This window comes from Cetorhinus maximus, chromosome 35, assembly GCF_964194155.1.
Source record: "Cetorhinus maximus chromosome 35, sCetMax3.hap1.1, whole genome shotgun sequence".
In the NCBI taxonomy this organism is placed as follows: domain Eukaryota; kingdom Metazoa; phylum Chordata; class Chondrichthyes; order Lamniformes; family Cetorhinidae; genus Cetorhinus; species Cetorhinus maximus.
Genome location: NC_135913.1, coordinates 699,883 through 844,061, shown reverse-complemented (window position 1 = coordinate 844,061; position 144,179 = coordinate 699,883). Strand labels below are relative to the sequence as shown.

Genomic DNA, 144,179 nt, shown 5'->3' with positions numbered 1-144,179 from the left:
ATAATGGCTTTGCTTTACACTGTAATTAAGTGTAGTTTTCGTTGACAAATTTTTAATTCAGTGGCAGTTGTGGTGTACTATCTAAAAGATGCATTGCAGCAACTCCGAAGTTTCGTACTACCTTCCAGCCTCGCAAACGCCACCAAAGACAAGGACAGTGGATGCATTGGAGCATCAGCACCCGTAACTTCTCCTCCAAACCCCAGGCCGCGCTGGTTTGGAACTCGATCGCCGTTTCTTCTCTGTTATTGGATTCAAGTCCCTGTTCAGTGTAAATCCTTGGAACTCCCTTCCGAACAGCGCTGTGGATGTAACTAAACCAAATGTGCTGCAACGTTTCAAGGGGATGGCTCAACACCACCTTCTCAAGGGCATTGGGAATGAGCAATGGCCCAATCAGCGATGTCAACGTCACCATTTTGATTTACGAGCTTACTCTCCACCCACGGGCAATGCTTAAAGATGTAGACTTGCTTTTCTTTGGTGCAAGATGTGAAAAATATCCCACAGCATCATTGTGAGGAGGAGCATGGGAGTAATGCCTATGGTTCTATGCGCACCCTTTGAGTAACACAGCAAAAACAGATGTCCAGGCCATCATCACGTTGTTTTTTTTTCGTGAGCTTGCTGTATAAAAATTGGTTGAAGAGACTCTAAAACTCTCCCAACGCTCATTAATTCTGAACCCTTGAGCACCCTGATTTTAACCATTCCAACACTGATGGCTGTGCCATCACCCGCCTTGGACCAAAGCTCTGAATTCTCTCACACAAACTCTTCCCATCTCTTCACTTATGCTATCACTTTGGCAAGATTTTCACCATCCTCCCTAATATTGTGCTAAAGAAAAAGGAAAGGTTTGAATGTTTACAGTACCATTCACGACAGTATGATATCCCAAAGCTCACTGCACGTAATTAAATTATTTTGAAGCCTTCTTACTGCAGTAAGAAGGTCAATTTTCAGGTCACTTTGCAAACCGCAGGCTCAAACAAGCAGCAATGTGATCATGATCTGGTAATCTACCGTTGTTATGTTGCTTAACCGATAACCCAGGGTGCCATGCATTCCTCCCCTGCACCTCTTCAACACGGTGCCTTGGGATCTTTCGCAGAATTTGCAGAAAAGGTATCACTAAGTTTACATCATTAGGTGGTGTCATTGGGTGGAAAATCAGCTTGTCGATGAACATGTGTTTTTTTTTAAATATGGTTTCACAGGATGTTGGCATCAGCTATCTGGTCCTGCAATTATTGCCCATCACTAATTGCCCTGCAGGAGATGGTGGTGAGTTGTCTTCCTGAGCAGCTGCAGCACCTGTGGTGTTGGTGCACCGACAGTGCTGTTTGGGAAGAGGTTCCAGGATGTTGACTCAACACCATGGGAGGAAGGGTGATATATAAGCAAGTTGGAGTGTGAGGGTTGGAGAGGAAATTACAGGTGTTGGTGGAGTTATCTCTTGCCACTGGCAATGCAAAATTTCTCAACGAAAATACCACTCTATTTACACTTCAAATTAAAGCCATTAGCTACCATTTCACAACATTAGATTGCCTGCAAATTCTCAAATGACATTCAGAAAATATCATACAATAAATTATATTTGAAATCTAACTGTCATGGAATGAATTGGAACAGATTATGAGATTTATTTGGACGGCAAGGAACCTTTAACACGTCATCTCAGTTGGGCTGGGTGAAAATAGAATTTGATCGTTTCGAAAAAAAAATTCAGTACAACTGAAAACAACCGCATCAGAAATTACCTTGGTGTTCAGCATATCGCAAACCCTTGAACTATCTTGAAGAGATATTCATATTCTCTGGGATTCACATAAGAATCAATAATTCACAGTTAAATGCAACGCCCGAGCAGGGACTTGAACCCTGTACGTTAAAACTCAGATGCTTTGCCGACTGAGCTGGCCGCAGCCCGGAAGGAAACTGGGCACAGCGACCTGTACTGGCTGACAACGAACATTGCATCTTTCAGCTTTTGTACTTTTTCTGCCGTCATCCAGTGTGTTCAGCGGATTACTCTCACACACCCATTCCCCATACTTTTGCTGAATATAATCAAAATTGCTATGCACAAATTTTACAAACCTCATCACAAACCCTTCCACTTCAACGCAAAGTCTGGCCCGCGCCCACAATGCGCTCTTCAACTATTTTTGGTAAATTTTGGGGACTGCCTGTTTGAAAGAAAAAAAATGATAATATTCATCTAACAGCCAAATTTAGGTTAATGCAAACATGTGCACATTATGCACGGAGCCGGCTGGATCTAAAAACCTCTAAACGCATGTCCAGCAAAATGACAGAGCAGCACGAAACATAATCACGAAGTCAGCGTGGCTTGTTGAAGTGTCACTGAATTGGATGATTCACACGAGAAATAAGAATTTAACAAAAAGAGTGGACGAAAAGGGAATAAAACGTTGGACCCTCAGCTTAAACGGTTGATGCTCTGCCGAGTGCACTCTCCGGGGTAGCAACTGGAATTTCATATTTTCATTTTCGCTGGTTGCCATCCAACCAGAACTTCCGAGGAACTACAATCACAGTCGGGACTGCACAATTCTCGCCCGACCTTCCGACGGGGGCAGGGTGAGAAATCCGCACCGCAGCGGGTTGCCCGGGTCTTCAGCAGTGGGCAAGTGAATCCACGTCTGCACCCCCGCCTCCACCTCCACCCCCTCCTCTTTTTTACGACATCAGTTGCCCTAAAGCTGTAAAGCAAAGAGGAATTTGAGATGAAATAACACTGACGCTCTGAAGAAGGGTCATGCGGACTCGAAACGTAAACACTGTTTCTCTCTCCACAGATGCAGTTAGACCTGCTGAGTTTTTCCTGAATTTACTGTTTTTGATTCAGATCTCCAGCATCAGAAGTATTTTGCTTTTATTTTGAGATTCAATAATCTAGGAACACAAAAGAATACATTGAAATATTTTACAGGTGAGCACTTACAATGGAGACAGCTTTGGGGCGCAAATGGGATAGAAAGGGTAATACTCCTAGTAACGAGAGGCAGGCGGCAGGGATATTGAATGATTCGTTTGCTCTGGTATTTACCAGCGAGAGAAAGTAAGGCTATGATCCGCGGGAATCGGAATGAGGTTACACCCAGCCCGAGAGAGAGAACAGAGTAATTTAAGGGTGATCTATACAAGCACACGAGCAGAAAGGATCAAGGTTAGGGTGAGTATACTGCACCCTTATTAAATGTTGTATTTTGGGAAAGAGATTTTCATTTAGCATGCTGGCTGTGAGGAACACATTAAGAGGGCTTAGTGAGGACCAGCTGCTCTTCACCATCATCCTTGTTGAATTCCAGTTGCCATTCGATTGGCCGAAAGGCAACATTAGCTCCCTTGATCGATCCCAGGACTTTCGACACGTAAAGCAGACTTGATAACCACTACACTGTGTAACCCTGGCCGACTGCACATTTGCATTTGTGAATGGATTTACGATTGTGTTCAGTCTGCGAAATATCCCAAAGCTCTCTGCAGGTAATTAAATTATTTTGAAGCCTTCTTACTGTAGTAATGGAGGAATCACAGCAGTCAATTTGCAAACCACAAGCTCACACAAACAGCGATGGGATCATCACCTGGTAATCTACATGATTGATGCTGATTAATCGATAACCCAGGACACCAGGCATTCCTCCCCTGCTCCTCTTCAACATGGTCCATTGGGACTTTTGCAGCATTTCGAGAAAAGTCATCGCTCAGTTTATACCTTTAAGTGATGTCATTGGGTGGAAAATCAGCTGGTGATCAAAATATGTTTTCTTTTAAAAGAATATGGTTTCACAGCATGTTGGCATCAGCTAGCTCGCCCTGGATTTATTTCCCATCGCTAATGACCCTTGAGCAGGTGGCGGCGAGTGTCTTCCTGAGCCGCTGCAGCACCTTTGGTGTTGGCGCACCAACAGTGCTGTTAGGGAGGAGGGTCAAGGATGTTGACTCATCACCATGCAAGGAAGGGTGACATATGAGAAAGTTGGAATGAGTAGATTGGAGAGGAAATTACCCGTGTTGATGGAGTTATCTCTTGCCACTCAGTGCAAAATTTGTCAATGCAAATAACACTCTATTTACACATCAAAGCAAATCCATTAGCTGCCGTTTCACAACATCACATCGCCTGTAAATTCTCAAATGACATTCAGAAAATATAAAATAAATTATATTTGAGCCCTAATTGTCATGGAACAAATTGAAACAGATTATGAGCTTTATTTGGACGGCAATGAACAACACATTTAACGCGTCAACTCAGTCGGGGCTGAGTGAAAATATAAATTGATAATTTCTAAAATTCCATTCAATACAACTGCAAACACCGACATCAGAAAATTCCTGTTCAAATAGGATCAGCGCATTGCAAATGCTTGAATGATCTTAAAGATATGCGCAGCAGCTACTCGCAATTTCTGAGATTCATATAAGAATCATTAACCCTCGTTTAAACCCAGCGCCCTAACAGGGTTTGAGCCATGGACCCTCAGACTAAACGTCTGATGCTCCACCGACTAAGTTATCCGGGCTTAAAAGGAAAATTGGGCACAGCGACCTTTACTGGCTGACAGCGAACATTGCATCCTTAAGATTCTGCACTTTTTCTGCAGTCATCCACTGTGTTCAGCCGATTCCACTCATACACCCATTCCCAATAGTTTTGCTAAATTCAATCAAAATTGCTCTTCACAAATTTTAAAACCTCTTCGTAAACCCGTCCACTTCACCCCAAAGTCCGGCCCGCGCCCAGAAAACGCTCTTCAACTATTTTTGGTAAATTTTGGGGGCTGCTTGATTGAAAGAAAAAAATTATAATATTCATCTAACAGCTATATTTGGGTAAATGAAACATGTGCACAATATGCACGGAGCCGGCCAGATAGAAGCACAAACGCATTTACAGGAAAATGGCTGAAACACTGGACCCTCGGCTTGAAAGGTTGATGCTCTGCCGAGTGCGCTGCCCGCGGTTGCAACCGGAATTTCATATTTGCATGTTGGCTGGTTGCCATCCAATCAGAACTCCGGAGGAACTGCAATCACAGTCGGAAAGAACATTTCTCGCCCCACATTCCGACGGGGGCAGGGTGAGGAATCCGCACCGCAGCGGGTAAACCGGGCCTTCAGCAGCGGGCAAATGAAGCCACGCCCCCGATGCCGGAAACCCCGCCCCGGCCGCCGCCGTTTTTAGCGGCACGAGCTGCCCTAAACCCGTAAAGCAAAGAGGAATTTGAGATTAAATAACACTGAAACTCTGAAGAAGGGTCATGCGGGCTCGAAAGGTCAACTCTGTTTCTCTCTCTCCACAGATGCTGTTAGACCTGCTGAGTTTTTCCAGAATTTACTGTTCGCCCCCACGCCAAACCAATCCCACAACCCGCCCCAACCCAACAACGTCCACAGCCTACCGCCACCTCCCTGCCACTTGCAGGCTCTTTGATCATTTCTGTTGCACTGGGTTGCGCTGAAAGGAATTATTTTAAAAATGTCACTTCGGCCTAAATGTCAATTTAAGGCAAAATACGAACATACATGCGAACCAGGAGCAAGAGTCGGCCATTCGGCCCTTCCATTCTGCTCTGCCATTCAATAGGGTGATGACCTATCTGATTGGAACCTGCCGTCTACCCCGGTACACTTTCACCCACCCCTTGTTAATCAAGAATCTATCAGAAATAAAAATATTCAAAGTCTCTGCTTCCACTGCCTTCTGAGGAAGAGGGCTCCAAAGATAATTTCGAAAATACCATTCAACTCAAGTGAAAGCACCGCCATCAGAAAACACATTCCAGTTCAATTAGAACCAGCAGATGGCAATTCTTGGAAATATCTTAAACGCATTTGCGGGAATTGCTCATGATTTCTGCGAATTACATGAGAATCGATAAGTAGCAGTTAAAATTCTTCGCCCGAACAGGGACTTGAACCCTGGACCCTCAGATTAAAAGTCTGATGCTCTACCGACTGAGCTATCCGGGCTCTTGCCGCCCTCCCGCATAGCGACCTTTACTGGCTGACAGCGAGCATTCAAGGCGTCAGATTCTGTACTTTTTCTGCGGTCATCCACTGTGTTCAGCGGATTTCCCTCACGCATCCATTCTCAATACCATCGCTAAATTCAAACACAATTGCTCTTCACAAATCCTAACCCGTCCACTTCACCCCAAAGCCCGGCCCGCGCCCATTAAACGTCTCCCACTTTTCTTTGTAAATTTGGGGTGCTGCCTGATTGAAAGAAATAAAAAGATAATATTCATCCAACAGCTACAGTTAAGTTAATTCAAACACGTGCACAATATGCAAGGAGCCGGCCGGATAAAAAACCCTCCTGAACGAATGAAAATGACTGTGCCGGACGAAACACAATCACAAAATCCATTCATCGTGGGTTATTGATGTGTCACTGAAGTGGATGATTCGCATGAGCATCGAGAATTTTTTTGCAAAAGCGGGCGAACAAGGAATTAGACCCTGGACCCTCAGCTTAAACGGCTGATGCTCTGCCGAGTGCGCTCCCGGTGTGGCATCCGGAATTTTACATAACGCATGTTCGCTGGTTGCCATCTAACCAACATTTCCGAGGAACTGCAATCACAGTCGGATTGCAACACTTCCTGCTCGACCTTCCGACGGGGGGGCAGGGTGAGAAATCGGCAGTGCAGTGGGATTCTCGCGCCTTTAGCAGCGGGCAAGTGAAGGGACTCTCACTTCATTACGGCATGAGCTGCAGTAAAGCAGCAAAACAAAGAGGAACTTGAGATTAAATAACACTGATGCTCTGAAGAAGCGTCATAAGTGTGGAAACTTAGCTTGTTGATGAAAATAAGCTTTTTTTTAAAGAAAATAGTTTCACATCATGATGTTGGCATTAGCTAGCTGGCCCCGCATTTATTGCCCATCCTTCATGGCCGTTGAGAAGATGATGATGAGTTGTCTTCTTGAACAGCTGCAGCTCCTGTGGTGTTGGTGCAACCACAGTGCTGTTGAGAAGGAGGTCCCAGGATTTTGACTCAACACCATGGATGGAAGTGTGATATATAAGTAAGTTGGTGTGTGTGGTTCGGAGAGGAAATTGCAGGGTTTGGTGTAGTTATCTCTTGCCTCTGACAGTGCAAAATTTGTCAATAAAAATAACAATCTATTTACACTTAAAAGCAAAGCCATTAGCTTTATTATTTGGTAGGCAAGGACGATCGCTTGAATTCGTCTTGTCAGTTAGGGCTGGGTGATAATGAAAATTGATAATTTCGAAAATACCATTTGATGTAACTGAAAACATCGACATCAGAAAATCCCTTCAACTTCAAACGGAATCGGCATATCACACGTCTTTGAAGCATCCTGGAAGTGCGCATGAATTATTAATGATTTCTGAATTCAGATGAGAATAGATATTTTGAAGTAAAAGCCGGCGCTTGAAGAGGGATGAGAACCCTGGACCCTCAGATTAAAAGTCTGACGTTTTACCGACTGAGCTATCCAGGGTTCGAGCAGCATTCGGGCACAGCGACCTATGTTGGCTGACAGCGAATTTCGCATCCTTCAGATTCTGTGGCTTTTCTGCAGTCATCCAGTCAGTTCAGCGGATTCCTCTCACACACCCATTCCCAATACATTTGCTAAATTCAATCAAAATTGCTCTTCACAAATTTTACAAAAGTCTTCACAAACCTGTCCAATTCGCGCCAAAGTCCGGCCCGCGCCCACGAAACGCTCTTCAACTATTTTTTGTAAATTTAGGGGTGCTGCCTGGTTGAAAGAAAAAAATTGATAATATTCATCCACAGCTACATTTAGGTTATTGCAAATATGTCCACAATATGCACGGAACCGGCCGGATAGATGCTTTTAAATGTACATTTTCGATTCTCATGCCAATCATTTCATCCCCTCGAATTCACGCTCATCTCTTCAAGATATTTTCAAGATTTGCGACATGCTGGCTCTATATGAAAGGGAGAGTATTATCTAATGCGATATTTTAATGCATTTTGACCTCCGTTTTTTCTAAAGTGTCAGTCATTAGTTTCCTCCAGCCCCAAGTGACACGGCTATGCGAAGCTGTTCTTCCCTGCTCTCCAAATAAAACTCAGTAATAGGTGTTTTAATTCCATCCATGACACTTAATTTTCAAATATGATTTGTTTTATAATATTTTCTGAATTTAGTTTGAAATTTCTCAGGTTACTTGATGTTTTGAAGCGGTTGTCCATTCCTAATTGCCCTTCGGAAGGTGGTGGTGAGATGCCCTCTTGTACTACTGCAGTCCATGTGGTGAAGTTACGCCCACATGGCTGTTAGGAAGGGAGGACCAGGATTTTTACCCAGTGACATGAAGGAACGGCCGATATATTTCCAAGTCAGGATGCTGCGTGACTTGGAGGTGAACTTGCAAGTGGTAGTGTTCCCAGCTATTTGCCGCCCTCGTCCTTCTGGATGCTACTGTTCGTGGGTTTGGAAGGTGCTGTTGAAGGAGCCTTGGTGAATTCCGGCAGTTCATCTTGCAGATGGTACGCACTGCTGCTGCTAGGCGTCTGTGGTGGGGAGTGAATGTTTGTGAATCTGGTACCAACCAATCGGGTTGTTTTAAACTGTACAGTATCAAGCTTCTTGAGTGTTTTGGGAGCTGAACTCATCCAAGCAAGTGGAGGGTATTCGATCGCACTCATGATTTGGGCCTGAAGATGGTGGACAGACGATGGGGATTCAGGAGGTGATTTGCACGCCGTAGGATTCCTAGCCTTGTAGACACAGTATTTATGTGGCTTGACCAGTTCAGTTTCTGATCAATGGTAACCCCCAGGATGGTGATATTGGGGGATTAAGCGATGGTAATGCCACTGAATATCAAGTAACGCTGCTTAGATTCTCTCCTGTTGGAGATGGTCATTGCCTGGCACACGTGTGGTGCACATGTTACTTAACAGTTGTCAGCACAAGTCTGGATATTGCCCAGGTCTTGCTGCATTCGTACATGGAACGCTTCAGCATCTGAGGATGCATGAAAGGTGCTGAAAGTTGTGGATTCTTCAGCGAACATCCACAACCCTGACCCTATGATGGAAGGAAGGCAACTGATGAAACAGCTGAAGATTGTTCAGCCTAGGATACTACCCTGAGGAACCCCTGCAGTGATGTCCTAGAACTGAGATGATTTCCCGCCAACTACCATAACCATCTTCCTTTGTGTTGGGTATGGCTCCAACTAATTGAGAGTTCCCACTGATTTCCACTGACTCGACTTTTTCAAGGACTCCTTGATGCTACATTCGGCCCCAAGCTGCCTTAATGTCAACGGCAGTCACTCTCACCTCACATTTGGAGTTCCGCTCTTTGTTCATATTTGAATTAAGGATGTAATGACGTCAGAATCTGAGTCACTTTGGCGGAACACAAACTGGGCGTATGTGAGCAGGTTATTGCTTCACAAATATCGATTGATAGAACTGTTGACGACCCCTTCCATCTCCTTACTAATGATCGAGAGAAGACTGATAAGAGTGGGCATTGTCTGGGTTGGATTTGTCCTGTTTTCTCGTGGACATGACAGACTTCGGCCAATACCCACATTTTCGGGTGGATGCCAGTATTTTAGTTGCACTAGAACAGAGTGGCGATGGGCCGAAGTCTGTTCCCGGAATGCTGTCAGCGACCCCAGCCTTTACACAACCCAACGCTGTCAGCCGTTTCAATGTATCACGCCGAATAAACCGAATTGGGATAAGACTGGCCTCTGCAGTGCTCAGGTCCTCTGGAGGAGGCCGAGGTGGATAATCCACTCGGCACTTGTTGCTGGGCTCATCCGTCATTGAGGATGGGGTAGTTGTGGAGCCCATCCCTCCGGTGTCTTGATTAATTGTCCACCACAATTCGCGACTGGATGTGACTGAACTGCAGTGCTTAGATCTGTTCCGTTGGTTGTGGAATCACTTAGCTCTATCTATTAATCGCTGCTCATGCTGATCGACACGCAAGTAGTCCTGAGTTGCAGCTTTACAAGGGTGACACATCATTTTTTGGCATGCCTGCTACTGCTCCTAGCATTCCCTCGTGCACTCTTCATTGAACGAGGGTTGATCCTTTCTGGTGTTGGTAGAATGGGGAACATAGCGGGCCATGAGATAATGGTTCAGTACAAGTCTGCTCCTGTTGATGGCTCACAGCGCCACATCTTTGCCCAGTCTTTGAGTTGCTAGATTTGGATGCATTCCTCCACGTCCTTGAAAATAATCTGGACATGTTGCAGTACAGGAATTTCTATTCAAAGTTAATCATTCGTTAGAAAATAATATGTTGTGAAAGGGGACTGGCGGATAACTAAGCAATTCCTACAGTTAAGAAGGTGGACAGAATATGCCCAGAGAATTATAGACAAGCCACGTTAACATCAGTTAACTTCCCCACCTTTTCTCATTCATTCATGGAATGTGAGCTTCGCTGGCTAGGCCAGCCTTTATGGCCCATCACTATCTGCCCTTGAGGAGGCGGTGGTGAGCTGCCTTCTTGAACCGCAGCAATCTATGCATTGTAGACACACCCACAGTGCTGTTAGTGATGGAGTTCCAGGATTGTGACCGAGTGACGTGAAGGGACGGCGATATATTTCCAAGTCAAGATGGTGAGTGGCTTGGAGGGGAATTTCCAAGTCCTTGTGTACCCATGTGTCTCATTTTTCTAGATGGTAGCGGTCGTGGGTTTGGAAAGTGTTGTCTAAGGAGCCTTGGTGAATTGCTGCAATGCATCTTGTCGACAGTACAGTCTGCTCCTACTGTGCGTCGGTGGTGAGGAGATTGAATGATTGTCTATGGGTTGCCAAGCAAGCGGGCTGCTTTATCCGAGATGGCCATCAAGCTTCTTGAGTGTATTGGGAGCTGCGCTCATCCAGGGGATTGGAGCGTATACCGTGACTCTCATGACGTGTTCATTGTAGATGGTGAGCAGACTTTGGGGAGTCGGGCAATGATTTGCTCGCCGCAGGATTCCTAGCCTCTGACCTACTCTTGTAGCCACATTAATTATACGACGAGCCCAGTTCAGTTTCTGGCCAATGGTAAACTGCACGATGTTGAAAGCAAGTGATTCAGAGATGGTAATGACACTGAATCTCAAGTAAAGTTGCTTAGATTCTTTCCTGTTGAAGATGGTCATTGCCTGGCACTTGTATGGCGCTAATGTTAATTGCCACTTCTCAGCCCAACTCTGGATATTGCCCATGTCTTGCTGCATATTTACATGGACTGCTTCAGTATCTGTGGAATCGGGGATAGTGTGACAATTGTGCAATTGTCAGTGAGCATCTTCGCTTCTGACCCTATGATGAAAGGAAGGTAACTGATGAAGCAGCTGAAGAGTGTTTAGCCAACGATAAAACCCTGAATAAGACCTGCAGTGATGCCCTGCCACTGAGGACATTGCCTGCCAACTACCACAACCATCTTCCTTTGTGATGGGTATCTCTCCAACTGGTGTAGAGTTTCCCCCGATTCCCATTTGACTTGAGTTTTGCTAGGGCACCTTGTTGCCACACTCCGTCAAAATAATGCCCTGATGTCAAGGGCAGCCATTCTCACTCACATGTGGAGTTTAGCCCTTTGTCCATGTTTGAATTAAGGCTGTAATGAGGCAAAGACCTGAGTGACCTTGGAGAAACCCATACTGGCCGTCAGTGAGCAGGTTATTGCGAAACAAGTGTCGCTTGATAGCACTTTTGATGACCCCTTGCATTATTCGCCACCAAAACCGCTAACACTCATTTAACTCTGATCTCTTAAGCACTCCTGATTTTAATCCTCCCAACACTGATGGCCTTGGCATCACCCGCCTAGGCCCAAAGCTCTGGAATTCCCTCCCACAAACCATCCCCGTCCCTTCACTTATCCTGAACGTTCATTAAATCTATCATTTTGTGAAAGATTTTCACCATCCTCTCTAATGCTGTGTGAAAGAAGCAGGAAAATTTTGAATCTTTATAGTGCCTTTAACGACATTGGGAAATTGCAAATTTCTATGCAGGTAATTAAATTATTTTGGCGTGTTCTTACCATAGTAATATAGGAATCACAGCAGCCAATCTACAAACCGCAAGCTCACACAAGCAGAAATGTGATCATGATCTGGTTATCCACCTTTCTTATGTTGTTTAATCGATAAACCCAGGAAACTAGGCATTCCTCTCCTGCTCCTCTTCAACACGGTGTCTTGGGATCTTATGCAGAATTTTCAACCAAAAAGGCAACACCCAGTTGTATAACATTTAAGTGGTGCCATTGAGTGGAAAATCAGCTTGTCGATAAAAATACGCCTTTTTTGAAAAAAAATGGTTTTGCAGGATGTTGGCATCATCAACGGGCCCTGTATTTATTGACCATCACTAATCACCCTTGAGGAGATGGAGGTGAGTTGTCTTCCTGAGCCCCTACAGCACCTGTGGTGTTGGTGCAGCCACAGTGCTTTTAGGGAGGAGGTTCAGGATGTTGACCTTGGAATGAAGTGTGATATATCAGCAAATTAGTGGGTGTGGCTTTGGGTGGGTGTGGGGGAGGACTTGCAGTTGCTGGTGGAGTTATCTCTTGACACTGACAAGCAAAATTTGTCAATAAAAAATAACACTGTAATTACACTTCAAAGCATAATCATTACCTGCCGTTTCACAACATCAGATTGCCTGCGGAGCCTCAAAAGAAATTCAGAGAATGTCATAAAATAAATTAAACTTGAAATCTAACTGCCATGGAATAAATTGGAACAGATTAGGAGCTCCATTTGGACGGCAAGGAAGAACACGTTTAACACGTCGTGTCAGCTGTGGCTGTGTGACAATATAAATTAATAATTTCGAAATAACCATTCAATACAACTGAAAACACCGCCATCAGAAAATACCTTCCTGTTCAAACAGAATCAGCACATAGCCAATCATCTTAAAGGGATGGGCAGCAATTACTCATAAATTCTCGGATCGATATAAGAATCAATAATTCTCAGTTAAAACCAGCGCCCAAACAGGGACTTGAAAACTGGGACCCTCAAATTAAAAGTCTCCCGACTGAGGTATCCGGACTCTGCCACCTCTGCTGCACAGCGACCTATGCTGGCTAACAGCGAATATTGCACCCTTCAGATTCTGTACTTTTTCTGCAGTCATCCGCTGTGTTCACCGGATTCCTCTCACACACCCATTCCCAATACTTTTTGCGAAATTCAATCAAAATTGCTCTTCACAAAAATGTACAACCCTCTTCACAAGCCCGTCCACTTCACCCCAAAGTCCGGCCCGCAACAACTAAACGCTCTTCCATTATATTTTTTTGTAAATTTGGGGGGATTGAAAGAAATAAAATGATAATATTCATCTAACAGCTAAATTTAGGTTAATGCAAACATGTGCACAATATGCACGGAACCGGTGGAATAGAAAACCCACCTAAACGCATCTACAATAAAATGACAGTGCCGGTCGAAACAGAATCACAAAGTCCATTATTCACGGCTTGTTGATCTGTCAATGCCGTGGATGATTCACGTGAGAATTGAGAATTTAACAAAAAAAAAGGGGCTGAAAATGGAATTAGACTGTGGACCGTCAGCTTAAACGGTTGATGTTCTGCCGAGTGCGCTCCCCTGTGCAGCAAGCGGAACTTTATATTTGCATTTTCGCTGGTTGCCATCCAACCAGAACTTCTGAGGAACTGCAATCACATTCATGCCGACCACTGACGGGGGCAGAGTGAGAAATCCGCACCGTGGATTCCCCGGGCCTTCAGCAGTGGAAGACTGAAGCCCCGCCTCCACCTCCACCTCAACCTCCACTGTCCTTTACGACACGAGCTGCCCTAAACCCGTAAGGCAAAGAGGAATTTGAGATTCAATAACACTGAGACTGTGAAGAAGGTTCAATATTATACAGGCGAGGACTTACAATGGAGGCAGGATTGGGTGGGGGCCACGATGGGATAGAAAGGATAATACCCCAAGTAACGAGAGACAGGCGGCAGGGGTATTACATAAATAGCTTGCTCTGGTATTTACCAGCGGTTTAATGCAGGGCTACGATCCGAGGGCAGGGTTTTGGGTCAGACCGAGCCTGAGAGAGAACAAATGAACTTAAGGGTTATTTAGACAAGCACAGGGATCGGAGAGTGTCAGGGTTCGAGTAAGTGTACTGCACCCTTATTAAATGTTGTATTTTGGGAAATAGATTTTCATTTAGCATGCACTCTGTGAGGAACGCATTAAGAGGGCTCAGTGAGGAACAGCTGCTCTTCACAATCACCCCTGTTGAATTTCAGCTGCCATTTATTTGGCCGATAGGAAGCATTGGTTCCACTGGGGATCGATAGGTCATTCTGCGCTTTAAGCCGGCGTGACACCCACTACAATATGGAAAACTAGCCGCCCGCACTCTTGGCTCTGTGAATGGAGCTTATATTGTATTCGGTCTGCGAAATTCTGCTTTCAGTGTTTGCATTTGCAAGGATTTCCTAAACGGCCGCCCCTGGGTGGTTGCGCAAGTGCTTACATTGACCTTAAAGTGGCGGTTCCCTCAATATTATCAATTATTGCTTTCACTCAGAGAGCCAACAACTGCCTTTAGAAAAAACCAGGAAAAATGAGACCGCGTTTCATGAGTGCGGTCCGGAGGCTGGCGGGAAGTGCAAAGGTCAGGGGGTGTGGAGAGCAATTGTGAAGCAATCCTGTGAGGTTCAGGGATTGGGGTGGGCAGAGGGAAGTGAGGTAGGACATGAGGCAAAAATCCGCTGAACAGACTTGGGAAACTGCAGAAGGAAATATGCAATTTGGACGATGCAATGTTTACTGTCAGCCAGTAAAAGTCGCTGTGTCAAAGTTCAGCGGTGTCCTGGGTAACTCAGTTGGTAAAACATCTGAGAGCAGAGGGTTCACGTCCTTCCTCCTGCGATGCTTTTAAATCTGAACTATCGATTCTCTTGCAAATCATTCTACCTCCGCGAATTCACTCTCTTCTCTTTAATATATTTTAAAGATTTGCGACATGCTGGTTGTTTGTGAAAGGGAGAGTGTTATCTGTTGAAATACTTTGAGGTATTATGAATAGCGTTTTTTTTTTAATTATCTCTCCTTATGTTCAACCAGCCCCAATTGTCACGGCAATGTGAATCTGAGCTTCCCTGCTCTCCAAATAAATCTCATTAATCTCTTTTAATTCCATCCATGACATTTAATTTTCAAATACGATTTACCTTATAAATTTTCCTAAACTTATTTTGAAACTTTGCAAGCAACGTGATGTTTTGAAGCGGACGTTTATAATGGCTTTGCGTTAAAGTGTAAATTAAGTGTTATTTTCAGTGAAAAACTTTTCATTCAGTGGCAGTTGTGGTGCATCATCTACAAGATGCACTGCAACAAATCTCCAAACCTTCTTGGAACCGTCCAAGCTGGCAAACTCCACCAAGAAGAAGGACAGTGGATGCATTGGAACATCAAAGCCTGCAATTCCCGCTCCAACCCACAGACCGTCTTAGTTTGGAATTCTATCGCCGTTTCTTCACTGTTGTTGGATTCAAGTCCCTGTTCTGACTAAATCCTTGGAACTCCCTTCCTAATAGAACTTTGGATGTACCTAAACCACATGGGCAGCATTGGTTCAAGGATGTGGCTCAGCACCGCCTTCTCAAGGGTTTTGGGAATAAGCAACAGATGCTGGCCCAGCCAGCAATGCCCGCATCATTATTTTGATTGACAAGCTTATTTCCACCCACTGACACTGCTTAAAGATGTAAATTGGGTATTACCTTCTTTTGGTGAAAGACGTGTAAGAGATCCCACAGCCCCATTGTGAGAGGAGCAGGGGAGTAAGGCCTGAGGGCTTTTGTATATCATTTGATTAACACAGCAAAAACAGACGATCAGGGATGGATCACATAGCTATTTTTTGGGAGCTTACCCACGGCAAATCAGTTCAATGTTCAACTAACTCAGTGATAGAGAATCAAACTTTTAAACTGAGGCCTGGGGATCGCTCGTTGATTTTGCTTTGTCAATGAATGAACACTCTGTAAAATACACACTTTTCAACAGTACCGGTGGGTAGAAAACAAATTTATTGATGAAAACATCAGACTTGTACCAATAATCGCTTCAATAAACCAATGCAATTCTTTTACCTAAAATGTTTCAAAACATCACGCCTCCGAGCAAAATTTTAAACTGCATTCAGAAAATGTACGAATATGAATCATATTTGAAGGTTTGGTGCCCGGGATGGAATTGAAACATGTTTGTTTTATTCAGGCATCAAAAAAATCAGATTGACATTCCCGTGAAGCAAGGGTCTGAATGCAAATAGGAATTGAGGATCCAGGAACCTCTGCTCAATATATTTCAAAGCACCGACTTCAGAAAAGAAAATACCACTTACGAAAAACAGGGATGGTGACATCACTTTCGGTTACTTACAAGAACAGCACAGGCTATGTGATTTCCAAATTTGAAGCGGTGGCCGAGCAGGGCTCTCTTATTAAAATTCTGATGTTTTACTGACTCAGATGTCTGGACGAGACGGGAGGTGAGTGCACAGCGACCTCCGCCGGCTAAGATGGGACTTTACACCGCCCACATACTCTGCTTTGGAATCATCCAGTCTCTTGAGTTTATATCTCTCACGCATCCTTTCTCAGTGCCCCTACGGGTTTGGTGCACAAATCCTCACTGAAAACACGACCAGCTACATCCTCTTTCCTTGCTTCTGTCTTATTGGGGCTCCGTGAGTGGAGCTAAAAGAAGAAATGATAATTATGAGCCCACCGCCGCTAAAAGATCGATGCGCGCAAGGCAGGTCGAGCAGAAAGAGCACACTTTCGCTTAATATAGCAGATTGAGATTAAAAGAGATGGCAGGAGGCTCGAGCGAATCAACAAAAGAAAGATGGCTCGGACTGGCTGTACCGTATGGACTCTTCCTGTGCCATATAGCCCATGTAATTATTTCTGTTCCGGATAATTAAAATTCTGTGATTCTGGACAACTGTTTGAAAATGCGAGTGAGAATTAAAAGCAATTCGGAAGCAAGGAACTTAACTTTGAAGGCTCATATTTTTTAAAAAAGCTGATGCATTCCCCGCTCAACTATCCATGTTCTCAATTCTGTTTTACACCGGCACATTCACTGCCTGAAATCTTGCACCTCATTTCCCAATAGTGCAGCCTGCACAATGTATTCCTCTCACACAGCCACAAGTGCTGCCTCCCGGAGGCTATACTTCTGACAAGGTCACCGTAAGCTATTTTGCGATCCACCGACGCGCCCCAACACCAACCCAATCCCACCCCCGCCCCTCACCAACACCAGCCACAGCCGACGGCCCCCAACCTTGCAAGCTCTTTGATCATTTCTGTTGCACTGGGTTCCAGTTAAAAAAAATGTCACTACATCCTAATTGCCAATTTCAGGTAACATATCAACATACATAAGAACCAGGAGTAGGCCACCGGGCCCTTCAATACTGCTCTGCCATTCAATAAGGTGATGACCCATCTGACTGCAACCTCCCGTCTACCCCGATAAAATTTCACCCACCCCTTGTTAATCAAGAATCTATCATCTTTAGAAACATTCAAAGTCTCTTCTTCCACTGACTTCTGAGAAAGTGGACTCCAAAGATAATTTCGAAAATACCATTCAATGCAAGTGAAAACACTACCATCGGAAAACACTTTTCAATTCAAATAGAATGAGCAGATGGCAAATCATAGAAATATCCTAATGGAATTTGCAGGAATTCCTCATGATTTCTTGGATTGACATAAAAATAGATGTGACGGTTAAAATTTATCGCCCGAACAGGGACTTGAACCCTGGACCCTCAGATTAAAAGTCTGATGCTCTACCGACTGAGCTATCCAGGCTCTGACGGTGGTGCCGCACAGCGACCTTTACTGGCTGACAGCGAACATTGCATTCTTCAGATTTGGTACTTTTTCTGTGGTCATCCACTGTGTTCAGCAGTTTTCCCTCACGCATCCATTCTCAATCCAAACGCTGAATTCAATCACAATTGCTCTTCACAAATCCTAACCCGTCCACTTCACCCCAAAGTCCGGTTCGCGCTCATTAAATGACTTCCACTTGTCTTTGTAAATTTGGCGTGCTGCCTGATTGAAAGGAAAAAATATATAATATTCATCCAACAGCAACATTTAGGTTAATTCTAACATGTGCACAATATGCAAGGAGCCGGCCGGATAAAAAAACCTCCTGAATGAATGTACAATAAAATTACTGTACCGGACGAAACACAATCACAAAATCCATTCATCGTGGGTTGCTGATGTGTCACTGAAGTGGATGATTCAAATGAGCATCGAGAATTTTAAAAAAGCGGGCGAACAGGGAATTAGACCCTTGGCCCTCAACTTAAACGGCTGATGCTCTGCCGAGCGCGCTCTCCGGGGTAGCAACAGGAATTTTACATAACGCATGTTCGCTTGTTGCCATCTAACCAACACTTCCGAGGGACTGCAGTCACAGTCGGATTGCAACACTTCTCGCTCGACCTTCCGACGTTGGGAGGGTGAGAAATCTGCAGTGCGAGAAATCTGCAGTGCAGCGGGATCCTCGGGCCTTAAGCAGCGGGCAAGCGAAGGGACGCCCGCTTCTTTACGGCATGAGCTGCAGTAAAGCGGCAAAGCAAAGAGGAATTTGAAATTTAAAAACACTGAAGCTCTGAAGAAGCGTCAAAAGGACTCGAAACGTTCGTAATTCACGACTGGATGTGACAGAACTGCAGTGCTTAGTTATGTTCCGTTGGTTGTGGAATCAATGAGCTCTGCCTATCGCTCGCTGCTTATGCTGATTTATGCGTAAGTAGTCATGAGTTCCAGCTTTTCAAGGTTGACACCTCATTTTTAGATATGCCTGCTACTGCCTCTGGTATTCCCTCATGCACTCTTTATTGAACGAGGGTTGGTCCCTTCGCTTCGTGGTATTGTTGGAATGGGGAACATGCGGGCCATGAGATTGGGGGTTCAGTACACGTCTGCTCCTACTGATGGCCCACAGTGCCTCATGTTTCACAATCTTTGAGTTCCTCGATCTGGGTGTATTCCTCCACGTATTTAAAAATAATCTGGACATGTTACAGAGCAGGAATTGCTATTCATATTTAATAATTCGTTAGAAAAAAAATGTTGCCAAAGCGAACATAGCGCATAAGTAATGTAATTCCCACAGTTGAGAAGGTGGACAGAATTAGCCCAGAGAATTAGATATCAGTCATGTTAACAGCAGCGATGCGGGAAAAAATGGAATACTTACTGAAGAAGAAGATAGAAAACCACGTAAATATGTGGAATGAAATATTGAGTAGTCAGTATGGTTCCATACTTACCAATCTAATCAGATCTAGGGTGTTACAAGCAATGATTTCTCATCCCATTTCCGCACAAGCACCTCTGGATTCCCTCAGGGTCCCCTCCATGACCCATTCCTATTTCTCATTGAGATGCTGGCCCACAATGACATCATTTTTTTTCACATGTACATTGTTGATACACTGCTCCCCCTCAGCACCTCTCTCCCCCACCACCCCGCCCCTCCCCCGTCCCCCACCGCCACCCACCCTCCCAACCCCCGTAACTATTGCCACTTCTTCAAACTGCTATCCAATATCCAGCGCTGAATGAGAAGAAATTTCTTTCTTATCTTTGGACTCTGCTACAATCTCCCCTATCCCAGCTTCTGACTCCATCCTACTCGCTGTGAAAACTGTGTGACCTTGAACCAGACGGTTCGCATACTTGATTTCATATTTGACACAAAGATTAGCTTCTGACTATGTATCTGTGTCACCAGTGAAATCGCTAATTTCCACCTCAACCAATTTCCATTGCCAAGCTGCAACGCATCTGCTCCTGGAGCCCTGAGCAATAATCTTGTTGCCTCTAGACTTGGCTATCCCAATGCACTCTTCGCAGGCTATCCATATTCGCACCTCCATAATTTTGAAATGGTCAAAGCTCTATTGCCCGTGCTCCACAAAAGCACCGCCAGTGATATCTATAACATATGTTAGCTCCCCTTGGACAAATGACTGGATTTAAATTATTTTTATTTTCAAGGAAAAAAGGGACCTTTGAATTCAACATACCTCGCTAACTCAGTAATTTCCAAACATGCCACCAATATCCCCAACACTCATTAACGCCGACCTCTTGAGCTGCCCTGATTCTAATCTTTCCAACACCCACCCGCCTAGGACCGAAGCTCTGGACTTCGCACCCAGAAATACTCCCCATCTTGTTGCTTATTCTGAATGTTCAGTAAACCCGTCTTTTAGTTCAAGCTCTTCACCACCCTCCCTAATGCTATGCGAAAGGACAGTTTTGAATGTTTATCGCAACTTTCACGACATTAGCATATCCCAAAGCTCTATGCAGGTAATTAAATTGTTTTGAAGTCTTCTTACTGTCGTAATGTGGGAATCACAGCAGCCAATTTACAAACCGCAAGCTCACACAAACAGCAATGTGATTGTTATGGTCACTCTGACAAACAAACCAGAGGAGTCTCAGGTACAGGTCACGATCATTTATTCGAGCAATTGCGAGGGGAGAACCTTCTCAATGCAGCTTGAATTCGCACGCTGCTAAAATACAAGTTTTCAACATATTTATACATTATTGGTCACGTACAAGAACAGTTTCCAGATTCCGATCTCGTCAACATATAGTTTTACAGTAAACAGACATCTCTGGTAACAAGCACATGCATCGTATGTCCCTATTTTTCACCCAGGCAGAGATCTTACCTCCTACCTAAGCTGGGACCATCTGTCCTTCCCCTATCTGTTACTCTTCGCTGTTTTCCAACATAAGTCTCCAGTCTAACTCCCAGTAACGTGCTCGTGATTGCAAACCCTGAGGATGTACAAAGTTTGAGAGTGTATAAAGTTCATTTGGTTTCATTATTTAATTGTTGAGATACTGGTTTGCGCTGGCCAGCATATAGATTCTAATTTAAGTGATTCATTCCCTCATAATGAATCCTCCCATACCATAAATTCTCATTTACTTTCTTGCCGCTTACAGTGATCAAGATCTGGAAACCTACCGTTGTTTTCTGGATTAATCGATACACCCAGGACGCCAGCCATTTCTCCCCTCCTCCACTTTGACATGGTGCCTTGGGATCTTTTGCAGGATTTTCAACAAAAAAGGCAACACCCAGTTAATGTCTGTAAGATCAGTCACTGGGTGGAAATCAGTTTGTCGGTGAAAGGGGCTTTTTTTCAAAGAAAATGGTTTCACAAGATGCTGCCATTAGCTAGCTGGCCCAGCATTTATTGCCCATCCCTCATGGTCCTTGTGAAGATGATGGTGAGTTGTCTTCTTGAGCCGCTGCAGCACCTGTGGTGTTGGTGCAACCACAGTGTGTTAGGAAGGAAGTCCCAGGATTTTGACTCAACACCATGGAAGGAAGTGTGAACAAGTTGCTGTGTTTGATTGGGAGAGGAAATTGCAGGTTTTCGTGTAGTTATCTCTTGCCTCTGACAGTGCAAAATTTGTCAATAAACATAACAATGTATTTACACTTCAAAGCAAAGCCATTAGTTACCAGTTAACAACATCAGTTTGCCTGCAAATTCTCAAATGACATTCAGAACATATCATAAAATAAATGATATTTGAAATCTAACTGTCATGGAATAAATTGGAACAGGTTAATGAATTTTATTTGGTAGGCAGGGGCGATTGCTTGAATGCGTCTTGCCAGCTGGGTCTGGGTGGTAATGAAAATTGATAATTTCGAAAATACCATTTGATGTAACTGAAAACACCGACATCAGAAAATACCTTCAACTTCAAATAGAATCTGCATAACACTAACATGTGAAATATCTTCGAGGTGCACATGAATTGGTCATGTTTTCTGAATTTAGATGAGAACCGACAATTCGAAGATAAAGCCAGCACCCGAACAGGTACGTGAACCCGGGACCCTCAGATTACAAGTCTGACGCTTCACCGACTGAGCTACCCGGGGCACGAGGGCCACTTAGGCACAGCGACGTATGCTGGCTGACAGCGAACATTGCATCCTTCACATTCTGTACTTTTTCTGCAGTCATCCAGTCTGTTCAGCGGATTCCTCTCACACACCCATTCCCAATACATTTGCTAAATTCAATCAAAATTGCTCTTCACAAATTTTACAAACCTCTTCACAAACCCGCCCAATTCACGCTAAAGTCCGGCCCGCGCCCAGAAAACGCTCTTCAACTACTTTTTGTAAATCTGGGGGTGCTGCCTGACTGAAGGAAAAAAATTGATAATATTCATCTAACACCTGCATTTAGGTTAATGCAAACATGTGCACAGTATGCACGGAACCGGTCGGATAGGTGCTCTTAGATGTGAATTATCGATTCTCATATCAATCATTCCTTCCACCGAATTCACGCTCATCTCTTCAAGATATTTTAAAGATTTGCAACATGCTGGCTCCATGTGAAAGGGAGACGATTATCTGATGCGATATGTTAATGCATTTTGACCTCCGTTTTTTTCTAAAGTGTCAGTCATTAGTTTCCTCCAGCCCCAAGTGACACGGCTATGTGAAACAAAAACAGAATTACCTGGAAAACTCAGCAGGTCTGGCAGCATCGGTGGAGAAGAAATCAGTTAACGTTCCGAGTCCTCATGACCCTTCGGCAGAACTGAGCATAGTTAGGAGAAAGGTGAAATATAAGCTGGTCTAAGGTGGGGGGGCGGGGGGAGAGAGAAGTTGAGGGTGGGGTGATTGTGGGGAGAAGCAAGCAGTGATAGGAGCAGATAATCAAAAGATGTCACAGACAAAAGGATCAAAGAGGTGGTGAAGGTGGTGATATTATCTAAGAAAAGTGCTAATTAAGAATGGAAGGCAGGATACTCAAGGTACAGCTCTAGTGGGGGTGGGGTGGAAAGACTAACAAAGTTTTAGTTTTAGATTTAAAAATAATGGAAATAGGTGGGAAAAGAAGAATCTATATAAATTATTGCAAAAAAAGAGATGGGGGAGAAACGGGGTGGGGATGGGGGGAGGGGGAGTTTAAGATCTAAAGTTGTTGAATTCAATGTTCAGCCCGGAAGGCTGTAAAGTGCCTAGTCGGAAGATGAGGTGCTGTTCCTCCAGTTTGCGTTGGGCTTCACTGGAACAATGCAGCAAGCCAAGGACAGACATGTGGGCAAGAGAACAGGGTGGAGTGTTAAAATGGCAAGCGACAGGGAGGTTTGGGTCTTTCTTGCGGACAGACCGCAGGTGTTCTGCAAAGCGGTCGCCCAGTTTGCGTTTGGTCTCTCCAATGTAGAGGAGACCACATTGGGAGCAACGAATGCAGTAGACTAAGTTAGGGGAAATTCAAGTGAAATGCTGCTTTACTTGAAAGGAGTGTTTGGGCCCTTGGACGGTGAGGAGAGAGGAAGTGAAGGGGCAGGTGTTGCACCTTCTGCATGGGCATGGGGAGGTGCCATAGGTGGGGGTTGAGCAGTAGGGGGTGATGGAGGAGTGGACCAGGGTGTCCCGGAGGGAACGATCCCTATGGAATGCCGCCAGGGGGGGTGAAGGGAAGATGTGTTTGGTGGTGGCATCATGCTGGAGTTGGCGGAAATGGCGGAGGATGGTCCTTTGAATACGGAGGCTGGTGGGGTGATAAGTGAGGACTAGGGGGACCCTATCATGTTTCTGGGAAGGAGGAGAATGCGTGAGGGCGGATGCGTGGGATATGGGCCGGACACAGTTGAGGGCCCTGTCAACGACCGTGGGTGGAAAACCTCGGTTAAGGAAGAAGGAGGACATGTCAGAGGAACTGTTTTTGAAGGTAGCGTCATCAGAACAGATGCGACAGAGGTGAAGGAACTGAGAGAATGGGATGGAGTCCTTTCAGGAAGCGGGATGTGAGGAGCTGTAGTCGAGGTAGCTGTGAGAGTCGGTAGGCTTGTAATGGATATTGGTGGACAGTCTATCATCAGAAATTGAGACAGAGAGGTCAAGGAAGGGAAGAGAAGTGTCAGAGATGGACCATGTGAAAATGATGGAGGGGTGGAGATTGGAAGCAAAATTAATAAATTTTTCCAGGTCCCGACGAGAGCATGAAGCAGCACCGAAGTAATCATCGATGTACCGGATAAAGAGTTGTGGGAGGGGGCCGGAGTAGGACTGGGACAAGGAATGTTCCACATACCCCATAAAGAGACAGGCATAGCTGGGGCCTCGACTACAGCTCCTCACACCCCGCTTCCTGTAAGGACTCCATCCCATTCTCTCAGTTCCTTCGCCTCCGTCGCATCTGTTCTGATGACGCTACCTTCAAAAACAGCTCCTCTGACATGTCCTCCTTCTTCCTTAACCGAGGTTTTCCACCCACGGTCGTTGACAGGGCCCTCAACCGTGTCCGGCCCATATCCCGCGCATCCGCCCTCACGTATTCTCCTCCTTCCCAGAAACATGATAGGGTCCCCCTTGTCCTCACTTATCACCCCACCAGCCTCCGCATTCAAAGGACCATCCTCCGCCATTTCCGCCAACTCCAGCATGATGCCACCACCAAACACATCTTCCCTTCACCCCCCCTGGCGGCATTCCGTAGGGATCGTTCCCTCCGGGACACCCTGGTCCACTCCTCCATCACCCCCTACTGCTCAACCCCCACCTATGGCACCTCCCCATGCCCACGCAGAAGATGCAACACCTGCCCCTTCACTTCCTCTCTCCACACCGTCCAAGGGCCCAAACACTCCTTTCAAGTAAAGCAGCATTTCACTTGAATTTCCCCTAACTTAGTCTACTGCATTCGTTGCTCCCAATGTTGTCTCCTCTACATTGGAGAGACCAAACGCAAACTGGGCGACCGCTTTGCAGAACACCTGCGGTCTGTCCGCAAGAAAGACCCAAACCTCCCTGTCGCTTGCCATTTTAACACTCCACCCTGTTCTCTTGCCCACATGTCTGTCCTTGGTTTGCTGCATTGTTCCAGTGAAGCCCAACGCAAACTGGAGGAACAGCACCTCATCTTCCGACTAGGCACTTTACAGCCTTCCGGGCTGAACATTGAATTCAACAACTTTAGATCTTAAACTCCCCCTCCCCCCATCCCCACCCCGTTTCTCCCCCATCCCTTTTTTTGCAATAATTTATATACATTCTTCTTTTCCCACCTATTTCCATTATTTTTAAATCTAAAACTAAAACTTTGTTAGTCTATCCACCCCACCCCCACTAGAGCTGTACCTTGAGTATCCTGCCTTCCATTCTTAATTAGCACTTTTCTTAGATAATATCACCACCTTCAACACCTCTTTGATCCTTTTGTCTGTGACATCTTTTGATTATCTGCTCCTATCACTGCTTGCTTCTCCCCACAATCACCCCACCCTCAACTGCACTCTCCCCCCGCTCCCCACCCCCCACCCCCCCCCCCCCCCCCCCCCACCTTAGACCAGCTTATATATCACCTTTCTCCTAACTATGCTCAGTTCTGCCGAAGGGTCATGAGGACGCGAAACGTTAACTGATTTCTTCTCCACCGATGCTGCCAGACCTGCTGAGTTTTCCAGGTAATTCTGTTTTTGTTTTTGATTTCCAGCATCCGCAGTAGCTTTTAGCTTTTTGTTTTTACGGCTATGGGAAGCTGTTCTTCCCTTCTCTCCAAATAAAACTCATTAATAGGGCTTTTAATTCCATCCATGACACTTAATTTTCGAGTATGATTTGTTTTATAGTATTTTCTGAATTTATTTTGAATCCGTGCAGGTATCCTGATGTTTTGAAGCCTTTTTCCATTCCTAATTGCCCTTCGGAAGGTGGTGGTGAGCTATCCTCTTCTACCACTGCAGACCATGTGGTGAACCTACGCGAGAGAAGACTGATGGGGCAACCATTGGCTGGGCTGGATTTCTCCTGCGTTTTTGTGGACGGCACGTACGTCGTCCAATAGCAACATTTTCGGGTGGATGCCAGTATTTTAGTTGCACTGAAGCAGAGTGGCGATGGGCAGTGCAAGCTCTGGAGCCGAAGTCTGTTGCCAGAATACTGTCAGCGCCGCCATCCTTTGCACTATCCAGCGCCTTCAGCCGTTTCAATGTATCACGTGAAATAAATCGAATTGGGAGAAGACTTTCGCCTGCGGCGCTGGGGACCTCTGGAGGAGGCCAGAATGGATCGTCCACTCGGTACTTTTGTCTCAAGGTTGTTGCTGGGCGCATCCATCATTGAGGATGGGGTAGTTGTCGAGCCTATCCCTCCGGTGTATTGATTAATTGTCCACCACAATTCACGACTGCATGTGACAGAACTGCAGTGCTGAGTTGGTTGTGGAATGACTTAGCTTTGCCTATCGCTCGCTGCTTATGCCGATTGACATGCAAGTAGTCCTGAGTTTCTGGTCAATGGTAAACACCACAATGTTAAAACCGGGTGATTCAGAGATGGTAGTGCCACTGAATCACAATTAAAGATTCTTATATTCTCTCCTGTTGAGGATGGACATTGCCTGGCACTTGTATGGCGCCAATGTTACTTGCCACTTCTCAGCCCAACCCTGGATATTTCCCAGGTCTTGCTGCATTTGTGCACAGACTGCTTCAGTATCTGTGGAATCGGGGATAGTGTGAACATTGTGCAATCGTCAGCGAACATCCTCACTTCTGACCCTATGATGGAAGGAATGTAACTGATGTAGCAGCTGAAGATTGTTGGGCCTAGGATACTATCCTGAATAAGACCTGCAGTGATGCCCGGGAACTGAGGACATGTCCCGTCAACTGCCACAACCATCTTCCTTTGTGCTGGGTATGGCTCCAACTGGTGTAAAGTTTCCCCCTGATTCCCATTGACTCGAGTTTGCTAACGCTCCTTGATGCCACGTTCGGTCAAAATGATGCCTTGATGGCAAGAGCAGTCATTCTCCCGTCACATGTGGAGTTTAGCTCTTTGTCCATTTTTGAATTATGGCTGTAATGAGGCAAACAGCTGAGTGACCATGGGGGAACCAATATATGGCGTCAGTGAGCAAGACATTGCTAACCAAGTGTCGCTTGATAGCACTTTTGATGACCCCTTGCATCATTCGCCACCAACACCCCTAACACTCATTTAGCGCTGATCTCTTGAGTACACCTGATTTTACTCTTCCCAACATTGATGGCCTTGCCATCACCCGCCTAAGCCCAAAGCTCTGGAATTCCCTCCCACAAGCCACCCCCATCCCTTCCCATATCCTCAACGTTCATTAGATCTATCATTTTGTCCAATATTTTCACCATCCTCCCTAATGCTGTGTGAAAGAACCAGGAAAGTTTTGAATCTTTATAGCACCTTTAACGACATTGGGATACTGCAAAGCTCTATGCAGGTAATTAAATTATTTTGACGTGTTCTTACCATAGTAATATAGGAATCACCGCAGCCAATCTACAAACCGCAAGCTCACTCAAGCAGAAATGTGATCATGAGCTGTTTATCCACCTTTGTTATGTTGATTCATCGATAAACCCAGGAACCCAGGCATTCTTCCCCTGCTCCTCTTCAACATTGTGCCTTGGGAACTTATGTAGAATTTTGATCCAAAAAGGCAACACCCAGTTGTACAACATTTAAGTGGTATAATTGTTTGGAAAATCAGCTTGTCGATGAAAATACGCCTTTTCTGAAAAAAAAATGGTTTTGCAGGATTTTGGCATCAGCTAGCCTGGCCCTGCATTTATTGCCCATCACTAATCCCCCTTGAGAAGATGGAGGTGAGTTGCCTTCTTGAGCCCCTGCAACACCTGTGCTGTTGGTGCTGCCATAGTGCTATTAGGGAGGAGGTTCCAGGATGTTGCCTCAACACCTTGGCAGGAAGTGCGATATATCAGCAAATTAGTGGGTGTGGCTTTGGGTGGGGTGGTGTAGGGGGTGGAGGAATTGCAGTTGTTGGTGGAGTTATCTCTTGACACTGACATGCAAACTTTGCAAATAAAAAATAACACACTAATTACACTTCAAAGCAAAATCTTTACCTGCAGTTTCACAACATCACATTGCCTGCATAGCCTCAAGTGAAATTCAGAAAATGTCATAAAATAAATTATACTTGAAATCTAACTGTCATGGAATAAATTGAAATAGATTATGAGCTTTACTTGTAAGGCAAGGGAGAACACCTTTAACACGTCGTGTCAGTTGGGGCTGGGTGAAAATGCAAATTAATCATTTCGAAAAAAACATTCATTACATCTGAAAACAGCAAACATCAGAAAATACCTTCCTGTTCAAATAGAATCAGCACATCGCAAATCCTTGAACGATCTTAAAGTGATGGGCAGCAATTACTCGTAAATTCTCGGATATATAAAAGAATCAATAATTCAAAGAAAAAAGCAGCGAACGAATAGGGACTTGATCCCTGGGACCCTCAGTTTAAAAGTCTACCGACTGAGCTATCCGGGCTTTGCCAGCTCTGCCACACAGCGACCTACTCTAGCTGGTATCGAACATTGCATCCTTCAGATTCTGTACTTTTTCTGCAGTCTGTTCAGCGGATTGCTCTCACAGACACTTTCCCAATAGTTTTGCAAAATTCAATCAAAATTGCCCTTCACAAATTGTACAAACCTCTTCACAAACCCATCCACTTCACCCCAAAGTCCGGCCCGCACCAAGTAAACGCTCTTCCATAATATTTTTTTCTAAATTTTGGGGGGCTGCCTGATTGAAAGAAATAAAATGACAATATTCATCTAACGTCCAAATTTAGGTTACTGCAAACATGTGCACAATATGCACGCAGCCGATCGAATAGAAGACCCTCCTAAACGCATGTACAGGAAAATGACTGTACCGGACGAAACGCAATCACAAAGTCCATTCAGCGTGGCTTGTTGATGTGTCACTGAATTGGATGACTCACATGAGAACTGAGAATTTAACCAAAAAAAACGGACGCAAATGGGAATTAGACACTGGACCCTCAGCTTAAACGGTTGGTGCTCTGACCAGTGCGCTCTCCGGGGCAGCAACCGGAATTTTATATTTCCATGTTCGCTGGTTGCCATCCAACCAGAACTCCGGAGGAACTGCAATCACATTCGGATTGGAGATTTCTCGGCCGATCTTCCGACGGGGGCAGGGTGAGAAATCCGCACCGCAGTGAGTTCCCCAGGCCTTCAGCAGCGGGAGACTGAAGCCACGACCCGCCGCCGGAAACCCCGCCCCCACCTATTTCTTCCGGCACGAGCTGCCCTAAACCCGTAAAGCAAAGTGGAGTTTGAGATTAAATAACACTGAAACTCTGAAGAAGGGATATACACACTCGAAACGTTAACTCTGTTTCTCTCTCCACAGATGCAGTTAGACCTGCTGAGTTTTTCCAGAATTTCCTCTTTTTGTTTCAGGTTTCCAGCATCAGCAGTATTTTGCTTTTACCTAGAGCTTAAATAATCTAGGAACACAAAAGACTACGTTAAAATTTTTTACAGCTGAGTACTTACAATGGAGGCAGCATTGGGAAAGGAGCGTGATGGTGTACAAAAGATGATACCCCCAAATAACGAGAGACAGACGGCAGGGATATTAAGTAAATACTTTGCTCTGGCATTTACCAGCGAGATAAAGCAGGGCTATGATCCTAGGGAATCAATGGAGTGGGTCAGACCGAATCAGAGAGAGAAGAGATTAATTTATGGGTTATCTAAACAAGCGCACGAAGCAGAGAGGTTCGGGTGATTGTTTTGCTCGCTTATTAAATGTATTATTTTGGGAAAGAGATTTACATTCAGCATGTTGGCTGTGAGGAACACATCAAGGGCGTTTAGTGAGGACCAGCTGCTCTTCACAATCATCCTAGTTTAATTTCAGTTGCCATTTATTTGGCCAAAAGGTAGCATTGGTTCTACTGGGGATCGATCCCAAGAAACTGCTGTGTGTAATGCAGACGTGATAATCACTATGCCATAGAACCCTGGCTTTGGCTCTGTGAATGGAGATTCAGCCTGTGAAATTCTGTTTTCAGTGTTTGCATTTGGAAGGAATTCCTAAGAGCCAACTCCTTGCTGGCTACACAAGTTCTTGCATTTGCCTTAATGTGGCGGTTCCCTCAATATTAATTATTACTTTCAACCAGAGACCCACCAACTCCCTCAAAAAAACAGGAAAAATGAGACAGCGTTTAATGAGTGCTGGCTGGCGACTGGCGGGAGGTGCAAAGATGATGGCGTCTGGAAAGTAATTGTGAAGCAAGTCTGTGGGGTTGAACGATGGGGTGGGCGGAGGGTAGTGAGATAGGATGTGAGGCAAAAATCCGCTGAACAGACTTGGGAAGGAAATGCACAATTTGGACGATGCAATGTTCACTGTCAGCCACCAGATGTCGCTGTGTCAAAGCGCAATGGGGTCCTGAGTAGCTCAGTCGGGAGAGCATAAGACTCTTAATATAAGAGACAAAAACAAAAATAGCTGGAAAAGCTCAGCAGGTCTGACAGCATCTGTGGAAAGAGATACAGTTAACGTTTCGAGTCCGTATGACTATTCATCAGAACTGGGCATAGTGTTCAAGCCCTTGCTCTTGCGATGTTTTTAAACCTAAATTATCGATTCTCTTGCAAATCATTCTATCCCCGCGAATTCGCTCTCATCTCTTTAAGTTATTTTAAAGATTTGCGACATGCTGGTTGTTTGTGAAAGAAAGAATATTATCTGATGCAATATTTTACGGTGTAATGAATTGGGTTTTGTTCGAAAGTATCAATTATTATTTTCAACCAGCCCCAAGTAACACGGTTATGCAAAGCTGATCTTCGCTGCTCTCCAAATAAAACTCATTCATCTCTTTGAATTCCATCCATGACACTTAATTTTCGAATATGATTTACATTATAACATTTTCTGAATTTATTTTGAAACTTTGCAGGCAACTTGATGTTTCGAAGCGGTCGTTTATAGCGACTTTGCTTTAAAGACTAAATTAAGGTGTTATTTCCGGTAGCAATTTTTTCATTCATTCGCCAGTTGTGGTGTCCCATCTACAAGATGAACTGCCGCAACTCTCCAAAGCTTCTTGGCACAATCCAAACTCGCAGACTCCACCAAAGACAAGGGCAGGTAGAAGCATGGGAATATCAACAGCTGCAATTTCCCCTCCAACCCGCAGACCGTCCTGGTTTGGAACTCTATCGCAGTTTCTTCACTGTTGTTAGATTCAAGTCCCTGTTCTGACTAAATCCTTGGAACTCACTACCTATTAGAACTGTGGATGTACCTAAACCACATGGCCAGCGCGGGTTCAAGGACGTGCCTCAGCACCGCCTTCTCAAGGGTATTGAGGATGAGCTAGATATGCTGGCCCAGTCAGCAATACCCGCGTCATTATTTTGATTGACAAGCTTATTTCCACCCACTGACACGGCTTAAAGATGTAAACTGGGCATTACCTTCTTTTGGTGAAAGATGTGCAAAAGATCCCACAGCCCCATTGTGAAGAGGAGCAGGGGAGTAACGCCTGAGGGCTTTTGTATATCATTTGATTAACACAGCAAAAACAGACGATCAGGACTGGATCACATAGTTATTTTTTGGGAGCTTACCCATGGCAAATCAGTTTAATGTTGAACCAACTAAGTGATAGAGAATCAAACTTTTAAACTGAGGCCCGGGGATCGTCCGTTGATTTGGCTTTTTCAATGAATGAACACTCTATAAAATACATACTTTACAGCAGTGCCGGTGGGTAGAAAATAAATTTATTGATGAAAACATCAGACTTGTCCCAATAATCGCTTCAATAAACCAATGAAATGTTTTTACCTAAAATGTTTCAAAACATCACGCCTCCGAGCAAAATTTTAAACTGCATTCAGAAACTGTACGAATATGAATCATATTTGAATGTTTGGTGCACTGGATGGAATTAAAACATGTTTGTTTTATTCAGACATCAAAAAAATCAGATTGAAATTGCCGTGAAGCACCGGACTGAATGAAAATAGGAATTGAGGATCCCGGAAACTCTGCTCGAAATATTTCAAAGCACAGACTTCAGAAAAAAAATACCACTTACGAAAAACAGGGATGGTGACAACACTTTCGGTTACTTACAAGAACAGGGCGGGCCATGTGATATCCAAATTTGAAGCGGTGGCCGAGCAGGGCTTTGAACCCTGCGCCCTCTCACATTAAAATTCTGATGTTTCACCGACTCAGATGTCTGGACTAGACGAGAGGTGAGTGCGCAGCGACCTCCGCCGGCTAAGATGGGACATTACACCGCCCACATTCTCTGCTTTGGAATCATCCAGTCTCTTGAGTTGCTATCTCTCACGCATCCTTTCTCAGTACCCCTACGGGTTTGGTGCACAAATCCTCACTGAAAACACGACCAGCTACATCCTCTTTCCTTGCTTCTGTCTTATTGGGGCTCCGTGAGTGGAGCTAAAAGAAGAAATGTTAATTAAGAACTCACCGCTGCTTAAAGGTCAATGCGCACAAGGCAGGTCGAGCAGAAGGAGCACAGTTTCGTTTAATATAGCAGATTGAGATTAAAAGAGATGGCAGGACGCTCGAGCGAAGCAACAAAAAAAAAGATGGCTGGGACTGGCTGTACAGTATGGCGTCTTCCTGTGCCATATAACCCATGTAATTATTTCTGTTCTGGAGAATTAAAATTCAGTGATTCTGCAGAACTGTATGAAAATGCGAGTGAAAATTAAAAGCAATTCGGAAGTAAGGACATTAACTTTGAACACTCAGATTTTTTTAAAAATCTGATGCATTCCCCGCTCAACTATCCATGTTTTCAATTCTGTTTTACACCGGCACATTCACTGACTGACATCCTGCACCTCATTTCCCAATAGTGCAGCCTGCACTGTGTCTTCCTCTCACACAGACACAAGTGCTGCCTCCCCGAAGCTTTACTTCCAAGAAGGTCACCGTAAAATATTCCGCGACCTCCCGACACGCCCCGTATTTATGAGATACATACGAACCAGGAGCAGGATTAGGCCACTCGGCCCTTCAATACTGCTCTGCCATTCAATAAGGTGATGGCCTATCTGACTGCAACCTCTCGTCTACCACGATACACTTTCACCCACCCCTTGTTAATCAAGAATCTATCAGCATTAAAAACATTCAAAGTCTCTGCTTATACTACCTTCTGAGGAAGAGGTCTCCAAAGATAATTTCGACAATACCATTCAATGCAAGTGAAAACACTGCCATCAGAAAACACTTTTCAATTCAAATAGAATAAGCAGATGGAAAATCTTGGAAATATCTTAAAGGAATTTGTAGGAATTGCTCACGATTTCTGCGATTTACATGAGACTCGATAAGAAGCAGTTAAAATTCACCGCCCGACCAGGGACTTGAACCCTGGACCCTCAGATTAAAGTCTGATGCTCTACCGACTGAGCTATCCGGGCTCTGGCAACGGTGCCGCACAGCGACCTTTACTGGCTGACATCGAACATTGCATCCTTCAGATTCTGTACTTTTCCTGCGGTCATCTACTGTGTTCAGCGGATTTCCCTCACGCACCCACTCTCAATACCACCGCTAAATTCAATCACAATTGCTCTTCAAAAATCCTAACCCGTCCACTTCACCCCAAAGTCCGGCCCGTACCCATCAAACGTCTCCCATTTTTCTTTGTAAATTCGGGGTGCTACCTGATTGAAGGAAAAAATATATATAATATTCATCCAACAGCTACATTCAGGTTAATTCAAACTTAATCACAAAGTCCATTCATCGTGGGTTGTTGATGTGTCACTGAAGTGGATGATTCTCATGAGAATCGAGAATTTAAATAAAAAAGCCGGCGAACAGGGAATTAGACCCAGGGCCCTCAGCTTAAACGGCTGATGGTCTGCCGAGTGCGCTCTCCGGGGTAGCAACAGGAATTTTAAATGACGCATGTTCGCTGGTTGCCATCTAACCAACACTTCCGAGGAACTGCAATCACAGTCGGATTGCAAAACTTCTTGCTCGACCTTCCGACGGGGGGAGGGTGAGAAACCTGCAGTGCAGCGGGATTCTCGGGCCTTAAGCAGCGGGCAAGTGAAGGGACGCCCGCTTCTTTACGGCATGAGCTGCAGTAAAGCGGCAAAGCAAAGAGGAACTTGAGATTAAATAATACTGAAGCTCTGAAGAAGCGTCATAAGGACTCGAAGCGTTAACTCTGTTTCTCTCTCCACAGATGCTGTGAGACCTGCTGAGTTTTTCCAGTAGTTTCTGTTTTTGTTTCAGATTTCCGGCATCCGAAGTATTTTGCTTTTATCTACCAATGAAATAACCTAGGAACAGAAAAGAATGCGTTAAAATATTTTACAGGCGAGTATTTAAAATACAGGGAAGCATTGGGAATGGGAGCACGATTGGATAGAAAGGATAATAGCCAAAGTAACCATAGACGGGTGGCAGGGATATTAAATAAATGGATTATTTATTCATTCACAGAATGTGGGTTTCGCTGGCTGGGCCAGCATTTATTGCCCATTCCTAATTGCCCTTGGGGAGGTGGTGGTGAGCTGCCTTCTTGAACCGCTGCAGTCGAAGAGGTGTAGTACGCCCACACTGCTGTTAAGAAGGGATTTCCAGGATTTTGACCCAGTGACATGAGGAAACGGCCGATATATTTCCAGATCAGGATGCTGAGAGACTCGGAGGGGAACTTCCACTTTGTGGCGTTCCCATCTACCTTCTACCCTTGTCCTTCTAGATGGTATTGGTTTTGGATTTGGAAGGTGCTCTCAAAGCAGCCTTGGTGAATTCCTGCAGTGCATCTTGTTGATAGGACACTGGGCGTCTGTCCTGGGGGAGTGAATGTTTGTGGATCTGGTGCCGATCAAGCGGGCTGTTTCAAACTGGACAGCATCAAGTTTCTTGAGTGCTGTCGGAGCTTCACTCATCCACGCAAGTGGAGACCATTCCATCGCACTCAGACTTGGATCTTGTAGATGGTGGACAGGTTATCGGGAGTCAGAAGGTGATTTCCTCGCCACAGGGTCCCGAGCCTTGTAATCACAATGTTTATGTGGCTCGACCAGTTCAGTATCAGGTCAATGGTAACCCCCAGGATGTTGATAGTGGGGGGATTCAGCGATGGTAATGCCATTGAATGTCAAGTACAGTTGCTTAGATTCTCTACTGTTGGAGATGGTCATTGCCTGGTACTTGTGTGGTGCACATGTTACTTGCCACTTGTCAGCCTGAGTCTGGATATTGCCCAGATCTTGCAGCATTTGGAAATGGACTGCTTCAGTATCTGAGGATGCGCGAAAGGTGCTGCAAATCGTGCAATAATCAACGAACATCCCCATTTCTGACCCTATGATGGAAGGAAGGTAACTGATTTTTCGGCCTAGGATAGTGCCCTTGAGGGAGTCATGCAGTGATGTCCTGGAACAGAGATGATTTCCTGCCAACTACCACAACCATCTAACCTTGTGCTGGGTATGGCTCCAACTGATGGCTACTTCCCCCTGATTCCCATTGACTCCAATTTTGCTAGGGCTCCATGATGCCACACTCGGCCAAAAGCTGCCTTGATGTCAACGGCAGTCGCTCTCACCTCACATTTGGAGTTCCGCACTTTGTCCATATTTGAATTAAGACTGCAATGAGGTCAGAACCTGAGTCACCTTGGCGGAACCCAAACTGGGGGTCGGTAAGCAGGGTATTGCTAAGCAAGTGTCGCTTGATACTACTGTTGATGACCAATTCCATCTCTTTACACATGTTCAAGAGAAGGCTGATGGGGCAGTCATTGCTTAGGTTGGACTTGTCCTGATTTTTGTCGAATGGATACAGTTCGGCCAATATCCGTATTTCGGACAGATGCCAGAATTGTAGCTGCACTGGAACGGCGTGGCCAGGGGTGTTGCAAGTTCAAGAGCCAAAGTCTGTTGCCGGAATGCTGTCAGCGACCCCAGTCTTTGCGCTATCCAGTGCCTTCAGCCGTTTCAATGTATCACGTGGAATATATCGAATTACTTTACGACTGGCCTCTGTGGTTCTGGGGGCCTCTGGAGGAGGCCGAGATGGATCATTCACTCTCCACTTCTGGCTGATGATTGTTGCAAATTCTGCAGCCTTATCATTGGATTTACAAGGCTCTTCCATCATTCAGGATGGGATATTTGTGAGGCTACTGCCTCCAGGGAGTTGTGTAATTGTCCACCACAATTCACGACTGGATGTGACATGGCTGCAGTGCTTAGATCTGTTCCGTTGGTTGTGGAATCACTGAGCTCTGCCTATCGCTCGCTGTTAATTTTGATTGGCACGCAAGTAGTCCTGGGTTCCAGCTTTACAAGGTTGACACCTCCTTTTTAGGTATGCCTGCTACTGCTCCTGGAATTCCCTCGTGCACTCTTCATTGAACGAGGGTTGTTGCCTTGGCTTGGTGAGATTGTTAGAATGGGGAATATGCCGGGCCATGAGGTTACAGATAATGGTTCAGCACAAGTCTGCTCTTGCTAATGGCAAACAGCGCCTGATGTTTGCCGAGTCTTTGAGTTGCTAGATCAGGATGTATTCATCCACCTATTTAAAAATAATCTGAACATGTTACAGCGTAGGGATTGCTATTTATATTTAATAATTCGTTAGGAAAAATATGTTATGAAAGAGGATTGGCGAATAAATAATACAATTCCTAAAGTTATGAAGGTGGACAGAATATCCCAGAGAATTATAGACCAGTCAGGTTAACATCAGTGCTGCGAGAAATAATAGAATATTTACTGAGGAAGAAGATAGAAAACCATCGAAATATGAGTAACAGAATATTGAGTAGTCAGCATGGTTCCCTACTTACCAATCTAAACAGATCCAGGGCAATGATTTCTCATCCCATTTCCGCACTAGCACCTCTGGATTCCCTCGGGGTCCCCTCCCTGACTCATTCGTATTTCTCATTGAGATGCTGACCCACAGTGACATCATATTTTTTTCACATGTACATTGATGATGCACTGCTCCCCCTCCGATCTCTTTCCGCCCCATAACCATTGCCACTTTATCAAACTGCTTATCCAATATCCAGCGCTGAATGAAAAGATATTTCCTTCCTTTCTTTGGTCTCTGCTACAAGCTCCCCTATCCCAGCATCTGACTCCATCCTACTCAGTGTGAAAACTGTGCGACCTTGAACCAGACTGTTCACATACTTGATTTCTTACTTGACCCAAAGATGAGATTCTGACTATGTATCTGTGTCACCACTAAAATCACCCATTTCCACCTCCACCAATTTCCAATGCCCAACACCACATCGGCTTCAACTCATCTGCTCCTGGAGCCCTGAGCAATAATTTTGTTCCCTCTAGACTTGACAATCCCAATGCACTCTTCACTATCTTTCCATATTGTCGCCTCCATAACTTTGAAATGATCAAAACTATATGTCCCATGCCCCATAAAATCACCGCCAGTACATCTATAACATATGTTGGCTCGCCTTGGAGAAATGCCTGTATTTTAAATGTTTTTATTTTCAATGAAAAAAGGGACTTTTAAATCCATCGTACCTCGCTAAATCAGTAATTTCCAAAAACGCCAATATCCACTGGCTTCTGAGGAAGAGAGCTCCAAAGATAATTTCGAAAGTACCATTCAATACAAGTTAAAACACAGCCATCAGAAAATACTTAGCACGTCAAATAGAATCAGCATATCGCAAATCTTGGAAATATCATAAAGCCATGTGCAGGAATTCCTCATGATTTCTGGAATTTCGTGAGAATCGATAATTCGCAGTTGAAATGCTGTGCCCGAGCAGGGACTTGAACCCTGGACCCTCAGATTAAAAGTCTGATGCTCTACAGACTTAAACTATGCATGCTCTAGCAAGCTTGCTGCACAGCGACCTTTACTGGCTAAAAGGAAAAAACTTTGGATGCTGGAAATCCAAAACAAAAACAAAAATAAAAATACCTGGAAAAACTCAGCAGGTCTGGCAGCATCTGTGGAGATGAACACAGTTAACATTTCGAGTCCGTATGACTCTTCAACAGAACTAAGTATAAATAGAAGAGAGGTGAAATATAAGCTGGTTAAAGGAGGGGTGGGACAAGTAGAGCTGGATAGAGGGCCAGTGATAGGTGGAGATAGCCAAAACATGTTACAGACAAAAGGACAAATGTGTTGAAGGTGGTGATATTATCTAAGGAATGTGCTAATTAAGGGTAGAAAGCAGGACAAGCAAGGTACAGATAGCCCTAGTTGGGGTGGGGTGAAGGAATCGCAATAGGCTAAAAGGTAGAGATAAAACAATGGATGGAAATACATTTAAAATAATGGAAATAGGTGGGAAAAGAAAAATCTATATAAATTATTGGAAAAAAAGGGGGGGATCGGGAAGGGGGTGGGGATGGAGGAGAGAGTTCATGATCTAAAACTGTTGAACTCAATATTCAGTCCGGAAGGCTGTAAAGTGCCTAGTCGGAAGACGAGGTGCTGTTCCTCCAGTTTGCGTTGAGCTTCACTGGAGCAATGCAGCAGGCCAAGGTCATACATGTGGGCATGAAAGCAGGGTGGAGTGTTGAAATGGCAAGCAACAGGGAGATATGGGTCATGTTTACGAACAGACCGAAGGTGTTCTGAAAAGCGGTCACCCAGTCTGCATTTGGTCTCTCCAATATAGAGGAAACCGCATTGGGAGCAGCGAATGCAGTAGACTAAATTGAGGGAAGTGCAAGTGAAATGCTGCTTCACTTGAAAGGAGTGTTTGGGCCCTTGGACAGTGAGGAGAGGGGAAGTAAAGGGGCAGGTGTCACACCTTCTGCGATTGCATGGGAAGGTGCCGTGGGAAGGGGTTGAGGTGTAGGGGGTAATGGAGGAGTGGACCAGGGTTCCCAGAGGGAATGATCCCTGCGGAAAGCCGCCGGTGGGGGGTGAAGGGAAGATGTGTTTGGTGGTGGCATCATGCTGGAGTTGGCAGAAATGGCGGAGAATGATCCTTTGAATGCGGAGGTTGGTGGGGTGATAAGTGAGGACAAAGGGGACCCTATCATGCTTCTGGGAGGGAGAGGAAGGGGTGAGGGTGGATGCACGGGAGATGGGCTGGACACGGTTGAGGGCCCTGACAACTACCGTGGGTGGAAAACCTCAGTTAATTAAGAAGGAAGATATGTCAGAGGAACTGTTTTTGAAAGAGACATCAGCAGAACAGATGCGATGGAGGTGAAGGAACTGAGAGAATGGGATGGATTCCTTACAGGAAGTGGGTTGTGACGAGCTGTAGTCGAAGTAGCTGTGGGAGTCAGTAGGCTTGTAATGGATATTGATGGACAGTCTATCATCAGAAATTGAGACAGAGACGTCAAGGAAGGGAAGGGAAGTGTCAGAGATGGTCCATGTGAAAATGATGGAGGGGTGGAAATTGGAAGCAAAATTAATACATTTTTCGAGGTCCAGACGAGAGCATGAAGCCGCACCGAAGTAATCATCGATGTACCGGAGAAAGAGTTGTGGGAGGGGGCCGGAGTAGGACTGGAACAAGGAATGTTCAACATACCCCATAAAGAGACAGGCATAGCTGGGGCCCATGCGGGTACCCATAGCCACACCTTTTATTTGGAGGAAATGAGAGGAGTTTATGGAGGAATTGTTCAGTGTGAGAACAAGTTCAGCCAGATGGAGGAGAGTAGTGGTGGATGGGGATTGTTCGGGCCTCTGTTCGAGGAAGAAGCGAAGAACCATCAGACCATCCCGGTGGGGGATGGAGGTGTAAAGGGTTTGAACGTCCATGGTGAAGAGGAGGCGGTTGGGGCCAGGGAACTGGGAATTGCTGATAAGATGTAGGGTGTCAGAGGAATCACGGATGTAGGTAGGAAGGGACTGGACAAAGGGAGAGAGAATAGCGTCAAGATAGCAAGAAATGAGTTCCGTGGGGCAGGAACAGGCTGACGTGATCGGTCTGCAGGGACAGTCCTGTTTGTGGATTTTGGGTAGGAGGTAGAAGCAGGCCGTCCGAAGTTGGGAGACTATCAGGTTGGAAGCTGTGGAAGCAAGATCTCCAGAGGAGATGAGGTCAGTAACCGTCCTGTAAACAATGGCTTAATGTTCAGTGGTGGGGTCATGGTCCAGGGGGAGGTAGAAGGAAGTTTCTGCTAGTTGACAATCAGACTCTACGAGGTAGAGGTCAGTGCGCCAGACAACAGCACCACCCTTGTCAGCAGGTTTGATGATAATGTCAGGGTTGGACCTGAGAGAACGGAGTCCAGCAAGTTCAGAGAGAGACAGGTTAGAGTAGGTGAGAGGAGCAGAGAAATTAAACCACTGATGTCACGCCGACAGTTCTCAATGAAAATATCAAGAGAAGGTAAGAATCCAGAGAGAGGCATCCAGGTGGAGGGAGAATATTGGAGGCAGGTGAAAGGATCCGTTGAACGGGGAGAGGACTCCTGCCCAAAGAAGTGAGCACGGAGACGAAGGCGGTGAAAGAAGAGTTCAGCATCGTGCTGAGCCCGAAATTCACTGAGATGAGAGCGTAAGGGTATGAAACTAAGTCCTTTGCTGAGGACTGAACATTCAACATCGGAGAGGGGAAGATCAGTTCCTTCGCCTCCGTCACATCTGTTCTGATAATGCCACTTTCAAAAACAGTTCCTCTGACATGTCTTCCTTCTTCCTTAAGCGAGGTTTTCCACCCATGGTGGTTGATAGGGCCCTCCACCATCTCCAGCCCATCTCCCACGCATCCGCCCTCACAACTTCCTCTCCCTCCCAGAAACATGATAGGGTCCCCCTTGTCCTCACTTATCACCCCACCAGCCTCCACATTCTAAGGATAATCCTCCGCCATTTCTGCCAACTCCAGCATGATGCCACCACCAAACACATCTTCCCTTCACCCCCCCAGCAGCATTCCGCAGGGATCGTTCCCTCCAGGACAGCTTGGTCCACTGCTCCATCACCCCCTACACCTCAACCCCCTACCACAGCACCTTCCCATGCAACGGCAGAAGGTGCAACACCTGCCCCTTTACTTCCCCTCTCTTCACCGCCCAAGGGCCCTAACGCTCCTTTCAAGTGAAGCAGCATTTCACTTGCACTTCCCTCAATTTAGTTACTGCAATCGTTACTCCCAATGCGGTTTCCTCTACATTGGAGAGACCAAATGCAGACTGGGTGACTGCTTTGGTCTGTCCACAAGGATTACCCAGACCTCCCTGTCGCTTGTCATTTCAACACTCCACCCTGCTCTCATGCCCACATGTATGTCCTTGGCCTGCTGCATTGCTCCAGTGAAGCTCAACGCAAACTGGAGGAACAGCACCTCGTCTTCCGACTAGGCAAATTACAGCCTTCCGGACTGAATATTGAGTTCAACAATTTTAGATCATGAACTCTCTCCTCCATTCCCACCCCTTTCCGATCCCCCCCACCCACTTTTTTTCCAATAATTTATATAGATTTTTCTTTTCTCACCTATTTGCATTATTTTTAAATGTATTTCCATCCATTGTTTTACCCCTACCTTTTAGGCTATTTCGATTCCTTCACCCCACCCCAACTAGGGCTATCTGTACCCTGCTTGTCATGCTTTCTACCCTTAATTAGCACATTCCTTAGATAATATCACCACCTTCAACACATTTGTCCTTCTGTCTGTAACATGTTTTGGCTATCTCCACCTATCACTGGCCCTCTATCCAGCTCTACTTGTCCCACCCACCCTTAAACCAGCTTTTATTTCACCTCTCTTCCATTTTTACTTAGTTTTGTTGAAGAGTCATGCGGACTCGAAATGTTAACTGTGTTCCTCTCCGCAGATGCTGTTAGACCTGCTGAGTTTTTCCAGATATTTTTATTTTTATTTTTGACCTTTACGAGCTGATAGCGTATATTGCATCCTGCAGATTCTGCACTTATCCTGCAGTCACCCACTGTGTTCAGCGGATTTTTCTCACACAACCATTTCTCAATACCATCGCTAAATCCAATTACAATTGATTTTCACAAATACTAACCCGTCCACATCACCGCAAAGTCCGGCCCACGCCCATTAAACGCTCCTCCATTTTTTTTTTGTAAATTTGGGGTGGAGTTAGCTCTTGGCAGTGACAATGCAAACTTTGTCAATGAAAATAACAATCGATTTACACTTCAAAGCAAAGCAATTAGCTACCGTTTCACAACCTTAGATTGCATGCAAATTCTCAAAAAGAAATTCAGCAATTATCATAAAGTGAATTATAATTGAAATCTAACTGCCCTGGAATAAATTGGAACAGATGAATGAGCTTTATCTGGAGGGAAAGGAAGATCAGCTTTGGATCTTACGTGGTTGGAGCTGGGTTAAAATAAAAATTGATAATTTTGAAAATACCATTCAATGCAACTGAAAACACCGACATCAGAAAATACCCTGCACGTCAAGTAGAATCAGCACATCGCAAATCTTTCAAATGTCTTAAAGAGATGCGCAGGGATGGCTCGTGATTCCTGGGATTGCAGGATTTAAATAAGAATCGATAATTAGGAGTTTAAACCGGCGTCCCAACAGGAACTTGAACCCTGGAATTTAAAGTCTCATGCTCTACCGACTGAGCTACCCCCTACTAGCAATGGAGCCGCGCAGCCACCTTTACTGGCTGACAGCGAACATCGCATCCTTCAGATTCTATACTTTTTCTGAAGACACCCAGTGTGTTCAGCGCATTCCTCTCACACCCCTTCTCAATACCATCGCTAAATTCAATCACAATTGCTCTTCACAAATCACAACCTGTCCACTTCACCAAAAGGTCTGCACCAGCTGCCGTAAAGCTGTAAAGCAAAGAGGAACTGAGATTAAATAACAATGAAAGTCTGAGCAATGGTCACAATGACTCGAAACGTTAACTCTGTTTCTCTCTCCACAGATGCTATTAGACCTGCTGAGCTTTTCCAGAATTTGTTTAAGATTTCCAACATCAGCAGCATTTTGCTTTTATTTTGAGATTAAATAATCTTGGAACACAAAAGAATATATTAAAATATTTTACAGGCGGGGACTTAAAATGGAGGCAGCTTTGTGAAAGGAGCACGATGGGATAGAAAGGATAAGACCCAAAGTCACGATAGACAGGTGACAGGGGTGTTAAATAAATGGATTTTTTTATTCATCTACCATATGTGGGCTTCGCTGACTGAGCCAGCATTTATTGCCCATTCCAAATTAACCTTGAGAAGGTGGAGGTGAGCTGCCTTCTTGACCCACTGCAGTCCATGTGGTATAGGTACACCCACACTGCTGTTAGGAAGGGAGTTCCAGGGTTTTGACCCATTGACATGAAGGAACAGCGATATATTTCTCAGTCAGAAAGCTGCGTGACTTGGAGGGGGATTTCCAGATGGTGGTGTTCCCATCTATCTGCTCCCCTTGTCCTTCTAAATGGTATTGATCGTGTGTTTGGAAGGTGCCATCTAAGGAGCCTTGGTGAATTCCGGCACTCCATCTTATAGATGGTACACACTGTTGCTACTGGGCGCCTGTGGTGCAGGTAGTGAATGTTTGTGGTTCTGGTGCCAATCAAGCAGTCTGTTTTGAACTGGATGGTATCAAGCATCTTGAGTGTTGTGGTAGCTGAATTCATTCAAGCAAGTGGAAAGTATTTGTTCGCACACATGACTTGAGCCCTGTAGATGGTGGACAGGCGGTGGCGAGTCAGGAGGTGATTTGCTTGCCGCAGGATTCCTAGCTTTATAGTCACAGTATTTATGTGCCTCACCAGCCCAGTATCAGTTCAATGGTAAGCCCCAGGATGGTGGGGGATTCAGTGATTGTAATGCCACTGAATATCAAGTAAGGCTGCTTTGATTCCCTTCTGTTGGAGATGGTCATTGCCTGGCACTTGAGTGGTGTGCATGTTACTCACCACTTGTCAGCCCAAATCTGGGTATTGCCCAGGTCCTGTGGCATTTGTACATGGACTGCTTCAGTATCTGAGGATGCGTGAAAGGTGCTGAACATTGTGGAATCATCAGCGAACATCCACACTTCTGCCTCTATGATGGAAGGAAGGTCACTGATGATGCAGCTGAAGATTGTTCGGCCTAGGATACTGCCCTGAGGAAGTCCTGCAGTGATGCCCTGGAACTAAGATGATTTCCCGCCAACTACCACAAACATCTTCCTTTGTGCTGGGTATGACCCCAACTGATGGATAGTTCTCCCTGATTCCCATTGAAACCAGTTTTGCTAGGACTCCTTTATGCTATGCTCGGCCAAATGCTCCCTTGATGTCAGCAGCACATTTGGAGTTCCAGTCTTTCTCCCTGTTTGAATTAAGGCTGTAATGAGGTCAGAACCTGAGTCACCTTGACAGAACACAACCTGGGCATCAGTGAGCAGGTTATTGCAAAGCAAGTGTCGCTTGATAGTCCTATTGATGACCCTTTCCATCTCTTTACCAATGATCGAGAGAAGACTGATGGGGCGGGCATTGGCTGGGTTGGATTTGTCCTGCTTTTTGTGCATGGGACACACTTCGACCAATATCCACATTTTAGGGTGGCTGCCAGAATTGTAGCTGCACTGGAGCAGCGTGGCTAGGGGCACTGTAAGTTCTGGAGCCGATGTCTGTTGCCTGAATGCTGTCAGCGCCCCCTGCCGTTACACTTTCCAGTGCAATTGGCCGTTTCATGATATCACGTGGAGTAAATCGAATTGGGTGAAGACTGGCTCCTGCGACGCTGGGGACCTCCGGAGGAGGCCGAGATGGATCATCCACCCTTCACTCCTAGCTCATGATTGTTGCGAATTCTGCAGCCTCATCTTTTGCACTGATGTGCTGGGCTCCTCCACCATTGATGATGGCGTATTAGTGGAGCCTCTTCCTCCGGTGTGTTGCTTAATTGTATACCAAAATTCACGACTGGATGTGACAGAACTGAAGCGCTCAGATCTGTTCCGTTAGCTGTCGAATCACTTAGCTCTGTCTATCGCTCGCTGCTTATGGTGATTGACACGCAAGTAGTCCTGAGTTGCAGCTTTACAAAGTTGACACCTCGTTTTTAGGTATGCCTGCTACTGCTCCTGGCCTTCCCTCGTGCACTCTTCATTGAACGAGGGCTGATTCCCTGGCTTGGTGGTATTGGACTAATGGGGAACATGCCAGGCCATGAGGTTACAGATAGTGGTTGAGTACAATTCTGCTCCTGTTGATGGCCCACAGCGGCTCATGTTTGCTCAGGTTTGAGTTGCTAGATCAGGATATATTCCTCCACGTATTTGAAAATAATCTGGACATGTTACAGCCCAGGGATTGCTATTCATATTTAATAATTCGTTTGAAAGTATTATGTTGTGAAAGAGGAGTAGCAGATAAAGAAATGTAATTCCCACAGTTAAGAAGGTGGACAGAATTAGCCCAGAGAATTAGAGATCAGTCAGGTAAACAGCAGTGGTGCGAGAAATAATGGAATACTTAGTAAACAAGAAGATAGAAAACCATCTCAATATGAGGAATGAAATATTGAGTACTCAGCATAATTCCATACTTACCAATCTAAACAGATCCAGAGTATCACAAGCAATGATTTCTCTTCCCGTTCCCGCACCGTTACCTCTGGATTCCCTCGGGGACCTCTCCCTGTCCCGTTCCTATTTCTCATTGAGATGCTGGCCATCAGCACCCTATCTACTTAGGAGTCACGCTTGACAGATGCCTCACCTTCAAGAACCATATAGAAAAGACAAAGGCAAAAGTGAGAGCACGAAACAACATCCTGAATAAGCTCACTAACACAAAATGGGGAGCAAGCTCGAAAACATTGCGAACCAGTGCACTTACTCTTTGCTATTCCACTGCCGAATATGCCTGCCCTGCATGGGAAGGATCTACTCATGCTAAGAAGATGGATGCCGGTCTGAATGCAAGCTGCCGACTTATCACAGGTTGTTTAAAACCAACAAACACCAGCAGCCTATATATCCTGGCAGGTATCGCTCCCCCTGATATAAGAATAATGGTAGCCAGCAAGAAAGAGCAGCTCCGTCAGACATCAGATGAGTGGTACCCTCTACATCGTCGTACAACTACACCCAGCCGCCTAAAGTCAAGGAAGAGCTTCATGAACAGTGTTGTTCCATTACAATCAACCCCATCTGAAGCCCGCATCGCCTTGTACAAAGACCAGCTCGCCAGTCTCGAACAACCCCCAGCGATGGAAATTCTACCGGATGAAAGCCCAGGAGCTAATTGCAACTGGGCAACCTGGAAGTGCCTTAACAGACATAGGACTGGTGTAGGTCGTTCAAAGGTGTCACTAAGTAAATGGAGATATACAACCAGCACGACAACTTGTGTATGTGGAACTAAGCCACAGACTATGCAACATCTCCTGCAACGTCTATCGCTAGAGGAACTCTGCACGGTTGCAGATCTTGCCGAATTCAACAACAAGGTCCAAAAATGTGTCCAGTTCTGGCTGGGCCATGTATAGACTGTCCGTGGACACAATAGGAAGAAGCGACATTATAATTTTTTCACAAGTACAGGCAATGACACTCAATTCACCCTCAACACCTCTCTCCACCATACAACTATTGCCACTTTATCAAACTGCTTATCCAGTATCCAGCACTGAATGAGGAGACATTTCCTTTTTGTCTTTGGCCTCTGCTTCAAGCTCCCATATCCCAGCTTCTGACACAATCCTACTCGCTGTGAAAACTGTGTGAGCTTCAACCAGGCTGTTCGCATACTTCATTTTGTATCTGACCCCAAGATGAGCATCGGACTATGTCCCAGGATCACCAATAAAATCGCCCATTTCCACCTCTACCGCATTCTCCAGCACCCCACCTGCTGCAACCCATCTGCTCTGATTTTGTTACCTCTAGATTGACTATCCCAATTCACTTCTCGCCGACCATTCCTATTCTCCCCTCCAGAAATTTAAAATGGTCAAAAATTCTATTGCCCGTGTACTAAAAAAATCACCCGCTCGCGACATCTATAACCTGCATTGGCTCCCTTTGGAGAAATGCCTCAATTTAAATTGTTTCTAATTTTTAAATAAGAAAAGGATTTTTAACTCAACCATTCCTCCCTCAGTCAATAATTTCCCCGAACACCGCCAACACCCCCAACACTCATTTCACTCGAGCATCCCTGATTTTAATCTTTCCAACACCCGCCTAGGTCCAAAGCTCTGGAATTCCTTCCCAGAAACCCTCCCCATCGCATGACGTATTCTGAACGCTCAGTAAACCTGTCCTTTTGTTCAAGGTTTTCACCATCCTCCCAAACGCTGTGTGAAAGAAGGACAGTTCTGAATGTTTATCGCACCTTTCACGACATTAGGATATCCCAAAGCTCGATGCAGGTAATTAAATTATGTTGAAGTCTTCTTACTGTAGTAATGTAGGAATCACAGCAGCCAATTTACAAACCACAAGCTCACACAAACAGCAATGTGATCTTGATCTGGTAACCTACCGTTGTTTTGTTGATTAATGGATAAACCCAGGGCGCCAGGCATTCCTCCCCTTCTCCTCTTTGACATGGAGCCTTGGGATCCTTTGCAGACTGTTCATCAAAAGAGGCAAGACCCAATTTATGTCTGTAAGTGGTGTGGTTGGGTGGAAAATCAGCTTGTCGATGAAAATAAGCTTTTTTTTTAATAATGGTTCCAAAGGATGTTGGCAACAGCTACCTGGCCCTGAATTTATTGCCCATCCTTAATTGCCCTTGAGGAGATGGTGGTGAGTTGTCTTCCTGAGCCGCTGCGGCACCTGTGGTGTTGGTGCACCCACAGTGCTGTTAGGGAGGAGGTTCCAGAATGTGGACTCAACACCATGGAAGGAAGGGTGATGTATTAGCAAGTTATGGTGTGTAGTTTGGAGGGGAAATTGCAGGTGTTGGTGCAGTTATCTCTTGCCACTGACGGTGCAAAAATTGTCAATAAAAATAACACCCTGTTTACAATTCAAAGCAAAAGATGCCTTCAACTTGAAAGGTGCGCATGAATTGGCCATAATTTCCGGATGTATATAAGAATCAATACTTCAGAGTTAAAACCAACGGCTGGAACCCTGGGCCCTGAGATTAAAAGCCTGATGCTCTACCAACTGAACTACCTGGGCTCTGACAGCTGTGCTGTACACCGATCTTTACTGGCTGATGGTGAACATTGCATCCTTCAGATTCTGTACTTTTTCTGCAGTCATCCAGTGTGTTCAGCGGATTCCTCTCTCACACCCATTCTCAATACCATCGCTGAATTCAATCACAATTGCTCTTAATAAAAACTAACCCGTCCACTTCACCCCAAAGTCCGACCCGGGTCCATTAAACGTTCTTCCAAATTTTTTTCCGCAAATTTGGGGTCTGCCTGATTGAAAGAAAAAGAATGATAATATTCATCTAACAGCTGTATTGAGGTTAATGTAAACATGTGGACAATATGCACGGAGCCGGCCGGATAGAAAGCCCCCCTAAACGTATGTGCAAACCTCTGCCGCCTCCCACCTTTCTTCACGGCACGAGCTACCGTAAACCTGTAAAGCAAAAAGGAATTTGAGGTTAAATAACACTGAAATTCTGAAGGAGGCCCATACAGACTCTGTTTCTCTCTCCCTAGATGCTGTTAGGCCTGCTGAGTTTTTCCAGAATTTACTGTTTTTGTTTCAGATTTCCAGCATCAGCAGTATCTTGCTTTTATCTTGAGTTTAAATAATCTAGGAAAACAAAAGATTACAATAAAATATTTTACACGCGGGGACTTAAAATGGAGCCACCAGATGGGAGCACGATGGGATGGAAAGGATAATACTCCCAAATAACCAGAGACGGAAGGCAGGGATATTAAATAAATACTTTGCTCTGGTGTTTACAAGCGAGATAAAGCAGGGCTTTGATCCGAGAGAATCTAGCGGGAGGAGAGGTGGGGTTGGGGTCAGAACGAGCATCAGAGAGAGCAGATGAATTTAAGGGTAATCTGGACAGGCGGCCAAAGCAGAATGGGACAGCGTTAGGGTGAGTACACTGTACCCTTATTAAATGTTGTATTTTGGGAAAGAAATTTTCATTTCGCATGTTGGCTGTGAGGAACACATGAAGAGGGCTCAGCGTGAAGCAGCTGCTTTTCACAATCATTCTTGTTGAATTTCAATTGCCATTTATGTGGCCAAAAATCAGAACTGGTGTCACTGGGGATCGAACCCAGGACCTTCTGCGTGTAAAGCAGACGCGATAACCACTACACAATGGAACCTGGCGCGGGAATCACGTTGGCCCTGAGAATGGAGTTTATCAATGTGTTCCGTCTGCTGCACCCTTTCTTCAGTCTCACTATTTGAAAGGATTTCCTAAGCGGCCACCTCCTTGCTTCTTTGCGGAAGTGTTTGCATTTACCTGCAGCTGGCGCTTCGCTCAATATTAGCAATTTTTGCTTTCAATCAGGGAGCCACCAAAACCCTCCAAAAAGAACAGGCAAAGTGAGACAGTGCGGGTCGGGGCTGGCGGGAAGTGCAAAGGTTAGGAAATGTGGAGAGTAATTATGAAGCAATCCTGTGTCGGGGGAGAGGGGGTGGGCGGAGGGTAGCGACAAAGGCTGTGTGGCAGAAATCATCTGAATAAATTTGGGACACTTCAGAAGGAAATGCACAATGTAGACGATGCAATGTTCACTGTCAGCCAGTAAAGGTCGCGGTGCTCCAATCCGAACGGAGCCTGGGTAGCTCAGTCGGTAGAGCATCAGACTTTTAATCTGAGGGTCCAGGGTTCAAGTCCCTGTTCGGGCGACGATTTTATATCTGAATTATCTATTCTCGTGCTAAACATCCTGTCCCGGCTAATTCACTTTCACCTCTTGAACATATTTTAAAGATTTGCGATATTATGCTTCTATGTATCCTTCTCAAGGGTATTGGAGATGAGCAACAGATGCTGGCCCAGCCAGTGATCCCCGCATCACTATTTTGAATGACAACTTACTTTCCACCCACAGACGCTGCTTAAAGATGTGGAATTGTTTTTTTGTGAAAGATGTGCAAAAGTTCCCACAGCGCCATTGTGAGGAGGAGCAGGGGAGTAATAACTGGGGTTCTATGTACACCCTTTGAGTAACACAGCAAAAGCAGGTTGTCTGCAGCGATATTTTAAGGTAATTTTCAGTGCGTTTTTTTCGAAATTATCTCTCCTTATCTTCATCCGGCCGCAAGTGACACAGCTATGCGAAGCTCTCATTCCTGCTCCCCAAATAAAGCTCATTAACTTCGTTTAATTCCATCCATGAAACTTAATTTTCAAATATGATTTGTTTAATAACATTTTCTGAATTTATTTAGAAGCTTTGCAGGCAGCTTGATGTTTTGAAGCGGTTGTTCATAATGGCTTTGCTTTAAAGTGTCAATTAAGTGTAGTTTTCGTTGACAAATTTTTCCTTCAGTGGCAGTTGTGGTGCACCATCTACAAGATGCATTGCAGCATCTCCGAAGTTCCGTGGCAACCTCCAAACTCGCAAAGTCCTCCAAAGACAAGGACAGTGGATGCATTGGAGCATCAGCACCTGCAATCTCTCCTCCAGCCCACAGACCGCCCTGGTTTGGACCTCGATCGCCGTTTCTTCACTGTTATTGGATTCAAGTCCCTGTTCAGTGGTAAATCCTTGGAACTCCCTTCCGAACAGCCTTGTGGACGTAACTAAACCATGTGGGCTGCAGCGGTTCAAGGGGCTGGGTCAGCACCAACTTCTCAAGCGTATTCGGGATGAGCAACAGATGTTGGCCCAGCCAGTGATCCCCGCGTCAGTATTCTGAATGACAACTTTACTTTCCACCCACTGACACTGCTTAAAGATGTGGACTTGATTTTTTTGTGAAAAATTTGCAAACGTTCCCACACGCCATTGTGAGGAGGAGCAGGGGAGTAATACCTGTGGTTCTATGTGCACCCTTTGAGTAACACAGCAAAAACAGACAACCAGGCCATGTCCGCATTGTTGTTTTTTGGGAGCTTACTGTGTACAAATTGGTTGCAGAGTCCTATGTTACCACATTAAGCACTCTGTGCACTTCAAATTATTTTAATTGACTGCAAAGAGCTTTGGGATCCCCTAAAGTTGTGAAAGGTGCGATAAAAATGCAAGTCTTTCCTTCATATTTTACACAGCATTGGTGAAAATCTATCGCAAAGGCACTGGTTGAAATTAAATTTGAAAAACCGGAAGAGATGTGGAGAGATTTTGGGAGGTCATTCCGGGGTTTTGGTCCCAGGCCTGTAATGGCCATCAGTGTTGGAGAGATTAAAATCTGGGCTCCTTAAGCCTTCAGAATTCTATGAGTGCAGATCTCTTGGAGTATTCGGGTGTTGGCGACTTTGTGGGAAATTACTGCCTTCGGGAGGTGTGATTTATTTAAATAACTGGTTTCTAAAAGGAATTTTAAAATCTGTGCATTGCTTTGAGGGGGAACCAACATAGGTCATCGACTACATGGGACAAGATTTTATGGGACACGGGCAGAGGACTTTTGGGTGACCACAAATTTATGGAGGCCAGAATATGCACGGTCAGCGAGCAGTGCATTGGGATAGTCTATCCTAGAGGTAGCAAAATCATTGCTGAGGCTTCCAGCAGCAAATCAGTTGAAGCAGGTGGGGTGTCGGGCCACTGGTAAATACCAATGGACAATAAGCATTTAATATTCCTGTCATATCACTGTCCTTACATGGGCTATTATCCTTTCTATCCATTCATCGCCTTATTCCAATCACCCCTCTCCATTTTATTTCATTTTGTGTTCCTCGATAATGTGAATGGGTTTGTTCTGGGGGGTTTGGAAGGTGCTGTCTAAGGAGGCTTAGTGAGTATCTGCAGTGCGTTTTGTAGGTGGTATACACTGTGCGCCCGTGGTGCAGGGAGTGAATGTTTGTGAATGAGATGACAATCAAGCGGGCTGCTTTGCCCTGGATGCTGTACCATTCTGGCCAACCAGCCTTTGCCAGCGTTTATGCTTCACTCGAGTCTCCTCTCATCTTTTCTCACCTGAAATTACTACCCTATCCCTCTCCCTTTCTGCTTCATATTCTTGTCCCCTTAAATTAATCTATTCTCTCTCAGCCCCGCTAGAAAGACATGGGCAGCAGACAAGGAATTTTGCCTTGCAGCCCCAGGTTAAAAAGCTGATATTCGCACGGATCAGGTGCATTTACACAAACACATTCGCATTATCAAGTAACAGAAAAGGAAATATTAAAAGGTTTTAGATGCGCAGCCATAAAATGGAGGGCGGTGATTGGAATAAGACCACTTCAGAAGGGGAATGATAATACCCGAAGTAGCCAGAGTGACATGGCAGGAATGTTAAATAATTATTTTTGATTTGCATTTATCAGTGAGGTAAAACAGGCCGACATGATAGTGAATGTTGAGACAAGCAATGAGATCAGCGATTAAAAATGAATAGGACAGGTATTGACTAGTTTAAACAAACTCAAAGAGGATTAAGCCCCCGACCCAGATGTATTCCATTCAAACGTTTTAAAATCATCTCGGAAAGAGATAGCACAAGCCTCCCACTCATATTTAACAATTCGTTAGACAAAGGTGTAGCGCCAGACAACTGGCGGATGCAAGTGTAATTCCTATATTTAAGAAGCTTGACAGAACATGTCCAGAGAATTATAGACCAGGCAGTTGAACATCAGTGGTACGTGAAATAATGGAATGCTTACTAAAGAAGAAGATGGAAATAATCAAATATATTCGACGCCGGAAGCAGACTGGGACAGCGTTAGGGTAAGTATACTGCGCCATTATTAAATGTTGCATTTTGGGAAAGACACTTTCATTTAGCTTGCTGGTTGTGAGAAACACCTTAAGAGGGTTGAGTGAGAACCAAATGCTCTTCACAAACATTGTTCTTTAATTTCAGTCGCCATTTCTATGGCCTAAACGGAGCATTGGTTCCAATGTGGTTCGAACCCAAGAACTTTAACTTGTAAAGCAGACGCGATAACCTCAACACTATGGAACGTAGCGTTTTGCTCACGATTGGCCCTGAGAATGGAGTTTATCAATGTGTTCCGCCTGCTGCACCCTTTCTTCAGTGTTACTATGTGGAAGGATTTCCTAAGCGGCCACCTCCCTGCTTCTTTGCGGAAGTGTTTGCATTCACCTTCAGCTGGCGGTTCGCTCAATATTATCAATTTTTGCTTTCAATCACGTAATCCCCAACACCCTCCAAAAGAACAGGCAAAATGAGACAGTGCGGCTCGGGGGCTGGCGGGAAGTCCAAAGGTGAGGATGTGTGGAGGGTAATTATGAAGCAAGTCTGTGTGGGGGGAGACGGGGTGGGCAGAGGGTAGCGACAAAGGACGTGCGGCAGAAATCTGCTGAACAGATTTGGGAAACTTCAGAAGGAAATGTACAATTTGGACGATGCAATGTTCACTTTCAGCCACTAAAGGTCGCTGTGCTCTGCTTGTGCAAGAGCCCGGATAGCTCAGTCGGTAGAGCATCAGACTTTTAATCTGAGGGTCCAGGGTTCAAGTTCCTGTTCGGGCGATGCTTTTGTATCTGAAGTATCCATTTTCATGCTAAACATTCTGTCCCGGCTAATTCACTTTCATCTCTTTAACATATTTTAAAGATTTGCGATTTGCTGCTTCTATGTGAAAGTGAAAGGGAAAGCGTTTTCTGCTGCGATATTTTATGCTATTCTTAATTGCGCTTTTTTCGGAATTATCTCTCCTTATCTTCATCCAAGCAGTGACACAGCTATGCGAAGCTGATCATCCCTGCTACCCAAATAAAGCTCTTTTAATTCCATCCATGAAACTTAATTTTCAAATATGATTTGTTTAATAACATTTCTTGAATTTATTTTGAAAATTTGCAGGCAGCTTGATGTTTTGAAGCGGTTGTTCATAATGGCTTTGCTTTAAAGTGTACATTAAGTGTAGTTTTCGTTGACAATTTTTTCATTCAGTGGCAGTTGTGGTGCACCATCTACAAGATGCCTTGCAGCAACTCCGAAGTTCCGTGGCAACTTCCGTACTCGCAAACTCCACCAAAGACAAGGACAGTGAATGCACTGGAGCATCAGCACCTGTAATTTCTCCTCCAAACCACAGGCCGTGCTGGTTTAGAACTCTATTGCCGTATCTTCACTGTTATTGGATTCAAGCCCATGTTCAGTGCAAATCCTTGGAACTCCCTTCCGAACAGCCCTGCGGAAGTGCCTAAACCAGGTGGGCAGCAGCGATTCAAGGGGGTGGCTCAGCACCGCCTTCTCAAGGGTATTGGGGATGAGCAACAGATGCTGGTCAAGTCAGCAATGCCCACGTCACTATTTTGAATGACAACTTTACTTTCCACCCACTGACACTGCTTAAAGATGTGGACTTGTTTTTTTTTGTGAAAAATGTGCAAACGTTCCCACAGCGTCATTGTGAGGAGGAGCAAGGGAGTAATACCTGGGGTTCTATGTACACCCTTTGAGTAACACAGCAAAAACAGACGACCAGGCCATGATCACATGATTGTTTTTTGGGAGCTTGCTGTGTACAAATTGGTTGCAGAGAGTCCTATATTACCACAGTAAGCACTCTGTGCACTTCAAATTAATTTAATTGACTGCAAAGAGCTTTGGAATGCCACAATGCTGTGAAAGGTGCGATACAAATGCAGGTCTTTCCGTCGTATTTCACACAACATTGGTGAAAAGCTATCGCAAAGACATTGGTTGAAAGTAACATTTGAAAAAACCAGAAGAGATGTGGAGAGTTTTTGGGAAGTCATTCTGGGCTTTTGGTGCCAGGCCAGTGATGGCCATCAGTGTTGGAGCGATTAAAATCTGGGCTGCTCAAGTATTCAGAATTCGATGAGTGCAAATCTCTTGGAGTATTCGGGTGTTGGTGACATTGTGGGAAATTACTGCCTTCGGGAGGTGTGATATATTTAAATAACTGGTTTATAAAAGGAATTTTAAAATCTGTGCTTTGCTTTAAGCGGGAGCCAACATAGGTCATCGAGTACATGGGATAAGATTTTATGGGACACGGGCAGCGGAATTTTGAGTGACCTCAAATTTATGGAGGGCACAATATGGACAGTCGGCGAGCAATGCATTGGGATAGTTTAGTCTGGAGGTAGCAAAATCATTGCTGAGGCTTCCAGCAGCAAATCAGTTGAAACAGGTGGGGTGTCGGGCCACCGGTAAATACCAATGGACAATAAATATTTCATATTCCTGTCATATCACTGTCCTTACTTGGGCTATTATCCATTCTATCCTTTCATCGTCTTCTTCCAATCACCCCTTTCCATTTTATTTCATTTTGTGTTCCTCGATAATGTGAATGGTTTTGATCTCGTGGGTTTAAGGTGCTGTCTAAGGAGGCTTGGTGAGTTTCTGCAGTGCGTTTTGTAGATGGTACACACTGTGCGCCCGTGGTGCAGGGAGTGAATGTTTGTGACTGAGATGCCAATCAAGCGGGCTGCTTTGCCCTGGATGGTGTACCATTCTGGCCAACCAGCCTTTGCCAGCGTTTATGCTTCACTCGAGTCTCCGCCCATCTTTTCTCACCTGAAAGTACGACCCTCACCCTCTCCCTTTCTGCTTCATATGCTTGTCCCCTTACATTAGTCTATTCTCTCTCAGCCCCGCTAGAAAGACATGGGCAGCAGGCAAGGAATTTTACCTTCCAGCCCCAGGTTAAAAAGCTGATATTCGCACGGCTCAGGTGCATTTACACAAACACATTCTCATTATCTAGTAACACAAAAGGAAATATTAAAAGGTTTTAGATGCGCAGCCATAAAATGGAGGGCGGTGATTGGAATAAGACCACTTCAGAATGGGAATGATAATACCCGAAGTAGCCAGAGCGACATGGCAGGAATGTTAATGAATTATTTTTGATTTGCATTTATCAGTGAGGTAAAACAGGCCGACATGATATTGAATGTTGAGACAAACAATGAGATCAACGATTAAAAAAGGAAAGGACAGGTATTGACTAGTTTAAGCAAGCTCAGAGAGGATTAAGCCCCCGACCCAGATGTATTCCATTCAGACGTTTTAAAATAATCTCGGGAAGAGATAGCACAAGCCTCCCACTCATATTGAACAATTCATTAGACAAAGGTGTTGTGCCAGACAACTGGCGGATGCAAGTGTAATTCCTATATTTAAGAAGCTTGTTAGAACATGTCCAGAGAATTATAGAACAGGCGGTTGAACATCAGTGGTACGAGAAATAATGGCAATAGATAATCAAATATACTCGGTGCCAGAAGCAGAATGGGACAGCGTTAGGGTGAGTATACTGCACTTTTATTAAGTGTTGCATTTTGGAAAAGAGATTTTCATTTACCTTGCTGGCTGTGAGGAACGCATTAAGCAGGCTAAGTGAGGACGAGTTGCTCTTCTCAATTCTCCTCGTTGAATTTCATTCGCCATTTATGTGGCCAAAGCACTGCATTGGTTCCAGTGGGGCTCGAACCCATGAGTCTCTGCGTGTAAAGCAGACGTGATAACCACTACACCATGGAACCCAGCGCCGCGGTAACGTTGGCCCTGAGAATGGAGTTTATCAATGTGTTCCATCTGTTGCACCCTTTCTTCAGTGATACTATTTGGAAGGATTTTCTGAGCGGCCACCTCCTTGCTTCTTTGCGGAAGTGTTTGCATTCACCTTCAGCTGGCGGTTCGCTCAATATTAGCAATTTTAGCTTTCAATCAGGGAGCCCCCAACACCCTCCAAAAAAACAGGCAAAATGAGACAGTGCGGCTCGGGGGCTGGCGGAAAGTGCAAAGGTGAGGATGTGTGGAGAGTAATTATGTAGCAAGTCTGTGTGGGGGGAGAGGGGGTGGGCGGAGGGTAGCGACAAAGGATGTGTGGCAGAAATCCCCTGAACAGATTTGGGAAACTTCAGAAGGAAATACGCAATTTGGACGATGCAATATTCACTGTCAGCCAGTAAAGGGCGCTGTGCTCAGCTTTTGCATGTTCCCGGAAAGCCCAGTCGGTAGAGTATCAGACTTTTAATCTGAGGGTCCAGAGTTCAAGTCCCTGTTCGGGCGATGCATTTATATCTGAAATATCATTCTCATGCTGAACATTCTGTCGCGGCTAAATCACTTTCATCTCTTTAACATATTTTAAAGATTTGCGATGTGCTGCTTCTATGTGAAAGGGAAAGCGTTTTCTGCTGCGATATTTTAAGCTATTTTTAATTGCGTTTTTTTCGAAATTATCTCTCCTTATTTTCATTCAGCCGCAAGTGATACGGCTCTGCGAAGCTCATCATCCCTGCTCCCCAAATAAAGCTCATTAACCTATTTTAATTCCATCCATGAAACTTAATTTTCAAATATGATTTGTTTAATAACATTTTCTGAATTTATTTTGAAGCTTTGCAGGCAGCTTGATGTTTTGAAGCGGTAGTTCGTAATGGCTTTGCTTTAAAGTGTAAAGTGTAAGTGACAAATATTTCATTCTGTGGCATTTGTGCTGCACCATCTACAAGATGCATTGCAGCAACTCCGAAGTTCCGTGGCAAACTCCAAACTCCCAAACTCCACCAAAGGCAAGGACAGTGCATGCATTGGAGCATGAGCACCTGCAATTTCTCCTCCAAACCACAGACCGCACTGGTTTGGAACTCGATCGCCGTTTCTTCACTGTTATTGGATTCAAATCCCTGTTCAGTGTAAATCCTTGGAACTCCCTTCCGAACAGCCTTGTGGATGTAACTAAACCACGTGGGCTGCAGCGGTTCAAGGGGCTGGCTCAGCACGACCTTCTCAAGCTTATTGGGGATGAGCAACAGATGCTGGCCCAGCCAGTGATCCCTGCGTCATTATTTTGAATGACAACATTAACTTCCACCCACTGACACTGCTTAAAGATGTGGACTTGTTGTTTTGTGAAAGATGTGCAAACGTTCTCACAGCGCCATTATGAGGAGGAGCAGGGGAGTAATACCCAGGGTTCTATGAACACCCTTTGAGTAAAACAGCAAAAACAGACGACCAGGCCAAAATCACATGGTTGTTTTTTGGGAGCTTGTTGTGTACAAGTTGGGTGCAGAGAGTCCTATATTACCACAGTAAGCACTCTGTGCACTTCAAATTATTTTAATTGACTGCAAAGAGCTTTGGGATGCCCTAATGTTGCGAGAAGTGCTATACAAATGCAAGTCTTTCCTTCGTATTTAACACAGCATTGGTGAAAAGTTATCGCAATGACATTGGTTGAAATTAACATTTGAAAAACCGGAAGAGATGTGGAGAGATTTTGGGAGGTCATTCCGCGGTTTTGGTCCCAGACCAGTGATGGCCATCAGTGTTGGAGCGATTAAAATCTGGGCTGCTCAAGCGTTCAGAATTCGATGAGTGCAGATCCGTTGGAGAATTCGGTTGTTGGTGACATTGTGGGAAATTACTGTCTGCGGGAGGTGTGATTTATTTAAATAACTGGTTTCTAGAAGGAATTTTAAAATCAGTGCATTGCTTTAAGGGGGAACCAACATAGATCATTGAGTACATGGGACAAGATTCTATGGGACACGGGCAGCGGGGTTTTGGGTGACCTCAAATTTATGGAGGGCAGAATATGAACTGTTGTCGAGCAGTGCATTGGAATAGTCAAGTCTAGAGGTAGCAAAATCATTGCTGAGGCTTTCAGCAGCAAATCAGTTGAAGCAGGTGGGGTGTCGGGCCACTGGTAAATACCAAAGGACAATAAACATTTAATATTCCTGTCAAATCACTGTCCTTACTTGGGCTATTATCCTTTCTGTCCTTTCATGGCCTTATTCCAATCAGTGCTCTCCATTTTATGTCTGCGCTTCTCAAACATTTTAATATTTCCTTTTGTGTTCCTCGATAATGTGAATGGGGTTGTTCTCGTGGGTATGGAAGGTGCTGTCTAAGGAGGCTTGGTGAGTTTCTGCAATGCGTTTTGTAGATGGTTCACACTGTGCGCCCGTGGTGCAGGGAGTGAATGTTAGTGACTGAGATGCAAGTCAAGCGGGCTGCTTTGGCCTGGATGGTGTACCTTTCTGTCCAACCAGACTTTGCCAGCGTTTATGCTTCACTCGAGACTCCGCCCATCTTTTCTCACCTGAAACTACTACCCTAAAACTCTCTGTTTCTGCTTCATATACTTGTCTAGATCCCCCTTAAATTGATCTATTCTCTCTCAGCCTCGATCTGACCCCCTGCTAGAAAGACATGGGCAGCAGACAAGGAATTTTACCTTGCAACCCCAGGTTGAAAAGCTGATATTCGCACGGCTCAGGTGCATTTAAACACACATATTCTCATTATCTGGGAACACAAAAGGAAATTAAAAGGTTTTAGATGCGCAGCCATAAAATGGAGAGCGGTGATTGGAATAAGACCACCTCAGAATGGGAATGATAATATCCAGAGTAACCAGAGCAACATGGCAGGAATGTTAAATAATTATTTTTGATTTGCATTTATCAGTGAGGTAAAACAAGCCGACATGATATTGAATGTTGAGACAAGCAATGAGATCAGCGATTAAAAATAAATCGGACAGGTATTGACTAGTTTAAACAAACTCAAAGAGGATTAAGCCCCCGACCCAGATGTATTCCATTCAGACGTTTTAAAATAATCTCGGGAAGAGATAGCACAAGCCTCCCACTCATATTTAACAATTCATTAGACAAAGGTGTACTGCCAGACAACTGGCGGATGCAAGTGTAGTTCCTATATTTAAGAAGCTTGATAGAACATGTCCAGAGAATTATAGACCAGCCAGTTGAACATCAGTGGTACGAGAAATAATGGAATGCTTACTAAAGAAGAATGTGAAATATTTTCGGCGCCCGAAGCAGAATGGGACAGCGTTAGGATGAGTATAGTGCACCCTTATTAAATGTTGTGATTTGGGAAAGATATTTTCACTTAGCACGCCGGCTGTGAGGAACACATGGAGAGGGCTGAGTGAGGACCAGCTGCTTTTCACAATTATCTTAAAATGTCAGTTGCCATTTACGTGGCCAAATTACAGCACTGATCCCACTGGGGATCGAACCCAGGACCTTCTGCGTGTAAAGCAGACGTGATAACCACTATACTATGGAACCCGGCGCTGCTTCCAGCTTGGCCCTGAGAATGGAGTTTATCAATGTGTTCCGTCTGCTGCACCCTTTCTTCAGTCTTACTATTTGGAAGGATTTCCTAAGCGACCACCTCCTTGCTTCTTTGCAGAAGTGTTTGCATTCACCTTCAGCTGGCGCTTCGCTCAATATTATCAGTTTTTGCTTTCAATCACGGAGCCCCCAACACCCTCCAAAAAAAACAGGCAACATGAGACAGTGCGGGTCGGGGGCTGGCGGGAAGTTCAAAGGTGAGGATGTATCGAGAGTAATTATGAAGCAAGTCTGTGTAGGGGGAGAGGGGGTGGGCGGAGGGTAGCGACAAAGGATGTGTGGCAGAAAACCTCTGAACAGATTTCGGAAACTTCAGATGGAAATGCACAATTTGGACGATGCAATGTTTACTGTCAGCCCGTAAAGGGCGCTGTGCGCGGCTTAGCGTGATCCCGGATAGCTCAGTCGGTAGAGCATCAGACTTTTAACCTGAGGGTCCAGGGTTCAAGTCCCTGTACGGGCGTTACTTTTATATCTGAATTATCTAATCTCATGCTAAACATACTGTGCCGGCTAATTTACTTTCATCTCTTTAACATATTTTAAAGATTTGCGATATTTTGTTTCTATGTGAAAGGCAAAGCAATATTTTAAGTTAATTTTAATTGCGTTTTTTGCGAAATTATCTCTCCTTATCTTCATCCAGCCGCAGCTGACACGGCTATGTGAAGCTCATCATCCCTGCTCCCCAAATAAAGCTCATTAACTTCGTTTAATTCCATCCATGAAACTTAATTTTCAAATATGATTTGTTTAATAACATTTTCTGAATTTATTTTGAAGCTTTGCAGGCAGCTTGATGTTTTGAAGCGGTTGTTCATAATGGCTTTGCTTTAAAGTGTCAATTCAGTGTAGTTTTCGTTGACAAATTTTTCGTTCAGTGGCTGTTGTGGTGCACCATCTACAAGATGTATTGCAGCATCTCCGAAGTTCCGTGGCAACCTCCAAATGCGAAAAACTCCACCAAAGACAAGGACAGTGGATGCATTGGAGCATCTGCACCTGCAATTTCTCCTCCAAACCACAGACCGCCCTGGTTAGGAGCCCAATCGCCGTTTCTTCACTGTTATTGGATTCAAGTCCCTGTTCAGTGTCAATCCTTGGAACTCCCTTCCTAATAGCCCTGCGGAAGTGCCTAAACCACATTGGCTGCACCCATTCAAGGGGCTGGCTCGGCACCACCTTCTCAAGCGTATTGGGGATGAGCAACAGTTGATAATCAAGTCAGCAATGCCCACGTCACTATTTTGAATGACAACTTTACTTTCCACCCACTAACACTGCTTAAAGATGTGGACTTGATTTTTTTGTGAAAAATGTGCAAAAGTTGCCACAGCGACATTGTGAGGAGGAGCAGGGGAGTAATACCCAGGGTTCTATGTACACCCTTTGGGTAAATCAGCAAAAACAGACGACCAGGCCAAAATCACATGGTTGTTTTTTGGGAGCTTGCTGTGTATAAATTGGTTGCAGAGAGCCCTATATTACCACATTAAGCACTCTGTGCACTTCAAATTATTTCAATTGACTGCAGAGAGCTTTGGGATGCCCTAATGTTGTGAAAAGTGTTATACAAATGCAAGTCTTTCCTTCGTATTTAACACAGCATTGGTGAAAAGTTATCGCAAAGACATTGGTTGAAATTAACATTTGAAAAACCGGAAGAGATGTGGAGAGGTTTTGGGAGGTCATTCCGTGGTTTTGGTCCCAGACCAGTGATGGCCATCAGTGTTGGAGTGATTGAAATCTGGGCTGCTCAAGCGTTCAGAATTCGATGAGTGCAGATCTGTTGGAGAATTCGGGTGTTGGTGACATTGTGGGAAATTACTGTCTGCGGGAGGTGTGATTTATTTAAATAACTGGTTTCTAGAAGGAATTTTAAAATCTGTGCATTGCTTTAAGGGGGAGCCAACATAGATCATTGAGTACATGGGACAAGATTCTATGGGACACGGGCAGCGGGGTTTTGGGTGACCTCAAATTTATGGAGGGCAGAATATGAACTGTTGTCGAGCAGTGCATTGGAATAGTCAAGTCTAGAGGTAGCAAAATCATTGCTGAGGCTTTCAGCAGCAAATCAGTTGAAGCAGGTGGGGTGTCGGGCCACTGGTAAATACCAAAGGACAATAAACATTTAATATTCCTGTCATATCACTGTTCTTACTTGGGCTATTATCCTTTCTGTCCTTTCATGGCCTTATTCCAATCAGTGCTCTCCATTTTATGTCTGCGCTTCTCAAACATTTTAATATTTCCTTTTGTGTTCCTCGATAATGTGAATGGGGTTGTTCTCCTGGGAATGGAAGGTGCTGTCTAAGGAGGCTTGGTGAGTTTCTGCAGTGCGTTTTGTAGATGGTTCACACTGTGCGCCCGTGGTGCAGGGAGTGAATGTTTGTGACTGAGATGCAAGTCAAGCGGGCTGCTTTGGCCTGGATGGTGTACCATTCTGTCCAACCAGCCTTTGCCAGCGTTTATGCTTCACTCGAGACTCCGCCCATCTTTTCTCACCTGAAACTACTACCCTAAAACTCTCTGTTTCTGCTTCATATACTTGTCTAGATCCCCCTTAAATTGATCTATTCTCTCTCAGCCTCGATCTGACCCCCTGCTAGAAAGACATGGGCAGCAGACAAGGAATTTTACCTTGCAACCCCAGGTTGAAAAGCTGATATTCGCACGGCTCAGGTGCATTTAAACACACATATTCTCATTATCTGGGAACACAAAAGGAAATTAAAAGGTTTTAGATGCGCAGCCATAAAATGGAGGGCGGTGATTGGAGTAAGACCAATTCAGAATGGGAATGATAATATCCAGAGTAACCAGAGCAACATGGCAGGAATGTTAATTAATTATTTTTGATTTGTATTTATCAGTGAGGTAAAACAGGCCGACATGATATTGAATGTTGAGACAAGCAATGAGATCAGCGATTAAAAATAAATCGGACAGGTATTGACTAGTTTAAACAAACTCAAAGAGGATTAAGCCCCCGACCCAGATGTATTCCATTCAGACGTTTTAAAATAATCTCGGGAAGAGATAGCACAAGCCTCCCACTCATATTTAACAATTCATTAGACAAAGGTGTACTGCCAGACAACTGGCGGATGCAAGTGTAGTTCCTATATTTAAGAAGCTTGATAGAACATGTCCAGAGAATTATAGACCAGCCAGTTGAACATCAGTGGTACGAGAAATAATGGAATGCTTACTAAAGAAGAATGTGAAATATATTCGGCGCCCGAAGCAGAATGGGACAGCGTTAGGGTGAATAGACTGCACCCTTATTAAATGTTGTGTTTCGGGAAAGATATTTTCACTTAGCATACTGGCTGTGAGGAACACATGGAGAGGGCTGAGTGAGGACCAGCTGCTTTTCACAATCATCTTAAAATTTCAGTTGCCTTTACGTGGCCAAATTACAGCATTGATTCCACTGGGGATCGAACCCAGGACCTTCTGCGTGTAAAGCAGTCGTGATAACCACTACACTATGGAACCCGGCGCTGCGTCAAACTTGTCCCTGAGAATGGAGTTTATCAATGTGTTCCGTCTGCTGCACCCTTTCTTCAGTCTTACCATTTGGAAGGATTTCCTAAGCGGCCACCTCCTTGCTTCTTTGCGGAAGTGTTTGCATTCACCTTCAGCTGGCGCTTCGCTCAATATTATCAGTTTTTGCTTTCAATCACGGAGCCCCCAACACCCTCCCAAAAAAACAGGCAACATGAGACAGTGCGGGTCGGGGGCTGGCGGGAAGTTCAAAGGTGAGGATGTGTCAGGAGTAATTATGAAGCAAGTCTGTGTGGGGGGAGAGGGGGTGGTTGGCGGAGGGTAGCGACAAAGGATGTGTGGCAGAAATCCTCTGAACAGATTTCGGAAACTTCAGATGGAAATGCACAATTTGGACGATGCAATGTTCACTGTCAGCCAGTAAAGGTCGCTGTGCGCGGCTTAGCGTGATCCCGGATAGCTCAGTCGGTAGAGCAGCAGACTTTTAATCTGAGGGTCCAGGGTTCAAGTCCCTGTTCGGGCGTTACTTTTATATCTGAATTATCTAATCTCATGCTAAACATACTGTGCCGGCTAATTCACTTTCATCTCTTTAACATATTTTAAAGATTTGCGATATTTTGCTTCTATGTGAAAGGGAAAGAGTTGTCTGCTGCAATATTTTAAGTTAATTTTAATTGCGTTTTTTGCGAAATTATCTCTTCCTAACTTCATCCAGCCGCAAGTGACACAGCTATGCGAAGCTCATCATCCCTGCTCCCCAAATAAAGCTTATTAACTTCGTTTAATTCCATCAATGAAACTTAATTTTCAAATATGTTTTGTTTAATAACATTTTCTGAATTTATTTTGAAGCTTTGCAGGCAGCTTGATGTTTTGAATCGTTTGTTCATAATGGCTTTGCTTTAAACTGTCAATTAAGTGTACTTTTCGTTGACAAATTTTTCATTCAGTGGCAGTTGTAGTGCACCATCTACAAGATGCATTGCAGCAACTCCGAAGTTCCGTGGCAATTTCCGTACTCGCAAACTCCACCAAAGACAAGGACAGTGAATGCACTGGAGCATCGGCACCTGTAATTTCTCCTCCAAACCACAGGCCGTCCTGGTTTGGAACTCTATTGCCGTTTCTTCACTGTTATTGGATTCATGCCCGTGTTCAGTGTAAATCCTTGGAACTCCCTTCCGAACAGCCCTGTGGATGTAACTAAACCACGTGGTCCGCAGCGGTTCGAGGGGCTGGCTCAGCACCACCTTCGCAAGGGTATTGGGGATGAGCAACAGATGCTGGTCAAGTTAGCAATGCCCACGTCACTATTTTGAATGACAACTTTACTTTCCACCCACTGACATTGCTTAAAGATGTGGACTTGTTTTTTTTTAGTGAAACATGTGCAAAAGTTCCCACAGCGTCATTGTGAGGAGGAGCATGGGAGTAATACCTGGGGTTCTACGTACACCCTTTGAGTAACACAGCAAAAACAGACGACCAGGCCATGATCACATGGTTGTTTTTTGGGAGCTTGCTGTGTATAAATTGGTTACAGTGAGTCCTATATTACCACATTAAGTACTCTGTGCACTTCAAATTATTTTAATTGACTGCAAAGAGCTTTGGGATGCCCTAATGTTGTGAAAAGTACTATGCAAATGCAAGTCTTTCCTTCGTCTTTAACACGGCATTGGTGAAAAGTTATCGCAAAGACATAGTTTGAAATTAACATTTGAAAAACTGGAAGAGATGTGGAGAGGTTTTAGGAGGCCATTCCGGGGTTTTGGTCCCAAGCCAGTCATGGACATCGGTGTTGGAGAGATTAAAATCTGGGCTGCTCAAGCATTCAGAATTAGATGCGCTCCGATCTCTTGGAGAATTTGGGTGTTGGTGACATTGTGTGAAATTACTACCTTCGGGAGGTGTGATTTATTTAAATAAATGGTTTCTAAAAGGAATTTTAGAATCTGTCCTTTGCTTTAAGGGGGGACCAGCATAGATCATCGAGTACATGGGACAGGATTTTATGGGACATGGCCAGCGGAGTTTTTGGTGACCTCAAAATTATGGAGGGCAGAATATTGACCATCAGGGAGCATTGCCTTGGGATAGTCTAGTCTAGAGGTAGCAAAATCATTGCTGAGGCTTCCAGCAGCAGATCATTGGAAGCAGATGGGGTGTCGGGCCACTGGTAAATACCAAAGAACAATAAACATTTAATATTCCTGTCATTTCACTGCCCTTACTTGGGCTATTATCCTTTCTGAACTTTCATGGCCTTACTCCAATCAGCGCTCTCCATTTTATGTCTGCGCTTCTGAAATATTTTAATATTTCCTTTTGTGTTCCTAGATAATGTGAATGGGTTTTGTTCTCGTGGGTTTGGAAGGTGCTGTCTAAGGAGGCTTGGTGAGTTTCTGCAGTGAATTTTGTAGATGGTACACACTGAGCGCCCGTGGTGCAGGGAGTGAATGTTTGTGACTGAGATGCCAATCAAGCGGGCTGTTTTGCCCTGGATGTTGTACCATTCTGTCCAACCAGCCTTTGCCAGCGTTTATGCTTCACTCAAGTCTCCGCCCATCTTTTCTCAACTGAAACTACGACCCAACCCTCTCTCTTTCTGCTTCATATACTTGTCTAGATCCCCCTTAAATTGATCTATTCTCTCTCAGCCTCGCTCTAGAAAGACATGGGCAGCAGACAAGGAATTTTCCCTTGCAGCACCAGGATAAAAAGCTGATATTCGCACGGCTCAGGTGCATTTACACAAACATATTCTCATTATCTAGGAACACAAAAGGAAATATTAAAAGGTTTTAGATGCGCAGTCATAAAATGGAGGGCGGTGATTGGAGTAAGACCAATTCAGAATGGGAATGATATTATCCGGAGTAACCAGAGCAACATGGCAGGAATGTTAATTTATTATTTTTGATTCGTATTTATCAGTGAGGTAAAACAGGCCGACATGATATTGAATGTTGAGACAAGCAATGAGATCAGCGACTAAAAATAGAAAGGACAGGTATTGACTAGTTTAAACAAACTCAAGAGGATTAAGCCCCCGACCCAGATGTATTCCATTCAGACGTTTTAAAATAATCTCGGGAAGAGATAGCACAAGCCTCCCACTCATATTTAACAATTCATTAGACAAAGGTGTTGTGCCAGACAACTGGCGGATGCAAGTGTAATTCTTATATTTAAGAAGCTTGATAGAACACGTCCAGAGAATTATAGACCAGCCAGTCAGTGGTACGAGAAATAATGGAATGCTTACTTAAGAAGAATGTGAAATATATTCGGCGCCCGAAGCAGCATGGGACAGCGTTAGGGTGAATAGACTGCACCCTTATTAAATGTTGTGTTTTGGGAAAGATATTTTCACTTAGCATGCTGGCTGTGAGGAACACATGAAGAGGGCTGAGTGAGGACCAGCTGCTTTTCACAGTCATCTTAGAATTTCAGTTGCCATTTACGTAGCCAAAGTACAGCATTGATTCCACTGGGGATCGAACACAGGAACTTCTGCGTGTAAAGCAGATGTGATAACCACTACACTATGGCACCCGGCGCTGCGCCAAATATGGCCCTGGGAATGGAGTTTATCAATGTGTTCCGTCTGCTGCACCCTTTCTTCAGTCTTACCATTTGGAAGGATTTCCTAAGCGGCCACCTCCTTGCTTCTTTGCGGAAGTGTTTGCATTCACCTTCAGCTGGCGCTTCGCTCAATATTAGCAATTTTTGCTTTCAATCACGGAGCCCCCAACACCCTCCAAAAAAAACAGGCAACATGAGACAGTGCGTGTCGGGGGCTGGCGGGAAGTTCAAAGGTGAGGATGTGTCAGGAGTAATTATGAAGCAAGTCTGTGTGGGGGGAGAGGGGGTGGGCGGAGGGTAGCGACAAAGGCTGTGTGGCAGAAATCCTCTGAACAGATTTCGGAAACTTCAGATGGAAATGCACAATTTGGACGATGCAATGTTCACTGTCAGCCAGTAAAGGGCGCTGTGCTCGACTTAGTTGTGACCCTGGAAAGCTCAGTCAGTAGAGCATCAGACTTTTAATCTGAGGGTCCAGGGTTCAATTCCCTGTTCGGGCGTTACTTTTATATCTGAATTATCTATTCTCATGCTAAACATTCTGTGCCGGCTAATTCACTTTCATCGCTTTAACATATTTTAAAGACTTGCGATATTATGTTTCTATGTGAAAGGGAAAGGGTTGTCTGCTGCAATATTTTAAGTTAATTTTAATTGCGTTTTTTGCGAAATTATCTCTTCTTAACTTCATCCAGCCGCAAGCGACCCAGCTATGCGAAGCTCATCATCCCTGCTCCCCAAATAAAGCTCATTAACTTCGTTTAATTCCATCCATGAAACTTAATTTTCAAATATGATTTGTTTAATAACATTTCCTGAAATTATTTTGAAGCTTTGCAGGCAGCTTGATGTTTTGAAGCTGTTGTTCATAATGGCTTTGCTTTAAAGTGTCAATTAAGTGTATTTTTCGTTGACAAATTTTTCCTTCAGTGGCAGTTGTGGTGCACCATTTACAAGATGCATTGCAGCATCTCCGAAGTTCTGTGGCAACCTCCGAACTCGCAAACTCCACCAAAGACAAGGACAGTGGATGCATTGGAGAATCAGCACCTGCAATTTCTCCTCCAAACCACAGACCACCCTGGTTTGGAACTCGATCGCTGTTTCTTCACTGTTGTTGGATTCAATCCCCTGTTCAGAGTAAATCCTTGGAACTCCCTTCCGAACAGCCCTGTGGATGAAACTAAACCACGTGTGCTGCAGCTGTTCAATGGTACGAGAAATAATGGCCATGCTTACTTCGGGTGAGTATACCGCACCCTTATTAAACGTTGTATTTTGGGAAAGATATTTTCGCTTAGCATGCTGGCTGTGAGGAACACATGAAGAGGGCTCAGTGTGAACCAGCTGCTTTTCACGATCAAGTTTGTGGAATTTCATTTGCCATTTACGTGGCCAAAGTACAGCATTGATTCCACTAGGGATCGAACCCAGGACCGTCTGCGTGTAAAGCAGACGAGATAACCACTACACTATGGAACCCGGCGCCGCGGGGAAGCTGGCCCTGAGAATGGAGTTTATAAATGTGTTCCGTCTGCTGCACCCTTTCATCAGTGTTACTATTTGGAAGGATTTCCTAAGCGATCACCTCCTTGCTTCTTTGCGGAAGTGTTTGCATTTACCTTCAGCTGGCGGTTTGCTCAATATTAGCAATTTTTGCTTTCAATCAGCTAGCCCCCAACACCCTCCAAAAAAACAGGCAAAATGAGACAGTGCGGCTCGGGGACTGGCGGGAAGTGCAAAGGTGAGGATGTGTGGAGAGTAATTATGAAGCAAGTCTGTGTGGGGGGAGAGGGGGTGGGCGGAGGGTAGCGACAAAGGCTGTGTGGCAGAAATCCGATGAACAGATTTGGCAAACTTCAGAAGGAAATGCACAATTTGGACGATGTAATGTTCACTGTCAGCCAGTAAAGGGCGCTGTGCTCGCCCCTTCCGTGAGCCCGGATAGCTCAGTCGGTAGAGCATCAGACTTTTAATCTGAGGGTCCAGGGTTCAAGTCCCTGTTCGGGCGTTACTTTTATATCTGAATTATCTAATCTCATGCTAAACATTCTGTGCCGGCTAATTCACTTTCATCTCTTTAACATATTTTAAAGATTTGCGATATTTTGCTTCTACGTGAAAGGGAAAGAGTTGTCTTGTCTGCTGCAATATTTTAAGTTAATTTTAATTGCGTTTTTTGCGAAATTATCTCTCCTTATCTTCATCCAGCCGCAAGTGATATGGCTCGGCGAAGCTCAACATCCCTGCTCCCCAAATAAAGTTCATAAACTTCGTTTAATTGCGGCCATGAAACTTAATTTTCAAATATGATTTGTTTAATAACATTTTCTGAATTTATTTTGAAGCTTTGCAGGCAGCTTGATGTTTTGAAGCGTTTCTTCATAATGGCTTTGCTTTAAACTGTAAAGTGTAAGTGACAAATTTTTCATTCAGTGGCATTAGTGCTGCACCATCTACAAGATGTATTGCAGCAACTCCGAAGTTCCGTGGCAACCTCCAAATTCGCAAACTCCACCAAAGACAAGTACAGTGGATGCATTGGAGCATCAGCACCTGCAATTTCTCCTCCAAACCACAGACCGCCCTGGTTAGGAACTCAGTCGCCGTTTCTTCACTGTTATTGGATTCAAGCCCCTGTTCAGTGTAAATCCTTGGAACTCCCTTCCGAACAGCCCTGTGGATGTAATCAAACCACGTGGGCTGCAGCGGTTCAAGGGGCTGGCTCAGCACCACCTTCTCAAACTTATTGGGAATCAGCAACAGATGCTGGCCCAGCCAATGATCCCCGCGTCATTATTTTGAATGACAACTTTACTTTCCACCCACTGACACTGCTTAAAGATGTGGACTTGTTTTTTTTTGTGAAAGATGTGCAAAAGTTCCCACAGCGCCATTCTGAGGAGGAGCAGGGGAGTAATGCCTGGGATTCTATATGCACCCTTTGAGTAACACAGCAAAAACAGAGGACCAGGCCAAAATCACATGGTTATTTTTTGGGAGCTTGCTGTGTATAAATTGGTTGCAGAGAGTCCGATATTACCACATTAAGCACTCTGTGCACTTCAAATTATTTTAATTGACTGCAAAGAGCTTTGGGATGCCCTAATGTTGTGAAAAGTGCTATACAAATGCAAGTCTTTCCTTCGTATTTAACACAGCATTGGTGAAAAGTTTCGCAAAGACATTGGTTGAAATTAACATTTGAAAAACCGGAAGAGATGTGGAGAGGTTTTGGGAGGTCATTCCGGGGTTTTGGTCCCAGGCCAGTGATGGCCATCAGTGTTGGAGAGATTAAAATCTGGGCTGCTCAAGCGTTCAGACTTCGATGAGTGCAGATCTCTTGGAGAATTCGGGTGTTGGTGACATTGTGGGAAATTACTGCCTGCGAGAGGTTTGATTTATTTAAATAACTGGTTTCTAGAAGGAATGTTCAAATCTGTGCATTGCTTTAAGGGGGAACCAACATAGATCATTGAGTACATGGGACAAGATTCTATGGGACACGGGCAGCGGAGTTTTGGGTGACCTCAAAATTATGGAGGGCAGAATATGGACGGTCGGCGAGCATTGCCTTGGGATAGTCAATTATAGAGGTTGCAAAATCATTGCTGAGGCTTCCAGCAGCAAATCAGTTGAAGCAGGTGGGGTGTCGGGCCACTGGTAAATACCAAAGGACAATAAACATCTAATATTCCTGTCATATCACTGTCCTTACCTGGGCTATTATCCTTTCTGTCCTTTCGTGGCCTTATTCCAATCAGTGCTCTCCACTTTATGTCTGTGCTTCTCAAACATTTTAATATTTCCTTTTGTGTTCCTCGATAATGTGAATGGGTTTGTTCTCGTGGGTTTGGAAGGTGCTGTCTAATGAGGCTTGGTGAGTTTCTGCAATGCGTTTTGTAGATGGTTCACACTGTGCGCCCGTGGTGCAGGGAGTGAATGTTTGTGACAGAGATGCCAGTCAAGCGGGCTGCTTTGGCCTGGATGGTGTACCGTTCTGTCCAACCAGCCTTTGCCAGCGTTTATGCTTCACTCGAGACTCCTCCCATCTTTTCTCACCTGAAACTACTACCCTAAAACTCTGTCTTTCTGCTTCATATACTTGTCTAGATCCCCCTTAAATTGATCTATTCTCTCTCAGCCTCGGTCAGACCCCCTGCTAGAAAGACATGTCCAGAGAATTATACACCAGGCAGTTGAACATCAGTGGGACGAGAAATAATGGAATGCTTACTAAAGAAGAAAGTGGAATATATTCGGCGCCCGAAGCAGAATGAGACAGCGTTAGGGTGAGTATACTTATTAAAAGTTGTGTTTTGGGAAAGATATTTTCATTCAGCATGCTGGCTGTGAGGAACACATGAACAAGGCTGAGCGAGGACCAGCTGCGTTTCACAACCATCTTAGAATTTCAGTTGCCATTTAGGTGGTAAAGTACAGCATTGATTACACTGGGGATCGAACCCAGGACCTTCTGCGTATAAAGCAGACGTGATAACCACTACACTATGGAACCCGGCGCTGCGTCAAGCTTGGCACTGAGAATGGAGTTTACAATGTGTTCCGTCTGCTGCACCCTTTCTTCAGTCTTACTATTTGGAAGGATTTCCTAAGCGACCACCTCCTTGCTTCTTTGCGGAAGTGTTTTCATTCACCTTCAGCTGGTGGTTCGCTCAATATTAGCAATTTTTGCTTTCAATCACGGAGTCCCCAACACCCTCCAAAAAAACAGGCAAAATGAGACAGTGCGAGTCGGGGGCTGGCGGGAAGTGCAAAGGTGAGGATGAGTCGAGAGTAATTCTGAAGCAAGTCTGTGTGGGGGGAGAGGGGGTGGTTGGCGGAGGGTAGCGACAAAGGATGTGTGGCAGAAATCCTCCGAACAGATTTCGGAAACTTCAGAAGGAAATGCACAATTTGGACGATGCAATGTTCACTGTCAGCCAGTAAAGGTCGCTGTGCTCGGTTTAGCTATCAGCCCGGATAGCTCAGTCGGTAGAGCATCAGACTTTTAATCTGAGGGTCCAGGGTTCAAGTCCCTGTTCGGGCGTTACTTTTATATCTGAATTATCTAATCTCATGCTAAACATTCTGTGCCGGCTAATTCACTTTCATCTCTTTAACATATTTTAAAGATTTGCGATATTTTGCTTCTACGTGAAAGGGAAAGAGTTGTCTTGTCTGCTGCAATATTTTAAGTTAATTTTAATTGCGTTTTTTGCGAAATTATCTCTCCTTATCTTCATCCAGCCGCAAGTGACACAGCTATGCGAAGCTCATCATCCCTGCTCCCCAAATAAAGCTCATTAACCTCGTTTAATTCCATCCATGAAACTTAATTTTCAAATATGTTTTGTTTAATAACATTTTCTGAATTTATTTGAAGCTTTGCAGGAAGCTTGATGTTTTGAAGCGGTTGTTCATAATGGCTTTGCTTTAAACTGTAAATTAAGTGTAATTTTCGTTGACAAATTTTTCCTTCATTGGCAGTTGTGGTGCACCATCTCCAAGGTGCATTGCAGCATCTCCAAAGTTCCGTTGGACCCTCCAAACTCGCAAACTCCATCAAAGACAAGGACAGTGGATGCATTGGAGCATCAGCACCTGTAATTTCTCCTCCAACCCACTGACCGCCCTGGTTAGGAACTCGATCGCCGTTTCTTCACTGCTATTGGAGTCAAGTCCCTGTTTAGTGTAAATCATTGGAACTCCCTTCCGAACAGCCCTGTGGATGTAACTAAACCACGTGGGCTGCAGCGGTTCAAGGGGCTGGCTCAGCACCACCTTCTCAAGGGTATTGGAGATGAGCAACAGATGCTGGCCCAGCCAGTGATCCCCGCGTCACTATTTTGAATGACAACATTACTTTCCACCTACTGACACTGCTTAAAGATGTAGACTTGTTTTTTTGTGAAAGATGTGCAAAAGTTCCCACAGCGCCATTGTGAGGAGGAGCAGGGGAGTAATACCTGGGGTTCTATGTACACCCTTTGAGTAACACAGCAAAAACAGACAACCAGGCCATGATCATATTGTTGTTTTTTGGCAGCTTACTGTGTACAAATTGGTTGCAGAGAGTCCTATATTACCCCAGTAAGCACTCTGTGCACTTCAAAATAATTTAATTGACTGCAAAGAGCTTTGGGATGCCCTCACGTTCTGAAAGGTGCTATACAAATGCAAGTCTTTCCTTCATATTTAACACAGCATTGGTGTAAAACTTGCCCAAAGACGTAGGTTGAAATTAACATTGGAAAAACCGGAAGAGATGTGGAGAGGTTTTGGGAGGTCATTTCGGGGTTTTGGTCCCAGGCCAGTGATGGCCACCAGTGTTGGAGAGATTAAAATCTGGGCTGCTCAAACGTTCAGAATTAGATGAGTGCAGATCTCTTGGAGTATTCGGGTGTTGGTGACATTGTGGGAAATTACTGCCTTCGGGAGGTGTGATTTATTTAAATAACTGGTTTCTAAAAGGAATTTTAAAATCTGTGCTTTGCTTTAAGGGGGAACAACATAGGTCTTCGAGATTTTATGGGACAAGATTTTATGGGACATCAGCAGCGGAATCTTGAATGACCTCAAATTTATGGAGGGCAGAATTTGGACGGTCGGCGAGCAGTGCATTGGGATAAAAACAAAAAACTACTGCGGATGCTGGAAATCCAAACCAAGAACAGAATTACCTGGAAAAACTCAGCAGGTCTGGCAGCATCGGCGGAGAAGAAAAGAGTTGATGTTTCGAGTCCTCATGACCCTTCTGCAGAACTGAGTAAAGTTTAGGAGAGGGGTGAAATATAAGCTGGTTTAAGCTGGGGGTGGGGGGAGAGAAGTTGAGGGTGGGGTGGTTGTGGGGACAAGCAAGCAGTGATAGGAGCAGATAATCAAAAGATGTCACAGACAAACGGAACAAAGAGGTGTTGAAGGTGGTAATATTATCTAAGAGAATGTGCTAATTAAGAATGAATGGCAGGACACTCAAGGTACAGCTCTAGTGGGAGTGGGGTGGAAAGACTGACAGGGTATTACAGTTATAGATTTAAAAATAATGGAAATAGGTGGGAAAAGAAAAATCTATATAAATTATTGGAAAAAACGAACGGGAGGGAGAAGAAACGGAAAAGGGGTGAGGATGGGGGAGGGAGTTTAAGATCTAAAGTTGTTGAATTCAATATTCAGCCCGGAAGGCTGTAAAGTGCCTAGTCGGAAGATGAGGTGCTGTTCCTCCAGTTTGCGTTGGGCTTCACTGGAACAATGCAGCAAGCCAAGGACAGACATGTGGGCAAGAGAGCAGGGTGGAGTGTTAAAATGGCAAGCGACAGGGAGGTTTGGGTCTTTCTTGCGGACAGACCGCAGGTGTTCTGCAAAGCAGTCGCCCAGTTTGCGTTTGGTCTCTCCAATGTAGAGGAGACCGCATTGGGAGCAACGAATGCAGTAGACTAAGTTAGGGGAAATGCAAGTGAAATGCTGCTTCACTTGAAAGGAGTGTTTGGGCCCTTGGACGGTGAGGAGAGAGGAAGTGAAGGGGCAGGTGTTGCATCTTCTGCGTGGGCATGGGGAGGTACCATAGGTGGGGGTTGAGGAGTAGGGGGTGATGGAGGAGTGGACCAGCGTGTCCTGGAGGGAACGATCCCTACGGAATGCCGCCAGGGGGGTGGTGAAGGGAAGATGTGTTTGGTAGTGGCATCATGCTGGAGTTGATGGAAATGGCGGAGGATGATCCTTTGAATGCGGAGGCTGGTGGGGTGATAAGTGATGACAAGGAGGACGCTATCATGTTTCTGGGAGGGAGGAGAAGGCATGATAGTCTGCATTGGGATAGTCTAGTCTAGAGGTAGCAAAATCATTGCTGAGGCTTCCAGCAGCAGATCAGTTGAAGCAGGTGGGGTGTCGGGCCACTGGTAAATACCAATGGACAATAAACATTTCATATTCCTGTCATATCACTGTCCTTACTTGGGCTATTATCCTTTCTATCCTTTCATCGTCTTATTTCAATCACCTCTCTCCATTTCATTTCCTTTTGTATTCCTCGATAATGTGAATGGGTTTGTTCTCGTGGGTTTGGAAGGTGCTGTCTAAGGAGGCTTGGAGAGTTTCTGCAGTGCGTTTTGTAGATGGTACACACTGTGCGCCCGTGGTGCAGAGAGTGAATGTTTGTGACTGAGATGCCAATCAAGCGGGCTGCTTTGCCCTGGATGGTGTACCATTCTGGCCAACCAGCCTTTGCCAGCGTTTATGCTTCACTCGAGTCTCCTCCCATTTTTTCTCACCTGCAACTACTACCCTAACCCTCTCCCTTTCTGCTTCATATGCTTGTCCCCTTAAATTAATCTATTCTCTCTCAGCCCCACTAGAAAGCCATGGGCAGCAGACAAGGAATTTTGCCTTGCAGCCTCAGGTTAAAAAGCTGATATTCGCACGGCTCAGGTGCATTTACACATACACATTCTCATTATCTAGTAACACAAAAGGAAATATTAAAAGGTTTTAGATGCGCAGCCATAAAATGGAGGGCGGTGATTGGAATAAGACCACTTCAGAATGGGAATGATAATACCCGAAGTAGCCAGAGCGACATGGCAGGAATGTTAAATAATTATTTTTGATTTGCATTTATCAGTGAGGTAAAACAGGCCGACATGATATTGAATGTTGAGACAAGCAATGAGATTAGCGATTAAAAATGAAAAGGACAGGTATTGACTAGTTTAAACAAACTCAAAGAGGATTAAGCCCCCGACCCAGATGTATTCCATTCATTTTAAAATAATCTCGGGAAGAGATAGCACAAGCCTCCCACTCATATTTAACAATTCATTGGACAAAGGTATAGTGCCAGACAACTGGCGGATGCAAGTGTAATTCCTATATTTAAGAAGCTTGATAGAACATGTCCAGAGAATTATAGACCAGCCAGTTGAACATTAGTGGTAAGAGAAATAATGGAATGCTTACTGAAGTTGATGGAAGAATATCAAATATAATTCGGCGTCCAAAGCAGAATGGGACAGCGTTAGGATGAGTATACTGCACCCTTATTAAATGCCGTACTTTGGGACAGAGATTTTTATTTAGCTTGCTGTGAGCAACACATTAAGAGGGCTGTGTGGGGACCAGCTGCTTTTCACAACCATTTTAGAATTTCAGTTGCCATTTACGTGGCCAAAGTGCAGCATTGATTCCACTGGGGATCGAACCCAGGACCTTCTGCGTGTAAAGCAGACGTGACAACCACTACACTATGGAACCCGGCGCTGCGCTAAAGTTGGCCCTGAGAATGGAGTTTATTAATGTATTCCGTCTGCTGCACCCTTTCTTCAGTCTTACTATTTGGAAGGATTTCCTTAGCGACCACCTCCTTGCTTCTTTGCGGAAGTGTTTGCATTCACCTTCAGCTGGCGGTTCGCTCAATATTAGCAATTTTTGCTTTCAATCACGGAGCCCCCAACACCCTCCATAAAAACAGGCAAAATGTGACAGTGCGGCTCGGGGTCTGGTGGGAAGGTGTGGATGTGTGGAGAGTAGTTATGAAGCAATCCTGTGTCGGGGGAGAGGGGGTGGTTGGCGGAGGGTAGCGACAAAGGATGTGTGGCACAAATCCGCTGAACAGATTTCGGAAACTTCAGAAGGAAATGCACTATTTGGACGATGCAATGTTCACTGTCAGCCAGTAAAGGGCGCTGTGCTCACCGTGGCCATGAGCCCGGATAGCTCAGTCGGTAGAGCATCAGACTTTTAATCTGAGGGTCCAGGGTTCAAGTCCCTGTTCGGGCGATGCTTTTAATTCTGAATTTTCTATTCTCATGCTAAATATTCCATCCCAGCTAATTCACTTTCATCTCTTTCAGATATTTTAAAGATTTGCTGCTGCTTCTATGTGAAACGGAAAGCGTTTTCTGCTGCGATATTTTAAGCTATTTTTAATTGCGTTTTTTTCGAAATTTCTCTCCTTATTTTCATCCAGCCGCAGGTGACACGGCTCTGCGAAGTTCATCATCCCTGCTCCCCAAATAAAGCTCATTAACCTCTTTTAATTCCATCCATGAAACTTAATTTTCAGATATGATTTGTTTAATAACATTATCTGAATTTATTTTGAAGCTTTGTAGGCAGCTTGATGTTTTGAAGCGGTTCTTCATAATGGCTTTGCTTTAAAGTGTCAATTTGCAGTGTAACCAGACACTCCAGAGTGTCTGTTATTCCATATATAAACCACCCCGACCCCCTCGATTAGATTCCAGTCTGTAACTCTCTCCCGGGTATCTATAATCCTATCTACAAGCCACGCTGAACCCCTCGATTAGATTCCAGCGCGTAACTCACTCCAGAGTGTCTGTTATTCCATATATATAAACCACCCCGAAACCCTCTATTAGATTCCAGTCTGTAACTCACTCCCGGGTATCTGTAATTATATATATAAACCACCCCGAACCCCTCGATTAGATTCCAGTCTGTAACTCACTCCCAGGTATCTGTATTTCTATATATAAACCACCCCGAATGCCTCGATTAATTTCCAGTCTGTAACTCATTCCCAGGTATCTGTAATTCTATATATAAACCACTCCGAACCCCTCGATAAGATTCCAGTCTGTAACTCACTCTCGGGTATCCGTAATTCTATGTATACACCACCCCGAACCCCTGGGTTAGTTTCCAGTCTGTAACTCACTCCCGGGTATCTGTAATTCTATGTATAAACCAGGCTGAAACCCTCGATTCGATTCCAGTCTGTACCTCATCCCCAAGAGTCTGTTATTCCACATATAAATCACCCCGAACACCTTGATTCTATTCCAGTCTGTAACTCACTCCCGGGTATCTGTAATTCTATATATAAACCACCCCGAAACCCTCAATTAGATTCCAGTCTGTAACTTGTCCCCAGGTGTCTGTTATTCCACATATAAACCACCTCGAACCCATCGATTAGATTCCAGCCTCTCAACACTCCCGGGTATCTGAAATTCTATATATAAACCATCCCAAATGTCTCGATTAGATTCCAGTCTCTTCCCCGCCGCCCCCACCCCCTCTCTTCTGCCCCCCCCTGCAAATTCCCTCCCCCCGCAAAATTCCCACGCCCCCGCAAATTCCCCCCCACCCCCCGCAAATTTCCCCACCCCACCCCCCCACCCCCGCCGGAAATTTCCCCCCGCAAAGTCCCCCCTCAAATCTTCCCCGCCCCCCCCCGCAAATTCACCCGCCCGAACTTCACCCCCTCAAAAGTTTTCCACCGCAGATTATTCCCCCTGCAAACTTTCTACCCCCAAAAAGTGTTCTCCCTCCCCTGCAAATTATTCAGCCCTGCAAATTATCCCCCTCCAAATCACAGCCCCCCTCAAAAAATTTCCCCAGCAATTTTTCCTGCCCCAACAAATTTTGTCCCTCACCCCCCAAATTTTCTCTGCACTTCCCCCCCACCCCCCCCCGCAAATTGTCCCCCAAAATTACCCACCTGAAAATTTTGCCTCCAGCCTCCAGCAAAAGTTTCACCCTCCACACATTTTCCTCTCTTTCTATCTATCTACTTCCCACCTCTTGTTGCCTAACCCTGCCTCCTAACTCGCCTCCTCTCTCCCTAACTCCAACTCTCCTCTTGTCTAAGTGCCCGCCTCTCTCTCCTGCCCTTCCCTCTCTGTCCATCTCCCCCCCCCCACCCTCAGTCTATCTCTGCCCTCTCTGTCCCATCCACCTCCCCTCTCTGTCTATTTGCCCCCACCATCTCTCTATGTCTGACTCCCACACCCTCTCTATAACCCCCTCTAACTCCCCCTTTCTAATTACCTCCTCTCTGCCTAACTCCCCCTCTCTGTCTAATCCTCCCTCCCTCTCCCTCTAATTCCCCCTCTGTCTAATTACTCGCCTCTGCCTAACTCCCCTCACAGTCCAACTGCCCCCTCTCTCTCCCTCTCTCCCCCTCTCTCTCCCTGTCTATCTCTTTCCCCACCCTCCAGTCCATCTCCCCTGTCTCTTCCCTCCTCCTCTCTCTGTCTAATTGCCTTCTCTCTGTCTGACTCCCACCACCATCTCCCTAAACCCCTCCCTACCTTTCCACCTCTAATTCCCCCTCTCTGTCTGATTTCCCCGTCTAATTACTCCCTCAAATTTGCCCCCTCTCCCTAACTCCCCCTCTATCTCTCTAACTCCCCTTCTCTCTCTCTCTAATTCCCCCTCTCTCTCTCTCTCTCTCTAATTCAGACAGAGAGAGCGAGAGATGGGCAGACAGAGTGAACGAGAGATGGGCAGACAGAGAGAGCGAGAGATGGGCAGACAGAGAATGCTTCTGTGATGTAGATCAAAAGAATCATCCACACAGAGACACAGAGAAATGTGCAGAGAGAGAAAGATGCCAAGAGGCTGAGAGACAACGTGAGAGGTAGAGAGAAATATAGGACACGGTGGGGGTGGGAGATTGGAAAGAACCGAGTGACCAAGTTTCAGAGAGAGAGAGAGAGATGCAGAGAGAGTTGTAGGAAGAGATAAAAAGGGAAACTTGTCACAATTCAGAGGCCGAGATACAAAGGACGTGGAGAGATGGGGATTGAAAGAAAGATGCGGGGAAACAGTGAGGAACATGGAGGAAGGAGAAGAGATAGAGTCACAGGAAGAGGTGGAGGGATTGAACTCTGAACTCGATGGGATTATATTGGGCTCTGCTGCACCGTGTCTCAACCTGGATCCCCCTGAGTAACATCCCCATTCCCCACACACCCCCCCGACACTGAACCCAATCGTCAGTGTGAAAATTCCACAAGTCCTTTCTCCGGGTATATGAATGAGTGACAAAGACACGGATACATTTTTATTATTGTTTTTCTCTCCGGTTATAGCTCCTGTCCGAGGATTCCTCGCGGCGAATCGATTCTCTCTGCGTCGTCAAAGCTGCAGCTTCCAAATCCATTCTCCTTGGGAGAGAGAGAGAAATGGAAATTGATTAAAAATAAAGCCAAGATTACTGAAACAAAAAAGACACAGCAAGATCCCAGGGCTCTTCTCATTCACTTACATCCACAATCTCGGAGAGGCAGTGGACTGGGGGGAGAGGTACCATTTTTATAAACACATCCCCTGTTATTAAACACAGACAATGGGAACAGATTTCAAATGAGATGAAGGTGGAAATGCCTCTTGGCCACCCCTCTCCCTCTGTGTTTAACCTGCCAGCTCCAGCTGTTTTACTGCCTGATTGTAAAAAAACACACAAACACTGATCATTCCCCCCCTCACCGTCCCTCTCCCATTCACTGCCCCCACCCCCTCTACCTGCTCACTCCAGGGCTGCTGCTGTCTGGACACAACATATTCACATTGCACTTTCCACTTCTAACACTGTCACCTCTCTCCCTCTCCCTTTCTCGCTGTTTCTCTCCCCCTCCCTCTGTACCTATCTAGCCCACCCTATCCCTGCTCATCTTTCCCTCTCCCTCTCTCCCTCTCTCCATCTTGATAATCTGTCGCTATCTCTCTTCTTTTTCTCTTCCTCAGGATCGAGCTTGATTGAAAGGCGCTCTGAAAGGCTTCTGTCTGACCATTTTAAATAATGATGCACTGTGGCCATGTTTTATATTTATCCATGATTTACTGAGAGAAATGGTGGCGGGGAGGTGGAGGTGGGAAATGGGAGCAATCCTCAATCAGCCCATCGGTAAACTGAACTCAGGGAGGGTAACCATGGCTGCAGTGCAGGACAGGCTGCAGGCCAGACAAGCACAGCAAGATCCCACAAGCAAGGTGATGTTGGCCAGGTATCCTTCCCCCCACTCCTCACTCCCAGAAAAGGCTAACCTACCTCTTTTAAACTGGGGTCGGGTGGGGTGAGGGTGGGTGGGAACTGATTGTTTTGCAAAATTTTTGAAGGCTTCAGTGAAATCACTGAGTGGAATTAAACCTCTGACTCCCCACCCCGTCCGATTCATCATCTGGCCTTCAACACAGGGAATATAACAATTAAGAAACAATATCAAACTAACAAGCACAGTGTCACATTTAGAGATTCAATTCAAGGAGCTCAAACATTGGAAAGTCAATACATCGATGTTTACAATTGCAGTGCACAGCAGGATTCCACAGACTGCCCCACGAGGGACATGGGCACACTGGAGAAAACTTAAGACCCTGTGTCTCCCTCATAACCAGCCCTCCTTCCATCTGTTACCTCCCCGCTCGATATTTCCCTCAATCTCCCCTCTTTCCCACCTCTCCCTCTCACTCTCACTCTCTCTATCTCTCACATGCCAGAATATGGAAAGGCAGAGAGAGAGAGAGAAAACCACACTCCGGGCCTCAATAAACTTAATTCAAAATGGTTCCCGCACATTTCATTAAAGCCTCAATTCATCGCAGTGTCTAAAACAGCAGCATTATTCAGGGAAACAGCCTCACGTGAACAAGTTTCACTTCAGGCCCCTCCCGCCTGCTTCACCAAGTCGCTGAATTAATTTTCAAAGTGTGCTCCCTGCTGGTCATTTGGGAAACCCTAAGTTTGGTACTTGCGCACAGAAAGATCCCACACACTGCAGTGTGCTCACAGTCAGATCGAATTGGGGCTTAGACTGAGAAGGCTGGAAGGAGTGAGAGGGAAATGGGACCCACTCTCCCTCACACCCAACCCCACAATTCAAATAATGACAAATCGCGCTATGACTTTCCCATCAGTTTACTACAAGATAAAGTAAGAGAAAGAAATGTCTGGAAAGAGAGAGGGAGAGAGAAAGATGGAGTGACAGAGACAGGGAAATTCCACACCCCCTCCCCCAGTAAACCCTCAAACTCCCACAAAGACAATCCTGGAGTTTAGAACAAGCCTTGACCCAGGATCAGGGGCTTTTTTGTTTGAGTGACAGGCAATGAGCTGGTTTCTCTTTCACATCGCGTTGTTGCACTTCAGGAAAAGCTGCAGGCCATTTCTGCACAGGGGGATCCCACAGGCAGCGATGTGATGCTATCCGGATGGGGGACAGGGAGACACATTTCCTTCCCCAGCCTCATGCCTGCTGTAATCCTCCCTCTTCCCCCCTGTCTCCCCACCCCCAGGCACCATGTGTACTCTGAGTCTGGACACATCCCCAGAAAGGCCTAAACTCCCACCCACCCACCCCCACCGTTTAAACCGGGAACAAGCTGCTGCTTCCTGGGTGAGACTGTTGGAAATCTCCGTCCCAGCATCGATTTTTACAAACCAGGCGTTCCCAGGAGTGTGTGACTGAGGCTTTTCTGCAGAGACTGGGAGCTGGGCATTGACTCCACACTGGAGACACCCCCCAGACCCTGTGTCTCTTCCTCACCCCCAACCCCCTGCCTCTGTTTCACTGTCTTTTCCTGTTTCCCTCACTCTCCCCACCCCCCACCCCTCTCTCTCTCTCTCTCTCTCTGTTGTAACGTGGGGACACATCCCAGAGAAACAGACTCAATTCAAATGACTGTTCCACCTCCCAATTCATAACCCTCCCTAAAACACCAGCATTATTCAGGAATTAGCACAATCTTTGACACACTCTCACAGTTTGGGCTTGGTAAAGGGCTCCAGAGGGACAGGGAAATTAGTCCAATCAGCACATTTTAATAAATTCACTCGTTGTGGCACAGTATGAAACTCTGCAGACAATTTGTGCAGAGCAAGATCCCATAGTCAGCTTTGCTTAGCACTTTTTAAATGGGGAAATATTTACAGAGAGAGAGAGGGAGCGAGTTGGAGAGAGACTAAGACAGTGAAGAACCCCCCACCCTTTCAGAACCTCAGAAAGACTGAGTGCTTTGCAAGTGAATGAATGAATTTTTAAAATACACTCATTGTTAGTGAGTCACTTGCTTCACTGGGCCCTGGGTTAATTTTTGCAATTCGGCCTTTCTAAAAGATGTGACTGGGAGCTGGGCAGAGTCTACACACTGGAGACCTCCCCAGATCCTGTGTCTATTCACACCCCCTCTCTTCTTGTTTTGCTATCTCAGCCCCTCTGCTTCCCCTCACACACTCCCTCCTTTCTCTCTCTCTCTCTTCACCCATTGGAGAGACCAAAGGGGTAGAGAGGAGACTGAGCATTTGACAATCAGAGATCAGTGAAGTGAATTAATTTGGCTGCCGGGCCTTTACCTTTCACCATGACATGAATTGCTCTCAGACACGGGTATCTGTATTTCTATATATAAACCACCCTGAACCCCTCAATTAGATTTCAGTCTGTAACTCTCCCCCAGGTACCTGTAATTCCATATATATAAACCACCCCGAACCCCTCGATTAGTTTCCTGTCTGTAACTCACTCCCAGGTATCTGTAATTCTATATATAAACCACCCTGAACCCCTCGATTAGATTCCAGTCTGTAACTCTCCCCCAGGTATCTGTAATTCTATATATAAACCACCCCGAACCCCTCAATTAGATTCCAGTCTGTTACTCTCCCCCGGGTATCTATAATTCTATATATAATCCACCCCGAACCCTTCGATTAGTTTCCAGTCTGCAACTCACTCCCGGGTATCTATAATTGTAAATATAAACCACCCCAAAGCCCTCGATTATATTCCAGTCTGTAACTCACTCCCAGGTATCTCTAATTCTCTATATTAACCTTTGAAATTAACATCATGATCCTTGGATTGTACATCCATTCATGCCCTCACACCGCCACCCCCCCCACCCTCTGTCTGCAATCTCCTCCAGCCCATCCAGCCCTCCCACACATCTGCACTCCATTACTGTTGGCCCCTTGAAGGCATCCCGAATTTTAATCGCTCCTGCATTGGTCTCCAGGCCTTCAGCTGTCTGGGCCTCACCTCTTAACTTCGCTGCTCAAAACGTCACTGCCTCTCTCACACATCTTCCTCCTCTTAAGACAACCCTTGAAAGCTACCTAAGACTTTAGGCCCCTGCTAATCTGACCCAGCATCTCCTTACGTGGCCCCTGTGTCACACCTTGTGAAATGGTGCTCCTCTTAAGCACCACGAAACGCCTTCTGCCATTAAATTTGGGATGTAAGTATAAGTTGTTGTTGAAACACTCAGCACGCCTGGCAGAAATTGTAGAGCGACACCAGAGATCATGCCTCAGACCTGGCAGCCGCAGTGAGGGTGAAAGCTGAGAGATTCACCGCTTTGAGGGCTTGCAATGACATCCCCCACTCTCGCTGAGCCAACATACAGTGAAACCCGCAGGTTGTGGTGTCCCGAGATCCACAGTGATGGTTCTGCCAGGAACTGTTAGTCAGGCACTTGGGCTGACCGCCCAGCATTTGCACCACTTTGTCCCATTGTGTTCTTGAGCATTTATCCTGTCAGGTGGAGAGACTGCTCAGGACTCCAGATTTTAAACCAAAAGTATTACGAAGGCCCTCATGGCTTCTCTGGTTTGCCTGGATCTGCTCCCCATCCACCACCCCTCCACCACCAAGGCATCCTCTCCAAATCACCCCCCTCCGTTATCATGCGCCCAGAGAGAGAGAGAGAGAGAGAGACAGAGGGAGAAAGCTGGAGATGTTGGTTTTTAAACCTTTGTATGACCTGATCTGATGCTTTACAGAAATCCAGATATTTTATTGTACATCCCTGTTTCTTGCTCACTGTGTGTGTCAGTGTGTATGTGCCTGTTTGCTTGTGTGTGTTTGTGCATCTTTTTGTGCATTTGTGTCTGTGTGTGTGTGTGTGTGTGTGTACTTGTGTGTGTGTGCTTGCTAGTCTGTGTGTGTGCGTGTCTGTGTGTGTGTTTCTGTGTGTGTCTGTGTGTGTGTTTCTGTGTGTGTCTGTGTGTGTGTGTGTGTGCTTGTGTGTGTGCGTGTCTGTGAGTGTGTGCTTCTGTGTATGTGTCTGTGTATGTGTCTGTGTATTTTGCTCTCTCCAACAACCTGTAAGCCTTCACATACATCATTTGGCCATTTTAAGTTGGTTCATGGTGGCCATGTTTACACGAAAGTCCTGTTTCATCAAAACAAGGCTTCCTTAATATTGTACACCAATTGATGGGAGAGTGTAGAGGCAGCTTTACTCTGTATCTAACCCTGTGCTGTACCTGTCCTGGGGGTGTTTGATGGGGCAGTGCAGAGGTAGTTTTAATCGGTATGTAACTCCATGCTGAATCTGCCCTGGGAGTGTTTGATGGGGACAGTGTAGAGGGAACTTTACTCTGTAGCTAACCCAGTGCTGTACCTGTCCTGAGAGTGTTTGATGGGACAGTGCAGAGGGAGTTTTAATCGGCATGTAAATCCATGCTGTATCTGCCCTGGGAGGGTTTCATGCGGACAGTGTAGAGGGAGTTTTACTCTGTATCTAATCCTGTGATGTACGAGGCCTGGAAGTGTTTGTTTGGAACCGTGATTTTGGGGACCATTATTCTGTACACAATTGTACCCTGTGCTATATCTGTCCTTGGATTGTTTCATGGGGACAGCGTAGAGCCAGTTTTACTCTGTATCTAACCCCGTGCTGTACCAGAACTGGGGGTGTTTGGCAGGGCAAGTGTAGAGGGACCTTTACAGCATTTCTTACCCGATGCTATACCTGTCCTGGAAGTGTATCTGGGGATAGTTCAGACAGATGGAGCTTTCATCTGTATCTAACGCGATGCTCATTCAGTGATGGGAGTGTTTGATGGGGACAGTGTAGAGGGAGCTTTACTCTGCACCTAACCCCGTGCTGTACCTGTCCTGGGAGTGTTTGATGGGGATAGTGTAGAGGGAGCTTTACTCTGTATCTAACCCCTGCTGTACCTGCCCTGGGAATGTTTGATGAGCACAATGAAGATGGAACAGACCAAGGAGAATCAAACATATAAGATCCTGAGGGGTCTTGACAAGGTGAATGTCGAGAGGATGTTTCCTCTTGTGGGAGAATCTAGAACTAGGTGTCACTGTTTAAAAATAAGGGCTCTCCCATTTAAAACAGAGATGAGGTGAAATTTATTCTCTCAGAGGGTCGTGAGTCTTTGGAACTCTCTTACTGAAAAGGTGTTGGAAGCAAAGTCTGTGAATATTTTTCAGGCAGAGGTGGAGAATTCTTGGTGAGCAAGGGGGTGATAGGCTATCAGGGGGGAGGTGGGATGCAGATTTCAGGTTACAATCAGATCAGCCACGATCTTATTAAATGGAGGAGCAGGCTTGAGGGGCTGAATGGCCTACTCCTGCTCCTTGTTTGTATTTGTATGTAAACAAGGAAACTCACGATGAATTTGTGAGCCTTGCTTCACAAAATACTTTAATATTAGATGGGAATCTTGACCCAGTGAAACTTTTCCCCTATTTTCAGAATAGATATTATAACATCTTCTTCTAACATTCAGGTTTCCTGAGTACAGAATGTAACAACATTTGCAGCTTTCCAAAATATATTATTCCGGGTGTTTGTATTGTCTGAATCCAGCTGTTAATTCTCTCCTAATGTTGCTAATTTTGCCCTGACAGGCAGGGGAATAGAGTTCAGTCTCTCAGTGATTCTCCAGATTTAACAATTAAAGGTTTTAAATGGGGGCTTTATGGGGGATGTTGCAGTGATGAGGGGGGGAACCTCCCAAATCTAGAGCCCCTTTGATGTCAAGGAGTGTACAAGACAGGAGAAGGCAAAATAGGGAAGCTTATATCAGATACTGAGAGCTCACACACAGGCAAAAACAGGCACAAAACAACACACTCACACACACACACATACACACACAAACACACACTCACAAATACACACACACTCAAACACACACAGAATTACACACACACACACACACACAATTACACACACACACATACAATTACACACACACACACACTCACTCTCACATGATGGTACAGCCAACCATTAGCAAGGCAAATGGACTGACTGTCCTTATTGCCAATGAATTGGAGCACATGAGCAAGGAAATGTTTGATGTGGACAATTTAGAGAGAGCTTTACTCTGCATATACCACATTCTCTACATGCCCTGGGAGTGTTTAATGGGGACAGTGCAGAGGGAGCTTTACTCTGTATCTAACCCCATGCTGTACCTGTCCTGGGAGTGTTTTATGGGGTCAGTGTAGAGAAAGCTATACTCTGTATCTAACCCCGTGCTGTACCTGTCCTGGGAGTGTTTGATGGGCCAGTGTAGAGGGAGCATCACTCTGTAACTAACCCCGTGCTCAACCTATCCTGGGAGTGCTTGATGGGGACCGTGTACAGGTAGCTTTAGTCTGTATCTAACCCTGTGCTGTACCTGCCCTGGGAGTGCTTGATGGGGACAGTGTAGAGGGAGCTTTACTCTGTATCTAACCCTGTGCTGTACCTGCCCTGGGAGTGTTTGATGGGGCAGTGTAGAAGGAGCTTTACTCTGTATCTAACCACGTGCTGTACCTGCCCTGGGAGTGTTTGATGGAGACAGTGTAGCGGGAGCTTTACTCTTTATCTAACCCCGTGCTGTACCTGCCCTGGGAGAGTTTGATGGGGACAGTGTAGAGGGAGATTTACTCTGTATCTAACCCCGTGCTGTACCTCTCCTGGGAGTGTTTGATGGGGACAGTGTAGAGGGAACTTTACTCTGTATCTAACCCCGTGCTGTACCTGTCCTGGGAGTATTTGATGGTAACAATCTCACCCAACACGAAAACATTCCACAAAGCAGGGCTCAGAAATTGAACACTAGTTTCCTTGTTTGATTCTCCCTGGTCTGTTCTGATTCTCTGATAGTTTCCTGGTGCTTATCCTCCACATGAGCCGTCGTCCTAATCCCATATACCTGCCCTGCTCCCAAACATGGCATCCGACTACAATCAGGCAAGTGATACAGGAGCGTCTCAGTGAGTGAGACAGGTGAGTCTTGAGCCTGACCCGGGTATATGTGAGTGACCCGGGTTAATCCGACACTCCAGGGACAGTTTATACAGTTTAAGTGCAACACAGCTTTGCCAGAATGAGACCTGGATTCCAAGGGTTACATTACAAAGTCAGTTGCACAACCTTGGGTTGTATTTCCTGAAATTTAATAGCATCAGGGGTGATTTGATCAAATTGTCAAATCCTGAGGGGTACTGAGTGGGGAGATTAGGGGAACGTATGAGCCCTTGTCCTGAGTAACAAGCTTCGTGAGGCATCTTATCGAATCCCTTTTGAACACACAAGTATCCTTCTGTCACTCACTCTCTGTCTCTCGCTCACCATCTCGGTCTGTATCTCTCTCACTGTCTCTTTGTCTGTTTTTCTAGTGTTTCAAACTTTAAATATCTGGACAGTTGGATCCACACAGTACAAACAGCAATGTATATTATGTTTTAGAAATGCTGCAAATATTGTTCCCAGTTTGCAGGGTACCTGAATGTTGCAATGTTATTCTGATCATTTCCATCCCACAGAGTGAAAGTTTCTGCCATTCTGTGACTGAATCAGAACTTCAAATGGTTCAGTTTCACTGTTTAACATAAGCAGTCACTTTTCTGTGGTAGTTTTAGAGATTGAGTTTGGAGCTCAGAATCTGTCAGTGGAATGGAGTTTCTGCAGAGATAGGAAATGAGATTGATGAATAAAGGTGCAGTTTCTTTGTTCATTGCATTAGATTGTGTCTGTTGCAGTTTCCCAGGCATTTACATTTTCATGGGAAAGGGATGATTAACCAATGTCAACAATTCAATTTCTTCAGACAAGTCAAAACGCAAGAGAAAGTGAGAATATACAAACACTGAAACAAACAGGCAACTGTATGAGGAAGGTTTTAATTCTCTGCATGTTTTAATGTGAATTTCTGAGCTAAAGATTGAAATAAACAAGAGTTTAAATCTCACACCAGGATGCCGTACAATTTGAGTCCTGTTATCCTAAAATTATAAATAAAAATCTACAATTAAAAATTCCTTGGACAGAGCAGAGGGAATCTGACTCTGTATCGAACCCCATACCGTATTTGGGTTGGGAGTGTTTGATGAACAGTGTAGTCAAAGCTTTAGTTTGAAACAATCTTCTGCAAACGGCAATTGATGCAAAGTCTCTTGTTAATGTTTCAGTCTGAGGCTGATAGATTTTTGTTAGGCAAAGGTGTAAAGAGATATGTAGTTAGATCAGAGATCAGCCAGGATCTCATTGAATGTCGGAAACAAGGTGAGGAGTTAAATGGAATCTTCCTCTTCCCATGTGCGATGACAAATACCCTTCCTTCGCTCTCTGCCTCTCAGTCTCCCTCTTGATCTGTGTCTCTCTCTTCTTCTCAGTCATTTGGTCTGTCTCTCTCTCTCTCTGTTCCTCCCTCTCAGAATCTATATAAATTACACAAACACCAGTCAGCCATTTGAGGTTTGTTCACAGTGGCCATTTTATGTTCCCACAGCACTGGGACATTTATGACAGAGTTGAATCCTCACAAATGTGACGTTAGTACTTTCAACGTTACAGAGGCACAGCTATGGAGACACTGAGACACTGATCAAACACTCATCCCCGAAATACCACATAGTCCATGGGTTCCAGGCCATCACCATTCGCTGATTTAAAAAGGTCTTCACCACATCCCCCACTTCATCCCTTTCCCAAAACTTTCACCCTGTGTCTCCCCCATCATCCTTGAACCACATTTTTGAATTTGACTTTGTATCGAATCCCGTACTGTATTTGGGTTGGGAGTGTTTGATGAACAGTGTAGTCAAGGCTTCACTCTGAAACACTGGAATTGAGGTTAAGGAGTGATTTGATCAAACGCTTCAAGATAATAATGGAAATGAAGTGAGTGGATAAAGACCAACTATTTCTGCTGTTTGGGGAGTCTAAGGTGAGGGAACATTGGCTTTTAGAAGATGTTTCGAATTTTAGACAATTAGGAGTGAAATTCAGAAACACTTTGCCACACCAGATGTGGAATTTGTTTGAAACAATCTTCTGCAAACGGCAATTGATGCAAAGTCACTTGTGAATGTTTCAATCTGAAGTTGATCAATTTGTGTTAGCCAAAGTGTAAAGTGAGCTTTATCCTGCATCCAACTCCGTGCTGTACCTGTGCTGCCAGTGTTTGATGGGGACAGTATAGAGGGAGCTTTACTCTGTATCTAACCCCGTGCTGTACATGTCCTGGGAGTGTTTGATAGGGACAGTGTAGATGGAGTTTTACTCTGTATCTGACCCCTGTACTGTACCTGTCCTGGGAGTGTTTGATGGGGACAGTGTAGAGGGAGCTTTACTCTGTATCTAACCCCATGCTGTACCTGTCCTGGGAGTGTTTGATGGGGACAGTGTAGAAGGAGATTTACTCTGTATCTAAACCCATGCTGTATATGTCCTGGGAGTGTTTGAAGGGGACAGTGTAGAGGGAGCTTTACTCTGTATCAAACCCTGTGCTGTACCTGTCCTGGGAGTGTTTGATGATGACACTGCAGAGGGAACTTTACTCTCTCCCTAACCCCGTGCTGTACCTGTTCTGGGAGTGTTTCATGGGGACAGTGTAGAGGGAGACTTACTCTGTATCTAACCCCATGCTGTACCAGTGCTGGGAGTGTTTGATGTGGACAGTGTAGAGGGAAAAGCTCCTATATGCAAAGGGTCGTGGATGTTTGGAACTGTCCTCACCAATTGTAATTGATGCTGATTCAATTTTTAATTTTCAAATCTACGATAGACCTGATCTGATGCCTTTCATAAATCCAAATATGCCTCTACTCCTCTCTGTCCCTTGCTCAGTTTGTGTATGTGTGTTTTTTTGTGCGTGTGTGTGTATTTGTTTGTGTGTGTGTGTGTGTCCCTCTTTCTGTGTGTCTGTGTGCATCTGTGTCTGTGTGCATCTGTGTCTGTGTGTGTGTGTGTGTGTTTGTGTGTGTGTTTGTGTGAGTGTGTCCCTGTTGCTCTCTCCGGCACTCTGGAAACCTTCACATACATCATTTGGCCAATTTAAGCTGGTTCATGGTGGCCATTTTCACACCAAACTTCAGTTTTATCACAGAAAGACTTCCTTAATATTGTACACCAATTGATGGGACAGTGTGAAGGGAGCTTGACCCTCTGTATAACCCTGTATTGTACCTGTTCTGCAAGTGTCTGATGGAAAAGTGAAGAAGAACATTTATTCTGTTTCTTACATGTGCTGCACCTGTCGTGGGTGTGTTTGAATGGGAGATTGTAGAGGGAGCTTTACTCTGTACTGTACCTGTCCTGGGACTCTTTGATAGGGACAGTGTAGAAGGAGCCTTAGTCAGTATTGTCCCTGTCCTGCAAACGTTTGAGAGGAGATTGTCAAGGGAAATTTATTCTGTACTTGAAGGGACAGTGTAGAGAAAGCTTGACCTTCTATATAACCCTGTGTTGTTTCTGTACTGCAAGTGTCTGATGAGACAATGAAGAGGATGGTTTACCCAATTTCTTAGGTGTCCTGGGCGTGTATGAATGGGAGATTGTAGAGGAAGCTTTACTCTGTACTGTCCCTTTCTTGGAAGTGTTTGAAAGGAGAGTGTTAAGGGAAATTTACTTTGTTACTAACCATGTGCTGTTTCTGCCCTGGGAGTGATTGTTGGGACATTGTAGAGGGAGATTTACTCTGTACATAACCATGTGCTGTAACCATCCCGGGACTGATTGTCGGTGACCCTCTAAAGGGAACTTTAACCTGTACCTAACCCAATACTATATCAGCCTGGCGAGTATTTGAGGATACAGTGTAGACAGAAATTTATTCCATATCTAACAGCGTGCTGTACCTGACATGTCCTGGGAGTGTTTGATGGGGACAGTGCAGAGGGAGCTTTACTCTGTATCTAACCCTGTGCTCTACCTGTCCTGGGAGTGTTTGATGGGGATAGTGTAGAGGGAGCTTTACTCCGTATCTAACCGTGTGCTGTACCTGTCCTGGGAGTGTTTGATGTGGACAGTGTAGAGGGAGCTTTACTCTGTATCTAACCCCGTGCTGTACCTGTCCTGGGAGTGTTTGATGGGGACAGTGTAGAGGGAGCTTTATTCTGTATCTAACCGTGTGCTCTACCTGTCCTGGGAGTGTTAGATGGGGATAGTGTAGAGAGAGATTTACTCTGTATCTAACTCCGTGCTGTACCGGCCCTGGGAATGTTTAGTGAGCACAGTGTAGATGGGACAGACCGGGGAAGATCAAACATAAGATCCTGAGGGGTCTTGACAAGGTGGATGTGGAGAGGATGTTTCCTCTTGTGGGAGAATCTAGAACTAGGTGTCACTGTTTAAAAATAAGGGCTCTCCCAATTAAAACAGAGATGAGGTGAAATTTATTCTCTCAGAGGGTCGTGAGTCTTTGGAACTCTCTTCCTGCACAGGAGTTGGAAGCAGAGTCTTTGAATATTTTTCAGGCAGAGGTGGAGAATTCTTGGTGAGCAAGGGGGTGATAGGTTATCGGGGGGTGGGTGGGATGCAGATTTCAGGTTACGACCAGATCAGCCTCGATCTTCTTAAATGGCAGAGTGGGCTTGAGGGGCTGAATGGCCTACTCCTGCTCCTTGTTTGTATTTGTATGTAATCCAGGAAACTCACGATGAATTTGTGAGCCTTGCTTCGTGGAATGCTTTAGTATTAGTTGAGAATCTTGCCCCTATTATAAGAGTCAATATTACAAAATCTTCTTGTAACATTCAGGCTTCCTGAGTACTGAGTGTAACAACATTTCCAAAATATATTATTCCTGGTGTTTGTATTGTCTGAATCCAGCTGTCAATTCTCTCCTAATGTTACTAATTTTGCCCTGACAGGCAGGGGAATAGAGTTCAGCCTCTCAGTGATATTCCAGATTTAACAATTAAAGGTTTTAAATGGGGGCTTTATGGGGGACGTTGCGGTGATGAGGGGAGAACCTCCCAAATCTAGAGCCGCTTTGATGTCAAGGAGCGTACAGGACAGGAGAAGGCAAAATAGGGAAGCTTACATCAGATACTGAGAGCTCACACACACAGGCAAAAACAGACTCAAAACAACACACTCACACACACAGGGTGCTTTACTCTGTATCTAACCCCCTGCTCTACCTGTCCTGGGAGTGTTTGATGGCAACTGGTCTGTTCTGTTTCTCTGACAGATTCCTGGTGCTTATCCTCCACATGAGCAGTCGTCCTAATCCCGTGTACCTGTCCTGCTCCCAAATACGGCAATGACTACAATAACACAAGTGATAGAGGAGTGTCTCAGTGAGTGAGACAGGTGAGTCTTGAGCCTGACCCGGGTGTATGTGAGTGACCGGGGTTAATCTGACACTCCAGGGACAGTTCAGACAGTTTGAGTGCAATGCAGCTTTGCCAGAATGAGACCTGGATTCCAAGGGTTAAATGACAAAGTGAGATTGAACAAACTCGGGTTGTATTCCCTGAAATTTAGTAGTATCAGGGGTGATTTGATCAAGTTTTCACAGTATGAGTCCTTTTCCTGTGTAACAACCTTTCTTCAGACACCTTATGGAATCCCTTTTGAAAATCCAAGTATCTTTCCATCACTATCTCTCTGTCTCTCGCTCACCCTCTCGGACTGTATCTCTATCACCGTATCTCTGTCTGATGTTTAAAATTTTAAACATCTTACAGCTGCATTCACACAATACAGACAGCAATGTGTGTTAGATTTTGGAAATGCTGTAAATATTGTTTAACTCAGTCCGCAGGGAAACATTTTAAAGATGTAGAAGGGATCTCCCCCCATTTTAAAAATGTAAAAGGGATCTCCCTCCATTTTAAAGACAGAGAATGGATCTCCCTCCATTTTAAAGATGGAGAATGGATCTCCCTCCATTTTAAAGATGGAGAATGGATCTCCCTCCATTTTAAAGATTGGGAAGGGATCTCCCTCCATTTTAAATATTGAGGACGGTTCTCCCTCTATTTTGTCCTCTCTCTCTCTCTCTCTCTCTCACTCTATCGCTCACTATATCTTTCACCTTCTCTCGACTCGCCTCTGATTCTCTCTCTCTCACCACACCTCTTTTTCTTCTCTCACCCCTTCTCTATCTCACTCTTTCAAGCCATCCCTCTTCTCTCTCTACCCTTTCTGTGTATTTCTCTCTCTCTCATCAGAACACTTCTTCTCTCTTTCGCTCAGCCTCTCTCTTTCTCTCCCTCTCTCTCTCTATTTCTCTCTCTCTTGCCCTGTTTCTGTGTCTCTCTCTTTATCGTACATTCGCACCGCTCTCTCAGTTCCTCACTCTAACACTCCATCCTTTTTTCTATCAGTCGATTGCCTCTCACTATCTCTCCCTCTGGCCCCGTCTCTCTCCCTTTCACCCTGTCTCCCTGTTGCACGCTCTCTCGGCTGTTTTGATCTCTCTCTCTCTCTCTGTCTCTCTTTGTCTCACCCTCTCTCTTTCTCTCTCTCCTCCCCACTCGCAGTCTCTCTTGAGCCATAATAGGATGTGAAGATGAAGGGAAAATATTTTCAGGGTTAAGGGGAAAGGGTGGACGAGTGAGACCAGTGAAACTTTTCATGCAGAGTGTTAACAGTAATTCGATGGGCTGAATGGCCTCCTTCTGTGTTGTAACCCTTCTGTGATACACACACAGGTTAACTTTTCAGGCTCAAATAAGCTTTACTCTTTCCTCCATTGTAGGTTCCAGTAATTCTACATCACGAGTCGGGGAAGGGATCCCCCTCCATTTTAAAATGGGGCAGGGATCTCCCTCCATTTTAAAATGGGGAAGGGATCTCCCTCCATTTCAAAGATGGGGAAAGAATATGTCACAGGATAATGTTGTTTATACCCAGGCCTGTTTTCAAAATTTTTGGAGCTTTTCCCTTTTCTCCAGCTGATGAACTTTTAATTTGGACATGGCTTTTAATTTAAAATCTACTTCAAAGGAGAATGACACTATCTAGCCTCATTACTCAAGTGTAGAGGGAGATTTACTCCGTATGTAACCCCGTGCTGCACCTGTCCTGGGAATGTTTGATGGGGATAGTGTAGAGGGAGATTTACTCTGTATCTAATCCCGTGCTGTACCTGTCCTGGGAGTGTTTGATGGGGACAGTCTCGAGGAAACTTTACTCTGTATCTAACCGCATGCTGTAACTGTCCTAGGAGTATTTCATGGGGACAATTTAATATCATCTTGAATTCCTGTCTAACCCCATGTTGTCCAATAACAGATGCAGAAACAGAGAAATGTCTGGTTTCATTTCTGTGTCACTTGCTGTATCTTGAAGCTTCCGTTTGGAGCTGGGAATCTGTCAGTTGTTGAATGTTGTGCTGAAAATTTCACCCTGAATAGTGTGAGTGTTTGTATTGTGGAAACGTGTGAAGAAAGTGTATGCTTCACATATTCCTACATTGTGAAAGGTGAGTTAGCTTTGAAACAATAGGATGTAGGGCCAGGGGATCTGAATGGACAAACCCGGTTGTGTTTGATTAAAGAGTGAATTTTAATGATGTCCTTTGCAGGAGCCGTTTATTGTACATGTCCCAAGACAATGAAATGCTTCAGAAGCTGTTCACAGGAAATGTCCCCAGAGAATGAAATGGTTCCCCAATGTCTGAATAACTTTCCAAGTCTTCAGACACATGAAAGGGGCAGAGATATAGTAAGATACAGATCATGAGATGTCAGAGAATCACAGAATTGATGTTGTGGAGCCCTCTCCTGTTTCAGAATGTCAGTTTTGTTGTTTTAATCTGTGAACCTGGGTGAATGATTCAGAAAGCAGGAGGTTCTCATCCCGCACTTTGCTGTTGTGAATTTCAATTCTGAATTTTCTGAAATTGAATCTGGAATTAATAACCTCCGGGATGGAATGGTTCACATTCTGCCTGCTGCCGCACAGTCCACGTGTGTCTCAGTTTCTAAGTATTTATTAATGATTTAAGATAATGAGATAGAATGCCACAAGTTTGCCAAAGGGCACAAAAAGAGGCAGCATTGTCAGCGTTGTAGCTGGAACCTTCAAATTCCAAAGAGATATGAACGCCTGTAGTGAATGGGTGAAATAGTGCAAGATGGGTTTCATTTTAGGCAAATGTGTGGTCGCTCACTTTAAAAAGGATGGAACAGATTACCTTATAAATGGTGAAAAGCTGCAAAAAGTGGGGGTCCAGAGAGACTTGGGAGTCCTTATCCATTTGTGTCAAGACTAAGATAAAATCAAATATTTCCAATGAGAAATTAAATGTGATCTTTGGGATGAAGCTGGTTAACAACTCACATTACACATTCCATGAACCAGTCTTATATTTCACCCCTCTCCTAACTACACTCAGTTCTGTTGAAGGGTCATGTGGACTCGAAACGTCGACTCTTTTCTTCTCCACCGATGCTGCCAGACCTGCTGAGTTTTTCCAGGTAATTCTGTTTTTGTTTTGGATTTCCAGCATCCGCAGTAGTTTTTTGTTTTTATCTCTTTAACCCGCACTTCAGCACATCACAAGAAAAATAATATTTTTAACGGTTCGTGATTTGAACTAATCATTTTTTGTAAAAACCCCAACCGAACCCCTCAATTAGATTCCGGTTTGTAACTCACTCCCGGGTATCTGTAATTCTATATATAAACCACCCCAACCCCCTCAATTAGATTCCAGTCTGTAACTCACTCCCGGGTATCTGTTATTCTATATATAAACCACCCCGAACCCCTCGATTAGATTCCAGTCTGTAACTCACTCCCGGGTATCTGTTATTCTACATATAGACCACCTCGAACCCCTCGATTAGATTCCAGTCTGTAACTCACTCCCAGCTCTCTGAAACTTTATATATAAATCACCCTGAAGCACTCGATTAGATTCCAGTCTGTAACTCACTCCAGGGTGTCTGTTATTCCATATAGAAACCACCCCGAACCCCTCGATTCGATTCCAGTCTGTAACTCACTCCAGGGTGTCTGTTATTCCATATAGAAACCACCCCGAACCCCTCGATTCGATTCCAGTCTGTGACTCTCTCCCGGGTATCTTTAATGTTCTCTATAGAGCACCCTGAACCTCACGATTAGATTCCAGTCTGTAACTCACTCCTGGGTGTCTGATCTTCCATGTTTAAACCACCCCGACCCGCTCGTTTAGATTCCAGTCTGTTACTCACTCCCGAGTATCTGTAATTCTATATATAAACCAGCCCGAAGCCCTCGATAAGAATCCAGTCTGTAACTCACTCCCGGGTATCTGTAATTCTATATATAAACCACCCCGAAGCCCTCGATCGGATTCCAGTCTGTAACTGACTCCCGGGTATCTGTAATTCTATATATAAACCATCCCGAAACCCTCGATTAGATTCCAGTCTGTAACTCACTTCCGGGTATCTGTGATTCTATATATAAACCACCTCGAACCCCTCGATTAGATTCCAGTCTGTAACTCACTCCCGGGTATCTGTTATTCTATATATAAACCACCCAAACCCCTCAATTAGATTCCAGTCTGTAACTCATTCCCGGGTATCTGTTATTCTATATATAAAACACCTCGAACCCCTCGATTAGATTCCACTCTATAACTCACTCCCAGGTATCTGTTATTCTATATATAAACCACCCCGAAACCCTCGATTAGATTCCAGTCTGTAACTCACTCCCAGCTCTTTTAAACTTTATATATAAACCACCCTGAGCCCCTCAATTAGATTCCAGTCTCTGAGTCACTCCAGGGTGTATGTTATGAGATATATAAAACATCCCGAAACCCTCGATTCGATTCAAGTCTGTAACTCACTTCATGGCGTCTGTGATTCCATACATAAAGCACCCCGAACCCATTGATTAGATTGCCGTCTGTAACTCACTCCCGGATCTCTATAGTTCTATATGTAACACACCCTGAACCCCACGATTAGATTCCAGTCTGTAACTCACTCCAGGGTGTCTGTTATTCCATTTATAAACTATCCAGATCCCCTCGATTAGATTCCAGTCTGTAACTCTCTCCCGGGTATCTTAATTCTATATATAAACCACCCTGAACCCCACGATTAGATTCCAGTCTGTAACTCACTCCCGGGTATCTTAATTCTATATATAAACCACCCCGAATCCCGTGATTAGATTCCAGTCTGTAACTCACTCCAGGGTGTCTGTTAATCCATTTATAAACTATCCGAAACCCCTCGATTAGATTCCAGTCTGTAACTCTCTCCTGGGTATCTTAATTCTAACTGTAGACCACCCTGAAAACCTACGATTAGATTCCAGTCTGTAACTCACTACAGGGTATCTGTTATTATATTTATAAACCACCCCAAACCCCTCGATTAGATGACAGTCTGTAACTCACTCCCGGGCATCTGTAATTCTATATATAAACCACCCCGAACCTCTCGATTATATTCCAGTCTGTCACTCACTCCTGGGCATCTGTAATCCTATATATAAACCACCCCGAACCCCTCGATTAGATTCCAGTCTGTCACTCACTCCCGGGTATCTGTAATTCTATATACAAACCACATCGAACCCCTCGATAAGATTCCACTCTGTAACTCTCTCCTGTGTATCTGTAATAATATGTAAAAACCACCCCAAACCCCTCGATTAGTTTCCAGTCTGTAACTCACTCCCGGATCTCTGTAGTTCTATATGTAACCCACCCTGAAACCCTCGATTAGATTCCAGTCTGTAACTCACTCTGAGGTATCTGTTATTCTATACATAATCCACCCTGAATCCCTCGAATTGATTCCAGTCTGTAATTCACTCCCGGGTATCTGTAATTCTATATATAAACAACCCCGAAACCCTCGATTAGATTCCAGACTGTCACTCACTCCTGGGTATCTGTAATTCTATACATAAACCACCCTGAACCCCTCGAATAGATTCCAGTCTGTAACTCAATCCAGGGCTTCTGTTATTCCATTTATAAACTACCCCGAAACCCTCGATTAGTTTCCATTCTGTAACTCACTCCTGGGTATCTGTAATTCTATGTATAAACCACCCTGAAGCCATTGATTAGATTGCAGTCTGTAACTCACTCCAGGGCGTCTGTTATGCCATATATAAACTACCCTGAACCCCTTGACTTGATTCCAGCCTGTAACTCACTCCCGGGTATCTGTAATTCTCTATATAAACCACCCCGAAACCCTCGATTAGATTCCAGTCTGTAACTCACTCCCGGGTATCTGTAGTTCTATGTATAAATCACCCCGAACCCCTCAATTAGATTCCAGGCTGTAACTCACTCCCGCATATCTGTAATTCTATATATAAACCACCCCAAACCCCTCGATTATATTCCAATCTGTATCTCCTCCTGGATATTTGTAATTCTTCACATAAACCACCCTGAATCCCTCGAATAGATTCCAGTCTGTAACTCACTCCCGGGCATCTGTAATTCTACACATAAACCACCCTGAACCCCTCGAATAGATTCCAGTCTGCAACTCATTCCCGGATATCTGTAATTCTACGTATAAACCACCCCGAAACCCTCGATTAGATTCCAGCACTTCCACATCACAAGTTGAGGAAGTGATCTCCCCCTATTTTATAGAGGAAGAATGGACCTCCCTCCATTTTATAGATTGGGAAGGGATCTCCCCCCATTTTAAAGACAGGAAAGAGTTCTGCCTCCATTTTTAAAATGGAGTGGCGTTCTCCCTCCATTCTGAAGATGGGGAAGTGATCATCCTCCAATTTAAAGACCGAAAAGAGATCTCCCTTCATTTTATAGACAGAGAAGTAACCTTCCTCCATTTTAAACATGGAGAAGTGATCTCCCTCCAGTTTAAAGATGGGGAAGTTATCTCCCCCCATTTTATTGATGGAGGCGTGATCTCCCTCCATTCTAAAGATAGCGAAGGGATATGTCACATGACATTGTTGTCTATACACAGGCCTGTTTCCAAAATATTTCAACATTTTCATTTTTCTCCAGCAGTTAAACTCTGCTTTTAACTTGAAGTCTACTTGAAAGGAGAGGTTTTTATTGTTTTTATGACTCATTGTTTAAAGTTGTTTTCTCTTATAACTTCATGTTGGTAGCTGCATTCCTTCACAACTGTAGAATGGATCTCCCTCTATATTAATGATGGAGAAGGGATCTCCCTCCATTTCAATGCTTGAGAATGGTTCTCGCTCCATTGTTTGGAAGTGTTTGGTTGGAACCGTGCATTGGGACCATTATTCAGTACACAATTGTACCTTGTGCTATAGCTGCCCTGGGAGTGTTTGATGGGGACAACATAGAGCCAGTTTTACTCTCTATCTAACCCCGTGCTGTACCTGCCCTGGGAGTGTTTGATGGGGACAGTGCAGAGGGAGCTTTACTCTGTATCTAACCCCATGCTGTACCTGTCCTGGGAGTGTATGACAGGGAAAGTGTAGAGGGCCCTTGACTGTATTTCTAACCTAATGTTGTACCTGTCCTGGAAGTGTATCTGGGGATAGTTCAGACAGATGGAGCTTTCATCTGTGTCTAACGCGATGCTCATTCAGTAATGGGAGTGTTTGATGGGGCCAGTGTAGACGGATCTTCACTCTGTACCTAACCCCTACTGTACCTGCCCTGGGAATGTTTGATGAGCACAATGTAGATGGAACAGACCAAGGAGAATCAAACATATAAGATCCTGAGGGGTCTTGACAAGGTGGATGTGGAGAGGATGTTTCCTCTTGTGGGAGAATCTAGAACCAGGTGTCACTGTTTAAAAATTAGGTCTCTCCCATTTAAAACAGAGATGGGGTGAAATTTATTCTCTCAGAGGGTGGTGAGTCATTTGAACTCTCTTCCTGAAAAGGTGTTGGAAGCAGAGTCAGTGAATATTTTTCAGGCAGAGGTGGATAGATTCTTGGTGAGCAAGGGAGTGACAGGTTATCGGGGGGTGGGTGGGATGCAGATTTCAGGTTACGATCAGATCAGCCACGATCTTATTAAATGGAGAAGCAGGCTTGAGGGGCGGAATGGCCTACTCCTGCTCCTTGTTTATATTTGTATGTAAACAAGGAAACTCACGATGAATTTGTGAGCCTTGCTTCGTGGAATGCTTTAGTATTAGTTGGGAATCTTGACCCAGTGAAATTTTGCCCCTATTATAAGAGTCGATATTATAACATCTTCTTGTAACATTTAGGTTCCCTGCGTCCTGAGTGTAACAACATTTGCAGCTTTCCAAAATATATTATTCCTGGTGTTTGTATTGTCTGAATCCAGCTGTCAATTCTCTCCTAATGTTACTAATTTTGCCCTGACAGGCAGGGGAATAGAGTTCAGTCTCTCAGTGATTCTCCAGATTTAACAATTAAAGGTTTTAAATGGGGGCTTTATGGGGGACATTGCGGTGATGGGGGGGGAACACAGGACACAGGTCCCTGAAGGCAGCAGTTCAAGTAGACAAGGTTGTAAAGAAGGGATATGGAATGCTCTCCTTCATTGGCAGAGGTATAGAATATAAAAGTAAGGATATGATGTTGGAATTGTATAAAACACCGGTGAGGCCACAACTGGAGTATTGTGTGCAGTTCTGGACACCACTTTACAGTAATGGACATAATAGCTGTGGAGAGAGTGCAGAGGAGGTTTACAAGAATGTTGCCAGGGTTAGAAAAGTGTAGCTACGAGGAGAGATTGGATAGGTTGGGGTTATTTTCCTTAGAACAAAGAAGGCTGAGAGGTGACTTGATTGATGTGTACAAAAGTATGAGGGGAATAGATAGAGTGGACAGGATAAAATTGTTTCCCTTGATGGAGAATTTTAGAACCAGGGAACATAGATTCAAGATAACTGGCAGAAGGTGTATGGGGGGAAATGAGGAAGAACTTCTTTACACAGAGGGTAGTGGGTGTCTGGAATTCACTGCCCAAGTTGGTGGTAGAGGCAGAAACTTTAAACTCTTTTAAAAAGTACCTGGATCTGCACCTTAAGTGCTGTAAGCTGCAGGGCTATGGGCCGGGTGCAGGGAGGGTGGGATTAGAAAGGGCACCTGGGTGTCCTCGTGCTGGCACGGACAAGATGGGCCGAATGGTCCCCTTCTGTGCTGTAATTTTTCCATGGCTCTGTGGTTCTCTCCTCCCAAATCTCAATCCCATTTGATGTCAAGGAGCGTATGGGACAGGAGAAGGCCAAATAGGGAAGCTTATATCAGATACTGAGAGCTCACACACACAGGCAAAAACAGACACAAAACAACACACTGACACACACACACACACACACACAAACACACACTCTGACACACGTACACACACACTCACAAATACACACACACTCACAAATACACACACACTCACCCTCACACACATACACACACACACATCCTCACAAATACACACACACTCACAAATACACACACACACTCACACTTGCACACTCACACATACACTGACACACACACTCACACACACACACTTACACACACACACTCACACAAACACATTCACACACAAACTCTCACTCTCACTTAGCAAGGCAAATGGACTGACTGTCTATATTGCCAAATAATTGGAGCACATGAGCAAGGAAATGTTTGATGTAGACAATATAGAGAGAGCTTTACTCTGTATCTAACTCCGTGCTGTACCTGTCCTGGGAGTGTTACATGGGGACAAATTAATATTAACTTTAATTCCTGTCTAACCCCATGTTTTCCAATAACAGATGCAGAAACAGAGAAATGTCTGGTTTCATTTCTGTGTCACTTGCTGTATCTTGAAACTTCCGTTTGGAGCTGGGAATCTGTCAGTTGATGAATGTTGTGGTGAAAAAATTTCACCCTGAATAGTGTGAGTGTTTGTATTGTGGAAACGTGTGAAGAAAGTGTATACTTCACATATTCCTACATTGTGAAAGGTGAGTTAGCTTTGAAACAATAGGATGTAGGGCCAGGGGATCTGAATGGACAAACCCGGTTGTGTTTGATTAAAGAGTGAATTTTAATGATGTCCTTTGCAGGAGCCGTTTATTGTACATGTCCCAAGACAATGAAATGCTTCAGAAGCTGTTCACAGGAAATGTCCCCAGAGAATGAAATGGTTCCCCAATGTCTGAATAACTTTCCAAGTCTTCAGACACATGAAGGGGGCAGAGATATAGTAAGATACAGATCATGAGATGTCAGAGAATCACAGAATTGATGTTGTGGGACCCTCTCCTGTTTCAGAATGTCAGTTTTGTTGTTTTAATCTGTGAACCTGGGTGAATGATTCAGAAAGCAGGAGGTTCTAATCCCGCACTTTGCTGTTGTGAATTTCAATTCTGAATTTTCTAAAATTGAATCTGGAATTAATAACCTCCAGGATGGAATGGTTCACATTCTGCCTGCTGCTGCACAGTCAGTGTGTGTATGAGTGTGTCTCAGTTTCTCTGTATTTATTAACGATTTAAGATAATGAGATAGAATGCCACAAGTTCGCTCAAGGGCACCAAAAGAGGCAGCATTGTCAGCGTTGTAGCTGGAAGCTTCAAATTCCAAAGAGATATGAACGCTTTAAGTGAATGGGTGAAATAGTGCAAGATGGGTTTCATTTTAGGCAAATGTGTGGCCGCTCACTTTAAAAAGGATGGAACAGATTAACTTTATAAATGGTGAAAAACTGGAAACAGTGGGGGTCCAAAGAGACTTGGGACTCCCTATCCATTTGTGTCAAGACTAAGATAAAATCAAATATTTCCAATGAGAAAGTAAATGTGACCTTTGTGATAAAGCTGGTTAACAACTCACATTACACATTCCATGAATCAGTCTCTTTAACCCACACTTCAGCACATAACAAGAAAAATGATATTTTTAACGATTTGTGATTTGAACCAATCATTTTTTGTAAAACCCCAACCGAATCCCTCAATTAGATTCCAGTCTGTAACTCACTCCCGGGAATCGGTTATCCTATATAAAAACGATCCCGAACCCCTCGATTAGATTCCAGTCTGTAACTCACTGCCGGGTTTCTTTTATCCAATATAAGTTATATTTATATATAATTTATATATATACCTACCCAAACCCCTCGATTAGAATCCAGTCTGTAACTCACTCCTGGGTATCTGTAATTCTATATATAAACCCCCCAAACCCCTCGATAAGATTCCAGTCTGTAACTCACTCCCAGGTATCTGTTATTTTATATATTAACGCCCCGAACACCTCGATTAGAATCCAGCACTTCCACATCACAAGTTGAGGAAGGGATCTCCCTCCATTTTATAGATGGGGAAGGGATTTCCCCCCATTTTAAAGACAGAAAAGGGTTCTGTCGCCATTTTAAAAATGGGGAAGGGATCTCCCTCCATTTTGAAGATGGGGAAGGGATCTCTCTCCATTTTGAAGATGGGGAAGTGATCGTCCACCATTTTAAAGTCCGAAAAGAGATCTCCCTTCATTTTATAGACAGAGAGTAACCTTCCTCCTTTACAACACTGGCATCTACCCGGCTATGTGGAAAATTGCCCAGATATGTCCTGTACACAAAAAGCAGGACAAATCCAAGCCGGCCAATTACCGCCCCATCGGTCTATCCTCGATCATCAGTAAAGTGATGGGTGGCATCATCAACAGTGCTATCAAGCGGCACTTGTTCAGCAATAACCTGCTCACTGATGCTCAGTTTGAGTTCTGCCAGGGTGTCTCAGCTTCCAGCCTCATTATAACCTTGGTTCAAACATGGACAGAAGAGTTGAACTCCAGAGGTGAGGTGAGAGTGACTGGCCTTGATACTAAGGCAGCATTTGACCGAGTGTGGTATCAGGGAGTCCCAGCAAAGCTGGAGTCAATGGGAATCAGGGGGAAAAGTCTCCACTGATTGGAGCCATACCTAGCACAAAGGAAGATGGATGTGGTTGTTGGAGGTCAATCATCTCAGTTCCAGTACATCACTGCAGGAGTTCCTCAAGGTAGTGTCCTCGGCCCAACCACCTTCAGCTGCTTCATGAATAACCTTCCCTCCATCATAAGGTCAGAAGTGGGGATGTGCAATTATCAGTGAACAATGTTCACTATTCGGGATTCCTCATATACTGAAGAAGTCCATGTTCAAGTGTAGCAAGAACTGGACAATACCCAGGCTTTGGGCTGACAACTGGCAAGTAACATTCGTGCCACACAAATGCCAGGCAATGACCATCTCGAACAGGAGAGAATTTAACCATTGCCCCTTGACATTTGATGGCATTACCATCACTGAAACCCCCACTATCAACATCCTGGGAGTTGCCATTGACCAGAAACTGAACTGGACTAGCCATATAAATACTGTGGCTACAAGAGAAGTTCAGAGGCTGGGAATCCTTTGGCAAGTTACTCATTTCCTGACTCCCCAAAGTTTGCCCTCCATCTACAAGGCACAAGTCAGGAGTGTGATGGAATTCTCTCCACTTGCCTGAATGAGTTCAGCTCCCACAACACTCACGAAGCTTGACACCATCCAGGGCAAAGCAGCCCACTTCATTGGTACCCCTTCCACAAACATACCCTCCCTCCTCCACCACCGACAAACAATGATAGCCATGTGTACCATCTACAAGATGCACTGCAGAAACTCATTCGGCAGCATCTTCCAAACCCACGACCTCCACCGCCTAGCATGACGAGGGCAGCAGACACATGGGACCACTCCCACCTGCGACTAAGTTCCCCTCCAGGTCGCTCACCATCCTGACTTGGAACTACATCGGCCGTTCCTTCACTGTCGCTGGGTCAAAATCCTGGAACTCCCTCCCTAACAGCACGGTGGGTGTACCTACACCACAGGGACTGCAGCGGTTCAAGAAGGCAGCTCACCACCACCACCTTCTCAAGGGCAATTAAGGATGGGCAATAAATGCTGGCCCAACCAGCGAGACCCACATCCTGTAAATGAATTTAAAAATCCACAAACTGCTGATGAAATTTATTGCAGAGAAGTACAAAGTGATACCTTTTCATCAGAAGATCGAGGAGAGGTGACATTAAATCAAGTGTTCGCTTCTAAAGGAAATGCAGGAGCAGAGGGAAGGGGGTGGATTCTGACCTGCTTCCCCAGGTGACCGGGTTATGGGATTGGAGCAGCCTCTGGGAGGGTGAATTTAAACACAGGACACAAATCCTGCAGTCAGGAGATCTGACTGAGAAACTGTCACCAAACAACCCCTGGTGAATCCTCAGATAAATCGTTTAATTGTTCACTGAATGAACGAGCTATAAAACAGATCAGTGCAAGGTATTTTTCCCCTTAGAGCTCACTTTCCCCCTTTAATAACACCAGGGCCAACACCAACAGAAAACACGACAGCAAAATAGATGCTGCAATTCTGAATATTTTTCGAAAACAACAAATGCTGCAAATACTCAGTGGGCCTGGAAGCATCAGTGCAGAGAGAGGAATAGAATGGCTTCAGCTCCATCACCTTTCCTAAGTACAGTACGAGGTAATGTTTAAGGGATGCAGCAGTTCACGCCATACTAGCGCCGGGCAAAGTTAATCTTCTTCAAACGTGTTTAATGAAAACATCTCGGTCTGAAACTGACCAAAAAGAAGTTCCAGAAATGGACAAAGTTACCTGAACAGATCTCCAGAACTGCCTGATCTTGGCCTTGTAGAGTCAGTCAGTCACGTAACACTCACTCAGTGATCAGACAAATGCAGTGTATGGAACTTGTTGTAGGCTTGATTTTCCAGACAGGTTTCTCATAAGAAACAGTGAACTTTATTTACAGGGCTTCAGCAGCAGTTACGTGCTTCCATCAAGCACCACAACTAGACACAAATTCCACCCCTGAGCACTTTGGGCTGATTCGTTCTCACTGTCGATGTGATGTTACATAGGGCAATGAGTCTTATAGCTACAGTCACTACATTCCTCCCCCTTTAATTTTTTTTTTACAATTTGTATTTACAAGAACAACTACATTCATCATTACAAATATAAACACTGGTTATGAAGTTATAAGTTCGGTCTCTCAGATGGCTTCCTGATCCAGGTGGAACATCATAGGTCCACGACTTTAGAATCTCTGACTGAATCTTCAATTCCTGGAACCACAGCAACGTCAGGTAGCTCCTTAGGCACAGGCAGTTCTGTGTTTATCCACTCCGACAGAGACATCTGGTGTGTCCATCCTTGAGGTTGAGCAATCACGACAGGGACCACAGGTCCTACAATGGTTACATCAGTTTGTTGGGGTTATCTCCCTTCTTCTCAAACGATCCACATGTTTTCAGGTGATCCGGCCGTCCATTTCTGTCTGGCACGGCAACGGTCCGGCCACAGGAACTATTACACCAGGAAACCAACCCAATCCACCACCAAAGTTTCACCCAAATACTGTTTCGTTGACAGTAAGTTCTGGCTCTCGGACTATGCAAATCATGAGTCACTTATTCATTGCCTTGACTGTTCTCTAACTTCCCCTCCAAATTGGTAAGTACCAGGCTTAATGTCGTATGAAGGAAGTGCTTCAGAAGTAATTCTGAAGGTGTTGAACCTGGGGTAGTGTGGGGGGGGTCATTTTATAGTGAAACAGGAAACGTGAGAGTTTAGTCTCCAATGATCCTCCCGATTAATCTTTTCATCCCAGCTTTAAAAGTTTGCATTGCTCTCTTGGCCAATCCATTGGACAACGGATGATACGGTGCTGTCTTTATGTGTTTGACACCATTTAGGCTCACGAATCTTTGAAATTCAGCACTAGCAAAAGCAGTACCATTGTCTGGGACAATGACTTCTGGCAATCCATGTACAGAAAAACTTTGACGTAGCCTTCCTAATAGTCGCAGCTGACATTGGCGCTCTAACTTCATATGCGTCTAACCATTTGGAATGTGCATCAATTATCAATAGAAACATGGGAGAGAACCTTCCCCCCTGTTGGGGGGGGTTGTACAGGGGGCGGGCGCAGACCCGATCGACACCCCCGATTGGGTCCCCGCCGCCATTTTACGTGGGCGGGCCAATTAAAGTCCGCCCAGCGTGCCACGCGCCCGGAAGCACTCAGCGTTCCCTGTACGGGTGGGGGTTAAGGGGAATTCCCTGAGTCGGGAGTATGCTCTTTCGCGAGCGCAGGAATCCCCCTGAGGCACAGACGTGCCTCGGACATTAGTTCTTAAAATTTTAACTAAAGACAAAAAAAATTTAGGACACATCCCCTCATGTGACAGTGTCACATGTGCTGGGACATGTCAATGAACTGAAATGAAAAAATCTATTTAATTTATAAACCCTTCATGAAACCTCATCCCGCCCGTGGATGAGGTTCCATGAAAAATGCAAAAGCCTCATGGGCTCTTCGCCTGCCCGCCAACCTTAAGGTTGGACGGGCAGCTTTCTCAATTGCCTTAATTAGTTAATTAATGGCATTAACAGACCTTTGGCAGCTCGGTGGGCATGCAGCCGAATCGGCTGCGCGCCCGCCGAACTGAAAATCTAAACGACGTGAGGAGACATCGGGGCGCAGGACTAGAAATGGACCTACATAATCTATACGCAGTCTCACCCAGGGCCGACCAGGCCATTCCCTCGTGTGCAGTGGGCATGCAACGGGCAACTTCTGTAGCTGCCGGCCCTGGAGACAGTGTTTAGCCATTTTTTTCTACACCACTGTCTATACCTGGCCACCAGATGTAGCTCCTTGCAAACGTTTTCATTTTGGAAATTCCAGGATGCGCGCTATGCAACTCATTTGAGAGTGGTTCCCTTCCTTATGGAATAGGATACCATCCTAACCTCACAGTTCATTGCTTTGAGTGAAGAATGGCTCCAGTTCTTCAGGGACTGGTTCCTGGGACCATCCTTCCCATACTTGGTCTCGCACTCTAGGCAAGGCTGGATCACGGTTCACCCATTTTCTTATTTGTCTAGCACAGACTGGTGAAGAATCCAGGAAATTCATCGCTGATACGATCTCTTGGGAAATTGGAGCACGTTCAATGCTCTCCTGCAAAGGAAGGTGACATTGGCTTTATGCATCCTTGGCCTGTGCATAAAAGTATATTCATACGCTGATAAAATCAAAACCCATCTTTGAATTCTTGCGGAAGCTATGGGAGGGATAGCTTTTTCTTCGCAAAGCAGACGCAAGAGCGGTTTGAGATCAGATATTTATAGTAAAGTGTTGGCCATGTACATATTGATGGAATTTTCTAACTCCAAAGATAACCGATAATCCTTCTTTCTTGATTTGTGAGTAACCCTTCTCGGCTGTAGAGAGAGTCCTGGACACGTAGCCGATTGGCCTTTCTGAACTGTCGTCCATTTTGTGAGAGAGTACCACTCCCATAGCATAGAGGGAGGTGTCGGGTCCTAGTGTACTAACAACCTTGAAGAGTGCAAGAGTTGTTTAACTCTCATGAAGGCTTCTTCTTGAGGTGACTTCCAAGACCAATGTTGGTTTTTCTTTTAATAATGAGTGTAGAGGGGCAAGGACTGTTGATAGGGTTGGGTAGGAATTGACCATAATAATTTATCTTACCCAAGGCTCACTTGAGTTCTGAGACATTTGTAGCTGAAGGTTCCTCCTTAATAACTTTTCCTTCTACTGGGTGGCTGAGACATCAGAACAAGTGCAAAGGGATTTCTCAAAGCATGACTTTTTTTTTTTGCAAAAATATACTTTATTCATAAAATATCTTCAATCACATTCCAAACCATTTCAAAAACACCATTACAAGGGTACAATCCAGGTTAAACTTTTACAAAATGTATCACCAGGTGCATCAGTACAAACATTATTACAATCATTTACAGCATTTCATTTTGAGCTGTACAGCCCGAGGGGATTTAAACAGTTCCCAGTCCCTCGGTGCACTGTGGCAGAAAGGTCTTAGACAGCGACCCTTCCCCATTGCGCCTTTGCGGCAGCTGCCCCAAGCTTTAGTGCGTCCCTCAGCACGTAGTCCTGGACTTTGGATTGTGCCAGTCCGCAACAATCGGTCGGCGACAACTCTTTGTGCTGGAAGACCAACAAGTTTCGGGCAGACCAAAGCGCGTCTTTCACCGAGTTGATGATCCTCCAGCTGCAGTTGATGTTTGTCTCGGTGTGTGTCCCTGGGAACAGCCCGTAGAGCACAGAGTCCTGTGTCACAGAACTGCTCGGGATGAACCTCGACAGCAACCACTGCATCTCTCTCCAGACCTTCTTTGCAAAGGCACAATCCACAAGGAGGTGAACAACGGTCTCTTCCCCACCACAGCCACCTCGAGGGCAACGTGCAGAGGGGGTGAGACTCCTGGCGTGTAGGAAGGATCTGACGGGGAGGGCCTTTCTCACCACCAGCCAAGCTCCGTCTTGGTGCTTGTTGGAAAGTTCTGGCGATGAGGCATTCTGCCAAATGACTTTGACAGTCTGCTCGGGGAACCATCCCACAGGGTCCACCCTCTCCTTTTCCCTCAGGGCCTCTAGGACGTTATGTGCTGACCACTGCCTGATGGACTTGTGGTCAAAGGTGTTTTTCTGCATAAATTTTTCCACCAGGGACAGGTGGTACGGCACGGTCCAACTACTTGGAGCGTTCCGCGGCAGCGTGGCCAGACCCATCCTTCGCAACACCGGGGACAGGTAGAACCTCAGCACGTAGTGACACTTGGTGTTTGCGTACTGAGGGTCTACGCACCGCTTGATGCAGCCACACACAAAGGTGGCCATCAGTATGAGGGCGATGTTGGGCACGTTTTTTCCCCCTTTATCTAGAGGCTTGTACATCGCGTCCCTGCGGACACGATCCATTTTCGACCTCCAGATAAAGCGGAAGATGGCTCGAGTGATCGCCATCGCGCAGGAGTCTGGAATGGGCCAGACCTGCGCCACGTACAGCAACAGCGAGAGTGCCTCACACCTGATGACCAGGTTCTTACCCGCAATGGAGAGGGAGCGTCGCTCCCACATGCCCAGTTTCCTTTTCACCATAGCCACTCGCTCCTTCCAGTTTCTAACGCATGCCCTGGTCCCTCCGAACCAGTTCTATGCAACACACGAAAAGAACAGGCGAGAGAGGACAGCCCTGCCTGACTCCAGATTTAATCGGAAAGCTATCTGTTTCCCACCCATTGATTGAGACTGCGCTACTGATGTTAGTGTAGAGCAGTTGGATCCAATTTCGAATTCCCTCCCCAAACCCCATTTTTGAGAGCACATCCACCATGTAGGTGTGCGATATTCTGTCAAAGGCCTTCTCCTGATCCAAGCTGATGAGGCAGGTATCCACACCCCTGTCCTGTACATAGGCAATCGTATCCCTGAGCAGCGCGAGGCTGTCAGAGATCTTCCTGCCTGGCACAGAGCAGGTCTGGTCAGGGTGAATCACCAATTCCAGAGCGGATTTGACCCGATTGGCGATGACCTTGGACAGAATCTTATAGTCCACATTCAACAGTGAAATGGGTCGCCAATTTCTAATTTCCTCCCTTTCCCCCTTGTGCTTGTAGATGAGGGTGATGATGCCTTTCCTCATGGATTCTGACATACTACCGGCCAGGAGCATACTCTCATACACTCCTAGCAGGTCTGGGCCGATCAAGTCCCACAGAGCCGAATACAACTCCGCCGGCAAGCCGTCGCTTCCGGGAGTTTTACTCTTCTCGAAGGACTCAAGGGCCTTAGTCAGTTCATCAGGAGTTAGCGGTTTGTCCAGGCTGTCCCGCGTACTGTCGTCTAAGACCTCCGATAGAGGACAGGAAGGACTGGGAGGCCGTGCTGTCCGTGGGCTTCACGTCATACAATCCGGCATAAAATGATTTGCTGATCCTCAAAATGTCGGACCGTGATGACTTTACTGAGCCGTCTTCTTCCTTCAGGCTGCTGATCACAGAGCTCTCTCTGTGTACCTTTTGGAAGAAGAAACGTGAGCACGTCTCATCCTGCTCCACGGAGCGGACTCTGGAACGGAAGATGATCTTGGAGGCCTCCGAGGCAAAGTGCGAGGCCTGCTGGCTCTTCACCTCTCGGAGCTCCTCCTTGACATCGACCCCCATCGACTGCAGCCGGAGCAGATTCTGCATGTTTTTCTGGAGTCGGGACATTTCCCTCTGTTCCTTTCTAGCTTTCTGGGTGCCTTTGAGGATGAAAAACCTCTTGATGTTTCCCTTGATCGCTTCCCACCAGTGTGTCAGGGACTCAAAGAGGGGTTTCACGGTTCTCCAATCTTTGTAATCCCTCTTGAGCTCCTCAATGTTCTCTGGGGTCAGCAGTTGCACATTTAGCTTCCATGCCCCCCTGCCCACCCTCAGGTCCTTCTCCAAGTGGCAGTCCGCCAGTAGGAGGCAGTGGTCAGAGAAGAACACCAGCTTGACGTCGGTGGATCTGACTGTGAATGCACGGGACACAAACAGGAAGTCTATCCTGGAACGAATGGACCCGTCTGGCCGCGACCAGGTGTATCTACGCTGCGCTCCGTCTGCAGGGTTGCTGAAGACGTCGTGCAGCTTGGCATCCTTAACTGTTTCCATCAGGGATCTGGACGTAGCGTCCAATCTGCTGCCGGCCCTGCTGGATCGTCCAGCCGCATCGATGATGCAGTTGAAGTCACCGCCCAGAATGACCGGCCTGGAGGTCGCCAGCAGCAGTGGGAGCTGCTGAAAAACCTCCAGCCGCTCAGCCCCTTGTGCCGGGCCATACACGTTAATTAACCGGAGTGGAGCGTTCTTGTACATTACGTCTGCTATGAGGAGTCGCCCGCCCACCACCTCCTTAACCTCGGAGACGGTGAAGTTGCCTCCCCGCAGCAGAATACCCAGGCCGGAGGAACGAGAGTCATTTCCGCCCGACCAGATCGATGGCCCATGGGACCACCATCGTGACCATTGCCTGTAGGAGCTGAGGTGCGGTATCGCACACTCCTGCAGAAACAACAGGTCAGCTTTGACCTTGGCTAGGTAGTCCAAGGTCGCAACACATCGCGTAGTAGATTTAATGCTACGCACATTTATGGATACAATCTTTAAACCCATTTTAAAGCATTTATTCTCCTACCAAACCCACTGTCTCTGAGAGTCCCAGACCTTTAGTCTGCTCCTTCATGCCCGTAGTGAGCTCAAATTCCTTCACTTTGGATGACGCACTGTGGGAGAAGACACGGCAGTGGGCCCAGGAATTTGTTTCAATGCTGATGCTCGCTTGATTTATATGAATCAACTTTGTATTGACGGTGACTTCAGAACTACGTTTTCTGGCGTCCTTCGTTACGATTTTAGTCCCCGTGGTTTATCCGGTTTGGGACCCATTATAATTTTTCTCCTCCAGCGCTGCCCGATTGTAAATTGAAGTTGTGAAATGCGGTCAGAGGCTAGCAATGTTTGCAGATTCCTTCTTCATGGTTCAATGGTCTGAGCAAGTTCAAAAGAATGACTCAGTGGCTCGCCAGTAAATAAACGGTCCAGTAGTCTGCAAAATAATTAACTATCTTGCACTCGTTCCGATGTCTAGGCCCATTGTCGTGCAGCAGTAATGTGTTAACTAAACAATATCCAAATGGTGGGAAAGCTACAACAATTAGAATGTAGCACTGTTCAAATGGGCATCAAGATACAAATGTCAACGATCGGGGGCCTGGATGCAACTAACTACTGGGGATTGCTCGTGTATAGTTAAAAATGTGTTCAATAGGGCGAGTTGATTCTAAAATTCTTTCACTTGAAGTCTTTACTGTGGCTCTCTTCCAAAAACAATTCCACCTTTAAAAGAAATTCTCTGACTGCTTTTGAGGAAATTGCAGACAACATGTAGTTGATCTGTGATTGGTTCATTGCAAAGTTTACATTTATGGAACGAAATTATGATTCCTACTCCCCTTCCACCCAACACGCCTCCTCCTCCTCCCTAGTCTCCTCCCGTTCCTGTGTAACAGGCTCGAGGGGGCTGAATGGCCTCCTCCTGTTCCTGTCGAACAGGTTCGAGGGGGCTTAATGGCTTCCTCCTGTTCCTGTCGAACAGGCCCGAGAGGGCTGAATGGCCTCCCCCTGTTCCTGCCAAACAGGCCCGAGGGGGCTGAATGGCCTCCTCCTGTTCCTGTCGAACAGGCTCAATGGGGCTGAATGACCTCCTCCTGTTCCTGTATAATAGGCCCGAGAGGGCTGAATGGCCTCCTCCTGTTCCTGTGTAACAGGCCCGAGGGGGCTGAATGGCTTCCTCCTGTCCCGGTCGAACAGGCCCGTGGGGGCTGAATGGCCTCCTCCTGTCCCTGTCGAACAGGCCCGAGAGGGCTGAATGGCCGCCTCCTGTTTGTGTTCGAGTTTGCAGGGGCAGAATCTCCTGGGGAAATGAAATCCCTCAGTTACCTGGCAATGCTGAGTCTAATGAGCTATTAGCAGGTTTGGCCTGGGGCACATTTTCAATTTTTGTGGTTTCAGATGATGCAAATAACTGGAGACACAGAGAGAGAGAGAGAGAGCAGAGGCTGCAATACAAATACCTGAAGGGAGAGGTGGAGACGGCTGCGAGAAGCTGTATTTCAGGTTTGATCAGCAAGAGAGGATTAGCAACCAGCAGTCGTATTTATTTCAGACATGGAGCAGAGCACTGTCAGAGGGTCAGTACTGAGGGAATGCTGCACTGTCAGAGGGTCAGTACTGTGGGAGCACAGCACTGTCAGAGGGTCAGTATTGTGGGAGCACAGCTCTGTCAGAGGGTAAGTACTGTGGGAGCACAGCACTGTCAGAGGGTAAGTACTGTGGGAGCACAGCACTGTCAGAGGGTCAGTACTGTGAGAGCACAGCACTGTCAGAGGGTCAGTACTGTGGGAGCACAGCACTGTCAGAGGGTCAGTACTGTGAGAGCACAGCTCTGTCAGAGGGTCAGTACTGTGAGAGCAGAGCACTGTCAGAGGGTCAGTACTGTGAGAGCAGAGCACTGTCAGAGGGCCAGTACTGTGGGAGCACAGCACTGTCAGAGGGTCAGTACTGAGGGAGTGCTGCACTGTCAGAGGGTCAGTACTGTGGGAGCACAGCACTGTCAGAGGGTCAGTACTGAGGGAGTGCTGCACTGTCAGAGGGTCAGTACTGTGGGAGCACAGCACTGTCAGAGGGTCAGTACTGAGGACGTGCTGCACTGTCAGAGGGTCAGTACTGTGGGAGCACAGCACTGTCAGAGGGTCAGTACTGAGGGAGTGCTGCACTGTCAGAGGGTCAGTACTGTGGGAGCACAGCACTGTCAGAGGGTCAGTACTGAGGGAGTGCTGCACTGTCAGAGGGTCAGTATTGTGGGAGCACAGCTCTGTCAGAGGGTAAGTACTGTGGGAGCACAGCACTGTCAGAGGGTAAGTACTGTGGGAGCACAGCACTGTCAGAGGGTCAGTACTGTGAGAGCACAGCTCTGTCAGAGGGTCAGTACTGTGAGAGCAGAGCACTGTCAGAGGGTCAATACTGTGAGAGCAGAGCACTGTCAGAGGGCCAGTACTGTGGGAGCACAGCACTGTCAGAGGGTCAGTACTGAGGGAGTGCTGCACTGTCAGAGGGTCAGTACTGTGGGAGCACAGCACTGTCAGAGGGTCAGTACTGAGGGAGTGCTGCACTGTCAGAGGGTCAGTACTGTGGGAGCACAGCACTGTCAGAGGGTCAGTACTGAGGGAGTGCTGCACTGTCAGAGGGTCAGTACTGTGGGAGCACAGCACTGTCAGAGGGTCAGTACTGAGGAGCACAGCACTGTCAGAGGGTCAGTATTGAGCGGCATGCTGCACCGTCGGAGGGGCAGTACTGGGAGTACAGGGCTGCACTGTCGGTTATGCTAGAACTCTATAAAACACAAGTTAGCTATGTTTGAGTACTGTGTAGAGTTCTCGTGAGTGATGAGTCCTGGAATGGGGAACTCTAGCCCTGCCTCGCACCCCCGTTCTCGCCCCCTCCTTCCCATCATTCCCGTTCCCCTGCACCCCACCCCCGTTCTCACTGTATCGCTCCTTTCCTCCCCCGTTCCCACTCGCTTGCTCCCTTGCCCTGTTCCCGCTCTCTCGTTCCCTCCCTCCCCCCACCATTACCACTCTCTGTCTCCCTCCCTCCCCCATGTTCCTTCTCCCTCCCACTGTTCTTGCCCCCTCTCCCTATTCTTGCCCTCTCCCTCCCTCCTCCCCCCCCCCACTCCCGTTCACCCTCTGCCTCTCCCTCCCCCTGTTCTTGCTATCTCGCCCCCCACTCCCCCCATTCCGGCTTGCTGCCTATCCCTGTTCCAGCACACTCGGTCCCTGCACCCCCGCCCCCCACCTCCATTCTAGCTCACTCACTCCCTCCCCCCACCATCATTGCTCACTCACTCGCTCGCACTCTTCCCCCCCCCCCCACTTCTTTCTCGCTCAATCCCTCCCCTCCATTCTCGATCATTCGCTCTCTTCCACCCTGTTCTCACTCGTTCGCTCCCTCCTTCCCCATTCTCACTCGTTCGCTCCCTCCTTCCCCAATCTCACTCGTTCGCTCCCTCCTTCCCCGTTCTTGTTCGGTCGCTCCCTCCTTCCTTGTTCTCATTCACTCACTCCCTCCTTCCCCGTTCTCATTCACTCACTCCCTCCTTCCCCAATCTCATTCACTCACTCCCTCCTTCCCAGGTCTCATTCACTCACTCCCTCCTTCCCCATTCTCATTCACTCGCTTCCTCCTTCCCCATTCTCACTCGCTCACTCCCTCATCTCCGTTCTCGCTCATTCACTCCCTCCTTCCCCGCTCTGTCTCGCTCCCTCCCCCACCCCACCGTGTTCTCGCTCATTCACTCCCTCCTTCCCCGCTCTGTCTCGCTCCCTCACCCCCCCCACCCCCCATTCTCGCTCGTTCGCTCCCTCTTTCCCCATTCTGGCTTGCTTCCCTCCCCCCAGTTCTCACTCGTTCACTCCTTCACCCCCGTTCTGTACTGAGGGAGTGCTGCACTGTCAGAGGGTCAGTACTGAGGGAGTGCTGCACTGTCAGAGGGTCAGTACTGAGGGAGTGCTGCACTGTCAGAGGGTAAGTACTGAGGGAGCACAGCACTGTCAGAGGGTCAGTACTGTGGGAGCGCAGCACTGTCGGAGGGTCAGTACTGAGGGAGCACAGCACTGTCAGAGGGTCAGTGCTGAGGGAGCACAGCACTGTCAGAGGGTCAGTACTGTGGGAGCACAGCACTGTCAGAGGGTCAGTACTGTGGGAGCACAGCACTGTCAGAGGGTCAGTACTGTGGGAGCGCAGCACTGTCGGAGGGTCAGTGCTGTGGGAGCACCGCACTGTCAGAGGGTCAGGACTGAGGGAGCACAGCTCTGTCAGAGGGTCAGTACTGTGGGAGCACAGCACTGTCAGATTACCGTGTATGGCCCGTCACAAGGGGCCGAGCGGCTGGAGGTTTTTCAGCAGCTCCCACTGCTGCTGGCGACCTCCAGACCGGTCATTCTGGTTGGTGACTTCAACTGCATCATCGATGTGGCTGGACGATCCAGCAGTGCCGACAACAGATTGGACGCTACGTCCAGAACCCTGATGGAAACAGTTAAGGATGCCAAGCTGCACGACGTCTTCAGCAACCCTGCAGATGGAGCGCAGCGTAGATACACCTGGTCGCGGCCAGACGGGTCCATTCGTTCCAGGATAGACTTCCTGTTTGTGTCCCGTGCATTCACAGTCAGATCCACCGACGTCAAGCCGGTGTTTTTCTCTGGCCACTGCCTCCTACTGGCGGACTGCCACTTAGAGAAGGACCAGAGGGTGGGCAGGGGGGCATGGAAGCTAAACGTGCAACTGCTGACCCCAGAGAACATTGAGGAGCTCAAGAGGGATTACAAAGATTGGAGAACCGTGAAACCCCTCTTTGAGCCCCTGACACACTTTTGGGAAGCGATCAAGGGAAACATCAAGAGGTTTTTCATCCTCAAAGGCACCCAGAAAGCTAGAAAGGAACAGAGGGAAATGTCCCGACTCCAGAAAAACATGCAGAATCTGCTCCGGCTGCAGTCGATGGGGGTCGATGTCAAGGAGGAACTCCAAGAGGTGAAGAGCCAGCAGGCCTCGCACTTTGCCTCGGAGGCCTCCAAGATCATCTTCCGTTCCAGAGTCCGCTCCGTGGAGCAGGATGAGACGTGCTCACGTTTCTTCTTCCAAAAGGTACACAGAGAGAGCTCTGTGATCAGCAGCCTGAAGGAAGAAGATGGCTCAGTAAAGTCATCGCAGTCCGACATCTTGAGGATCAGCAAATCCTTTTATGCCGGATTGTATGACGTGAAGCCCACGGACATCACGGCCTCCCAGTCCTTCCTGTCCTCTATCACGGAGGTCTTAGACGACAGTACGCGGGACAGCCTGGACAAACCGCTAACTCCTGATGAATTGACTAAGGCCCTTGAGTCCTTCGAGAAGAGTAAAACTCCCGGAAGCGACGGCTTGCCGGCGGAGTTGTATTCGGATCTGTGGGACTTGATCGGCCCAGACCTGCTAGAAGTGTACGAGAGTAATGCTCCTGGCCGGCAGCATGTCAGAATCCATGAGGAAAGGCATTATCACCCTCATCTACAAGCACAAGGGGGAAAGGGAGGAAATTAGAAATTGGCGACCCATTTCACTGTTGAATGTGGACTATAAGATTCTGTCCAAGGTCATCGCCAATCGGGTCAAATCCACTCTGGAATTGGTGATTCACCCTAACCAGACCTGCACTGTGCCAGGCAGGAAGATCTCTGACAGCCTCGCGCTGCTCAGGGATACGATTGCCTATGTACAGGACAGGGGTGTGGATACCTGCCTCATCAGCTTGGATAAGGAGAAGGCCTTTGACAGAATATCGCACACCTACATGGTGGATGTGCTCTCCAAAATGGGGTTTGGGGAGGGAATTCGAAATTGGATCCAACTGCTCTACACTGACATCAGTAGCGCAGTCTCAATCAATGGGTGGGAAACAGATAGCTTTCCGATTAAATCTGGAGTCAGGCAGGGCTGTCCTCTCTCGCCTGTTCTTTTCGTGTGTTGCATAGAACCCTTTGCTGAGTCCATCAGGAAGGATCCGGGCATAAGAGGAGTGACAATCCCAGGCAGTGGAGGCACTCAGGTAAAAGCCTCCCTGTACATGGACGACGTCGCCGTCTTCTGCTCGGATCCGCTGTCGGTGCGCAGACTGATCCACATCTGCGACCAGTTCGAACTGGCCTCGGGAGCCAAGGTAAATCGTGGGAAGAGTGAGGCCATGTTCTTTGGGAACTGGGCTGACCGATCCTTTGTCCCCTTCACTGTCAGGGCTGACGGCCTGAAGGTGCTGGGGATATGGTTCGGAGGGACCAGGGCATGCGTTAGAAACTGGAAGGAGCGAGCGTCTATGGTAAAAAGGAAACTGGGCATGTGGGAGCGACGCTCCCTCTCCATTGCGGGTAAGAACCTGGTCATCAGGTGTGAGGCACTCTCGCTGTTGCTGTACGTGGCGCAGGTCTGGCCCATTCCACACTCCTGCGTGATGGCGATCACTCGAGCCATCTTCCGCTTTATCTGGAGGTAAAAAATGGATCGTGTCCGCAGGGACGCGATGTACAAGCCTCTAGATAAAGGGGGAAAAAACGTGCCCAACATCGCCCTCATACTGATGGCCACCTTTGTGTGTGGCTGCATCAAGCAGTGCGTAGACCCTCAGTACGCAAACACCAAGTGTCACTACGTGCTGATGTTCTACCTGTCCCTGGTGTTGCAAAGGATGGGTCTGGCCACGCTGCCGCGGAACGCTCCAAGTAGTTGGACCGTGCCGTACCACCTGTCCCTGGTGGAAAAATTTATGCAGAAAAACACCTTTGACCACAAGTCCATCAGGCAGTGGTCAGCACGTAACGTCCTAGAGGCCCTGAGGGAAAAGGAGAGGGTGGACCCTGTGGGATGGTTCCCCGAGCAGACTGTCAAAGTCATTTGGCGGAACACCTCATCGCCAGAACTTTCCAACAAGCACCAAGACGTAGCTTGGCTGGTAGTGAGAAAGGCCCTCCCCGTCAGATCCTTCCTACATGCCAGGAGTCTCACCCCCTCTGCACGTTGCCCTCGAGGTGGCTGTGGTGGGGAAGAGACCGTTGTTCACCTCCTTGTGGATTGTGCCTTTGCAAAGAAGGTCTGGAGAGAGATGCAGTGGTTGCTGTCGAGGTTCATCCCGAGCAGTTCTGTGACACAGGACTCTGTGCTCTACGGGCTGTTCCCAGGGACACACACCGAGACAAACATCAACTGCAGCTGGAGGATCATCAACTCGGTGAAAGACGCGCTTTGGTCTGCCCAAAACTTGTTGGTCTTCCAGCGCAAAGAGTTGTCCCCGACCGATTGTTGTGGACTGGCACAATCCAAAGTCCAGGACTACGTGCTGAGGGACGCACTAAAGCTTGGGGCAGCTGCCGCAAAGGCGCAATGGGGAAGGGTCGCTGTCTAAGACCTTTCTGCCACAGTGCACCGAGAGACTGGGAACTGTTTAAATCCCCTCGGGCTGTACAGCTCGAAATGAAAGGCTGTAAATGATTGTAATATTGTTTGTACTGATGCACCTGGTGACACAATTTGTAAAAGTTTAACCTGGATTGTACCCTTGCTGAAATGTTTTGTTGAAATGGTTTGGAATGTGGTTGAAGATATTTTATGAATAAAGTATATTTTTGCAAAAAAAAGTCAGAGGGTCAGTACTGTGGGAGCACAGCACTGTCAGAGGGTCAGTACTGTGGGAGCACAGCACTGTCAGAGGGTCAGTACTGTGGGAGCACAGCACTGTCAGAGGGTCAGTACTGTGGGAGCACAGCACTGTCAGAGGGTCAGTACTGAGGGAGCACAGCACTGTCGGAGGGTCAGTACTGTGGGAGCACAGCACTGTCAGAGGTCAGTACTGTGGGAGCACAGCACTGTCAGAGGGTCAGTACTGTGGGAGCACAGCACTGTCAGAGGGTCAGTACTGTGGGAGCACAGCACTGTCAGAGGGTCAGTACTGTGGGAGCACAGCACTGTCAGTGGGTCAGTACTGTGGGAGCACAGCTCTGTCAGAGGGTCAGTACCTTGTGAGCACAGCACTGTCAGAAGTTCAGTACTGAGGGCGTGCTGCACTGTCAGAGGGTCAGTACTGAGGGAGCACAGCACTGTCAGAGGGTCAGTACTGAGGAGCACAGCACTGTCAGAGGGTCAGTACTGAGGGAGTGCTGCACTGTCAGAGGGTCAGTACTGAGGGAGTGCTGCACTGTCAGAGGGTGAGTACTGAGGGAGTGCTGCACTGTCAGAGGGTCAGTACTGAGGGAGTGCTGCACTGTCAGAGGGTCAGTACTGAGGGCGTGCTGCACTGTCAGAGGGTCAGTACTGAGGGAGTGCTGCACTGTCAGAGGGTCAGTACTGAGGGAGTGCTGCACTGTCAGAGGGTGAGTACTGAGGGAGTGCTGCACTGTCAGAGGGTGAGTACTGAGGGAGTGCTGCACTGTCAGAGGGTGAGTACTGAGGGAGTGCTGCACTGTCAGAGGGTCAGTACTGAGGGAGTGCTGCACTGTCAGAGGGTCAGTACTGAGGGAGTGCTGCACTGTCAGAGGGTGAGTACTGAGGGAGTGCTGCACTGTCAGAGGGTCAGTACTGAGGGAGTGCTGCATTGTCAGAGGGTCAGTACTGAGGGAGTGCTGCACTGTCAGAGGGTCAGTACTGAGGGAGTGCTGCACTGTCAGAGGGTCAGTACTGAGGGAGTGCTGCACTGTCAGAGGGTCAGTACTGAGGAGCACAGCACTGTCAGAGGGTCAGTATTGAGCGGCATGCTGCACCGTCGGAGGGGCAGCACTGGGAGTACAGGGCTGCACTGTCGGTTATGCTAGAACTCTATAAAACACAAGTTAGCTATGTTTGAGTACTGTGTGGAGTTCTCAAGAGTGATGAGTCCTGGAATGGGGAACTCTAGCCCTGCCTCGCACCCCCATTCTCGCCCCCTCCTTCCCATCATTCCCGTTCCCCTGCACCCCACCCCCGTTCTCACTGTATCACTCCTTTCCTCCCCCGTTCCCACTCGCTTGCTCCCTTGCCCTGTTCCCGCTCTCTCGTTCCCTCCCTCTCCCCACCATTACCACTCTCTGTCTCCCTCCCTCCCCTGTTCCTTCTCCCTCCCACTGTTCTTGCCCCCTCTCCCTGTTCTTGCCCTCTCCCTCCCTCCTCCCCCACCCCGTTCACCCTCTGCCTCTCCCTCCCCCTGTTCTTGCCCCCTCTCCCTGTTCTTGCCCTCTCCCTCCCTCCTCCCCCCTCCCGTTCACCCTCTGCCTCTCCCTCCCCCTGTTCTTGCTATCTCGCACCCCCCTCCCCCCATTCCGGCTTGCTGCCTATCCCTGTTCCAGCACACTCGGTCCCTGCACCCCCACCCTCCACCTCCATTCTAGCTCACTCACTCCCTCCCCCCACCATCCTTGCTCACTCACTCGCTCGCAATCTTCCCCCCCCACTTCTTTCTCGCTCAATCCCTCCCCTCCATTCTCGGTCATTTGCTCTCTTCCACCCTGTTCTCACTCGTTCGCTCCCTCCTTCCCCATTCTCACTCGTTCGCTCCCTCCTTCCCCATTCTCACTCATTCGCTCCATCCTTCCCCATTCTCACTCGTTCGCTCCCTTCTTCCCCGTTCTTGTTCGGTTGCTCCCTCCTTCCCTGTTCTCATTCACTCACTCCCTCCTTCCTCGTTCTCATTCACTCACTCCCTCCTTCCCCATTCTCATTCACTCACTCCCTCCTTCCCTGTTCTCATTCACTCACTCCCTCCTTCCCCAATCTCATTCACTCACTCCCTCCTTCCCCAATCTCATTCACTCACTCCCTCCTTCCCCAATCTCATTCACTCACTCCCTCCTTCCCCGGTCTCATTCACTCACTCCCTCCTTCCCCAATCTCATTCACTCACTCCCTCCTTCCCCAATCTCATTCACTCACACCCTCCTTCCCCATTCTCATTCACTCACTCCCTCCTTCCCTGTTCTCATTCACTCACTCCCTCCTTCCCCGTTCTCATTCACTCACTCCCTCCTTCCCCATTCTCACTCACTCACTCCCTCATCTCCGTTCTCGCTCATTCACTCCCTCTTTCCCCGCTCTGTCTCGCTCCCTCCCACACCCCCCTTGTGCTCGCTCATTCGCTCCCTCACCCCCCCCCCAGTTCTCGCTCGTTCACTCCTTCACCCCCGTTCTTGCTCATCTTAGTCCTATTACCTCTAGGACAAGATCCCAAATGCAACCAGGAACAACATCCAACAGTGACAATCCCACAAATCACTGTGAGCATTAACAAAACCTCCAGACAGGGTTACCATTGCAAGACCTGGGCCTACCTGCAGATTACTTTTCTGATTTAGCGACTCATAGATTCCTCAGCTCTATACACTTCCGTAATGGTAACTAAACATGAACGTGTATTTTAAATAGTTATACTTCTTCGAAAGGGGGAAAGTATCTTTGAAAAGAAAGGGGGATGTTGTGATATGCCTTTAAGGGATGGCAGCTTGACATCACTGGAAGGGAATTGTGTCATGCAATCCAGTCTTAGTTTCACTTATGCTTCTGAGCAGAGCTTCCGCATACAGCTCTGCTGCTGATGTCTTCAAACTTTATACCCATGTACATCTGCTCTCATGTGTTATGATCCCGGATGATGTTACTACCGGACAAGCCGAATCCCAGGGTGGAAGCCATCTTGATAGATCCTAACTTTTATTTCCTGTTTTGATATGTGGAGGGCAGCGACTGAACAGAGTCACAGAAGTCAGCTGATGAACTTTTAGCATAAGAGTAAAACATTTATTAAACAAGACAAAATGAACGATGTGACAATACTCCTTCACCCACAACTATACTTTCACAGGTGTATACAGATTTGTGAGGATAACACAAGCTACAGAAGCTATCTTGTACTCTAAGGTTCACAGTAAGTACACAGTCCGTGTCAACCAATAGGTGACCTGTGGTCAGACACACCACGCTCTGAAACCAAGTGACAGATGCCACCCCAAGCAGATGCTACAGATCTCTCATCAACTCCCCCCAAGACGCTTGTCACACTGTGAGCCAACCGGCCTCACTGAACTCCGTCTTTCACACGAGGGTTTCCAATCTCCGCTCTCTAGGAACTCACTTTGGAATCTTCTCCCAAACCGAGGCTTTCTCTCAGACGCCTTCCGCGAGGGCCCACCTCCAGGGTTTCGAGCTGTCCATCCGATGTTCCTCTCCCTTAAATCACCGCGTGCGTTCAAGCCTTCTTCCACGCACTCACTACCACTCACTCAGCCGTGCCAACAGAACACCACTGCTTCACATGCCCAGAGCAAAGAGTTACAGGCCTTCAGCTGTCTCCTTGGATCCCCCGGCTACTCTTTTGCTTTACGTGTACTGCCTGCAGTTTTCTTCTCTTTAAGCTCGGAGCCTTTCTCTGCTCCTGACTCTTAACTTCACTTAACGGGACATTTTCCAGGTTCCTGTCCTTGTCCTTCAACTGAACTGTCCTCTTGGGACCTTCCCTGTTCCACTCCCTGGTTTTGGGAGGGACTTTCTTCTTCTGCTCTTTGGGGAAACCTGCTTCCTCTGCAGTTCCGTCTCCTGCCCAGCTTCTCTGGAATCCCCTGGCTTGAACTCAGCTTTGGTCAGGGACTTGCTACCTGTCCCTCCTATGCTGCTTCTGCTGGCAACTGCTTCCAACTGAACTGAAACTACTTTTCTGTCCTCGTGGGGCCTCCTGTTGCTTGGCAACAGTGTAGTTTTTTCCTCTCTACCTTGTTTGTTTTAACTCCCCTTCAAGAGTCATTAAGTCTCCATTAAAATGCAGGCATCTCTTAAAGTGAAACTAAAACTCAAATTCTCCCTTCCTTAACACTCACACAAATACAGAAATACAAATTAAACTTAAACTTAAAGATATGCCTTATTCCTAACGCACACAAATACACACATAACTTGGAACAAAAACAAAAATACATGGAAAAACTCAACAGGTCTGACAGCATCTGCAGAGAGGGATACAGTTGATGTTTCGAGTCCGTATGACCCTTCATCAGAACACACATATATCAGAACACACACATAACCGACTTGAACTATCTCTATTTCCTAACACATGTGCTGAGTCACAATAACTGCACCCAAAACACTTTTACCAAATCCCTTATGAATGATTGATACCTTTATATCACTACAAGACACGACACCCAGGACCAGATGGCCTGCATCCCAGGATCCTAAAAGAAGCGGCTGCAGAGATAGTAGATGCATTCAATGGTTGTACAGTTCCAAAATTCCATAGATTCTGGAAGGTTCTCAGTGGATTGGAAAATGGCTAATGTAACACCTTTATACAAGAAAGGAGGGAGACAGAAAGCAGGAAACTACAGGCCAGTTAGCCTAACATCAGTCTTGGGAAATTCCTAGAATCCATTATTAGAAGTAGGGAGGTCATGTTGGAGTTGTTTAGAATCTTGGTGAAGCCAACAACTGGAGTACTGTGTGCAGTTCTGGTCGCCACATTATAGGAAGGATGTGATTGCACTGGAGGGGATGCAGAGGAGATTCACCAGGATGTTGCCTGGGATGAAACATTTAAGTTATGGAGAGAGGTTGGATAGACTTGGGTTGTTTTCGTTGGAGCAGAGAAGACTGAGGGGCGACCTGATCGAGGTGTACAAGATTATGAGGGGCATGGACAGGGTGGATAGGGAGCAGCTGTTCGCCTTAGTTGAAGGGTCAGTCACAAGGGGACATAAGTTCAAGGTGAGGGGCAGGAGGTTTAGGGGGGATGAGAGGAAAACCTTTTTTACCCAGAGGGTGGTGACGGTCTGGAATGCGCTGCCTGGGAGGGTGGTGGAGGCGGGTTGCCTCACATCCTTTAAAAAGTACCTGGATGAGCACTTGGCACATCATAACATTCAAGGCTATGGGCCAAGTGCTGGTAAATGGGATTAGGTAGATAGGTCAGGGGTTTCTTACGTGTTGGTGCAGACTCGATGGGCCGAAGGGCCTCTTCTGCACTGTGTGATTCTGATTCTGTGATTAACAATGTCGTGCACAGTTCTTGACAACATTGTCTTTTCAATCCTTGGGTAAGAAGTACCCTGCCCCGGGGTTGCGCATGTCTGCTATTGTGTTGAAGCAGGGGTCCCTCATGTGCAGTGTCATGCCCGTTCGATTCAGGGTGGCTCTTATAATGTCTGTGCTTTACCCAAATCCGGTCCCATGGGTACTACAACTGTTTGGGTCGTGTTTGAACTCGATGTGATTTTATCTGAGGTCCACACATTGGGTTTCTTTCTCCGCTCTCCCCTGCCTCTTTTAGGTAGTTGTGCATACCGCCCCAGAATGCAGACAGGTGCTTGTGCTGATGTGCACGGTGGGCGCCTCTCACGCTGCCGTGGTTACCAGGAGGGTGATCAGAAATGCAATGATGAAGAGATCTGTTGCTAACCCTCCTGTTGGCAGAAACAGAATGCGAGTCCTAAAGTTTAACCTGAAACCAGTTTTTCCGCCTACTTGGGTTGGGTGGTTTAAACTCAGTTCCCAGCCTCGCCCTGTCAGCAGCTACTTGCTGCTGTTTTACTTCCACTTTCGTATCTTGGATTCTTTCATCATTTGTAGGAGAACTCCCCACCCGCAGGCATCACCTCACTCAATGATTTTCCTTATCCTTCTGTAGGATCATTGTTAACTTCTGGGCTATAAGCATATGAGTACATGCAATTAAAACAACAGATTATGTATGGACTTCAAAGATTCTCCAGCTCTCCCTTTACCTGCATACATATAGAAAATACAACAAAAGATGTGTAGGCCAAGGGTTGCGTTGGAAAACTACAGCGAAAGAGACGGATTTTAGGAATATTATTATGACAGCTGATGGTAAAGTCCGAGTTGTTCAAATCCCAAAGGGAAACGAGAAACAATTGTCATAATCCATTTTAGCAATTTGTACATTTTGAGATCCAGGCTTTGAATTCAGTAGTAATAAGACCACCGAGCCTCAAGAGATTTTTAATAAAATTAAATAAAATATTTACAACTGCAAGAAAAATATAAGCACATAGATATGTCTACAAAATTACGATGATAAAAACTGCAAAAATCCCCTAATTAATCTGACTCTCAGTTACACCCCTGTTAAGGCAACAGTAAAACTCATAGAGTTAAAAAGACCCCAGGCAAAGCACATTTGACCGTACAAATTCAAAATGAGGTTCCTTGCAGATACAGTTGCAGGCGTACAGGCTGGTAAGACCTTGAAAGCCTCTGCCTTACACACACAAACTCCTTTCTATTTATATCTAGCTTTTTCCTTTGAATGTAAATTTCACATGTATTACTACGTTTTTAATGTCACATCTTCTAACAATAACAGTTTCATCCCACTAATTTTATTAGTAATGTAAACACACTGTTTGGCGCCTCCCAGATTGGTGCAAGATTTTATTCCCACTCTTGAATGCTTTATTCAGCAATTGCCGATGTACACCCTCAACACCTATGTTTCTAAACGTCCCCATGTTTATCTAATTACCATTTCAAACCTACCTCTTTCTATACATCATAGCACCCAGGCTAGCTGGCTTTAATCCAATTAAGACACACACACAGACACCACTAAACTCTATTTTTTAAAAATTCCAATAATATTGTAGACATTAATCTTGCTACAGTGGGTATTTCCTGAGCTACTTGCAAATCCACCAACCTGGGTTGGAATTATTAAACTGGTGTCGTGACATTCCTTCCAAAGTAAAGCTCTTGCACAAAGTCACATGCTTATGCGACTTGCATTCTGTGCACCGACTGTCAAATATTCAAGAGGTGTAGTGCACTGAGTGAGCAGAGTAAAGTTCACCTCAGTGTCGTTCAACCAACATTGCGAAGAAACAGATTATCTGGCCCTTATCACATTGCTATTTGTGGGAGCTTGTGGACACAAATTGGCTGACTTATTTCCTTCATCTCGACAGTGAGTAAACTTCAATAGTGCTTCATTGCCTGTAAAGTGCTTTGGGGTGTCCTGAGATGGTGAAAGCTGATGTGGAAATGGGAATTCTTTCTTTCAGACACTGGAACAGGGAGCTCCCGGGATACCGAAGCTGATTTCTCAAGATCTGGGGCAATGGGACCGCTGAGCGAGAGGGTCAGGTGGTATTTGACCTTTGTCAGTGGACTGATTGAGTGTGTTGGCTTTGTAGGTGTGATCTACGGCTGGGCATCACTCGTCTTCGTGCTGAAGGAGAAGGGATATTTTTCTCACCTCTGCGTCCCACTGCACAACAGCAGTGACTCTGGAGCAAGGAATGGCACCAGTAAGTGTATGGGAGAGAGGGGGAGAAGGAGAGAAATATAGAGAAAGGACTGGCAGCATAAGAGTATGAGAGAGAGTCGGGGGGGAGGGAGAGAGAGAGAGACAGGGAGAGGAATGGCACCAGTAAGTCTACGGGGGAGAGTCGGGGAGATAGGGAGGGAGAGTGGGGGAGATAGGGAAGGAGAGAGAAATGACACGAGTCAGTGTGTGGGAAAGAGAGAGGAAGGGCACCATAAGATATGGTTGGGCACCTGATTCCACCACACGGATAAGGAGTACCATCCGTGTCAGCTGTGGCTCAATTCATAGCACCCTCGCCTTTGAATCAGAAGGTTGTGGGTTCATGTCCCACTCCCGGAAACCAAGAACTGTGAATGTACTCGAAAGAGTTACATGCGATCTGTTGATAACTCGAAAGAGTTGCGGTTGGCAATGGGAAAATAGGCTTTTAGTGAGGTGTCAGCTGTGGCTCAGTTCATAGCACCCTCGCCTTTAAATCAGAAGGTTGTGGGTTCGTGTCCCACTCCCGGAAACCAAGAACTGTGAATGTACTCAAAAGAGTTACAAGCCTCCAACCGGCTCCACAGGAACCAAGTGAAAGAAACCCCCCCCCCCCCACTGTTGGGGTAGTACATGCTACGCAGTCTTGGACCACTGGGTAGACCCTGGTCACACCTTTGAGAATGCAGGCATTCACCAAACTCGGTTGCTGTGCGAGGGTGTGGAGGTAGGAACTGTTGATCCAATTGGACACCTTGCCTTGTTAGATCTGAGCCAGGTTGTGTCTTAGCTGCCCTGCTACCCACTGGCCATAAGCGTGACATATGTCTCTCTCTTCTCCAGATTTCTGTCATTCAGTCGGTTAATAATCTCGGCATGGCTTTCTATTACCCTTATCCCCCTTAACAAGTCTGTAACTCCCCGCTTGCCTCACCGTACTCCTGTCTGTCCTCTCTCCATTAACCCCTGAAGTACCCACTTTAGCCGTTCCACACTAGACTGAACAGTTTGTATGCCTAACGCATTCACAAAGGGCGTCCCCATATTTACTCCCTGTCAAAACATCATTGGTTAAACCTCTCCTTGCCCTGCAGTGGAATGCAGCAGGCCCTCTAAACCTAGGTGCGTCCATGGCGTTGGCTGCCTTATTGCTTATATCCTCTGTTAGCCTTTCGTACAATTTCTTAATACCGTCAAATTCGCCACAATACCTAGGCCATTGTAACATTGTTAGGCTCAGCAGCACTGGTACAATTTCATGTTGTACATTGTCATACAATTGCTCATTGCCTGTAAATAATACCAGTCCGTTGAATGGGACCGGACTCAATTCTGGGCACTGTAACGGTGCCGTCCTCGTCATTGATTTAATCGTTGGTATCGTCGTGGTTGACGATGTGGGTGCCCTCGTCGGTGGGGGGTTGGGGAGGATGGTGGTGTTGTAACACGGCATACAATAGTCCATCTTACAACACCGCCCTAGAGGTGTCAGCTGTGGCTCAGTTCATAGCACCCTCACCTTTGAATTAGAAGGTTGAGGGTTCATGTCCCACTCCCGGAAACCAAGAACTGTGAATGTACTCGAAAGAGTTACATGCGATCTGTTGATAACTCGAAAGAGTTACAACACCGCACTCGCAGCCCAAGACACATCCTCCCCCTACTTGGCCCCGTATATGCTGCTCACGTGTGCATCGGGTTAGTCATTTTACACGGCCCACACGGTGTTGGGCTCCAGCTTGCCCACGCACCGTTACACGTATAACACCCCTCTCTCCTGTTTCTCACACTCGGGACCGGCTGACAAGGTGAAACCCGTTTTAGAGTCACCTTTGTGGGGGAATCTCAATCTGCATTCCGTTTCTTCCCGGTCTGTGGCGCTGGTCGTGAGAATCCTTCCGATCGGCGGGCTCGTCAAAATTAATGCTTTCATGGCAGTCATACTGTTTGGGGATGAGCACAACTCTGTCCGTCACCGGTCAGTTATCCAGCTGTGTCAAACAAAATCAGTTAAAACTGTATTGGGTGAAGAGCCGACGCGCACACCATAGGCTACACGGCTTCTTCCTTGGTCATACCGGGTCCATGGTTCCTTGGTCCTGTGGATCGGTTAAACGTTTTAAGTTGCGACCAATATTTCCCTTTCATATACACACAAGCACATGTATCGCTGGTCGTCATCACCTCCTACCGGCCTAATGGCGAACCCTACCTGTTCGGGGGGCCACCCGTCTGTACACCTTCTCCCCTACCTTTGGGCACTGGTTCATTGCTGCCCTTATTCTTCCTTTCCTGATTTTGGGTCTTAGCCGGTTGGCCATTTTAACTTTGATTGGCTCTCTAGGGTTGTACCGTCCACATGTTATGCATCACTGACAGTGTTTGGACACATCTCTCCCCATTCCATCCCACCACCAATCCTTTGTTAGCTAATCATACATTGCCTGGCACCCACTGTGGTCAGGGCCGTGATAGATTTCTAGCAGGCTTGTTTGGATACAATCTGGGGCTATTACCCTTGAATCTTTCCTCCAGACCCCATCTTCTCCTCTCGCTGCTCCTTCCTTAGCCCATCGCCCTTGCTCCTCCACACTAGCTTCATCCTGTATCTTTGTAATATTCATTTCACATGGCTCCCCTTGGCCGCAGCGGCAACCCAGGCTGGTATTTCATTCTCAGCCGCTTGCCTGGCTGCCTCGCCCACAAGCATATTTCCTCCCTCTTCCCCAGTTTCCACCTTTCGGTGGGCTCTTATTTTATTCACGGCCGCCTCTGCTGGCCCTTGTGCTGCCTCTCACTAACCCTCTCGCCACATCCTCATGCCTTGTGTGTCCTCCTCCTGAGGTGATGTATCCCCGCCCACTCCAAGCCATCATGTACCAGCTCGAAAGCATATCGGCTGTCAGTATGGATGTTAACCCTTTTTCCTTTTGCCAGTTTCAAGGCTTCTGTAAGGGTGGTCAGCTCAGCCACCTAGGCTGAGACACTTCCCTCCACTTGGTTACCACTTCACCATCTCCTGTTACCACTGCCCTACCTGTATGCGGCTCTCTGCATCGATATCGTCAAGATGCGACCACATTGGGGGTGTAGTCGGGGTTTTCCAGGGGTTTGTCTGAGACCGCCCCTTGTGTTTCTTCCTCTATTGTGGCCTGACACTCCGTGCCTCTCCCCTTCCGCTAATATGCCTTCAGCGGGGTTTACTCTAGTATCCCTCACTATCCGAACTGACCTGCCTTTAGCTACTAGCACTGCTTCCCATGCAGCTCTTCTACTGTCCGAGACAGATTTCAATTACCCTGTGTGCAGCAGGTATACCTGTGTATGTCGTGTGTGCAACACTATCTGCCCCTGACATGATTATCGGCTCACAGACTCGCACTGCCCGTGCTGCACTGTCAAATGCGTCTGCACATCTTGCCACACCCTGGGGACTGCTGGGTGGAATAATAAGCTACTGGCCTCATGCCCCCTGTAACACTACTGCATTGAAGAAGTTTCCATCCAAGTTGTAGAGCACGTGGAATGGTCAGGACATACTGGGCAATCTAAGGGCGGGGGCTGGAGTCAGGGCGGCCTTCGACTCTGCGTAGGCCTTATCCTGTCCTGGTCCCCACTCTCCCTTCCCTGTTGCCGGCCTTCTTCCCTTTACTAATAGCTGCATTGGCACCGGGATTGCTGCCAAGTCTGGCATAGAGCTTCTGCGGTCATTAATAGTCCTGACACCTTCCTCTCTCCTCTGACAGTGACCGGGGTCTTGGCATGTTTTTGGTGGCAGTTTTTTCCTTTCTTGGGGGAGCATCTGACATCCCTGACTAATTTCGTGTCGCAGGTATTTAACCTGTAGTAGTCCCAATCATCCCTTTTTCAGATTTATTTGAAATCCTGCCGCCTTTAGGGACTGGAAGGTGCATATTAGAGTGTCCAGGTGTCCCTTTTCATCCTCTGAGGCTATCAGTATATCATCTACGTATTGTAACTCTTTCGAGTTATCAACAGATCGCATGTAACTCTTTCGAGTACATTCACAGTTCTTGGTTTCCGGGAATGGGACATGAACCCACAACCTTCTGATTCAAAGGCGAGGGTGCTATGTATTGTAGCAGTGCACTTTGGTACTTTTCCAAATCCCGTCCTCCCAGGTGCTTGACTCATTGCACGGTGGAATATATTAGGGCTGTTATGGGGTCCAAGTGTATTGTTTCTCCTCCACTATGAATGCGAATTTTTCTTGTGACTTGCCACCCAACAGCATGGACCAGAACCCGCTGGCAATGTCCAAGGCTGTAAACACTCTGTGTTCGGGTTTTAATCCTTTTGAAATATTGTGGTGGGACTCGCCACTGTGGGGGTGTTCTCGTGGGGTTACTTTATTAAGGGCAATATAGTCGACCGTCAGTCGATATGATCCATCCGGTTTCCTTACAGACCATATAGGGGAATTAGTGGTCGATATGGTTTCTCTTAACACCTCTAGATCTGCCGCTATATTCTGCGCGGCTCCCCTTGCCCCGGGTTTTATTGGGGATTGTCAATGGGCTCGGTGTTCCGGCCCTGGTATCTTAATCAGTTCCGTCCTTTCCAGTCCGCAGCCTTGTTTAGATCCCGCCCAAACCCCTTCTGTTGCCTCACACAGTGGTCCCCACTTACCGCCCTTGCTCCAATCCCGGTTCAGGGCCTTTACATCGGATATTTGTGTCACATATTGGGTGCCTGGACTTTGGGTCTTTTCCCCTAGGCCTCTCCATGTTACTCTCCTGTCTTTAACGTCGATCAATAAGTTTAGTTCACTCAGTATATCTATTCCTAAAATTGTCCCTTCAGGGTTCTCGCATACCACAGTTGTACTGGGAGGATTATACCCCCTATCTCCAATAATTGTGTCTCACTTTTATAAGCCCTAACCCTGTTTTTCCCTCCACTCCCTGTATTAATATCGAATGTTTGGTGAGAGGAAGTTTCAAATTTGTCATGGACACCGAGGCCCTTTTGTGTATTAGCACCTCGCACTGCTGGCCCCCTAACAGCGCCGCTCAATATATTCGGGGGTCTTGACCCTCTCTGGGGGGCCACTGCTACCTATTGTTTCTGACTCAGGGTTTTGATTATCTTGATCAGTTGGTTTTTGTTCATGTCCTCCATCCTGGAAGTTTGTCCAGTTGGAGGGACCGATTTGTTGTTTGGGGCCCTGTCCTGCTTTACCTCCCTCGGCCGACCAGCAGCCTTTGGCCCCCTTGGCCGGGCTTGTCACAGCTCCTACACTTTCTCCTATTGTCCTTTTTTTTGGCATATGGCACACATTGCGCCTGTGTCCTGGACGGTTGCAATTGCAGCAAAGCTCACCTTTTCCTCCTGCTTTTGCTGAGGCCAGTTTAGCCTCCTGTTGATTGCCTATTGCCGCAGCCCACCTAACTAAGGAGTCATAATCCTGCATCGTGACTGGTCCCCGTCCTTATTACGTCCTGATGTGCTTTGGTCAGTCCGTCTTTAAGCATTTTTCAGAAATCTGCATCGTTCCTTGCTGGGTCTGGTATGCCTGAGTGTACCATGTAGAATGCCCACTTTCTTCCCCCCATAGTCGTGTGCTGATTCCTCTTTGTTGTGTGTTATTCCCATTATCGTACCCCAATTCTCACTGGCACAGCTCCCAGTGCAGTAGTCGCTGCTGTTTTAAAACTGATCAAACACTGCTTGAGACCCTTGGGCGGCGTGAGTGACGGCTGCACACCAGGTGCCGTCCCTAAAGTCATCCCCTGGTTCCTGTCGTTTTGTCTCAGGCATTATAGCTCATACTAGATCGGCTGTGACCCGATTAGGTAATTGGTGGGTTATTTGCGTTCCTCTCAATTTGTCCCAAAAGAGACCATAAGACCATAAGACATAGGAGCAGAAATTAAGCCATTCGGCCCATCGAGTCTGCTCCGCCATTCAATCATGGCTGATAAGTCTCTCAACCCCATTCTCCCGCCTTCTCCCCGTAACCTTTGATCCCCTTACCAATCAAGAACCTATCTACCTCGGTCTTAAATACACTCAATGGCCTGTTCATCGCTCTGGGGGTTGGGGGAGGGGGAGAGGGGGTCAGTTTTGGCAACATTTCCAATAACTTGATTTTGTCCCTCGGGGAATATGTTGCTCTTAATCGGACCGCCCCCAGTTGGCCTTGGGCATGCGGGGGTCCGGGCACAGCTTCGACTTTCATTGGTGCCACTCCAACGGCACCGTCATATGACAGAGGCAGCTATTTTCCTTCTTTGTCTTTTTCATAATTACACATCTCACTATTTATATCCCAATCATCTGGACCTTTGGTCACATATTGTGGGGCTGTTGGTCATACTGGGTAAATGTTAGAGACAGGCAGATGTGTTTCCGCACCTTTTGTTCAGACCCCATTATGCCCTGGCTATTAACAAAGCGGCCTCTTCTCCTTTTCTCCGCCATGCCCGCTGTTTCCCAATCGGGTCAACTGAATTCCACTCCTCCTCTCTCATTTTTGCCACGCGTTCCTGATTCTTTTCTCCTAGATATCGAGTTAACGATCCCTCCGGACCCCACTCCAGTTCTAACTTCTTTTCCGTGGCTGCTGTTGGTTTGGGTTATTTGTCGTCCGCCTCCCCTTTACTTCCTCCTGAAGTGAGCGCCTCGCAACTAATACCGATACCTTACTGCACACGTTTCACCCAAACTCTTACTGACTGATTGAGGTTCAACTCATACACACAAGTTCTGTTGGCCCCAGGTTGGTGGATCGCTGGTGGTTTTGGCTTTTCCCAAACTATGTGTGGTAGTTTAAAAGGTACTCACGCATTGGCTCGGCTGTCACTCGTCCTCTCCATCCTTAGCGGCATCCCATCCTCGTCGCCAGTTTGTTGTGGAGTTATTTAAACCAACACTCAACACAGGGTCTTTCATTCAAACGCCAAGCAGCCTTTATTCTTACACTGGTGGGGAGACAATCTTTACTGGTAAACCGGGAAACTTCTCCAACAACACAGAGTTTCAAGCAGCTGTTCTAACTGCGTTACAATCACAGTGCCACCTACAACAGAACTGATACCATTTTGAAGGATTGGAATTGTCGCGGAAAACGGAGTGAACACTCGGACCCAAGAGGTTTGCCTCAGAAGTCTTTATTGAATCATGATATTATGGAGAGCCCAGCAGCATACAACAGAGCTAGCTGGCACTCTGAGAAGCATTAGAGTACACACATAGTTATAGCAAAAAAGTACATATCTTTTGGCATGCACACAATAGTTCTTTTAGTTTACAACCACATCTGACACTTGCACAACCCATCTGGCACCCATGAGTCTGGGAAGGTAACTGATAGCGCGACTAGTCTATTATTTTATGTGCTAGTGAGAAAACGGATGGGCCTAGTTTCAAGGACACTTCGTTGTAATATTCCATTATATAGTTAAACCACTTAACCCTTTGTTATCCTGTAAATGTATTTTATTCTCCCACAGGAATTTAGGACATGACAACAAAGATGCAGGATAACCATCATCATGTAATCTAATTGAGAAAGGGAGGAGGCCATTGTCACAACCAAATGGACCCAGGCAACATCCATTCACCTCTGTCACGGAAGGAGAGAAATCTTTTAGATAAAGATCAACTTTGGAGTCAGGGATGGCTCATCTTGGTCGGATTCATTGTTTTCAGTTGTGGAAATAACATCAGCACTGAGCAGGTCTGTCCAGAACAGACTTGCTGGATCAAAGTGGGTGCTAAGCACCAATCATCCAGCAAGATGTCCTCAGGAGATGTGCTTGTGATACTGTATAAGTTTAGCATCCGGGAACCATTTTAACCTCACAATTGCTGTAGAGCTTGAAATCCCCGCTTCACCATTGACTCCAGTTTTGCTCGGGCTCCTTGATGCCACACCCTGTGAAATGCTGTCTTGATGTCAAGGGCAGTCACTCTCACCTCACCTCCAGAGTTCAACTCTTTTGTCCATGTTTGAACCAAGGCTGTAATGAGGTCAGGAGCTGAGTCACCTTGGCAGAACCCAAACCGAGCATCAATGAGCAGGATATTGCTAAGCAAGTGCCGCTTGATAGCACTGTGGATGACTCTTTCTGTCATTTTACTGATGATGGAGACTAGGCTGATGGGGCGGTAATTGGTCGGGATGGACTTGTCCTGCTTTTTGTGTACAGGACATACCTGGGCAAGTTTCCACATTGCTAGGTAGATGCCAGCATTGTAGCTGTACTGAAACAGCTTGAACAGGGGCATGGCACATTCTACAGCACAAGTCTTTAGGACTATTGCCGGAATATTGTGAGGGTGCATAGCCTTTGCAGTATCCAGTGACTTCAGCTGTTTCTTGATGTTACTTGGTCTGAATCGAATTGGCTGAAGACTGGCATCTGTGGTGCTGGGGACCTCCGGAGGGGGCCGAGATGGATCATCCACTTGGCACTTCTGGCAGAAGATTGTTGCAAATGCTTCAGCCTCATCTTTTGCTGCCTGTGGGACAGGCAGGGGTGGTGGTGGTGGTGGTGGTGGTGTCTGCGATATTGTCTGTAAGGTATGACTCTGTGAGCATGACTATGTCAGGCTGTTGCTTGACTGTTCTGTGAGTCATCTCTCCCCATTTTTGGCACAAGATCCCAGGTGTTAGGAAGAAGGACTTTGCAGTGGTCGACAGGGCTGAGTTTGCCATTGCCATTTCCTGTGCTTTGGGTCGACGCCGGGTGGTCCATTTGTCGAGCCCCATGATTCTGCTCGATAGTCCCTGTTGCCAGCTTTGACGGAGGATTCCACTGTCAGAACGAGACAACTGAGGGAGGTGCTGCATTCTGGGAGGGTCAGTTCATACAAACAAATGGAATTGGAACAGAGGTAGGTCATTCGGCCTCTCGAGCCTGCTCCGTCATTCAATAAGTTCACGACTGACCTGCCTGTGTTTCGAATCCCACATTTCCATCCACACCGCGCCCCCCTCCCCGATAACCTTTGACTTCTTTGCCTAACAAGAATCTTTCTACCTCTGCCTTAAAAATATTCAATGACCCCGGCCACCATCGCCTTTTCCGAGGCAGGAGTTCCAAAAGCCGCACAACCCTCGGAGGAGAAATTTCTCCTCATCTCTGTCCTAAAAGGACAACCCCTAATTTTAAAGCAGTGACCCCCTAGTTCTGGACAGACCCACAAGAGGAAACATCCTTTCAGCATCTGCCATGTCAATACCATTCAGGATCTTCTTATACGCTCCCATTTAGTCACCCCAACTGTGGGAGTGTGGCATCAGTGCCTGGGATCAGTACCGAAGGAGGGCCGAGGGGTCGGAGGGTCAGCGCCGAGGGGTCGGTGGGTCAGCGCCGAGGGGTCGGACGGTCAGTGCCGAGGGGGCGCCGCATGGTCAGAGGGTCAGCCCGAGGGGTTGCTAAGCTGAGGCCCCTGTCTGCCCACTCGGGTCAGAGTAACAGATCCCATTGTCACTGTTGGTGAACTAGGGGAGTTCTCCTCGGTGTCCTGGCCAATATTTATCCCCCAAATAATGTCACTGTCACAGATTACCTGGTCATTATTTCATTGATGCTGGTGGGAGTTAGCTCTGCACAAGTTGGACTTCCCTGTTTCCGACATTACAACAGTGACTGTACTTCAATAAGAGTTCATTGTTTAAAACTTTCTCATTCCCTGGCTTGGTGAAAGGTGCTGTATATATGTGAGATCTTTTCCTTTCTCGTTGTCCCGCTCTCACATTCCCCCCTCTCCCCACCCCCTCCCTCCCTCCCTCTCTCTCTCTCTCCCCCTCTCATATTCCACCCCCTCTCCCTCCCTCCCTCTCTCTCTCTCTCTCTCTCACATTCCACCCCCCCTCTCTCTCTCTCTCTCTCACATTCCCCCTCTCTCTCTCTCTCTCTCTCTCAGTGGACTGTGTTCTTCAGGATGAACGTTTTGCCCTCATCTTCACCGTCTCATCCTTCATGGTCAACTTCCCGACGTTCTCCATCGGCTTCCTGTTCGACTACTTCGGTACCATGGTAACCCGCCTCGTGGGCATGTGAGTCCTTGATCTCTACTGGGGGGATCGGGGTTAGAGTTCAGCAGGAAAGGGGAGGGGTAAGAAGGAGAGGAAGAGAATGGGCAGCAGGAAGAAAGGGAGCTGTGAAGAAGGAGGAGGAGGAAGAATGGGTAGATACAGGAGAGGGCGGGTGTAGTATAATTACAGCTGCCTCTCTGTTTCTGTTGGGGAGCTGTAAATAAAGTTAGTTCCATAATGGCTGCCTCCAGTAAATCCACATGGTGAAATTACTCTCAGTGCCATACAGAACACAAAGATGATGTCAAGGATAGAATGGAGTCTCGCCAACTGCAACAAGGTGAGAAATCAGGCAGCAGAGTCGGGGGAATTAATGCCAGGTCTGTGAAATATCAGCACCATGTATCCTCAGGCTATCAGGTTTAGAGTCTGTACAGAGGATGGGGCCAAAGGGAGTTGCTGCTGTTATAAAGAAACCACTGGAGGCAGGACGGTAGACTCAAGGCACTGGAGACTTCTCCTGTCTATGGATTTGCTGCCTTCAGACTTTCACTCCATTCGAGCGAGGAGGACAGTGGCCCAGAGGTGGGCAATGCAGCCAGACGTTGGGGCTTCACAGAGCCAAAGGGAGCTCGAGCAGCCGGAGGAAGCCATTGAAGGTGAGCGAGGAGGGCACCTAGGGGTAGTTAGGGCAGCTTGGTCTTGGAAGGCGCTACCCAGCTCAACAGGCGTACCGGCCAGATGCTCAGTTTCATCCAGATGTGCGAGCATCCATATCTACTCTTCCTTTCCTGGGAAGTGGTGGTAGAGATTTGTGAAATTATGGAAGAGGAGTTGTAGTCGCTGGGCACTGGCATCCAGCAGTTGCCTTAAAGGTGATATTAACACTTGGTTTCTACACTAACAAGTTGTTCCAGGGATTGCCTGGTGATCTACGTGGTCTCTCCCAGTCAGCAGCTCATCTCTGTGTAAAGGAGTTCATGGATGCCATGTGCTGTTTAGGCTGACCAATGTATCAAGTTCACAACAGAACAGGGCAGTCAGACCGAGTTGGCTTCAGGGCCGTGGCTGGATTTGCCTAGGTGCAGGTGGCCAGCGATTGTGCTGCTGTGGCCATCAAGGCTTCCTTAAGGTAGCCAGGCACCTTTTATGAACAGGTGATTGTCTGAAAGCTTTGCTTTTGGGAGAGGAGCTGGCCCTCATTCATACTCTTTCAAGGCCGTTCCCCCTGGCGTGGCTTTGCAGACAGCATGTCTCCAGTTCAGTGGTTTTGGAATGTGGAAGGTATGGTGATGCAAATGTGCAGCCATCTTTGCCTGTGATCCCAAGCCACTGGAATGTAGCTTTGGTCATGTTTTAAAATAAAAATCAGTTAGGGTTTTCTATCAGTAAATCCAAAAATATTTTTGATGCAAAGCATGGTTTCAAAAGAGTGGGGATAAATGAGGTCAGGTTTGAAATAAGTTCTGTTTTTATTATCTCCTCAGGTTCCTGTACACCACAGCCACCCTGATGATCGCCTTCTCCATTGCTGGTGAGTTCAGTGCCTCTGACATCTCCCGTAATGGGTCTGGGAAAGTAACGGGCAAGTTGGTCAAGACCAGCATAGTATCAGACAGAATTGCATAGGGTACAGAGCACAAAAACTGGCCCTTCAGCCCAACTGTTGCAGGCCAGGGTTGATGTTTAATTCAGTTCTCATCCCCTCCCTCCTCGGTATTGTAGGGGGTATGTTACTGGACTAATGATCCAGGGTACAGTAGTGTAGGGATCATGTTACTGGACTAATAATCCAGAGCACAGAAGTGTTAGAGGTTCTGTTACTGGGCTAATAACCCAGGATGCAGTAGTAAGGATAATGTTACAGGACTAATTACCCAGGGTGCAGTAGTGTAATGGCTAGTTTACTAGACTAATCACCCAGCATACAGCAGTGTACTGGTTGTTACTAGACGAATCACCCTGTCTACAACAGTGTACTGGTTGTTACTAGATGAATTACCCTGTCTACAGCAGTGTACTGGTTGTTACTAGATGAATCACCCTGTGTACAGCAGTGTACTGGTTGTTACTAGATGAATCACCCTGTGTACAGCAGTGTACTGGTTGTTACTAGATGAATCACCCTGTGTACAGCAGTGTACTGGTTGTTACTAGATGAATCACCCTGTGTACAGCAGTGTACTGGTTGTTACTAGATGAATCACCCTGTGTACAGCAGTGTACTGGTTGTTACTAGATGAATCACCCTGTGTGTAGCAGTGTACTGGTTGTTACTAGACGAATCACCCTGTGTACAGCAGTGTACTGGTTGTTACTAGATGAATCACCCTGTGTACAGCAGTGTACTGGTTGTTACTAGATGAATCACCCTGTGTACAGCAGTGTACTGGTTGTTACTAGACGAATCACCCTGTGTACAGCAGTGTACTGGTTGTTACTAGATGAATCACCCTGTGTACAGCAGTGTACTGGTTGTTACTAGACGAATCACCCTGTCTACAGCAGTGTACTGGTTGTTACTAGATGAATCACCCTGTGTACAGCAGTGTACTGGTTGTTACTAGATGAATCACCCTGTGTACAGCAGTGTACTGGTTGTTACTAGATGAATCACCCTGTCTACAGCAGTGTACTGGTTGTTACTAGACGAATCACCCTGTGTACAGCAGTGTACTGGTTGTTACTAGATGAATCACCCTGTCTACAGCAGTGTACTGGTTGTTACTAGACGAATCACCCTGTGTACAGCAGTGTACTGGTTGTTACTAGATGAATCACCCTGTGTACAGCAGTGTACTGGTTGTTACTAGACGAATCACCCTGTGTACAGCAGTGTACTGGTTGTTACTAGATGAATCACCCTGTGTACAGCAGTGTACTGGTTGTTACTAGACGAATCACCCTGTGTACAGCAGTGTACTGGTTGTTACTAGATGAATCACCCTGTGTACAGCAGTGTACTGGTTGTTACTAGACGAATCACCCTGTCTACAGCAGTGTACTGGTTGTTACTAGATGAATCACCCTGTGTACAGCAGTGTACTGGTTGTTACTAGATGAATCACCCTGTGTACAGCAGTGTACTGGTTGTTACTAGATGAATCACCCTGTCTACAGCAGTGTACTGGTTGTTACTAGACGAATCACCCTGTGTACAGCAGTGTACTGGTTGTTACTAGATGAATCACCCTGTCTACAGCAGTGTACTGGTTGTTACTAGACGAATCACCCTGTGTACAGCAGTGTACTGGTTGTTACTAGATGAATCACCCTGTGTACAGCAGTGTACTGGTTGTTACTAGATGAATCACCCTGTGTACAGCAGTGTACTGGTTGTTACTAGATGAATCACCCTGTGTACAGCAGTGTTGGATATAAAAACAGAAAATACTGGAAAAACAGCAGGTCTGACAGCATCTGAGGAGAGAGAAACAGAGTTTCGAGTTTGTTTGACTCTCCTGCAGAGCTCTGATGAAGGGTCATACAGACACAGAACATTAACTCTGTTTCTTCTTCCACAGAATGCTGTCAGACCTGCTCAGTTTTTACAGCATTTTCTGTTTCACTTCTGATTTCAAGCATGCACAGTATTTTGCTTTCATTACAGTTGTGTAGGAGTGACTTTACTAAATGAATCACCCAGGGTACAGTAGTGTATGGGTCACTTTACTAGACTAATAATCGGTACAGTGGTGAAGTCGTTATGTTACAGAACGAATACTCCACGGTACAGTAGAGTAGTGGTTATTTTACTAGACTAATTACCCAGGGTGTTAGGTTACTGGACTAATATTCCAGGACACAGCACTGTAGAGGTTATGTAACTGGACTAATAACCCAGGGTACAGTAGTGTAGGGGTTATTTTCCTTGATTAATTACCCAGGGTACAATAGTGTTGTAGGGATTATGTTAATGGACTAATAAGCAATGGTACAGTAGTGTAGGGGTTATGTTACTGAACTAATAACCCAGGGTACCGTAATGTATGGGTTGTTTTCCCAGATTTATTACCCAGGGTACAGTAGTGTTGTAGGGATTATGTTACCGGACTAATAACCCCTACACTACTGCACCCTGGATTATTATCCCAGTAACATAACCCCTACACTACTGCAACCTGGATTGTTAGCCCAGTAACATAACCCCTACATTACTATACTATGGATTATTAGTCCAATAACATAACCCCCACAACACTACTATACCCTGGATTATTAGCCCAGTAACATAACCCTTATACTACTGTACCCTGGATTATTAGTCCAGTAACATAACCACTACACTATTGTACCCTGGATTATTACTCCAGTAACATAACCCCTACACTACTGTGCCCTGGATTATTAGTCCAGTAACATAACCCCTACACTACTGTACCCTGGATTATTAGTCCAGTACAAAATCCCTACACTACTGTACCCTGGATTATTACTCCAGTAACATAATCCCTACACTACTGTACCCTGGATTATTAGTCCAGTAACATAACCCCTACACTACTGTACCCTGTATTATTAGTCCAGTAACATAATCCCTACACTACTGTACCCTGCATTATTAGTCCAGTACAAAATCCATACCTTACTGTACCCTGGATTATTAGTCCAATAACATAATCCATACCTTACTGTACCCTGGATTATTAGTCCACTAACAGAATCCCTACACTACTGTACCCTGGATTATTAGTCCAGTAACATAATCCATACACTACTGTACCCTGGATTATTAGTCCAGTAACAGAACCCCTACACAACTGTACCCTGGATTATTAGTCCAGTAACAGAACCCCTACAGAACTGTATCCTGGATTATTAGTCCAGTAACATAACCCCTACACTACTGTACCCTGGATTATTAGTCCAGTAACATAATCCATACCCTACTGTACCCTGGATTATTAGTCCAGTAACATAACCCCTACACTACTGTACCCTGGATTATTAGTCCAGTAACATAGTCCATACCCTACTGTACCCTGGATTATTAGTCCAGTAACATAACCCCTACACTACTGTACCCTGGATTATTAGTCCAGTAACATAATCCCTACAATACTGTACCCTGGATTATTAGTCCAGTAACATAACCCCTACACTACTGTACCCTAGATTATTAGTCCAGTAACATAATCCGTACACTACTGTACCCGGAATTATTAGTCCAGTACAAAATCCCTACACTACTGTATCCTGGATTATTAGTCCAGTAACATAATCCATACACTACTGTACCCTGGATCATTAGTCCAGTAACATAATCCCTACACTACTGTACCCTGGATTGTTAGTTCAGTAACATAACCCCTACACTACTGTACCCTGGATTATTAGTCCAGTAACATAACCCCTACACAACTGTACCCTGGATTATTAGTCCAGTAACATAACCCCTACACAACTGTACCCTGGATTATTAGTCCAGTAACATAACCCCTACACTACTGTATCCTGGATTATTGGTCCAGTAACATAATCCCTACACTACTGTACCCTGGATTATTAGTTCAGTAACATAACCCCTACACTACTGTACCCTGGATTATTAGTCCAGTAACATAACCCCTACACAACTGTACCCTGGATTATTAGTCCAGTAACATAACCCGTACACTACTGTACCCTGGATTATTAGTCCAGTAACATAATCCATACCCTACTGTACCCTGGATTATTAGTCCAGTAACATAACCCCTACACTACTGTATCCTGTATTATTAGTCCAGTAACATAACCCCTACACTACTGTACCCTGGATTATTAGTCCAGTAACATAATCCATACCCTACTGTACCCTGGATTATTAGTCCAGTAACATAACCCCTACACTATTGTACCCTGGATTATTAGTCCAGTAACATAAGCCCTACACTACTGTACCCTGGATTATTAGTCCAGTAACATAACCCCTACACAACTGTACCCTGGATTATTAGTCCAG

At 46.0% G+C, this 144,179-nt stretch overlaps 1 protein-coding gene and 18 non-coding genes across 19 annotated transcripts in view; 9 read left to right on the top strand and 10 right to left on the bottom strand.

Moving 5' to 3' along the window:
• Positions 1–5,939: 5,939 nt before the first annotated feature.
• On the bottom strand, positions 5,940–6,012 carry trnak-uuu (transfer RNA lysine (anticodon UUU)). Its single transcript has one exon. It is a non-coding gene; the product is annotated as a tRNA-Lys (tRNA).
• An 11,833-nt stretch (positions 6,013–17,845) lies between these two features.
• trnak-uuu (transfer RNA lysine (anticodon UUU)) lies at positions 17,846–17,918 on the bottom strand. The gene has a single exon. It is a non-coding gene; the product is annotated as a tRNA-Lys (tRNA).
• A 31,242-nt stretch (positions 17,919–49,160) lies between these two features.
• Positions 49,161–49,233, bottom strand: trnav-uac (transfer RNA valine (anticodon UAC)). Its single transcript has one exon. It is a non-coding gene; the product is annotated as a tRNA-Val (tRNA).
• Positions 49,234–49,689: 456 nt separating this feature from the next.
• trnak-uuu (transfer RNA lysine (anticodon UUU)) lies at positions 49,690–49,762 on the top strand. Its single transcript has one exon. It is a non-coding gene; the product is annotated as a tRNA-Lys (tRNA).
• Positions 49,763–53,453: 3,691 nt separating this feature from the next.
• On the top strand, positions 53,454–53,526 carry trnak-uuu (transfer RNA lysine (anticodon UUU)). Its single transcript has one exon. It is a non-coding gene; the product is annotated as a tRNA-Lys (tRNA).
• Positions 53,527–56,447: 2,921 nt separating this feature from the next.
• trnav-uac (transfer RNA valine (anticodon UAC)) lies at positions 56,448–56,520 on the bottom strand. Its single transcript has one exon. It is a non-coding gene; the product is annotated as a tRNA-Val (tRNA).
• Positions 56,521–60,017: 3,497 nt separating this feature from the next.
• On the bottom strand, positions 60,018–60,090 carry trnav-uac (transfer RNA valine (anticodon UAC)). Its single transcript has one exon. It is a non-coding gene; the product is annotated as a tRNA-Val (tRNA).
• A 456-nt stretch (positions 60,091–60,546) lies between these two features.
• On the top strand, positions 60,547–60,619 carry trnak-uuu (transfer RNA lysine (anticodon UUU)). Its single transcript has one exon. It is a non-coding gene; the product is annotated as a tRNA-Lys (tRNA).
• Positions 60,620–63,587: 2,968 nt separating this feature from the next.
• On the bottom strand, positions 63,588–63,660 carry trnav-uac (transfer RNA valine (anticodon UAC)). Its single transcript has one exon. It is a non-coding gene; the product is annotated as a tRNA-Val (tRNA).
• A 459-nt stretch (positions 63,661–64,119) lies between these two features.
• On the top strand, positions 64,120–64,192 carry trnak-uuu (transfer RNA lysine (anticodon UUU)). Its single transcript has one exon. It is a non-coding gene; the product is annotated as a tRNA-Lys (tRNA).
• Positions 64,193–67,157: 2,965 nt separating this feature from the next.
• Positions 67,158–67,230, bottom strand: trnav-uac (transfer RNA valine (anticodon UAC)). Its single transcript has one exon. It is a non-coding gene; the product is annotated as a tRNA-Val (tRNA).
• A 457-nt stretch (positions 67,231–67,687) lies between these two features.
• Positions 67,688–67,760, top strand: trnak-uuu (transfer RNA lysine (anticodon UUU)). Its single transcript has one exon. It is a non-coding gene; the product is annotated as a tRNA-Lys (tRNA).
• Positions 67,761–68,669: 909 nt separating this feature from the next.
• Positions 68,670–68,742, bottom strand: trnav-uac (transfer RNA valine (anticodon UAC)). Its single transcript has one exon. It is a non-coding gene; the product is annotated as a tRNA-Val (tRNA).
• A 456-nt stretch (positions 68,743–69,198) lies between these two features.
• Positions 69,199–69,271, top strand: trnak-uuu (transfer RNA lysine (anticodon UUU)). The gene has a single exon. It is a non-coding gene; the product is annotated as a tRNA-Lys (tRNA).
• Positions 69,272–71,706: 2,435 nt separating this feature from the next.
• Positions 71,707–71,779, bottom strand: trnai-uau (transfer RNA isoleucine (anticodon UAU)). Its single transcript has one exon. It is a non-coding gene; the product is annotated as a tRNA-Ile (tRNA).
• A 458-nt stretch (positions 71,780–72,237) lies between these two features.
• Positions 72,238–72,310, top strand: trnak-uuu (transfer RNA lysine (anticodon UUU)). Its single transcript has one exon. It is a non-coding gene; the product is annotated as a tRNA-Lys (tRNA).
• A 4,126-nt stretch (positions 72,311–76,436) lies between these two features.
• Positions 76,437–76,509, bottom strand: trnav-uac (transfer RNA valine (anticodon UAC)). The gene has a single exon. It is a non-coding gene; the product is annotated as a tRNA-Val (tRNA).
• A 452-nt stretch (positions 76,510–76,961) lies between these two features.
• Positions 76,962–77,034, top strand: trnak-uuu (transfer RNA lysine (anticodon UUU)). The gene has a single exon. It is a non-coding gene; the product is annotated as a tRNA-Lys (tRNA).
• Positions 77,035–127,746: 50,712 nt separating this feature from the next.
• LOC144671990 (equilibrative nucleobase transporter 1-like) overlaps positions 127,747–144,179 on the top strand; it is a 74,728-nt gene continuing 58,295 nt past the window's right edge. The window contains exons 1-3 of the mRNA XM_078533926.1: positions 127,747–127,884; positions 138,124–138,256; positions 139,723–139,769. Coding sequence (XP_078390052.1) covers position 127,884; positions 138,124–138,256; positions 139,723–139,769 — 181 coding nt within the window. The 5' untranslated portion in view covers positions 127,747–127,883. The remainder of the gene's footprint in view (positions 127,885–138,123; positions 138,257–139,722; positions 139,770–144,179) is intronic.